Raw genomic sequence first — 120,162 nt, 5'->3', positions numbered from 1 at the left:
CGTCGTTTTCTTCTTCTGGCGTGGAAATAGATGTAAGACTGGAGGCATGAGACGGCAAGCGTGAGGGCAGCAGCCACCCATCGAGGGCGGGGAGGCAAGCTGGGGAAGCGTGAGTCGTTGGTGCTGTGGGTGGGCTGCGCCAGCCCTGGACTGCCTGTCTGCAGGCTCGGACTTGTGTGAGGCCCACACAGCGCCTGCGGCCGAGCCGCGAACGCGGGCGCCTGTTCTGTGCAGCAGAACCTGTGCTTCTGCGCATGCTCAGAGGCTGGGACGCTGCCAGTCACCGCAGCAGCCCCGGCACCGGCTACTCCTGCCTCGCCCCCTCTCACAGCTGCTGCGTGGTCTGTCTCTCGTGGTATATATTTATTGTTCCTCAACACCGATTTATTTTCTTCTAACTACTTGCTTCCTTATCTAATCATTCTATCTATTCTCTAGGTCAAACCTTCTACTTACTTGTAATTTCCGCTCTCCCATAACTTTAGTTTACCCGAGGTTCACCATGGCCTTTCCAAAATATCTTCACGTCGTGACTTAACTTTCATCTCCCACATGAATTTTCTCATCCTTTGTTGTTCCAAATTCTGCAGAGGAGTGTAATTGCCCTGTAATGTTTAGGCCACAGGCCAATCTATTGATTGGCCACTGCTGGTCTAGAGTCCACCTCTAATCCAGGCAGCTGTGATTTGGGGAACGAATGGTTTTAGGCAGGGGTCCTCAAATTTTTTAAACAGGGGGCCAGTTCACTGTCCCTCAGACCGTCGGAGGGCCGTTGGAGAGTGCGGCGCACATTCCACACATGCGCACTGTGGGCCCTGGACAAGTCGGCCGCTAAGCAGGACTAGCAGCAACGGCTAAAACACCCTGCCGGCCAGATAAATGTCATAGGCGGGCCACATGTGGCCCGCGGGCTGTAGTTTGAGGACACCTGGTTTTAGGAATAGAGTAAGAAACACGGCCCTCTACAGGCCCTGCTCAGCGGGGACTCTGGGCAGGTCAAACCTGGCAGGAGGGACATGGCAAGTATCATAATATAACTCAAGCCTGGAACATTGTGCCAAGGGAAAGCATGGCCACTCCTCCAGACCAAAGCCAATCAATGCCTCATTTTAAATTATGCACATTTCAGAAAACATAACCTAATAAACTATGGCTAGGAAATTCCAGGCCTCAAGTCCTAATCCCAGCTTTTCTATTAACACACTATGTGAAAGTTTGAAGATCTCTTTGTGCCTTACTTTCTTCATCTGTAAAAATAGGGAACTCATATCTATTACCTCTTGAGGTTGCAGAGAGGAACAATAAAATTGATTTGCAAAGTGTTTTATTGCCCTAAAGTGCTATGTTGAAAATGTCCCATATTTAAATAGCCTGATTTGTTGCAGTATATAATAATGCTATTTAAAGAACATATTCTAAATAAATGCATGTTTAATTTTTCTTTCTATTGTTACTTTTCTGAAAGTCATTAAAATCCAGGAAGAATGCTATGAGATGTTAAAGTCTTCAATCACACTAAATTTTTCCTTACCCCCAAAATTAAATTCTGGCCCCATATTCTTGTTTATCACAATTCACTTACCTAAAGTTTAAGTATAATAATAACAACTATGACCAGACTTTATGCTTAAATGTACAGAATCAAAAGCGATGAGTGGAGCCAGTACTGACACCAGGTTGATGATGTTCGTCTCTTCCCAGCTGTTTCCAGCCATGTCGTCATGTTGGTAGCTTGAAATCAGGTATGATGGGAGTATTTACACCACAGAAATTAGCAAATCTACAGACGAGGTCTTTCCTTTTTCTCTTTTCCAGAGAGCTGGTTATTAAACATTTACCAGGACATCATTGGATCTCACGTACCTAGAACTGAAAAGCACACAAACACACGTCATCATCATCAACAATAACAACCGCAACAATACACCTAACAAGCATCAGAGAGGTCAGTTTTTTAAATAATAAATGGTCTCTCATGGTCATCTGTGGGGATACTTTGAATATTTGGTGAAGTGGATCCAGATATTTTCTTAGCCTAAAGCAATGATTCTCAGACTTTAGCATGCCATCAGAATTACCTTCAGGGCTTATCAAAACACATTGCTAAACTCCAGCCCTTAAGTTTCTGATTTAGTAGGTTTGGGACAGGCCCTAGAAATTTGCATGTCTAACAAGTTCCCATGTGATGCTTATAACTACCAGCTTAAAGATATGTGGAGTAGCACAAAACAAACCAAAAGAATAAATAGGAAGATTAGAGGATTGCACAGATAAATACGGATTGGACCAGTACAGATTTAGTGAAATATACAGGCTCTTTATGATCCTTGTTGCAAACTGTATGAAACGCCAATTTAGAATGCTAGCTACCCTGAGGATCGCCTTGTTTCTGGGCCTCTTCACAGTAACTGAGGTTATTCGTGTTGGTTCTTTATAGATCTAAAATGCTGCGAGTTTGGGGTCAGCATTTTCACCTCAACAAAAATCACTTTGCTTCCCTGGGCTTCAGGTTCTTTATGTTAGAAGTGAGAATTAAATTTTGTGTTCATATCTCTGTGTTAATCAGCTATAAAATGAAAAATAATTCACTCACAGATTTCCTTAATTAATGAATGATTATTATAACAATGCACCAGAAAAATATTAATAAGAAACCATGGTCAGAGCCCAAAGACATGGATAACCAGGATCCACTCCTGAGCCAGCTCTGGGAGATGGAATGGAATTTGGAAACTGGGTCACCCTTGGACTCTAACGCAGCTTTTACAACCCGATTACCTTGCTGCCATCTTATCAGCAGGCTTGTGGGGCCCAAATCTAGAATTTAACAATGCCATGACCTTGCAACTCTTTGCCCCTGCTTCTGTGTCTCTCTCAGCTTCTCCTTCTGCCAAACGGTCTCAATTCTCCTCATAGCTTCTCTCCCTCCGTGGCTTCAGCATATCGGTGAGATACATGCAATGTGCACTGTTTACTTCCCAGCTTCTGCCACAATCTCTTTCTTGCCATCTCTATAAGCTTTGCATTCAAAGCCTAACAAAGGGGCCAGGCGTGGTGGCTCAGGCCTGTAATCCTAGCACTCTGGGAGGCCTAGGCAGGTGGATCATTTGAGTTCAGGAGTTCAAGACCAGCCTGACCAAGAGTGAGATCCCCTCTCTACTAAAAAGAGAGAAAGAAATTAGCTGGACAACTAAAAATATATAGAAAAAATTGGCCGGGCATGGTGGCACATGCCTGTAGTCCCAGCTACTCGGGAGGCTGAGGCAGGAGGATTGCTTGAGCCCAGGAGTTTGACATTGCTGTGAGTTAGGCTGATGCCACGGCACTCTAGCCCAGGCAACACAGTGAGACTCTGTCTCAAAAAAAAAAAAAAGCATAATAAAGGATGAGTTTAAATCTACCTGGTTCACTGCTATATTTACAACGTCTGGCATAGTGCTTGGTATATAAGAAGCATTTTTTTAATGAATGAATGCCTCATTTAGGTCAATGCATAGACTGGGCCACTCCAGATCTATTTATATTTATAGTCAAGAAGACAGAGTTACATGGTATGGAACTTGTTAAAATCTGTCTGCTCAGCAGGAGTCTGTGGGCAAGCCCGCAGAACATGAATATTCACCTATAGACATTCGCCTGTGGACGTTTTTTATCTTATGTGGGTTCAGCAGAGCAAAGAAATTGCTCTGCTATTGGTTGGTTGAGGAGAGGGGTTGATGATAACTACCCTCACCAGCTGTCTAGGAACACCTGAAAACTTCCACCAATGACCAGCTGAGTTAGTTTTCCGCTAGGATGTCTGCGAACAAGAGCAGATCCTGAGACAAAATTTGAAGTGGGGCAGTTTATTTGGGTGTCATCCCAATGAAGGAATAAAGAAATGAGATGGGGAGAAAAGTCAGTTAATAACAGAAAGTCCTCTCTGCTATTCATTTTTAAAACCCTAATGTCTAGCACGATAACTAGGCAGGTAGTTGGCACTCAGGAAGTGTTTGTTAAGTAGATTAACTAAGTTGACAGGACTACTTTGGATCCCTGGAATCGCAATGTTATGCTCAGAATCCCACACGTGCTGTCCTGGACACTTTGTTCCAAAACAGAGCATGTTCACTACATGATTGGAACTAGCTACTTTGCCAAATTCAAGCATCATTTCTGATACTTGAGAACATTGCTATTTTTCAGTCAAAGCTGTGCTGCATACTTCACTAATTAGGAGCTGCGAAACTATGGCACTACAGTTACCGCTTTTAGGACAAGAAAGAAAAAAAAAAAAAAAACCAACAAGAAGACTTTTTTACTTCCTGAACACCCAACAGCGTCTGTTACTGGGGTCCTTGGCACAGGCTGACACATCTGTTACCAAGAGCCCCAAGGACACTCCAGGGAATGGAGCTGATTTTTATTTTGTCTGTTAGATTTGCAGGCACCTATTTATTTGTGTCTTCTCTGGTTCTCTCGCTAAAGTGTAAACTCAAGAGTTTACACTTTAGCGTGCGTCTTCTGCTTCTGTAATTCTCTGAAGTCCCCAGGAGCGTGCTTGCTTGGCATGTGGCTGCTTGTCAAGACACCGTGGCCAATGGGCAGAATTGCCCTGCTAAGTAGGTGGAACAGCCCCTAAGCAAGCATTAATCGCTAGGATTTCTTGAGTCCTGAAAGTAGTCAGTGTCTAAAACCTGGTAAACAGGCCACGCTGGCCACATCAGTGCTCAGGAATAACCAAACATTTCAGTTCTGCAGCCACTGAGTTTATTTTCTCAAAGTCATCTCCAACGGCAAATAAACACATAGTGACCTTAATCTTTCATTTTTATGACCCGCTAGTATATAATAAACAGTAGCCACAAGGTAGGCTCGATGCTTAATAACAGATGGCATAGGAGTGTCCATTCTAAAGGTTGGCACCAAGAGCCACGAGCTGGGGACGACAGAACTGAACTCGGTGAGTGCCTGTTAGTTAACCTAAGGGAGGGTTCCAGCGGTGGCTTTTGCACTCAAGTTCCTGAAATATTAATCTCTTTGCTTTTTAAGCCTTCTTCTGTTTTCCGTGAATAAAATCAGAAGCAAATGTGGGGAGTAAAATAAGAATTAGGAACTCTAACTCCCTAAGAGTAACTGCTGCTTTGTGTTTTGATCAGGTCAGGAGCTGGGAGGAAGGATTCAATTTTCGGCAGCTCTGCTCTGTCCCTGCAGCCTCCATGTGTCCCAGCTCAGCCTTGGTCTGCAGCCACCCGTGTGTACTGTGTGACAGACAGCTGCTCCCGCCCAGCTCCCCACCCCCATCCTCCGCCTGGCCTCTGGCCTCGCCACCAGCCCTGTGTGAAATGAGGGATCGGCAGAAACTGAGCCTGACGCCTCTGGCTGCAAGACTCAACATCAGACCAGGACTGCTCGGCAGAGGCTCTCCCAAGGGACAGATAAAAAGGCAGGCAGAAAAGAAAATTCGCTACTATGTCAGCCGACGAGAAATAAAGCTTACAGTATGCCACAAAAAAAAATTTACTTGTACTTTCTATCAGATCTGGTTCTATTTTCAGCTGTGACAGCTTTCCCTTCACCTGCTGGCCCTTTCTGAAATCAAGACACCAGGAGACGGGGGCTCAGTGTGGCTGGTGACTGAGAGCTCCCCGCCAAGCCACAGATCACACCTGGCAGAGCCCGGCTGCATCCACACGTGACTGCTGCTTGTCAAATGTCCCGGCCTCACTATCAGGCTCTGCAGTCTCCCCACCGCATTTTTAATTGATATTTTAAGCGTGTGTGTGTGTGTGTGTGTGTGTGTGCATGTTTTTAGCACAATGTTCTAGTTTACTTTCTTTTTATATTTTCTATTTCTGGAAGACCATGATTAAAATGAAGTAGAAAAGATTGGAGAGCCCAAAATACAGAAATTGACCTTTTTCCTTAGAATGACTTATTTTATGATTTCCGATCACAAGGAGCCCAGCTGGCATCTGCCAGAGAGACTGGAGAGGGAACACCTGCTGCAGCTGGGAGGTTGGACTGGTGACCCCTTCCGTTCCTCCCAAATTAGTAATTCTATGATCATCAGGTGCAGGGCAAATTGCTTTTAAAATGTTTTTCCAAGAAAATTGTCAAACTCGAAGTAGCCGATTCATACAGATAATTGCTATTGAAATTGGTGTCTTTTCTGTATGGACAGGAAGAGAAGGGTCAAGAGGAGCAGTTCCATGGGACTTGGAAGTAGAGAGATCCATTCAGACGGGGACCGAGTCTGCATCACAGCTTCGCGTTTGCAATACCATCGTCACATGGTTGAGTTGCAGTTGCCATCACAGGTCTCATTTGCAGAGCTTTGCAATTCACGCCTTACTTGGCATTACTGACTTTAACCTGGGAAGAAATATTCCCATGAAAGACTATGAAATTTATGTTATCAATTTGCTTTATAGATGAAAAAACGAATACAAATTCAAAAGGCATGGAGATGAATTTACATTTCAAGAAATCTCTTTGCCATGTCTAGTTTCACTATTGTACTATGGACATTTAGTTCACATTTTCAATTAAGAAAGGAGCAGAAACACACAGCAATGGTCACCCAAGGAGCATGCAGAACAAGTCGTGCTAGAGGGACTCCCTAACACAAAACATTTTTATGTCAGTGAAACCTATGGAAATGAAAATTTGGGGCAGCCCTAAAGAGTGAAAAAAGTTTTGGTTTTGGTTTTATTTTGTAATGCAACTAACCAGCCAGAGAAGTAGGGCCGAGGAAGAGAATGCTGTTGCTAACTCTTAGCCCCAAATCTGGGCAAAGTGAGTTTGTGTGTGTGTGTGTGTGTGTGTGTGTGTGTGCGCGCGAGTATGTGTGCACAGGTATGTGTGCACGTGCGTGTGTGTGTGCATGTGTGTGTGCGCGTGCGCGTGTGCATGTGCGTGTGTGCATGTGTGTCGTGTGTGTGCGCGCGTGTGCGTGTGTGCATGTATGTGTCATGTGTGCAAGTTTAAAGGATAATTGTATGGACGTTTATGACAGTCTTGAATTATTTTTAGCACTAGTTGGTATGATCAGCTTCCCCACCCTGTAACGATGCTTCTGACTACCTATTCCAAGCACAGGTCTTAGATGATTACCCCCTTGAAAATAATCATTAAAATAATCGATTGGGCATTGATTGACACCGCATCAGACACTTTAAAATGCATTTTCTGTCATCCTGAAGAGTAAGCACTTACAGTACCAGAAAGAGACAAATAGTTGGTGTTATTACTTCCATGACATGGACGAGGAATCTGCAGTTCGGAAAGACTGTTTAACTTGCCTAAGCCAACTGCTAGTATCAACTGATACAGAACTTGAAACCGCCTTTGACAGATTCTGACCACATGTGCTTCCCACTACAGCAGATGACCTTTCAACCCTGCTCTCTGCTGAAGGGAGAGCTCTGCGTGAAACTTGTTTTGTCACTACTGAGAGGAGGGGTCTGCATTGCATGGAAGTGCATTGTTCTTAAATTAATACAATTAATAGAGGCTCCTTTTGCTAATTAAAAACAATAACTAAAATACGAAAATCTAAACATCAGAAATTAACGCATGAAAACAGTTGCTCATTTAGCTATGGAGACCTTTCTATTGGCAGAATGAATGTTTTGAGGTACAAAAGAATTGCTTAATTTTAGTAGCCCTTTCAGTGAAATCTTTCCTGGTAAAGCTTCATTTGTCTGATAATGAGATTAATCTACAACATTGAAAATTAAATTGCCACCAAATCACATAGGAATGTGGCTGGCAGGTACGGTGGGTAGCATAGTTTTGACCACTTGCGGCAGAACAGAACAGAACACACTGGGCGAGGAATCAAGATGGTCTGGCATCTGATCTTGACTTTCTGCTGACCACCATAGTCACATTTCCTAAGCTCAGTAAATCTCGAGTTCTCGTTCTGTCCAACGCACTAAATAACCTCTAGCTCCACTCAGCTATAAATTTCTATGATATATTCAACATACCCACTCACCATATTGAAGTATTGGTTAGAGACCACCTTTGAATAGTATTATTTTTTTTAAAAAAAGAATGATTTGAAGAATTCATCACTGACACTTTGATTACATCCACATGTTCCAACATGTCTCAATAATGCTGCATTGTCTAGCTTAAATTGATGAACTTTCTCTCTCATGCTTACTTTACCCAGAGCTAGATATAAAGTGAATGGAAACCACTTCAAAGTTAATAAACCGACTGGCAAGGCTATCTGTGGAGCTCTTGATCACCACTCTCTCTCTACTTCCCACATACCCACCAGTGGAAAATATACTGGCTTCATCATTGAGGGGCATTCTATAAAACGTACTCTTCAAAAATGCCCAGGTCAAACAAGGTTGAGAAAACTGTTGTAGATAAAGGAGAATAAAGAGACTTGATAATTAAATGTCAGGTATGCCGCTGAACTGGATCCTGGGCTGGAGGAAAGTAGCAACACAAAGCATACTATTTTTTTTTTTTTTTTGAGACAGTCTCGCTTTGTTGCCCAGGCTAGAGTGAGTGCCGTGGCGTCAGCCTAGCTCACAGCAACCTCAAACTCCTGGGCTCAAGCAATCCTCCTGCCTCAGCCTCCCAAGTAGCTGGGACTACTCGGGAGGCACCCTCATGCTACCATGAGGCGCATGCTACCATGGGTGGCGCATGGTAGCATGTGCCACCATGCCCGGCTAATTTTTTCTATATATATTAGTTGGCCAATTAGTTTCTTTCTATTTATAGTAGAGACAGGGTCTCGCTCTTGCTCAGGCTGGTTTCAAACTCCTGACCTTGAGCAATCCACCCTCCTCGGCCTCCCAGAGTGCTAGGATTACAGGCGTGAGCCACCACGCCCGGCCAAAAGCATACTATTGAAACAGTTGATAAAATTTAAATATAGACTTTAGATTACATAATAGTATAAAATCAATGATAAATTTCCTGACTGTTTTACTCAGGAATATATAACAGAATTCCTTGTGTTTAGCAAATACATATTAAAGTATTTAGGGATAAAGGGGCATGATATCTCTAACATACTCTCAAATGGTTCAGAAAAAATATATATGAAAATATATATTTGTATATATGGTGACATTTGTATATATACATTTATACATGTAGAGAGAGAATCATAAAAACAAATGGTACAAAATAGAAATGATGGGTAAATCTGTGCAATAAGTATATGAGAATTCCTTGACAATTCTTGTAGTTTTTCTGTAAGTCTAAAATTATTTGCTCAGAAAGGATTTTTTAAATAAAACATGCTATTTAACTACCTTATAGGTAAATACCTACTGTCTTATATCCCCAACAAATGCATCATCCCAACGTGTGTCCTGTCTTCTGTAGTACCATCCTCCTGTGCCTTTGACTTGCTCCTTCTCTCCACTCCCTTTAGTTCTGGCTCTGAGTGCCTCATCCCTTTCCTAGCCACGTGAGATCTACAGTGTCCTTGCATGACATGACTATAGCTGGTTGGCCCAGGGCTACTCGCTTGACCCAAGATGGGCCAATCTAAGAATTTCTCAATAATTTTTGCACTGGTTCACTGTTGTTCTTTGGTGGTCGTCCTAGTTTGTATTCCCCAAAAGTAACTCTGAAACAAGTATTTGGACACAAGCAATTTATTTAGGAGCTGATCTTAGGAAGCATGGTAATACAGTGCGGCAGTAAGACAAGAAGAGGAGGAAAGCTATAATAAAAGGTGTTCAATCCTGCTGGGGGCCTTCTAAGAACCCAATAGAACAAAACTCACAACGATCTCCCTGAAGTATGAGAAAGTATGAGAGAGGTGTTTAGGCACCAGTTCCCAACCTCTGTGGCTAAGGGCCACTCCCGGGCATATTAGCCACCTGGCATCCCAACCCACTCCCTCAGCCAGAGAATGTCCTCAGGTGGGGAGAAGCAGGTGCTTGGGGTGGAAGCCCAGGACAAATAGGGAACAATTCCCCATTTGCAGGTGACCTCAGATGGGCTGAGGGTACGTGGCCAGGGCAGCAACAGCGTCTGGCACAGTGGTTAACGGTGCAAGACTTTAGGGGGTCCTCAGTGGGCTCTGCTTCCTTCCACGTGGAGGCATCTGGTCTGCAGTGAAAGAGGAGGAGGACGACGTGTAGGGAAAAGACACACAGAGACGCTGACCGCTATTGAAGCCCTGATTCCAACTACTCTGGAGGCCCAGGCGACAGCTTTGTCTGTTCAGCCTTTTTTCGGATTCAATGAGCAATTAAAATAACCTTTATATCTCAGCACATTGGAGTTGGGCTCCTTTCATGTAACCAAAAGAAAACTGTTCAACTTGATAAGATGTTGTCACCTACAGCCCTGTGATGAGATTCCAGTACTGTCATCCCAACGTCCCATCATCTAAGTGTGATGAAGTAGAGTAACAATCACACAAACTTCAGCTCTCAGCTCTGTATTTCCCTTAGTAGCAGGGTTTTGCTTTACTTATTTTTAAACCGAGACCATTTTCATACTGCCTTAAATCTGTTCTGTATTTATCCACCGCTGAATATATCTTGATACAACCCAAACTGATCAGACTTGGTAAAACATTCTTCATCTATCTTGAGGATAATTTTGTGGAAAAAGTATTAAATGATTTCCATTTTTAAAAAAGACTTTACATTTTTTGAATGAAATGTGTTTACTGGGTATAAATTATACACTAACCGAAAAAATGTCTGATGGTAAAAGAAATCTAAAAGGAAGTGAAATACAATTTAGCCTAGAAAAACAACTCAAACAATTTATTTTGGAGGACAGAAAGCAAAAACATATTTATTTCCTGATCCTAAAAATACAGTGGTGTTTGGAGACCTAAGGAAGATGGATGATTTTAATGTGCAGCTAAGCTGAAAAAAATGCAAAAGAAAAAATATCAAGATACATGCAGCACACACACACTTTCTTTATAGACAACCCATTAAAGAACAGTCCCCAGAACACATTTTTACATTTCTCATGAGACTCTGGAATTTGTGCTGCAGAAGCACATGTGGAATGTATGCAAGTAAGACACAGGCAAATCAACATCGCAGGAAAGCACATCACGGGATGTTGGCCATCACCGGTTTCCTATGCCCCACACTGGCTGTTTAACTATGAAAAGTCTATTGTTCTGGCTCATTTTTCCTTCCTAGAGTAACATTTCAAATTATTATAGAGGATATTTTAGTATATAAGAAATAACTTTAGGCCGGGCGCTGTGGCTCACGCCTGTAATCCTAGCTCTTGGGAGGCCGAGGCGGGCGGATTGCTCAAGGTCAGGAGTTCAAAACCAGCCTGAGCAAGAGCAAGACCCCGTCTCTACTATAAATAGAAAGAAATTAATTGGCCAACTGATATATATATATAAAATTAGCCGGGCATAGTGGCGCATGCCTGTAGTCCCAGCTACTCGGGAGGCTGAGGCAGAAGGATCACTCTAGCCCAGGAGATTGAGGTTGCTGTGAGCCAGGCTGACGCCACGGCACTCACTCTAGCCTGGACAACAAAGCGAGACTCTGTCTAAAAAAAAAAAAAAAAAAAAAAAAAAAAGAAATAACTTTAAAGGTAATATTTACAGATAGTAACAGTTTAAACAAGAAGCTCTGTTTCATGAAGCTTTCACAGGTCATTCTCCTTCCTTTTTAATTTTCTTCTTATCTGTTTCATTACAGCTGTATTTACACAAATGGGAAATTGAGAGTTTGTTTAATTTTGAAAATATGAAATAGCCTTACTAGATTACTCATACCAAAGCAATCATCTGAGTAGGATTTATTTTGAAAGGCAACTCAGAAGCAAGATGCTTTCCTGAACTATCTGGATAGCTGTCAACTTATAATTCATTCTTTCAGAATAGATATAACCTGAGTATAATTTTTACTGTATTGTCCTTTGAATATGTTGAATGATAAAAATTAATGCCTGCCTCTTACTTCATAGACAGAGAATGCAAACATGGATTTCATTTCTCATCTTTATTTTCCATTCACTGGTGCAAGACACCTGGATTTCTCTTTTGGAAAATAGAAGCGAGTGGCATTAAACACAGGAGTTCAGGAACCACAATTACTTAGCAAGTTACCTAATCACTATATGTCTCAGTTTCCACATCTCCAAAACTGGAATATTAATCGTGCCTGATTCACAAGGTTATAGTAAGAATCCATTTAGATAAATCTAGTAAAACACATAGAAAGTAATTAAAAGCAGCATCTTTTTTATAGACCATTTTGGGAGTTTCATTTGAACAAATCAATGGCACAACACATTTTTGAGACAATGTAGAAATTTGAACATCAACTAGCCATTAGAAGACATTAAGAAATTGTGGTTAATTTTATTAGATATGTTAAAGGTACTATAGTTTAAACATTTATTATCTCTTAGAGATGCATATTGAAGAGTTTTAAGCAAAATGATATGATTTCTGAAATTAAAAAACTTCATAAAAAGTAAATAAAATTAGCAAACTTGTTGAAACTACATTAGGTGTGATGTATAGGTTCATTATACGATCCTTTTTTAATTTTTGTGTATGTTAAAAATGTCTGCCATAAAAAAAGTTAAACAATTTTTTTAAAGAATGAAAAGGGATTGCTACTTTACAGATGTACAGTCTTTGGGAAGCAGGGTCTGGAAGAGACATTTGTATACCCATGTTCGTAGCCACGTTATTCACAATCGAGGAAGGTGGAAACAACCCAATGTCTATCAACAGATGAATGGATAAACAAAGTGTGGTATATACATATAATAGGATATTATTCAGTCTTAAAAAGGAAGAAAATTTGACACATACTTCGACATGGTTGAACCTGAAAGACATTCTGCTAAGTAAAATAAGCTGATCACAAAAAGACAAATACAGTGTGATTTCATTTATATGAGGTTATCTGTTAATAGGATAGTCAAACTCATAGATACAAAATAGAATGGTGGTTGCCAAGGGATGGGGACTAGGAAGTCATTGTTTAAAGGATACAGAGTTTCAGTTTTTCAAGATGAAAAAATCCTGTGGATTTGTTTGCATAACAACATGTGTATACTTAACGCTATTGAACTATACACATTAAAATGGTTAAGATGGTAAATTTTCCAGTTCCAACACATGTGGTAGTAAAACTCAGTGGAAACTAAGCAGGTGGGAGGGGAGTGGAGGAGATGAGTAAATTCACACCTAACAGATACAATGCATGCTAACTTGGTGACAAGCACACTTACAAATTTGATTCAAATGGCACAAAAGCAATTCATGTAACACATGAAGACACATTATTCAAGTAATCTGACTAAATGATTAATCACAGTCTCTAAAAATAAATATTAAGAAAACAAAAAATAGCGGTGGCTCACGCCTGTAATCCTAGCACTCTGGAAGGCCAAGGTGGGCGGATTGCTTGAGGTCAGGAGTTCGAAACCAGTCTGAGCAAGAGCAAGACCCCATCTCTACTATAAATAGAAAGAAATTAATTGGCCAACTAATATATATAGAAAAAACTAGCCGGGCATGGTGGCGCATGCCTGTAGTCCCAGCTACTCAGGAGGCTGAGGCAACAGGATCACTTGAGCCCAGGAGTTTGAGGTTGCTGTGAGCTAGGCTGACGCCACGGCACTCACTCTAGCCTGGGCAACAAAGCGAGACTCTGTCTCAAAAATAAATAAACAAATAAAAAAGGGGCAAAGAGGGATTATTCCAGGTTAAGATGATGTGAACACACACACCTATTTTTCTCCACAGAAGTATAATAAATGAGTTTTGCTTAATACCTAAAGCTACAAGTGTGAGTAAAATAGTAGAGGAAACAACAGCAACAACATTTTGGAAGTCGGAAAGCCAATGGATGTGTGATAACTGACTTAGCACTGCCAAGAAACCCAGATCCTTAGCTGGCAGCAAGCAAAGTTCAAAAGCAACACACTTTGCACCACATTGCTCAAAATGATCAGAAATTGGCAATACTAGAAATAGCTGAAACTGAGTGTGAAAGCAGCAATCCTAAACAATGGGTGTGGGTGCAAGCTGTTTGAGAAGCAGTTCAATTCCCAAATCCTTTACCCCAACCTAGATGAAACAGGAGGGTCACCATGACACCTTGTGTCTAGCAATCCCACGTCTGCTGCTGAACGCAGACACCCCTGGCCTTCTTCGCAAACACAACTCCCAGAATGCTGGTGGCCAGACATTTACCTTCCAGAAGGAAAATTTAAAAACTCTTTTCTGCAGAATCTGATCTGGCCAAGAACAAGACTTACTAAGCTCAAAGATTCCCCTTCATATAGACCACCCATATTCAGTGAGGCTCAAAGTCAAGTCCTTCCCACATGGTTAGTGTGCCAACCAGCTTTTTATTGGGTTTTTGTGTTTCTTTCTTTCTTTCTTTTTTAGAGACGAGTCTTGCTTTGTCGTGGCCCAGGTTGGAGTGCAGTGGTGTGATCACAACTCACTGCAGCCTTGAACTCCTGGGCTCAAGTCATCCTCCCGCCTCAGCCTGCGCAGTAGTTGGGATCACAGGTGTGTAGCATCACAACCAGCCTGATAAGTTTTTTAGCCTCACACTTTCTTGATCATGAGCAGAGAGCAAAGTGATTTATAAGCCCAATGAAGAAAGCCTCATCAGAAGATGGAAGCCAAAAGAAGCAAACAAAATAAAAAAGGCAACTTTGGAGGAGAGAAAAACTTCAAATACATATCATTAAGTTATCAAAAAGAAAAAGAAAACATATTGCATCAGTGAAACAAGAACAAGATGCTACAAGAAAAAAAACATTCAGAAAACATAGAAAAGAGCTCTAAGACATTAAAAACATAATAGCAGAAATGAAAATTTTGATAGGTGGAAAGATAAAGTTGAGAAAAGTAGAACCAAAAAATCTAAGTGTTGAAAAACAGCAAGGAAAGAAAGACCACCATTCCAAGAGGTCCAACATCTGAGTAATGAGGCAAAGAAATCATCAATGAAACAATGTAAGAACATTTCTTGGAACCAAAGAGTAATGAGATCACAGATTACAGAAAAGGGCCAACAGACATAGGGACCCCGGGCACATCATCAAATTTCAGAATTCTAGGAAGAAAAATAATTTCCTAGAGACTCCTATTGCTTCATTTGACCAGCCTTTAAAAAAAAAAATTAGGCCGGGCGTGGTGGCTCATGCCTGTAATCCTAGCACTTTGGGAGGCCAAGGCGGGCGGATTGCTCAAGGTCAGGAGTTCGAAACCAGCCTGAGCGAGACCCCGTCTCTACCAAAAATAGAAATAAATTAATTGACCAACTAAAAATATATATACAAAAAATTAGCCGGGCATGGTGGCGCATGCCTGTAGTCCCAGCTACTCGGGAGGCTGAGGCAGTAGGATCGCTGAGCCCCGGAGATTGAGGTTGCTGTGAGCCAGGCTGACGCCATGGCACTCACTCTAGCCTGGGCAACAAAGTGAGACTCTGTCTCAAAAAAAAAAAAAAAAAAAAATTAAAATAGAGAGAGAAAAATAATTTCCTAAAAACTTTCAAGGAGAATAAAATCAGAAATATCCTTTATTTCTTGAAGAGATAAATACTGAATGCTTACAATGCAACAGTATGATTCTGGATTTTGATTTAAAATAATTAAAAGCTGCGTAGGAAGTGGAGGGTGGGCTATAGATGCAAAGCTGTCGGCTGTGAATTGTGGAAGCAGAGTTATGGCTACGTGGGGATTCATTATATTATTCTTTCTTTGAACATATATAAAATTTTCCATAATACAGAGCTTTTATTAAAAAAAAAGGAATGATGGGAATGGTTGGATTTCTCGGTAAGACCAGAAACAAGACATGGACCTGGCATATCTAGTGTGACCAGAGACCAGAAATGCAAGCAGAGACTAATACACAGCTATCTGCTATCCAAGTATTAGATGTATCGTTATGAAACAGCAGAATTAAAAAAAAAAAGTTTTGAAAACTGCATTCTGGAAGAGGAATTAAAGATCTAGAAAATTTAGGAAACAACCAACATGGTAAGTTTTTAGCATCTTAAATGCTTCTCCTACCAAAGGACTTCTGTGCTCAGTCTTTGGAATATTCTAGCTGACTCACAGTTTACAAATTATTTTTTAACTAAGATTGAATTTAGCCTTGGCTGATAATTCCATTCATTTAATTCAGCAGTGTTTATCATTTCTCCTTTTGCTAGTTCATTCTATAAAAATTTCAACGCATATTTGTTTAGACACTATTCATACAAAAAAGTCCTTGTGGTGTCTGCAGTCCATCGGGAGAGGCAGATACTGAAGAAATGAAGGCACAATTAAATACATAAATGGCATTTGTATGTGGCACAAAGTCCCTGCCATATGACACAATCAGAAGGTTCAAATACTTCAGTACCATTCAAGTCAACTTCAATTTAAAAATACTTCCTTTAACCTTTCTGCACAGGTCCAAAAAAAAAAAAAAATAAAATAAAAAAAAATAAATAAATAAAAATACTTCCTAAGTATAATAGTAATTTTTACTGCATTTTATAAATGAGGGCCAGGAGGCCGAGGCGGGCAGATTGCTTGAGGTCAGGAGTTCGAAACCAGCCTGAGCAAGAGGGAGACCCTGTCTCTACTATAAATAGAAAGAAATTAATTGGCCAACTAATATATATAGAAAAAATTAGCCAGGCATGGTGGTGTATGCCTGTAGTCCCAGCTACTTGGAAGGCTGAGGCAGGAGGATTGCTTGAGCCCAGGAGTTTGAGGTTGCTGTGAGCTAGGCTGACGCCATGGCACTCACTCTAGCCTGGGCAACAGAGTGAGATTCTGTCTCAAAAAACAAACAAACAAAATAAACAACATCCAGGGGAAAAAACCCTAATTTGGTCTTTATGTTTGTTCATTTTTAATGAAAACACTAATCACCATTTACCCATTTCTGTGAAACTCTAAATTTTTATTTGCCATGAGTCTAGGCCCATTGGATAGGCTTTCAGCGTTAGTAAAATGACAGAACATATTACAAGGAAAGTATAAGAACATACAGATTCATTTTCTTTTAAGTTTGAAAAAAAGGAGTCTTTGATTCAAACGGAGCTTCTGTTTGGTGGATTAATGGGTCACCATAACCAAACGATTGTAAGTCACAATTTAACTGAAAACCAGAAGGGTAAAAATAGCAAAGACTAAACATATAATATCCTTCTTTCTTCATCTCTGCTTCTGAAAGGTGTGTCCTTCCTGAGCCATGAATCACTGGCAGCCCCTGCGACTGTGTCCCTAAGGGGGAAGGAGCAGAGCAGCAGCATGCTCTCCCCGCGGCTCCCCTGCCTGGGAGGGGAGAGGGACACCGTCTGCAGTTTGGATGACACATTCCCCACAGATGGCACAAAATGAAACCGATGTTGAAAGAGAAATATTAATATTCCACCTTATTTCCCTTTCCACACCAACAGTACTGCCTGTACTCACGGCAGGCTGGTCTTGCTGTCTCCTACTTTCTTGAACTTGAGTTGTGGGTACTGTCATAATCAGCCACGTCATAGAAATTCCAGCATCTCAGTCCTAAAAGGTAAAGAGAGCATAGTTCGTAAAATTTACAGTTGATGCTTGAATTTTTGGCAACTATTGCTATTCTATAGACCTGGAAATAAAATAAATAGAGCTTGAACTCTGAGCCAGAATCAAAATTAAGGTTTTCTCTTTCTTTCAAGAGTCGACTACAGAATTTTACTAAATTCACAGATTAATAATTGTTACATTAACCAAAAGTTTTCAACATTGTTAAAACATAGCATTTTCTAAAGTCTATATATATACTTTATTTTTAATTACTTTGCATGCCTTAAAATTTCTATTTTTATACATTTCCTTTGATTGTTTTTCTAAAAAATAAACATCAGCATTGACCTACTAGCTTCTCTCCTAATATAATTTTCTTTCCACATGAGAAACAAACGTTGCAAATGATAGCTTCTTCGAAATTACATAGAAATAAGTTATGTATCATTTATTTTCTTGTTTGTCTTCCCCAAAAATAATTGCTCAAACAATCATGATAATGAATTTGTGGGTGGAATTACATATTTATTACTTTACCTACTATATTTCTTTGCCTTCTCTTGGCTAATTCAGGGTACAGCAGCAACACCTAGTGGATGTTTGGGTACTTCTCAGTGAAGAATTATTTTACTACCTTCAAAGTGTGAAACTAATTTATTTTAAGGAATGCCATTTGTATGGCAAATAATTGCTGATAATTATACTTCTTAACACTGCTCTCATGAGCAAATGTGTGAATTTATAGAGTTCACCTAATATAAATAATGATATAAAAAAGAAATAAAAAATTTTAGTGCAGTTGTGCAGGTGTATGGAAGTTAAAGAAGGAAAAAAAAAATCAAGAATGATAATCAGCCTTACAGTTATTGTGTAAAGATAAGAGAGAAATATTTTAAAATAAGAGTGAAAATACACATATAGTCTGTGCTTTCAATTTAGTATGCCATATTAATTATTCCTAAAATAGACTTTATAAGGAAGCAAAGTCAATGCCTGAACTGCCAGTAACAATAATTCTCAGTGTAGGCCATTCATTCTCACTCCCATTCCTGTATAGCAATGGAAAGGTTCCTACCGGTGGTAATTAATGCTGTAGTGATAAAATCAAGGCACAAAGGAGAAAATAACGTAGGCTATCCTAAAAGTCGATATGCAAATGTACTTAGAAAGGGAAAAAAGCTATGCTAATACCAACATTCTCATTTTCTTTTGCCACAATAAGGATTGATTTGTCAAACATTCCATTAAAATAGGCGTGGGAGCAAGGATTTTATACATTTGCGGAGAAACATAAATAGCTGCCATCAGAATGCAATGATACATTTCTTCTGTTTGATCTAGCCAAAAAGTAAGAAAAAAAAAAAAAAAAAAAAAAAAGAATGCAATGATACAGTATTTAATATTGTTCTAATGCTCCCACTGCTTTTTCTCCCAGAATAATTTAACTTCAGTGACTCAGTGTACAACTCCCCTGCTAGATTGCATGAGAGACAAACTGACAACCCAGCGAGGAACTGCTACGCATTAGAAACAACCCGCCCATGGCTCCATGCTTTAAGGACTTCGCCAAATTCTTCCTAGATGGGACTGCAAACTAGTACCACCTCTGTGGAAAGTAGTATGGAGATACCTCAAAGAGCTACTACCATTTGATCCAGTACTCCCACTACTGGGCATCTACCAGTATCAAAGGCAAAAAATGTATTCTATAAAAAACACATCTGCACTGGAATGTTTATAGCAGCACAATTCCCAATTGCAAAGATGTGGAAACACCCCAGGTGCCCATCCATACATGAGTGGATTAATAAAATGTGCTATATGTACACCATGGAGTTCCACTCAGCCACAAAAAACAACGGTGATCTAGCACCTTTGGTATTATCCTCTATAGAGCTGGAGCCCATTCTACTGAGTGAAATATCACAAGAATGGAAAAACAAGCACCACAAGTACTCACCATCAAATTGGTTTTAACTGACCAACACTTAATGCACTTATGCACATATAGTAATAATATTCATCTGATGTCAGGCAGGTGGGAGGGGAGGGGATGGGTATATTCACACCTAATGGGTGTGGCGTGCACCGTCTGGGGGGTGGACACGCTTGAAGCTCTGACTCGGGTGGGACAAAGGCAATATATGTAACCTAAACATTTGTACCCCCCTAATAGGCTGAAATGAAAGAAATTCCACAATCCTTAAAAAAAAAAAAATTTCCTAGAATCAGACTTGCTGGAAATATTCAAGACTTAGAAGGCACAGGGCAGGAGGGGACAAAACGGAGCCCTTTGCAAAAGGTAAAAGAACAGAGTAATTTCCATGGAGTCAAATGATACAATCACTTGTTTAATTAATCAGACATTTCTCAGTTAACTTATATACGCAAAATGCTGATCTGGGCACTGTGCACTACGTAGCAGGGATCAGCCAACGACACCCAGCCATGGCCTGTTTTTGTATAGCCTGTGAGCCGACAAGGAATTCCCATTTTTAAAGGTTGTAAAAAGGGGGGGTTGTGGGAGTAAAGATGTATGGGAGAGAGGTGTCACCCTCAAAACCTAAGATATTGACTGGCCTTTTACAGAAAAGTCTGCTGACTTCTGCTATAGAAAGACATCTAACACTCATTGAAGTGAGAGTCTAGAAGGGACATTAAAGCAACAACAATAAGAATAATCTCAATAACTTATAATTGTTTTGACCATTTACTGAGTGTCCAGAACCAGGTTAAGTGTATTACATTCATTATCTCATTGTATCTTCACCAGAAAAAAACCTATGAGGTTATTACAATTATCATCAACTTTCCAATGAAGAGCCCAAGACTCAAGAAGGCCAATAACCGAGATCACATAAATGACCCAATCTGGGATTAAAATGCTGGCTGTCCTGCCCAAGGTACTTAACCACTCGGTTCAGGTACCCAAGTAAGAATGACAAAGGTCAAACGTGACAGGTGTGGTAGGGCACAGGATCCATCGCCGCGAGGACCACGTTGCTCCCGCACATCCTGCTCACGGTGGGTACACCTGGGGTTGGAAAAATCACACTAGGCAAAGAACTTGCCTCAAGATCAGGACTGAAATACATTACTGTGAGTGATTTAGCTAAAGAAGGGCAGTTGTATGATGGCTATGATGAAGAATATGATTGTCCCAATTTAGAGGAAGATAGAGTAGTCGATGAATTAGATAACCAAATGACAGAAGGTGGAGTTATTGTTGATTACCATGGTTGTGATTTCTTCCTTGAACACTGGTTTCATATAGTTTTTGTGCTGTGAACAAATACCGACGAATCATACAAAAGACTTGAAACAAGGGGTTACAATGAGAAGAAATTAAAAGACAATATTGAGCGTGAGATTTTTCAAGTTCTTAATGAAGAAGCTGCAGCATCTTATAAGGAAGAAATCGTGCATGAGCTGCCCAGCAATAGCCCAGAAGAGCTAGAAAGTAATATAAATCAGATCTTGAAATGGATTGAGCAGTGGGTGAAAGCTCATAACTCTTGACTGATAAGACTAGTTGCTTTAAAATCACTCTTGTTGATATCTCTGCCAATATCATAGAAATTATCCACATATCAGTATTGCCATTAAAATTGTGTTACAAGGACTAGCAGGTGGATAGTTTAAAGGTTTATGCCTGGGTTTCTTTTTCTCTGTGAGAAAACTAAACATCTGAAATGTAATGAATATAATATTATCAAGGAATGAGAGTCAAATTGTTATCCTTTAAAGCTTCAATTGCTAAAGAATAAATAAATATGACAAAAAAAGTGATAGGTGTCCCAGGAAATATAAAAACACAACACACTATGGAAAAATAGAGGTGGCAGATGATACTGTCAGAGGGATGTTCAGGCAAGATTTGTGGACAGGCAGCTTTTAAGCTGGGCCCCGGAAGATGGGAATGAGGTACACATGCGATACTGCAGTGCAGGAAGCCAACTTTGGGACAGCTTAAAGGCAGAAGCACGGAGAGTGTTGGGGACATGGAACAGGAAGAGAACGTGCAGAAAGAGACTACTGGAAGATGGGTAAGGAAACTAGAGTAGAGCTAAAGGGGCAAAGAGAATTTAAATAAATGAGGGTTGCTGAACATTTGTGACCAAACAGTTGAGTCAATCAGCCCTTTGCTGATTAATCTCAAAAAGATGTATTAAATGGATAAGATAAAGAAGAACGAGAGGATAAAGAAGAACGAGAGCCGGGCGTGGTGGCTCACGCCTGTAATCCTAGCTCTTGGGAGGCCGAGGCGGGCGGATTGCTCAAGGTCAGGAGTTCAAAACCAGCCTGAGCGAGACCCCGTCTCTACCAAAAAAATAGAAATAAATTAATTGACCAACTAAAAATATATATACAAAAAATTAGCCGGGCATGGTGGTGCATGCCTGTAGTCCCAGCTACTCGGGAGGCTGAGGCAGGAGGATCGCTGAGCCCCGGAGATTGAGGTTGCTGTGAGCCAGGCTGACGCCACGGCACTCACTCTAGCCTGGGCAACAAAGTGAGACTCTGTCTCAAAAAAAAAAAAAAAAAAAAAGAAGAACGAGAGGCAGAAAAAGAAGTTAGGAGGCTCCTAACAATAACCCGGGCCAGAGAGGATGAAGATCTGAACTGGAGAGAGACGTGAGGACAGAGTGGTAGAGAGAAAAATGTCCTGGGAAGGTTCCCACCTACCGAAGCCACTAAGCAACGCGAGAGGGAAGAGGTAAGTGCCCTGGTAATGACAGCCCCCTCCTGCTTCCCCAGCCCCCCGTAAAAGCAAAATGTCGCCTTTGCATGACTCTGTCACTAATTTTTCCCCGGCCTTGTACTCCCACGTGACCATCCCTGCACAGGCACACATGTGCACACACACTAATCAGTTTCACTGACAAAAGGTCCCAGTGTTGGTTCTCTTGATAAAGTCACTACTTGATATTTACTTTAATGGAATTTCACCTGAATCAAAACGCCAATGTTTTGAGGCTGAGTGGGGAGGTAGAGGGAATAACACCACACAACGTGATTTGCCATGTCTACAATTCACAGGAATTGTCCTCTGCATGGGCTGTGGCACTGTACCCCAATCAGCAGCTTACACTGACATGCAGGCCTTGGTTCGGCGAATCTGTCAGTTCCTCACCTTAAAACATTGAGTGTCTACTCAGCAGGGGAAATATGAGAAATAAAATCCAGCCTCTGCCCTTGAGAAGCTAAGAGTGTCATGGGCAAAGGAAACATGCATATTAAATGAACACAGGACACATTAATAAAGCAACATGTTGACACCGTCAAATGGCACTCCTCTGGAGCACTTGAGGAATATTTTTTAATAGCTGAATAATCTGAGCAGGTGAGTTACCCACATGCTTACTCCCTCTTTACATATCCGAACTCTTCTTTTGAACTCATTGAATAGAACATTTTTAAAATGCTACTCACTCCCATCACTTCTTAAACAGTGCCTGGGCCTCACCAGGACAGACTGGTGGCGAGGCCGTCCCAAAGGGCAGGATATGATGTGGCAAGTTCTGAGGACTTCCCGAAGGCGAGGGTAGAATGGCGTTGTCAACCTGAGGCTGACTGTGAACACTTCAAGCCCAGACAGAGAGAGGAAAGGTGGATGGGAGGAGAGGCAGACCAAAGGCGAGAGAGGCCGCGCTCAGCGCTGAGCTAAACGAGCAAGGGGAGGACCCAAACCACAGAGTCATCAACTCCGGAAGCCGAGAGGGTGGAAGGACGGACCACAGAGCAGGTAGCCCTGGTGAGTCAGGGCTTGGGGACAGTAGGTCCTTGTTCTGCAAACTCGAGGTGAAGTCTGGCCTGGCCGGCAGGGGAAGAGGCGCCCTGCAAGGTGACGCCAAGCTGGACAGCCACAGTCTGTTAGCCATCGATGTGTCCTGGGTTGGCAGACGCTACAAGACAAAGGTCCTCACAGATCTAAGTGTGTCCGTGCTGACAGCATGACAGGTGGTAAAAGTGTTTAAAAATAACCAGGTAAGAGTAATCGGGTATATTCCCACAGGGGTGGGTTTTGACTTGGATTTCAAGCGCATAGTCCAGGCTTCCTTTGCTGTCGCTGACTCATCTGGTCCGATTTCCACGGCATGTTATGGGCTCGTTTCTGCCCCATGTGCCTTCGAATCCAAGCCCGCTGCCCTGGTGAGTGAGTCGTCGCTGAGCCCACGAGGGAGGCTTCCAGAAAAGGCAGCAGGCAGGATGTCGGAGGAGCTGCTCAGCCATTCACTGGACGCGGCTTGTTCCCTTTCTGGGTTCACAGTGCAGCCGCCTGTCTCCGTTTCTCCTGCACGGCTAGCTGCAGGGGAAGACCCGCAATTAAAGCAGACAAAAAGAGACCACAGATTACTTTACCAGCTACCCCCAAGTTGACAGTCTATAGATTACAACCAAATCCTTAAGTGTTTTGCTGGTCAGTTGTATTATTCCATGGTTCTTAAGTGTCTATTTGAAGACCTAAACCAGGTGATGTTTTCGGCCCAGATCCAGAGTTTCAAACTTGGATAGTATAATGTAAGCCTACCTATAGTTTTATGAGAATTTCTCGTAAGCTTTTGGGGGTCTGGTCTGCATGCTGTCATCCTTCATTTTCAAACAGCACGTTTTTGTAGCGGTGGTGTTCCCCATCTGTACTTCCCGGAGTGGGCAAGATCTACCCTGAGATCTTGTTTATAAACTGGGCAAACTCGCAAAGCTTCCTGCCTCGCCTGTCTGCTCTCTCCCTCTCTCGCTATGGGTGGAGAAAGTTTGAAGGGGCCCTCGGCGGGTTTGCGTGGCAGGAGAGAGCTCGTGGGAGAGGGGGCTGGAGCGTGCGGACGCGGAAGCAGTCCCTGGCAAAGTGGCTTTGCGTGGCCTGGCCGCCCGCACCCCGCCGTGCGCACCTGTGCGGAGACAGGGCCGGCCGAGGGCCGCGGGAGTCTGTCCCGCCTCTCACGTGCTGTGCAGAGGCCTCCCTCGGCCGAGGCAGAGTCCCTGGGCCACCGCGGGGGCGAGTGGATGCGCACGTCCCCTCCCGGTGAGCAGCGAGGAGAAAAGGCCTCCTGTGCTCCGCGCCTCGGAGACCCAGTCCCGCCCCGTTACCGACCGCCGCCGCCTGGCCGTCGGTCTGTCCGTCCGTCCGTGCGTCCGTGCGTCCGTCGCGTGTCCCGCAGCCTCTGGGAGGGGCGGCCGGTGCGGCTCGCCCACGGCTGCTTTTGTCCAGTTGCGTCTGTCACCGGCCAAGTTCTGTGGTTTGCGGGACTAGCACAAGATGCAAAATAACTGCATGTCATCAGAAACAAAAAGTTTGGAAAAGACATTTCCCCAAATTAAATTAAATATCACTGCTCAAAAATCATAAAATGCTATAGAAAGAAAATATCAACACCGCCACAAATCAATAGCGGAGGAGCAGCCCTAGAAAGCGTCTGGAAAATAGCATTAAGTGAACAAACCGCTAGATAAAATGTTTGATTTCCCAGTCACCGATGGTAGTAACTGCAAAAGCAGTTAAGGCGTCTTATGAGGAATGGTATCTTGGCACGGGCGAACAGCAGGAAAGCCAGCTGTTCGCACTTGCTGCGGAGCCACGCAGCCTGCCGCGGGCTGCACGCCAGCCGGGCGGAACCCGACCGGGCAGGAAGACCCGGCTGCGCGGACCAAGTGACAGGGAAATGCCTCCTTTCACGACAACAGCCCACTTCCGGGGCAACGTCCTTGTGAAAGGGTGTTTCTTGCTATATACTCATTCATTTGCTTTTATTAGAAATGTATATCATGGTCTGGAAAGAACTTTTATTTCCAGGCAAGAGTCCCTCTAAACCATACCAGATGTTGGGAGCATTATGAGACTGGCCCTAAAAGGAAAGGGAGGAGGGGATGTCAGCAAGGACTCCATCAGCGACAGCCAGAAAAGGGAGGGCCCACAGGTGAGTGGGTATGGAGAGGGACAGGCAGATAAGCACGCTAAAGCAAGCTCGTGTGAAGCCTTAACCTCCCCACCCCAAAGGGGCAGAGGATTTGGCCCATCCTGCAAGAGAATCTGAGAGAGGCTAAAACGAAGCTGCAAGACGAAGGAAAAAGGAAGGCATGTTCAGACATCCTGAGGATATATTATTTGCAATACTACTTAGGCAGTCATTGAAAACAGCAGTTCTTTAGAATTAAGAAGGAAAAATCTGATCAACTTGGCCATCATTTCATCCAAAGATTAATTGTTGAGCTCCAGCTATGTATCAGGAAAGGTTCTAGGTATGGAGGGGGGGGGCAGAATAATAGTGAACAACAACAAAAAAAAGACATGGTCTGTTCTGGAAGACACATTATTCAAGTAATCTGACTAAATGATTAATCACAGTCTCTAAAAATAAATATTAAAACAAAAAATAGCGGTGGCTCACGCCTGTAATCCTAGCACTCTGGGAGGCCGAGGCGGGCAGATTGCTCAAGGTCAGGAGTTTGAAACCAGCCTGACCAAGAGCGAGACCCTGTCCCTACTATAAATAGAAAGAAATTAATTGGCCAAATAATACATATAGAAAAAATCAGCCGGGCATGGTGGCGCATGCCTGTAGTCCCAGCTACTTGGGAGGCTGAGGCAGGAGGATCGCTTGAGCCCAGGAGTTTGAGGTTGCTGTGAGCTAGGCTGACGCAATGGCACTCACTCTAGCCTGGGCAACAAAGTGAGACTCTGTCTCAAAAAAAAAAAGAAAGAAAAGAAAACAAAAAATATATGTAGAAAAGAAGCTTCTTCTCTTCCTTTATTTATACACTGGAAATAATAGCTAATAATCAAGTAACTACAAAAGCAAATATAAAATTGTAAGCTTAATAAGTGCTACAAGGAGAGGTAGGTGGTTCTGTGAGAAGAATAATTAGCATATTTGAACTTATCGGAGAGGTAAGAGATAGCTTCCCTGCGGAGGGGATATTTGAACTTTCATCTGAAGGGTGAGTGGAATTTAAGTAATTGAAGAAAAGGCTGGATGGAGGTGGGAAAGGGTCCTCTAGGAAAGGGTCAAAAGAAATGGGCTGACCGGTGAGTTCCAAGGCTAGTGAGTGTTCAGGAATGAGTAGTGTTCTTGGGGAGCGTGCTGCAAACTGAAACTCGTGGGGAAAATGAAAAAGCAAAATGAGTGGGGGTCTATAGGCCACATTAAGGAGTAGTATCTCTATGACCAAAGCTTTAAAGGGTTTTTTATTGAGGGTAACATGATTAGATTCAGCATTGAGAAGATCCCTCTGGCTGCAGTATGTAGAATGGATTGCAGGGGAACAAATGGATGCAGATAGACTAGTCGCTAGTCGGTAGATTATTTCTGTGGTCCAAATGACAGAGGATGGTGGCCTGCACAAGGATGGTGGTGACAGTAGAGGACATGGAGTTTCAGAGAGACTCAAAGTGAGTACAAGTGAGCATGTTAGGTCTATGATGAAGGGTGGGCTAACAGCCCCCAAAGCCACACTTCTCATTCGAAGAAGAGTCTGCTTTGAATGCAAAAAGAATGGCCCAAGAACTCCCAACAGCCAAGGAGCCTTACCATACCCTTTCTTATTCATGGTACTTCCCAGTATTGGCTAACCACTTACGCTGAACATGACATAGGAGAAGGAAATGTAGGAGAATTCATAGTTCCTTTTTCTTTCAATCCTTCCTTATTTATTAGTAAGCTGAGAGTAGAGTGTTGGTAGAATGTGCTCCTATCAAGAAATGAAAAAAAGAGTTAATTTTGTGCAGCATGTGCACTCTTCTATTGGGAACAAAATGCACATGTGAGTATGAGCTAAGAAGTGTGAATTGTATAATTTTGGTAATTCCACAAGAATTAAGTGCTCTGATATTTGCATTTAAATCGACATTGTACTATATAAAGATAAATGGTAAAATTCATGCTAATAATTAAAAATTTTAATTTGTCTTTACTTTTAATGACATTAGATAAAAAGTAAAGGACACCATATTAAGTTGAGAGAGACTATGGAAGAAAAGCACCTTTAGTGGCACTTCTGAAGACACTGGCATTTTCATCTTGCATTTTCATCTTTTTACTTTCATTATGCAAGGCCTGGAAATTATGTAACAGGTTCTGTATAATACATACCTTACCAGGCTGTAGTTGGCTACTTACTGGCTTAATTCCTATTCGATTGCCCCACTGCTGAAAACAAGGTAAGCTGAAAGGAAGTGGCGAATAAAAACAAATCTGGATTCAGGTAAGAAGAGACTTTATTCAAAAGGATTATTGCAATAGGAGGAGAGGGGCTACTGCAATAGGAGAACACTCCTACGATCTGCAAGTGTCTCATTGGTCTTTGCAAGAAAAGGAGATTAGGACACAGACACGCACACACTGAGGGAAGGTCATGTGAAGACACAGTGAGACGATGGCCATCTGCAAGCCAAGGAGGGAGGCCTCAGAAGAAATCAAACCTGCCAACACCTTGATGTTGGACTTCTAGCCTCCAAAGCTGTGAGAAAACAAATCTGGGTTGTTTAAGCCACCCCATCTGTGATATTTTGTTATGGCAGCCCTAGCAAATTAATACAGTCTTATTATTTTTGAGCTATTTTGTATATTGTGTACACAAGTCTTTGTCAGATATATGTATTGCAAATATTTTTTACTGGACTGAATTGCTTTTCCATTTTCTTAAAAGTGTCAAAAACCAGAAGTCTCGCCGGGCGCGGTGGCTCACGCCTGTAATCCTAGCTCTCTGGGAGGCCGAGGCGGGCGGATTGCTCGAGGTCGGGAGTTCGAAACCAGCCTGAGCAAGAGCGAGACCCCATCTCTACTATAAATAGAAAGAAACTAATTGGCCAACTAATATATATAGAAAAAATTAGCCAGGCATGGTGGCTCATGCCTGTAGTCCCAGCTACTTGGGAGGCTGAGGCAGCAGGATCGCTTGAGCCCAGGAGTGTGAGGTTGCTGTGAGCTAGGCTGACGCCACGGCACTCACTCTAGCCTAGGCAACAAAGTGAGACTCTGTTTCAAAAAAAAAAAAAAAAAAAACACCAGAAGTCTTTAATTCTCATGAAGTCAAATTATTTACGTCTTTAATAGTATGGCTTTTGCATTTTGTGGAATCATTCCCAACTCCTCCTTCTGCCTCACTATATCAGCCAGGATACAATGAAGAGACAAAAACCATACCAGCTATTTGTACAGAAAAGTTTAATATAAATGTCAAATAGTAAAATGTGGTAAATGACTAAAAGAGATAAAAGAGGACTCTAAGTATAGAAAGAGCAACTGAAGATGGCAGGTACTACCTCTAAAGCCAATAAAGAGTGTGCTAGAAAGGAAATTTTAAAATGTAGAGGGGACATCTCCCCCAGTAAGGCTAAGATTCAGACCTGGGGTGGGGGGAACATTCAGTCTGCAGTAGCAGTGCACCTGGAACACGGGAGCCACAGCAGGCTGCCACTAGGTGACAGAGAAACTCAATGGACCATACAGACCTAAAGGGTCATCAAGACTCACTCAGGTCTCAGGATATGTATTGGTTAGTTAAAATCACTGCAAGCAAGGAAGTGAAGAACAAGAGGGAAGAGAAGGGTGAGGTGAGGAGGAAAGGGAAAGGAAGGGGAGGGGAGGGGAAGGTAGAAAACTCAGGACCAAGCAGAGTGCCAGGGAGCCAGCCAGGTAGGAGGAAAAACAGAAAAGGGGAGAGTAACAGAATCCGAAAGTTGAGTGTCTAATGCTGCTAAAAGAACTGTCCTAACACCATCTTTTGTATTTGAGTCTTTTTTCTTCTAGCCCATCTTCATCTAACCCTATTTAACCTTTGCATCTGTCGACATTAGCCTAGATGTCTCCTGTTCTAAATGCCTTCTTCACATCCCCACCCCCAGCACCAATATGAGGTGATCTGCTCCTTTGGCTGCCAAATGCACTTGTGCTTACCCTTGTGACAAAATTCAAGCTCCTTGAACTAAGAAATGATGTTTTATTCTGCATTGTATCTCCAGATCATAACATACTTCTCAGCATGTTGTCAGCATTTCAACATTTGATAAATAAAATTTTTTTAAAAATCCGAATAAATTGCTCTCTTTTCTCTGTCCCAAAGCACTATACTTATACTTTGGTTGTGGAACTCATTACCCATTATGATTTTTGTATATTGTTTCCTCTCCCCCCCCCAAAAAAAAAACCTGTTAGCTTCTACTAATCTTTGGATTCCTTTGATTCACAGGCACTATGCATTGCATGGAATAAGCATTTACTGATTTTTGCTGTATTAAATGTCACCAAACTCATAAAAGCTGACTATAATGTAGTAAAACTGATTTCGTGGTTGACTTATGAAACAGGTCTGAAGACACTTCCTTTTATAACTTTATCAGGATGCACGCAAGAACCTTGGAGTATTGCGTTATACTCATTTGGCTGCAAGAAACAGAAAATATCAAATTACAGGTTGAGTATAATTCAAAAATAAAAAATCCAAAATGCTCCACAATCTCAAACTTTTTGAGTGCCAAAATGATTCTCAAAGGAAATTCGCATTGGAGCATTTTGGTTTTTGAATTTTCAGATTAAGGATACTCAACCTGCAGTTTAAATAGAAAGGAGGGAGAGTTTCTTACTCTAAGGATTAGGAATTCAGCTAAGACTCTGGCATGGGTTAGAATCAGGCCCTCAATCGCCGGCAGCAGTACGCTATAACACTCGTCTCTGCAAGTTCTCCACTCACAGTGATAACTGCATTTAGACTTTCATCTTTTTCCTGGTAACGACGACAGAATGACAAGGCAGAGGACAGACATGCTGTTGATAAACATTCCATCAAGTCGAAGGTGGCCTCCTACAGCTCCAGAATTTACAGCGCCTCCATTGAAGAGATTCCAAACCGAAATGGGATTATTTTATCCTCAGTCCCAAATGGAGAGGGAAAGGACTCTGAGTTACCTTTTTAAAACTCATAATTTTGTTTTTGTCAAGTACCTACTCCTAGTCCAAGCAACTGCAGGGTCAGGTAGCAACAGCATGGCTGCCAGTAACCTTGTAACCGAGAATCAGGGAGTAGAGCAGGGTAGGAGGAAAGCACACAGTGCAAGGAGACAGAAGTAGCCTAGTAAGTCATCACTACACCCAGCCACCCAGGTCAGAGGGTAAAAGGAAGAAACCAAGTCTGCCAGGAAACCTACACAACGGTAGGGCCGGCCCTCGGTCCAGTGTAGTAGGGCAGGGCCAGGCTTGCTGGGACTCGGTGGCCTCAGAACTCCTCCCTAGTAGCATCAGGTGCTATGCCTTCTAGGGCTGAGTGTCCTGGCATAGCTCACTTAGTAGCAGCTTCGCAATTGGTGGAGGCAGCCAGCAGGCAGAGGCACCGAGGCTGGGGAGAAGCCAAGGCCTATGATTTCTAGTGTATTTTGAGTACTAGAGCCCTGATGAAATAAGCATATTACCCAAGTTGACAGCTTTGAAAGGCAGCATGTATTTATGTGGCTGTGTTCTGGTAAGTATGAAAAAATAATTTTATTATATTTTATCGCATCTCATACCACTTTTTTTTTTTAAACAGAGTCTCACTTTGTTGCCCAGGCTAGAGTGAGTGCCGTGGCGTCAGCCTAGCTCACAGCAACCTCAGACTCCTGGGCTCAAGCAATCCTTCTGCCTCAGTCTCCCAGGTAGCTGGGACTACAGGCATGCGCCACCATGCCTGGGTAATTTTTTCTAAATATATTAGTTGGCCAATTAATTTCTTTCTATCTTGCTCTTGCTCAGGCTGGTTTCGAACTCCTGACCTTGAGCAATCCACCTGCCTAGGCCTCCCAGAGTGCTAGGATTATAGGCGTGAGCCACCATGCCCAGCCTCATGCCTCTTTTATTATAGGAGAGGAGACATTGAGCATGATGCATACTTGATGTCTCATTTGTTCTACTAATGGAAAAACGACTAAGGAAATTAACCGAAAAGATTACTGAATATTATGAAATCTGCTCTGCTGCCTTATTGTCAAATGGTAACTACTTGCCTAGAATCATATGGATTTTTTTAAATCTTTTTTTTTTAAATGGGGTCTCATTCTTTCACCCAGGCTGGAGTGCAGTGGCATCATCACAGCTCACTGCAACCTCAAATTTGTGGGCTCAAGTGATCCTCCTGCCTCAGCCTCCTGAGTAGCTGGGACTACAGGCATGCGCTACCACACCTGGCTAATTCTTTCTTTCTTTCTTTCTTTCTCTCTCTCTCTCTCTCTCTCTCTCTCTCTCTCTCTCTCTCTCTCTCTCTCTTTCTTTCTTTCTTTCTTTCTTTCTTCTTTCTTTCTTTCTTTCTTTTTTGTAGAGATGGGGTCTCACTCTTGCTCAGGCTGGTCTCAAACTCCTGGCATCAAGCGATCCTCCCACCTCAGCCTCCCAAAGTGCTAGGATTACATGTGTGAGCCACCACCCCCAGCCTATCATTACGTTATTTTTAAATGTTCACAATTTTATTTTGATAAATGAAAAAGTAGAAAAGTCATATCACGGCTGTTGGCTACAGTCGCTGTGTGCATTCATCTGTGGCTGTCGATTCTAGTCGATGCTGGTCGTGAAGTGGTTAAATATCTTAACTCATAACTCACTGACCAGAACTTGTTCTATGGCCCAACCAGGTGCAATCCAGCCAGGTGCTGGGACGACGTGACCGGCACTGCCAAGTGCTGTCCTCTGCCACACACCGTCTCCCATCACATCCTTGCCCTGCCACTTTCAGGTTAAAATGAAGATGAAGCTTTATCCACATTTTAAAATAAAAAGAAATAAGGCCGGGTGCAGTGGCTCATGCCTGTAATCCTAGCACTCTGGGAGGCCGAGGCGGGCGGATTGCTCAAGGTCAGGAGTTCAAAACCAGCCTGAGCAAGAGCGAAGACCTCGTCTCTACTATAAATAGAAATAAATTAATTGGCCAACTGATACATATATTTTTAAAAAATGAGCTGGGCATGGTGGCGCATGCCTATAGTCCCAGCTACTTGGGAGGCTGAGGCAGGAGGATTGCTTGAGCCCAGGAGTTTGAGGTTGCTGTGAGCTAGGCTGATGCCACGGTACTCACTCTAGCCTGGACAACAAAGGGAGACTCTCTCAAAAATAAAATAAAATAAAATAAAATAAGATAAAAAGAAATAGGACAATCTTATCAGAAAACAGTAAATTCATAATATTGAAATGTTTAGGTATAGTGGGATTGTAGATAGCAATGGATATAGGTAGAGATCTTCCTGTCGTCTCAAATGAGACCACTGCATAAACAGCGATGCTTCAGTTGGTCCACGGCGCTGGGATTGTTCATACAGTGTTACATGCTATGGGGTGTGGAGTTAAAGGATTCCTCCAGAATTAAAGAATATTTGAATTTCTTTGGTTGTGTATTGTCCTAGTCTGTAATCCAACACATAAAAATTGTTACCCTTTTTGGGGGAGGGGGTATGGGCAATATATATAACCTTAATACTTGTACCCCCATAATATGCTAAAAAAAAAAAAAATATATATATATATATATATAAAATCGTTACCCTTTTTAATTGCCTAGAAATAAGGTATTTTTTTTTATCCATTTGGTCTTTATATTCCCATGCATTCCTTTCAGATCAATTGCTCGAATGGAAAACTTTTCATTGATCACACTCTTCCATGACAGGATCGTCTCCAGTCAGAGCACATCTACACATGGTCCACCAGGTGGCGACAGAAGCCCACTGGCATGGTAGACCACCAAGGAAGAGAAAATGAGTCAAGATCAAATGGGGGGGCTTTCTCACTTGTTCTCTGTCAGCGAGAGCACAGTGAAAATTTTGAAGGTGGTTGTAAGAAGAGTAATTTGAAAAAGACAATAAAAGCAGTGATTTAAAAATGGAAATTCATAGTAATATTATAATAATACAATACAATAAACAAATACAATAATAATAAAATACAATTCTGAAGAATACAGAGTAAATCATGCTATCTGAAAATACAATTTGCTGTGGACTGAATGTGTAGCACCAAAATTCATATGTTGAAGCCCTTAACCCCCTCATGTGATTATATTGGAGATAAGGCCTTTAAGGAGGCAATTGAGGGTAAATGAAGTCACAAGGTGGAATGAAGTCAGGGTGGAGCCCTGATCCAACAGAACTGGTGCCCTTACAAGAAGAGACCCTAGAGAGCTTGCTCTCTCACTCTATCCCCACCGCGAGAAGGGGGCCGGGCCTTCTGCAGGCCAGGAAGAGAACCCTCGCAGGAAACTGACCACACTGGGGCTCTGATTTCAGACTTCCAGCCTCACGAATGGTGGGAACATAAATGTCCGTTATTTAAGCCACCCAGTTTATGGTATTTTGTTATGGCAGCCCAAGCAGACTAATTCACTCTTTTTCTACAACAAAAAAAATAATCAGTAAGAAGAAAAGTAAGTGACAATTGGGCACACTGTTGAATGCGTGGCATGGGAATCAGGGTCAACATCAGGCACCCATTAGCCCATTAGGAGATGGTTCACGCGTTTAACTAAGTAAGTACTGTTGCTACGGAAAGGCCGGAAATGCCAGGCACATTTTAATTTGCACATCAACACAAGTGGTAGCAGGTGTGAATATACTGCAGCTGCTAAGAAGTGCCCTTGGGATCATCAAGGAGGGCCATTTCTTTCCTTAATGGACTTTCTAATGTAAATGAAAAGATGCTCTTTGGAACCTTGCTACTCAAAGTGCAGTCCAGGGACCAGCAGCCTCAGCATCACCTGTAAACTTGTTAAATGCAGATTCTCAGGCCATCTCAACCCTACCTAATCAGAATCTGCATTTTACCAAGATCCTCAGGAGATTTCATATGCATGTTAAAGTCTGAGAGGTGCCACTTTACAACATGGCAAAAAGGAGAAGAGTAAGCATGGTTCTATAACTTCAAAGGACTGTCTCACCTTTCTGTTTGTTGGAAATGCGTGCCTTACTCTGGACTTGTGAATACTGAGACTGAATGATGGAGCTTTGGGAACCTAACCTGTTCATATGTAAAAGAATTTCTAAGGTTCTAAAAATGGGTTTTATATCCCACCTGAATTCTGAAACACGTGCACAGCATAGTTTAATTTTTCTTTGTGATTGAGGGACAAAGCTATGGATATCTGTTTAGTGATGTTCTCAGGAGCTATCAAGTTACGTAGCAGGTGTTCAGTAAGTGATAGTTCCCTTCAGAATACCAGGGTATAAATTCTCAGATGGCAGAGACTTGTGGGCTATGTTCATCATATTCTCAGTGGAATACATAAAGTTGTTCAATTTAACTAATTGCCTTGGACTACTGTGCATTTTTAATTCTTCCATTTTCCAATTTTCTTGTCTTTCATATACTTATTCTGCCAATTAATAGTGATTGCTGCTCTCAACCTACCTATCTCAACAGCATTGCTTTCCCCTGCTTTGTGATTGTTTCCAAACTGCTGTAGGCTGCATAAGTGGATAACTACAAAAATCACAGCATGTCTAAAATAATAGCCAAATAGTCCATGTGAGAACTTGAGAGAATTTCCTGTAAGTGTCTGCATTTTGGGGGTTAGGTTGACTATGTGGTAATTATTTGCCTAATAATTCCATCCTTTTTTTTTTTAGAATCTTAAATTTGTGTGTTAGTTGAGACTTACTTACATGATAATTAAATAACATCAATATAAATAATCAAATAATATAAAGGTCAGTGAAATTATTTCTTCTCATGATAATGAGGGGTGAAACTCAAATTGAAATGCCATAATGGAAAAAAGAAACAAAGATTCACAAGGAGCAGAAGAAAAAATAATAAACAGCAAGATTTTTAAAATCAAGAAATCTAAGGCCAGGCGTGGTGGCTCACACCTGTAATCCTAGCACTTTGGGAGGCGGAGGCGGGTGGATCACTCAAGATCAGAAGTTTGAAACCAGCCTGAGCAAAAGCGAGACCCCCGTCTCTACTAAAAATAGAAAGAAATTAATTGGCCAACTAAAAATATAGAGAAAAAATTAGCCGGATATGGTGGCACATGCCTGTAGTCCTAGCTACTTGGGAGGCTGAGGCAGAAGGATTGCTTGAGCCCAGGAGTTTGAGGTTGCTGTGAGCTAGGCTGACACCACGGAACTCTACCCAGGGCAACAGAGTGAGAACTCTACCCGGGGCAACAGAGTGAGACTCGGTCTCAATATATGTAAAAGATCCTGCATACCTTTGAGGACAGACTGTATCTTACTCATCTTTGTATCCCCAACATCCATCCTACTAAAAATGTAATAAATTTGTAAATAGATGAGACAAAGGAGGAGAAAGAAGAAAAGTGTTTCTTTGTACCGGGAGGCAGATATCTAACAGAGAATGCTACTAAAAGAGAAAGGGTGCTCTACAAAGGTCAAATGTGATTTAAAACTAGAGAATGAAAAACTTTGCGGAGGAATATGGAAAGTTAGACTAAATAGAGAAAAAACTAGCATTTCTTGAGACAGAGATAAGTGTTCAGTTGCCCAAGGTTTCCACAACTTCTGTTATAGAGAACACGAGTCCTAAGTTGGGGATGACAAACAGTGGCACATGTGTCACAATTTGACACTTATCAAAAGCTTCTGCATTATATGGCAGAGATTAATTTCAATTATAGCTCTTTCCCCCTGCACACAGACTAGGCCTCAGCATCTGTATCAACACTGCACATCAAAGAATCTGAGTTGACACAGGAACTATAATATTTGGCATTCATGATACTATAATCACAAATTTACAAAATATCACTTTTATGGGTTTGCAAAAGATGAGAGAGATGGCCTGAAAAAAAGCACCATCATCATCTCCCAAAGTAAGAATGAACCAATGCAGCTTAACTTTGCTATTCAAAAGCAGTGGTTCTCAAATGTTCCCGTACATCAGTCACCTGGAGAGCTTGTTGTTGGGCCCCAGAGTTTCTGATTCAGTAAGTATGGGGTTGGGCCTAAGAATTTGCATTTCAAAAGCTTTGAGTTCCACCAGTCTAACCAATACTGGAACAAATTCTAAATATGTAAAACTGAAAATACTTTGTCAAGCAAAACAATTATCATAGTCAGTATAGCTTTGTGAAGAAAAATTAAATTAACCTAGTAGAATGGGTTATAAGGGAATAGAGCAAAGTTTGTGGAACTAAATAGACCTTCATTTGATCTTCGGTTTTGCTAATTATTAATATAAGTTCATGATTTTTATCTAAGATTGCTTGAACTTTATAAGCCTTAGTTTCCTCGCCAGTAAAATGGGGATAAGAAAAATATCCAACAGAATTATTGTGAGGACTTGATAAAAAAATATATATCTAAAGTTACAAGCACAATGCCTAGTACATGGTAAGTATTCATTTAATCCTTAATCCTTTTCTTCACTGACAGCTGTAATGGAAATTAAAGCAATAGAATTAAATAACTTATTTTTATAAAGGTTGTAGGATTTGTCATGTAAAAGAATGTAGGGGAGAAAAATACCTTTTCCTTCTACCCTTCTAGGTTCTCAGTTGGGGTCCCCATAACAAAAGACAAATTAGCAAAAGAAAAGCACACAAGTTTATTTAATGTTAAGTTTTGTATGACACTGGAGCCTTCAAAAGGAAATGAAGACCTGAAGAAACCTGAGTTTAACATCAATGTTTTATTCTAGGTTTGGTGAAGAGTAGAGGGTCATGGAAACATGTGATAGGACAAAAAGAGGTATGAGCTAACAGTGGTAAAGTAAGAGAAATCTAGCAAGGCCTGTTCCTTTAGGCCTTCAGAGATAAGAATGCTTCTCTCTTCCAGATACAAGAAGGGCACCTCTCATATGAAGCTCCTAATGACCTGCTTCGAGGGAAGGTCAGAATCCTTCCTGCACCTGCCATTTCTCAATGCCTTCAGCTTAGAAGATTTAATATGCCAAGGTGTCATATTTTGGGGTAGTCTGTCCTGAATAACATCATAAACATGATAGGAAAAATTCTATGGCAAATTAGTGAACAAATGGAAGCAGCTTAGGTGCTAAAGATTGTGGCGAATATCTATTAAAACATATGGTCCCAATGTATCCCCTTAAGAGACAGGGTTCACCTTAATTCCATTTACCTCTGATTAAAAGTGGCTTCCTACACTCAAGGTACATTCCAGGGGCAGAAAGCCAATTGCCTAGCTAGTCCCTTACCCACAAAACTGTAGCTCTTAATCCAAATTCAAAGGACTCCTGGGAAGCGCTAGAATCTGTAATTGTGTAATCTCCTTGATGAAGCAGAGTGTGATCCTTTTTTGCTCATGTGGGGCTTAGTTTTCTGTAGAGAAGCTGGAAACACCGTGGAAAAGGTCTTGCCCCTTTTGTGTATAATGTAGTTGAAATTCTTAGCATTCAAAAGTATAAATCCAACCACTAACATCCTATTTGTAGTTCATTTAGTGCATTAAATACCAAGTATCATTAATTTTCGGCAACAATTAATGGGAAGCTTTGGATTATACTAGGACGACAATGCACTTTATGCTTTGCATAATCTTTCAGTAAACAGCATCTTGTTCGATCCCATTCTGAATTCAGTGTTTCTGAGAAACTTCATTTCCAATACAGAACGATGGCACACTCATCACTGGATGATTCCAAGATGGCAAAACGACTCGGGTGATGCGGCAGAGGGCTTGCCAGTTAGCATGCCGGGCAGACCAGGCAGATTTAAAGATGTCTCTAATGTATACTGAACAATCTGAGTTCTCCTGGATGCCACAACTTCTCCGAACACCAACAGGATAAGCCGACCCTTCGCAAAAAAAGGGAAGATAAAGTTTGTCTTCTGGCATTCCCTTGCTCCATTCCCCCCTTTCTCCTCCCTAGATACTTTAAGTCAGTGGGGAAAGTTTTCAATAATGAATTCTTACTCTTACTGATACTCCTGTGTTTATCATAGAGAAACGTTTCCTCTTTCTTTGCGGAGGAATTATAGTTCCCAAGAGACAAGGAGCTTGAATGCCGTATTTCCTTTGGAATTTGGGGAGGAGGAACAAAAGCTGAAAACCCAAACCAGACTGCAGGGTCCTCTTCCGAGGCGGGTGCGCGGGGCAGGCGGGCCCGGCGTCGCCGCGGGCTCCGCGCCCCACCCCGCAGCCCTCACCTTCCCGCCTACGACGCCGGCCGGGCCCCGCGCGTCCCAGCCTCCGCCCCAGGTGGGCGCGGCCACCCGGCCCTTCCGCACCGAGGCCCAGGCCTCCGCCTCGGCTCGGAGGCAGCGGGCCGCCGGCCTGCCCGCGCGGCTCCGGCCTGCAGAGGGCGCTGCGGCGGCGCGAGGCCCGCGCGCACCGGCGGGACCCCAGGCGGCGGGCCGGGACCCCCGCGCCGCGGCGGCCGAGCGGCAGCGCCGTGCTCCGCAGTGGAGCGTGAGCGCCTCGGCCGCGGCCCCGGTGGCCCCTCGGTGACGCCGGGCGTGTTCCTTCCTCTTCCTCTCGCCTCTCCGGCCCCGCCTCCCGTCCCTCCGCCCACCTCCCCGCCGCGGAGCCGCGTCGCCAGCAGCGCCGTCATGTCGGCCCCCGCCGGGTCCCCGCACCCGGCCGCCGGCGCCCGGATCCCGCCCAAGCTCGGCGGAGCGGCCGCGCCCGCAGGCCCGGGCCTGGGCCCGGCGCGGCCCCAGCAGAACGGTGAGGCGGGCGGCGGCGCGGGCGGGCGCGGGGCCTAGCGCCGGCGGGGCGGCCTGCGCGGCGGAGCGGGCGGTGCGGGCCGGGCAGGGGCGGCTCGGGGCGGGGGCCGCGGGCCCGAGGCCGGGCGCCGGTGCGGGGCCGGGAAGGGCGGTGCGGGGCCGGGGCCGGGGCCGGGGGCCTGGCGTGGGGGCGGGGGCCGGCCCGGCGCGCCGGCCGGCTGTTTATGTAATGGGACCCGGGCCGGAACCGCCGGCGCGGAGGGCCGTGGAGAGAGCGGGAGCCCACGCGCCGGCGGCCGGACCCCGTCCCCGGGCCGGGCCTGAGGCGCGTGGCCCCGAGCGACCCGGTCGCCGAGAGGGCCGAGAGGCCGCCCAGGCCGCGGCGTGCGTGGTCGGGGCGGGCCGGCGCGGCCTCAGCGGGCGGACGCTGCCCTTCCGTGTCGGGAAAATCGTGTCGGGAAAATCGCTTGGGTTTCTGAGGCCCAGCCAGCACGCTGCCTCGGAGGGAACTTAAGTTTGTACTCAAGTTTGTAGACAAAAGGGTGTAAACAGGCTGCATACGTGTAACTGTAACCCTGACCCAGTTCGGCCTCGGGATCTGTCATTGCCGCCGCCGCTGCCGGGCGTTTGGAGTTTGCTTGTAGTGTTTGAAAGGGAGCAGGTGTCAAACGGATTTAAACGAATATCTTTACATCTGGTTGTTTTTCCTAGCTCCACTTTCAGAACCAGAAAGACGTGCCAGAGCTGGCCTTGCTTTGAGGCAAGGCCTTCATTCAGGCAGCAGCCAAGGCAACGTGAAAGTCTCTTTCGGGCTAAGGTCGTAGGCTTTTAGGGTGCAGGAGTTTCAGCTGAAAAATGATGGTCTCTAGGATATCCCCTCCCTAATCTTGAGATTTGGGATGTACTTGAATAGGGGCCAGGGAGGGGAAACTCTCTTGAGAGACTTGATAGTATGTTAGATAAGAACCTTGGAAAGTAATTGACTGAATTAAAAAAAAAAATAACGTCTGATCTGTATTGGTAAGAGAACAGAACTGTGCTGGTACTCTTCAAATGATTAACCTGTTTTATCTGATTTGCTAATGAAAATTCACTGGACTTTGTAAATCCATTTAGCCAACATCTAAGTTTTACAGCTGATGCTGTTCAAATATAAAGTTTATCGTTTATCCTGAGAATCAGAAGTCGAATTTTTTCGTAATCAAAAGTGATAGTTTAGCCTTAAATATTCTTTGAGTTAGCCATACTTGTTAGTATTACCTACTTTACTTGCAGTAGTCACTGGTTTACTATAAAGGTTTTTGAATGTGAACAGTGTTGGTGGTGTACACCTGTACTGAACACGTGTGATATTATTATTTGTGAGCAGTTTTAGCAGGATGTAAGAAAAAAATGAATGTTTTGATACCAAATATAGATGATGATTGATTTCTCCTGTTTATAATCATTACTTTCCTTTAATGTTGCAGTAATCATTTCAACATTTGTTGCATGCTAACCAGTTGGGGTATTCAGGGTTAGGTTATTAGATAAGACAGGATCCCTACCCTTCCCCTAATTTGACCTGTATTTTTACTTCAGTTGTGACTGGCCTTGAGAGATTTGACTGGTTGAAGTGGCAGGGAAAGGATATCTTTAGGCAGAGGTTACAGCATGAACAAAAGTCTGGGAATGTGAAAATGCAAGGCATGTTTTGAACCTAAGCAGTGAAGAGGGTGCTGGGTCATAGGGAAGGCCAAGGCACTGAAGCTGAAACGACAGTTGAAAGGTACCAGGTTGCAGAAAGGCCTTAAATGTCATGCTAAGGAATTTGGAAATTAAAATAAAATAAAGAATTAGGGTCAGGTTTTTTTGTTTTTTGTATAAGGGATTAGTTTAGAGAAAAAGTATCAAATCTGTTTTTGTTTGCTAATCTTAGAAAAAAATCCTTTTTGCTACATGGGATCAGCATCTATAGATAAAGATTAAACAGTCATTTGGGTTTCTATTTGTTCTTCAGCCCTACGTAAACTAGCTTGTCTTTTAATATATCTCCATGGAATTCCAGACATAGTGAAAAAGAAATAGGTCAGAAATATGAGTGTAAAACATTACAGAAGACAGAATTGTAAAACTGGAATGGTATCTAGAGATCGCTGACTTCAGTGGTGTGTTATAACATGAAGTATATTTGGTCTTTGTCCTGGGTTCTTGTGAGAGCTCCTAAAACCCTTGTAATTTCCTGGAGTGTTATTTGTTATTCATAATGAGCACCTTTTGCTCACTTTGAGCTTATGCTAATTAGGTGACTTAGGGTGGGTCCCCTAGACAGCCTCAGGTTGGGTTTATAGTCACCAGAAAGACCAAGTGATTCCAGAGTTGGAACTTTCAGTTGCTACCCACCAAGCTCCAGGTAAATGATGGGTAGGTGGGGCAGTGGGGTAGACGGAAGATTAAGCTCTATAAAAATAACTTTTTTTTTTTTTGAGACAGAGTCTCACTCTGATGCCTGGGTTAGAGTGCCGTGGCATCAGTCTGGCTCACAGCAACCTCAAACTGCTGGACTCAAGCGATCCTTCTGTCTCAGCCTCCCAAGTAGCTGGGACTACAGGCATGTGCCACCATGCCTGGCTAAGTTTTTCTATATATATTTTTAGTTGTCCAGCTAATTTCTTTCTATTTTTAGTAGAAACAGGGTCTCGCTCTTGCTTGGGCTGCTCTCCAACTTCTGACCTTGAGGGATTCTCCTGCCTCCCAGAGTGCCAGAATTACAGGCGTGAGCCACCACGCCTGGCCAAAACTCTTGAACAATACAATTTGATGAGCTTCTGAATTTCTGAACATATGCAGGTGCTGGGAGGGTGGTAGTTCCGTTCTCTCCAATACTTTGCCCTGTGCCCCTCCTTCATCTGGCTGTTCATGGGTATCCTTTGTAATGTCATTTATAATAAACCAGTAAACATGTTTCCCTGAGTTCTTTGAGCTGTCCTTTGCAAAATAATGGAACCTAAGGATAGAAACCCCACTAGAATGATTTATAGTTTTTGATCAGAAGTGTAAGTGGCAACCTACTACTGCTATTGGCATCTGTAATGGGGGGGGGCAGTCTTGTGGGATTGAGCCTCTAAACATGGGATCTGACTCTAACTTCAGGTAGGTGGTGTAAGAATTGAATTGAATGGAATAGGGGGGCTCCCAGTTTGTCTCCGTGGGAGAATTGCTTAGTATAGACAAAACCCCCACACATCCGGTCACAGTAGTGGTCTATGCAGAATGAGATTAGAGAGATAAAAGTCTGTTTTTTTCTTTTACAAATGTTTTTAAAAACATATTGTTTCTTCAAAGGAAATTGTGTATAGAGCAAGCCTTGATAGAGAAATCAGAAAAAAAGCTAAGCAATTATGGTTAAAATAGAGATGGAGGTCTAGTTGTTTTTGAAACACAGTCTGAAAAACACCTACTTCAGTTGCCTAATTTTACAGATTAAATCAAGATCCAGAAAGGGAAAGTGGGTACATTTTTCTCCAATTCTTGTGTAAGCTTTGTGAAAGTAATAGTTTTTTCTTTTGTTCACTGCTATATATTTAGAAACTAGAACAGTACTGAGCAAGTTATAGGTATTCATTAAACATTTATTAAATGAAGTCCAATTGGCTTCTAATTCCAAGTCCAGATGTCCTCCTATTAACAGACACTAATAAATTTCTTTTTAGAAACTTTGACATTGTTTGAGAAGGGTAGGAAATAAAGAGATGGGAAACTGAGTCTTCATAATCACTTTTACTTGCTTTCTTGTTTAACTGCTAACATGCTTTCCTCCACTTATTTCAAGATACAGTTTGACTTTGTTGAGTCTGTGAAATCTTTTTCTTAAACTTCTTCATTGAAGTCATATTTCCATACTTCAGTTTTTCATGGAGCATAATATAAACTTTTAGAATTCTTTGACTTCTTTTCTGCCTTTTGAGATTCCTTCCAAATATGAGTCCTCAAATATAGAAGGATTGAGTGAAATAATAGACTAGTGATGATGTAACTCCAAACTTGCTCCTAAATGGCTTGAATTGAAAGGGCTCTTTTAAAAGTTTTGTTTGTTTGAGGGGAGGACACCAAGATTTAACAAAAAGCCACTGCTTTTTAATTTTACTTTTAGGAAGTACATGGTATTCATTTTCAAATGAAAATGTGTTTTCTTCCATCTGCCATTTTCAAGCATGGTACTACTGGCAGGTTTATCGTTTTAATTGTCATTAATAATGCAGGAAAGATGAGATACTAATGCAAATTATTAGAATTCATTATGGAAGATATATATATAAACATACCATTCACTCATCAGTACTATCTGGTTAGTTATAGGAAACCCCTCCACTTTGAGAGCATATGCAAAATTTAAAATGATATAAATCTCCCTAGTGTGTCTGAATTAAGTTCCTTTTGATCAGAGCAGCATCTGTCTCAGATATCTAGTCTTCATTTATAGCTAACCGGAAGCATCAGGTCCTCAAATGAAGATACTGCCATGGTATTAATGTAACTATGTGAATACATAATTTCCTTCTAAGCTGATTAATAGATATATCTAGGATCTTTAAAAAGTATTCACTCCATACATAAACAAGAGTTTTTTTGTTTGTTTTTTTTTTTTTTTAGACAGAGTCTTGCTTTGTTGCCCAGGCTAGAGTGAGTGCCATGGCGTCAGCCTAGCTCACAGCGACCTCAATCTCCTGGGCTCGAGCAATCCTCCTGCCTCAGCCTCCCAAGTAGCTGGGACTACAGGCATGTGCCACCATGCCCGGCTAATTTTTTCTATATATATTAGTTGGCCAATTAATTTCTTTCTATTTTTAGTAGAGACAGGGTCTTGCTCTTGCTCAGGCTGGTTTCAAACTCTTGACCTCGAGCAATCAGCCGCCTCTGCCTCCCAGAGTGCTAGGATTACAGGTGTGAGCCACCGCGCCCGGCCAACAAGAGTTTTTTTAGCTGAGTATAATTTTTATTTTTTATTGCTATATGTATTGCTTTAATTATTTCCATTGTCTTTTCATTCCTCAGCTAACCTTACTCTCCCCCTCAGATTTCTAAGATTATGGTGGTAATAATTTTTATAAACCACATTAATTGCCACTAACAATATGTTGTTTAACGTCCTGTTTCTAATTCATCTGTAAACCCTGAAGTATTTGATGCTAAAGCCATTGAAATTGAACAGATTTTGAGCCAGTCTTCAGTGGACTTTCCTAGAAGTGAGGTATCTTCATTGTAAACACTGTATTGGAGAAGATTGTGTTATCTTCAGCCCTGGAGAGGCAGTATTTCTAAAGTCTTCATACTCAGAATTGTCCAGAAGTTGTATACTAGTGAAAAGGTTGCAGGGTTTGATACAACTCAAGTTTTTGTGGGAGAAAATTACCTGACGCCTTTGAGCTTCAAGGCATAATAATACCTTCTTTGCAGAGTTGTTGCTAGAATTACATTAAATGAGCTACTATTATAAAAGTACTTGGCCCTAGACGGTGCTTAGCGAGGACAGTCTCCTTCATTCCATTTTCTTCAGAACACCAGGTTATAAATTCTTCAGAGGGCAGAGACCAGATGGGTTTACTTCATCATATTCCCAGTAGGCACTCAATTGCCTAAGTGAACTTGGCTTCTTACTCATTATTGCTTTTGAAGACTGGCCGCTGGCAGGAATCTGTGTGGCCAGCTCCCCTACCCTTGTCATGTATTTAAGACCCAGTCACTATTTTAGTCTTTATTTTCTCTTGCTTTCCAGCCTCTCTTCCCCACCAAATCCACTCTTAGAAGGTTTCCACTAACAGGCCATCTATCTTAGCTAGCTGGCTGGCTTGGAGTAAGGTAGGTTAAATAGTTTTCTAAAATAGTTTCTAAAATAGTTTTCTAAAACTATGTGCCGAAAGCCACTTGTAATAGGAACTCAGGAGAAGCAGCATGAGGTTGAGAGAGGGAGCAGTAAAGTAATCCCTTGCCTAGCCAGTGCCCAAGTCTTAACTTGTTTTTCCTAATATTTCTGAGAAACGGGTATTGTGAAATGAGCTGTAAGCCTGGCTTTGGAACCAGCAGCAATGCCTGGCTTTTTCAGCACTCACTATTTGAATTTATATGAATTGGTAGGCTTACATGGATGGCCCTGTTTATTTGCCTATGGAAAGTGATAGCGATACTTCACAGTACGTGAGATTTACAATGAGATTCGATGTGGAAAAGCAAAATACCGTGCATGTAGTAGAGTCTCAACCTATGTAGGTTTTCTTCGGCCCCTGTTAGCACTCGTTGTGTATCCAAAGAGGATAACTGATGTGGTGGCAGGAATAATCTGTACTTAATGCCGTGAGATTTAGTCCAGATGGTGACATAGGCTTTGTCTGTAGGCTCTGTCTGCGAGCAGTGACTGGGATAGCTAGCCCAGTATGTTCGCAGATTGGGGAAGATAGGAGAGAAAGAATACAAGGAAACATTTCTCTCAGAGCTTCAAATGCTCTGTAGCTGTTAGTCTAGTGTTAGAATAATCCAGCATATTCAGATGTGATCTGGGACTCCCCATTTTTGAAGTCATTAAGGTTTCTAATTGCACATTCCTTAGGGGTGTGTGCATATTTTTGTGCTCATTAAAAAATCTGTATATTAGCACTATTATTGATACTTTAATGGCAGAGGTAGTATATTCAAAATATTCAGCAAGTAGTACTGTGTGTACTGACCACTAAATGGATGCCAACCTTGAAACCAGAGCAAGATCCTGATCCTCCAACTGTGCCGGGCATAAGCCCTGTAGTAGCTGGGTCATGAGAAGGTCTGGGATCTGGAACAGGGACCAGCATGGGGTGAAACAAGGGAACAGGACCAGAGCTGTGACTACTTACCATCTGGTTCAGAAGTAGTAAATATTTTAAGAAAAATGATTGTTAAAATGCTTATTAGGGTGTATACTGGTTGGATATTAGCCTACTTCTTGGTAGTTCAGTCATGAATGGATTACATTCTTAGATCTGCTTCTGCCTGTCAAAGTTAGTATGAATATATCGTAGTAGGATTGAGGAACTTCACATTAATACCAGTGAGTAGATAATTTGTTAGAATCATCTGTTAGGTCATTAAATATGAAATGTCTGACTTAAAATTAGAAGTGTAGTTTATCATATCTCAAACAAGAACCAGTACCATTAATCAAAGTTTGCACCTAAACTATAGACACAGTTTTGCCATCTCAATGGTAGCTTGTTTATGCCAGCAATGAAGAAGCTTGGAGAGCAAGTGGTGATGAAACTGCAAAAGGCGTTTTCTACACCTTGTTGAGAATTGAATATTTTTTCTTGCAGGAAGTGGTCCAAAGCCTGGAAGAAGTGGTAGTCAGTTGGTGCAAGGTCTGGTGAATACAGTGGATGACAGAGAGTTTCCAAGTCCAGCCTCTGTAGTTTGAGCAGCATTGTTTGTGTGACATGTGGTTGAGCATTGTCTTGCAAGAGGATTGGCCTGTTGACCAATCGTGGCTGCTTAATCGCAAGCGTCCTTATTTTGTCCAGTTGGTTATAATAGATAACTGCTGTAATCAACTGACCAGGTTTCATGAAGCTGTAGTGTATAATACCAGCACTAGACCACCAAACAGACACCATTAGCTTTTTTTGATGAATATGCAGTTTGGGGCTGTGTTTTGGCACTTAATCTTTATCCATCCATTGTGCCCAACACTTATGATTGTCAAAAAGAATCCATTTTTTCATCACAATATGGTGTAGAAATAGTTTTCCTTTATGTCGTGACACAAAGAAAGGCACGCTTCCAGATGATTTCTCTTCAGGCGCTCATTTAATTCATGTGGAATCCATCTATCCAACTTCTTTACCTTGCCAATTTGTTTCAAATGGTCCAATATTGTTAGAATAGTAATGTCAAACCTTGCTGCTGTTTGATACATAGGTTCAGATGGATTTGCTTCCACTACAGCTTTCAGTTCATCATTATCCACCTTGGTCTCAGGTTGCTCATGTGGCTCATTTTCAAGATTAAACTCAATAAAACGGAACTTTTCAAACCATCAATGTACTGTGCTTAGCTCAGCTGGGTAGTTCTGGCTCAGGGTCTCTCATGAGCTTGTAGTAAAGCTGTTAGTTGGGCTGTAGTTATTTCAAGTCTCTAGTGAGTTTGAAGGATCTTCTTGTAAGCTCACTCATGTGGGTGTTGGGAAGCTTTGGTTTCTCTTTGGCTATTGGCCAGAGAGTTCAGTTCCTGACTGCATGGGCTTCTCTGTGGGACTGTCCCCAGCTTGGCAGCTTGCTTCTTCCAGACTGAGTGATCTGAGATAAGGCAGCCAGAGCCTAAGACTGGGCTTGTCTTGGAAGTGATATATCATCACCTCTGCTGTATACTATTGGTCACACAGACCAATCCTGGTACATTATGAGGGAGGACCACACAGGGTGTGAATAACAAGAGGTGGGGATCACTGGGGCCATCTTAGAGGCTGGCCACCACAATGGGTCTGTAAGTGTGTATCTTCTGTAATAAATTGGAATTATGGAGAAGAAAATTAAATGGGTCACCATTTAGATGGGAACCATGTTTAAATATTAGTTCTATCTTTCCCATCCCTGTAAATACTGTTTTCTTTTTCAGGACCAGCACAGAATCAAATGCAGGTTCCATCTGGGTATGGATTGCATCATCAGAACTACATTGCTCCCTCAGGACATTATTCTCAAGGACCTGGGAAAATGACCTCATTGCCATTGGATACCCAGCGTGAGGATTACTACTCTGGTCTCTATACAGTACCAACACAGAATGTGGTGACTCCTAGCACAGCACACCAACAACCAGGAGCACAGCAGATGTATGGCAGGGGTCCTCCTGCCCCTCATATTGCGGGATCCACTCCAGGATCTTTCCAAGGTGCTGCGTCATCAGCATCTCATTTGCATATGAGTGCCTCCCAGCCACACTCCTCTTTTGTGAATCACTACAATAGTCCAGCCATGTACTCTGCCAACTCTTCTGTTGCTTCTCAGGGATTTCCCTCTACTTGTGGTCATTATACTATGTCAACTGTTTCTAACGCTGCATATCCTAGCGTTTCGTATCCCTCTCTGCCTGCTGGTGATCCATATGGGCAAATGTTTACCTCGCAGAATGCTCCGACTGTCAGGCCGGTTACAGATAATTCATTTTCTGGTCAAAATACAGCTATCAGCCATCCATCACCACTTCCACCTCCACCGTCACAACAGCACCACCAGCAGCAGAGTCTTTCAGGATACAGTACTCTGTCGTGGTCAGCAGCAGGCCTTCTGTCAGCCCAAGACAATCTTGTCCGAAACCACACGGGATCCCTGGCTGCAGCCAACAACAACCCAGCAAATACTGGTAGGTTGGATGAAAAGTTCACCAAAACATAGTTGACGATCAGTGCATTTCCAATCAGATTATTATTTACATAAAGGTTAAAGATGATATTGCTTAATGCAAAAATTGGAAATTAGGATATATATATATATTAAAAAGTAGTCAGGCATGGCGGCGCATGCCTGTAGTCCCAACTATACTTGGGAGGCTGAGGCAGTAGGATCTCTTGAGCCCAGGAGTTTGAGGTTGCTGTGAGCTAGGCTGATGCCATGGCACTCACTCTAGCCTGGACAACAAAGCGAGACTCTGTCTCAAAAAGAAAAAAAAAAAAAATACTGATGGAGGTGAAGTTGTATACTTGTAAATGGTTTGAAATTTGGTGAAGCCAGGCGTGGTGGCTCACGCCTGTAATACTAGCACTTTGGGAGGCTGAGGCGGGCGGATTGCTCAAGGTCAGGAGTTCGAAACCAGCCTGAGCGAGACCCCGTCTCTACCAAAAAAAAAATACAAATAAATTAATTGACCAACTAAAAATATATATACAAAAAATTAGCCGGGCATGGTGGCGCATGCCTGTAGTCCCAGCTACTTGGGAGGCTGAGGCAGTAGGATCGCTGAGCCCCGGAGATTGAGGTTGCTGTGAGCCAGGCTGACGCCACGGCACTCACTCTAGCCTGGGCAACAAAGTGAGACTCTGTCTCAAAAAAAAAAAAAAAAAAAATTGGAAATTAGCTCACTTTTGCAATGTGTTGCTTTAGTTACTGTGATATTTGCAGCATCTCCCTAAATCCTCTCCCCTCACTCGTTCCCACCTAGCCTCGTTCGCATCAGCCGTGGCTAGCCTGGTTCCTTGCCATGGTTGGGATCACTGTCAATATTTAATGATGTATTTTATACCTTTACAATAGTTATCTTTAATATGAGTTAGGTATAGGGCAAAATGGAAGGGTCAGGTTTGAGGATGTGCCTTGTTGGCCACTATTTTCTTTTATATACTAGTCCAACCTTGGGACAGTTATTTTTCCAGCCAGAGTCCCACTCACTATACAAAAGATAATGGCCTGCAATACCGCATGGGTTTCCCTAAGTTAGCCAGTTAGTGACTTTCACAGAAAATGTGTTTCTTACACATAAATGCTGTTTTCTCATTCTCAAATTGGTAAGGTAGGCTGAAAGATGGAGAAGTAGAAGGAAGATGCATGAAGAATATCTTGATCATTAGCCTTTCTGACCTTCCTAAACCAAGATGTGATTAAATTCATTAATTTAGAAATTATGTGTGTAAGATACGTGGTTTTATTTAAGTGTGCTGTTTCTATAGGATATGCTCATTTTAATTTAGTTTGAGAACTTGAACTAACAGAATCTGCTCTTGAACTGAATGAAAATATACATAAAGAATGGGGATTGGTAAAGCCATGTTAGTTTCCTGAATGATGTCTTCCGATTGTATATCAGTGTCTGGTTAGCCATATGTCAAGGATGTTGTGGAAAGGTATCCTTCTCTGGACAATTAGATTATTTAAAATTAGAATTTTAATATTAGATCTGAATTGTACATTGGAGATCATCTACTTATTCATTGCCATGTCATTTAGAAACACTTTCAACTACAAGTAACAAATAGTAGGTTAAGCAAAAATGGGGGTATTTTTCTCATATAACAAGAAGTTTGGGTGGATGCGGTGGACACAGATGGTATCCTTTCTGTTTCCACTCTGCCATCCTTAGCGTATTGGTGTATAGAAACAGTATGCTATCCTGTAGACGTCAATCAGAGTTATAAGCAGAAAGAAGGGAGAGGAAAGGGGATGGGGATAGAACAGTGGGATTGGCAGGCTTCATTTTATGTATCACTTGCCATAGCTGTTTTAAAAGATCATTCTTAGCTTTAGGGAAGGCTGGAAAACGAGTATTTAGCCTGGTAGCCTCCATAGTAGTGGCAGGCAAGAAAGAAAGAGATAACATTGACTGTATCTTGGGTGAGTCAACTTAAAGTGTCTGTCAAGGTTCCCAAATCTGGTTGTGCACAGATTGTGATCTTCAAACCCAATTTACTGAGCTGGAATAGAATCACCAGGGTAATCTTGGGAATCTATTTCTGACTTAAGTGATGCTTTGAAACGATCCAAATTTTACAGCAGTCCTTTTGTTTTACAAATGAGGAAAGCTGCCAAGTTGAGTAGCCTGAGGTCATTAATGGTAGAAACGGAACTTGGTCTGAAGGTCAGTTTCTTCTGTTCTCCCGGCTAGAGTGCTAGTGGTGTCAACCTAGCTCACAGCAACCTCAAACTCCTGGGCTCAAGCGATCCTTCTGCCTCAGACTCCCAAGTAGCTGGGACTATAGGCATGTGCCACGATGCCCTGCTAATTTTTTCTATATATTTTTAGTTGGCCAATTAATTTCTATTTTTAGTAGAGACAGGATCTTGCTCTTGCTCAGGCTGGTTTTGAACTCCTAACCTTGAGCGATCCTCCTGCCCCTGCCTCCCAGAGTGCTAGAATTACAGGCGTGAGCCACCACCCGGCCCAGCTGGGCCGGGGAGCTCAGTTTCTTCTGACTCTCTGTCCCTCTCAGAATCAGGGCTTTCTGTTTTCTTCACTCTTCTTTCAGTAGTTCTTTTACAGATCAACTTATCATAAGGTCCCTTTGACTTAAGGATTTTGTGCCTTTAATGACAAAGCAGATACAGTTAATTCCTATTTTATTTCTGAGATGAGAATGGCACCCTGATGGAACCAGTTTATACTGAGATGTGTCAGGGAAATAGGGGTCACTTGGCTAATGAACAAAAAAGTTCATTTGTGTTGGGTGGGATTTTTTCCTCCTTTAGAGTGATAAATTACTTTTTAATTGTAGTTCAGAGGTTGACAAATATATCTCAGGTTAATATGAGACATGCTCTTCACTATTACAAAAGAAACAGAGGTTACTTTTAAAACCTACTTTAAGATTGAATATTGCAGAGGTTCCAAAACTTTCTCAGTTGATATGTCTCAATATTTTTTCACAGTGCCCCATGTAATGTAGCAGCAGTGGTAGTTCATAAAGTATGTGACACATATCACTATGTTTTTCTTAAACATTTAAAACAGCCCTTGGAGCCCTGTGAGTTGCTGCAGTGCCTTTGGGTGCCTAGGTACAAGGTTTGGGAATATTGAGTTGAATATTCTAGAAAAATCAGCAACTTAATTACTTTGGTCATTCTTAAATTATATTGTCATATTAAAGCGAGAATCTTAGTTATTAACAATAGTTTTGTGTGAAGTTCAGCCTTTGAATTATTGACAAAATGATTGCATTTTTTATTAGTTGATTATACTGGGTTCATTTTCAGATATACTAAAAGTCTTCAAGCAATTTATAGAGTTGGAAATCCAAAAGTATAAACCAGAGTTAAGCAGATATCAAAAGTATGGTGATGAATACATGTTATTTTTAGGCAGTTGATGAGTTCACACTGAAAACATGGAATAAAAGGGACCTTTAAATATCATCTCATTTGCTTCTTTATTTTAGAAAAGCATGTTAGTATATTATAATTCAGCACTAGAACGTCACATTATTTTATTAAAAAGTCCAAGTATTTATGTTTTGGGTGCTATATTAGTTTTTTTGTTGTTGAGACAGGGTCTCCCTTTGTTGCCCAGGCTAGAGTGAGTGCCATGGCGTCAGCCTAGCTCACAGCAACCTCAAACTCCTGGGCCCAAGGGATCCTGCTGCCTCAGTCTCCGGAGTAGCTGGGACTACAGGCATGCGCCACCATGCCCAGCTAATTTTTTCAATATATATTAGTTGGCCAATTAATTTCTTTCTATTTTTAGTAGAGACAGGGTCTTGCTCTTGCTCAGGCTGGTTTCAAACTCCTGACCTCAAGCAGTCCGCCCGCCTCGGCCTCCCAGAGTGCTAGGATCACAGGCGTGAGCCACCGCGCCCGGCCTGTATCAGTTTTTAATTTAGGCTGAGGCTCAGTTTTAGTTTGAGATGAAGTTGCCTGAGTGTATGACTTAAGGGTGTAAAGATACCCATTTTTGACAGCAAGATGAGCACCAAAAGTCTGTAGATTCATTTAAAGTCATTTTCTTTGTTTATTTTTAGTTTCTGTTTGTTTTGAAAAGCACACAATTTTAAAAATTGGCAAAATGTCTTGTTGCCAAGATGTAGAATTTTGCCAGAAAAATTATTTTGATTAAAATTAATTATTTTTTCGACATATCTTATTTAATAAGAATCGCATCTTGATAGCATCTTATAAAATAGCAGTGTCTGATCAATGCTGTTTTATGATGCACAGTTTTATGGAAGCAGCATTTAAAACCTAAGCATTTAAATCATCTTTCCATAAAAGTTAACTACACGCAAGACACTAAGATATAGCCACTGATAAGTGAATATTCTTTCTGTCATCTCTGGGTGGTGATGTGCCTGAGGAAGAGCAAAGTAAATGCACTACAGGAGATGATTATCTGGACAAAGAAATATACGTTAGAGTAAAATGCTCATGATTGGTACACATAGCACAGTACAAGAGATTATTTTCAGCTTTGGAAACTTGTGCAGTTGCAGAGTTGTGAGATGCGGAAAACATAATTTTGCTCCCTCACACTCCTCCTTCAGTTTTTCTAAAGATATTCTTGAACCTTAGCATCTTTTTTCAACTTTGTACCCACCACTTATAAAATTTTCTGCATTTATTCCTTTTTCAAGCTCAGAAAATGAGATGTCCATCTTAGTGTTCGCCTCTTCCAGCATTTGTCTGTGTCAGTTATCCCCTTTCCAGTGTGTCAGTTTCGGTTTCTACTGGGCTGTGGCATCAGACAAGTGAGAGGAATCGATGAAGGAAAATCATATGCCTGGTCCTGCGTATGTAATCAGCAGCCATCAAAGGCTTACAAGCAAGGTGGTGGCACCATCAGATTTATGTTTTAGAGCTTCTGTGAACAGAATAGTATTAATAGATAACTGGAGAAGGAGGAGCGTAGAGCAGGAAGACCAGCTAGAAAGGAGTTACTACAGTTATCTAGGTGAAGAATGATGATTTGGTCTGGGATTCATTTAGACAGAAGACAGATGGTAGAGATGACTTCAAGGATTTGTTGGTATAGTTCATGAAGGAAAATGAAGAATGAAAGATGACTTTAAATTTCTAGCTTGAACAACTTGAGTGTGTGGTGATGGTACTGTTAACTAAGAATTTATTTAATCTCTCCTAGGTCCTAAAAAATTTTTTAGGAACAATTACTTAAAATAGGATTTACTTTATAGTATTGTATTAATAGAGCATTACTTTTTTGAGAGGCTCATATATGTTATCTATGAGGAAGTGAGTTCTAACTAACAGGAAACTAAGGAGCTACTAAGAACTAAGGAACTACCTTAATTATCAAAAAAAGAAAAATTTACTCTTGAATCAAGAGGTCACTGTTTCTCAACCAGGGGCAATTCTGCCCCTGAGGAGACATTTGATAATTTGAGCTATCACACTGACCCATTTGGACTTTATTCAGAAGGCCAACCTAGTGTTTTGGTCAGGCCATTACTTAGTTACATGTAAAGTAAGGCATCTGGTTAAAACAGCAGATGAGAAATGGCAGTTTATAATGTGAAATGAGATCTGAGCTGATACCCGAAGCATTTATGGAATTCAGACTACATTAATGCAGCATCAGATAACTTCTGTTCATCTTCTTACCTGAGGCACCATTGCATAGTACAATAATTAATATTAATAGAGATCATTAGTACAGAAATACTGTTTGAGTTAATTTTGTTGAAGAAGGTAAGGAAGCTTGTGAATGTTTTATGAAAATTTCCATTAAAATTTATTAAAGCATTTGATGAGTAATTTTTTAGTTTTTTTGAGAATCGTTTCTTTGGACCACCTTTTGTAGATATATTAGATAAATGTGATACTATTGAAGTTTCTGTAAGACTTGAAATTATTTTGTTTAGTAAGTTTATTTTAACAAATTTCAAGTTTGTTGCTGTGGATTAAATATTTTCTTGTCTTCAGTTGCAGACTCTTTATCCTGTCCTGTTATGCAAAATGTTCTGCCTCCCAAGTCCAGCCCAGTAGCACCCACTGTTTTATCATCAGCCTCATCTGCAAGAATGCCTCCCACGGCAAACCAGCTGGTCGAGCCTGTGGCCTCAGTGACACAGCCGTCAGAACTGTTACAACAGAAAGGTATTTGAGTAATTTATTATTTTTTATGTATATATTCACACATAATGCATTTATTCAAAGAGCTGATTTGAAAGTCAGACCGTATAATTGTAATCCTTAGCAAGTATGAAAAAGCATAATTTATAATCCTAATCCAGACACAACTGTAGTCTTTTCTATGTATTAACTTCCAGTGTTTATGTATTTTACATTATTATTACAATCATAATTTACAGACCATTTTATATTTTGCTTTTACATTTATCAAATTATATACACAGTTCCTCATGTCTCTTGTAGTCTTCATAGTTATTTTCATGGCTAATAATCCATCGTGTTGATGTGTTATGGTTTACTAATCCATTCCTCTATCATGGGACATTTAGTTCCTATTTTTGAAAGGTTATTTTAGTTTCTTTTAGCAGAAAGCAACGAGGATTTCCTTACTTAGTGACTTACCATGTCCTATTTGATGATTCCTGTGCTTGTCATTATTGATGATAGAAAGTAACTTTTGACACAATTTAAGGAATGAAAAGGGTGAAAATGAAATTCTAACCTACACTCCTGCATCATTGACAGACACTATGATTTATGTGTTTGTTTAATATTTTCCATTTGTTAAATAAGTGACAGGTAATAAAATGTGTTGTTTTGACTGTTTCTCCACATTGTCTTTTTTTTTTTTGGCAGTATTCTTGTTTACTTTCTGTCTGGCTAAAATTCCTAAGTATTGATGTTTCAGGTTAATATACTGTATTTTTCATTTGATCAGAGATGACTGAACTGTTTTCAGGAATCTATAGTTTGTCTTTCCAGAGAAATCATTGTAATATTTTAGAGACTGTATACTGTGTAATGACAGCTTCTAATTTTGGGTATGAAGAATTTTCTCTTTTATGTTCTAAAACTCAGAAAACAAACAAACAAACAAAAAAAACATAGATTCTTAGGCTGATCTCACTGCTTATATATGTTGAGTGTGTATATGTTCAACAGAGGTCTTTCTATAAGTTGATCAGATTATACGTTATAAATTTTCTTATTTGGCTTTATAGGAATACAAACTGCAGCACCAAACAGTGCCCATTGTTTCCCAACAAGCCAGTGGGTATACTGGAAATATAATCTAATTCTTACAAGCATTTGCCTTCAAAATGAAGGGCTCCTAGGAAAGTTTTGGTGATCACAAATAGAAAAATCTTAAGGGTAGGCCAAAGCCCTAACTAAATGAATGGTGTCTTTTTATGTCTTCTACATTGGTGGCTGCCTCCCATTTCTTAAATATCTTACTTTTTTTGATCCTTTACATTGTCCCTGCTGATTTTTTTCTTCCTATCATATTTTCTTTTGAGTAGCTTACTTTATTTTTTTATTTTTTATTTTTTTGAGACAGAGTCTCACTTTGTTGCCCAGGCTAGAGTGAGTGCCATGGCGTCAGCCTAGCTCACAGCAACCTCAAACTCCTGGGCTCAAGCAATCCTTCTGCCTCAGCCTCCCGAGTAGCTGGGACTACAGGCATGTGCCACCATGCCTGGCTAATTTTTTCTATATATGTATTAGTTGGCCAATTAATTTCTTTCTATTTATAGTAGAGATGGGGTCTCGCTCTTGCTCAGGCTGGTTTTGAACTCCTGAGCTCGAGCAATCCGCCCGCCTCGGCCTCCCAGAGTGCTAGGATTACAGGCGTGAGCCACTGCACCCCGGCCTGTTAACAAACTCTTGATTTACCAAAGATAAGCTCCTTGCTTAAGTAACAAAAAAGATAAATACTGGAGACATTTATAGTTTTTATTGTTCCTTTCTGTTAAGTAAGAGATTGGTCTCTTAGTGGCCTCTTTTTCTTTGATAGATCTAAGGTAAACAACCTAATCCTTATTTGAATTCACATGTGGTTGTGCAAATTGTAGCTTGCATGACTGAAGTCCCTTGTAGTTGTACAGTCTGCCATATGCACAGATACACTGTGGGCCTGATGAGACTACTAAAATATTCATACTTAAAAGAGATTAGCCTTTGTTCCTCCTAGCTGCAAAGACACCCTTGCTTGGCCTGGCCCGGTGGCTGACGCCTGTAATCCTAACACTCTGGGAGGCCGAGGTGGGCGGATTGCTCAACGTCAGGAGTTCAAAACCAGCCTGAGCAAGAGGGAGACCCTGTCTCTACTATAAATAGAAAGAAATTAATTGGCCAACTAATATACATAGAAAAAATTAGCCACACATGGTGGCGCATGCCTGTAGTCCCAGCTACTCGGGAGTCTGAGGCAGAAGGATTGCTTGAGCCCAGGAATTTGAGGTTGCTGTGAGCTATGTTGATGCCACAGCACTCACTCTAGCCTGGGCAACAAAGTAAGACTCTGTCTCAGAAAGAAAAAAGAAAAAAAAGACACCCTTGCTTAGTTGCTCTCCTGAGTAAGCATTTTTTAGCTGGTTTTCAGAGGGGAGACTTCAAATTTTTATTTTTATTATGTGTATCCCCTAAAAATTTTTTTTTTTTTTTTTGAGACAGAGTCTCACTTTTGTTGCCCAGGCTAGAGTGAGTGCCGTGGCGTCAGCCTAGCTCACAGCAACCTCAAACTCCTGGGCTCAAACGATCCTCCTGCCTCAGCCTCCCAAGTAGCTGGGACTACAGGCATGTGCCACCATGCCCGGCTAGTTTTTTGTATATATATTTTTAGTTGGTCAATTAATTTCTTTCTATTTTTAGTAGAGACGGGGTCTCGCTCAGGATGGTTTCGAACTCCCAACCTCGAGCAATCCGCCCGCCTCGGCCTCCCAGAGTGCTAGGATTACAGGCGTGAGCCACCGCGCCCGGCCCCCCTAAAAATTTTTGAAAAAACTGTGTAACTACTTGAACTTTTTTTTTAGATTGACACCTAAAATTTTTCATCAAAATTTAAATATTAATAGTTGTAGTTATGTCATTTTTAACATATATGTTGACGTTTAAAACGAAGTTGTTACATTATTCTTTTAAATGTATTTCCTGGAATAGTATCTACCATCATCCTTTTACAAAACACCCAAATAATCCCTTGTTTAACATTTGGAAAGTTTACACATGTTTCGCGTTTTTCTCTTTCAAGTCCTACCTCCCACCCTAAAAGTAACAATGTAGTATATTCTTAAGCTAGAAGCTCTTCTATCATTCTGTGCTTTTCTGCCACAAGAATATTGAAAGTTTAAAATGTGTTTTATTTTTTATGACCATAAATCTCTAAATGTTACCATTTTTTTCTTTTGGATTAAGCTATCTTTACAATTTTTATTATTAGTATAAAGTTGATGAAAATGGCATAAATGTCATGAATTTTGGTATTATTTATATGAGAAGGACATTTTTATTGGAAATATCTCTTTGAGTGAAATGAATGGGCTCTCCTCCCCACCATAGTTTTGTATCTGGGCTGCGTATGATTCGTTGTTAGAATATGATAGGGTTCAGATCAGTTTCATTCCTAGTTTCCATTTCCATACATGTGATTGACGAGAAACTTGTTCACATGAAGTAGATTAGGATGGTATTGGAAGAGTTCTGTTAAAGCAATATTGTGTTTTGGCTTTGTTTTGTTTTTGATCTTTTTAACCTTCTGAGTTACATGTCAGAAATCGTCGATTTTATTTTCCAGATTGTAGATAGTTGCTAACATTAATATCACTTTTATGTAGCAGTTTACAATTTGCAAATACCTTTAACTTTTATTATCTCACTTGCTCATCATGTGGTACAGGCATACCATATCTCACCTTTCGTTTATAAATGAAGAAAACGAAGTTTAGAGAGGGTAGGAGTCTTACCTAAAGACCTACAGACTCTCCATGAGGTTGCCAGGACCCAGTGCAGACCTTCTGCCTTCAAACCCGTGCTTGTTTTATTGAATCAGCAATTATTCAATTTATTGTGAATTTCTTTATACCATTGTCAGTATAATATTTTACCACACCCTTTAAATGTGTTTTTATCAAAAACATCAAGCTGTGACATAGGTCATTTGTTTTATGGATGATATTGTCACATAACCTAATTGGCAAAAATAGTCTTCAAAATATGCCAGAGTATATACTAGTAAGCACTAATAGATTCACTTGCTAGTAAATATTTTTTTGTTAAAAGGACATAGAAAGTAAAAAGATGTTATAAAATATAATAAAGCATTGACTATAAATATTTTATTTTAAAATAGATTGTAAAATGCTTTATCGTACCTCTCACATTGACTCTGAAAGCAATCATAGAATTTTTATCAGTGAGTTTTATCCAGTGTATCTTGAAAAATTGGATAATCCTAGAAAATATTCTATTTGTTTTTACAAGCATTAGCACTACTGAGTATACTAGTTAGGTTGGTGGAGGGTTCCTTTTTACTAATGACTTCCTCTAGGGATGTGTATTAAGAATAGCTGAATAAGGCCGGGCGCTGTGGCTCACGCCTGTAATCCTAGCTCTTGGGAGGCCGAGGCGGGCGGATTGCTCAAAGTCAGGAGTTCAAAACCAGCCTGAGCAAGAGCGAGACCCCGTCTCTACTATAAATAGAAAGAAATTAATTGGCCAACTGATATATATATAAAAAAATTAGCTGGGCATGGTGGCGCATGCCTGTAGTCCCAGCTACCCGGGAGGCTGAGGCAGAAGGATCACTAGAGCCCAGGAGTTTGAGGTTGCTGTGAGCTAGGCTGACGCCACGGCACTCACTCTAGCCTGGGCAACAAAGCGAGACTCTGTCTAAAAAAAAAAAAAAAAAAGAATAGCTGAATAATTGTTTTTAATTAAATATACACAAAACATGTTTTATAGTATAGTGATAACAGCTACCACTTATTTAGCATTTAATATATTAATATGTCAAGCACCATTCTAAGCATTTGAGATATATTAACTCATTTAATCCTCACAACAACCATTTGAAGTAATACCCCATTTTGTAGATGATGAAAGGTGAAGAACAGAGATGAGTAACTTGCTGAAGGACACACCAGTATAAGTGACAGAATGTGGAACTGAATCCACAGTCCCCAACTTCATGAAAAGTGCCGTGCTTGCTTTCTCTGTGCAGTATTTCCTGTTGCTTTTCCTTCGTTCTCACAGGACTCTTTAACAGTAGAGAGCAGTGGGCTCTTTAACAGCAGTGGTCAGAGTCTGCCTAAAGGCAGAATTTTTTAATTAAATGAATTTATCATTACTCCTACCATCCTACTTTTCAAAAAGTTCTGAACTTAGAATATGTTACTGAGAACCAATCCTGTTTGTATTAATAGCATATTTTATCCTTAACTGAAACATGTCTGTCAAAGCAAAAGAAAGTCTATAAATTTAGGGTACCTTGATTAATCATTTAAGATGGAGGAAACTTTCTCTTGAGCACCTGTGAGATTTGTATACATTAGAGCAATGTGTCATAGTAAGATTTGAGATGAGTTGAGTTTGTATGTTTCCTTTGCAAAGTGAGAGAAAGGCTGTTGTTAACACAGGCACTTTTTTAGGTGGATAAAGTTTAGGAAAGAGTATTTACGGAAATTGATATCTGAAAATTGATTCCTTTAAAACCATTCTTTCGTGGGGACCCTTGAGAAGTTATCTAGTATATGTACCTAGTTTCCAGCTTGGGAAAGGTAATAGTTGCTCAAAAGTCTGAACTTCTGAATTAAAAAAAAATCTAACCTCCACAAGGGATTTGTGGTTAGTTTAATTTATTCCCACTATAGCTGTATCTAGGGAACTATGAAGATATCTTTTATGAAACAGCCCCAAGGATATGGTCTACTGGAAAGTTTTGCCTGAAGGTGCTTTAATGGAAAGTAGTAGATTCTATATCTTTCCTCTTAGTTTGTTAGATTCATACCTTGAAAGTGCTAGTTAAGACAGAATATATCAGGATCTAACCTTCCCTCGCTGTTTGGTGGCAGCAGTGGTGTTGGTGGCAGGTGGTTGGTACTCCGTGCACATTTCTGCAGGGGGTTTCAGGCTGAGCTCGGGTAAAAGATGTCATATTCCACCACTTCATGTATTTGATGTGTGAATCTCATATGTAGATTCTGGCTCTTAAAGAGAGTCTGAATAGAGGCACTTCAGGAAGTTCTTATAACCATTCGCCTATCCCAGACTAAATGACGTGGCTGTCAACCCTTTCGGGCTGTAGTTCTCCATTTGCTGTAGTCTGTATGTGCTATATCTCACCTAGAGTAGGGCACTTAAATATGGAATAATTATTATTCTGGAGCTCTTACCATTCCTCTGTGAATTAACTAAAATGTCACATTTTTGTCCAATCAATATTCCCAGACATTTAACAGAGTTTACTTGAAGAACAATTCTAGGCTAAATTCTGAGCACATTAAGAGTCTTAGCTGGAGAAGGGCTTAAATATTGACACTTTAATCTCCAGCACTTTTCTAAACAGGCCGGGCGCGGTGGCTCACGCCTGTAATCTTAGCATTCTGGGAAGCCAAGGCAGGAGGGGAGGATCGCTTGAGCCCAGGAGTTCGAGACCAGCTTGAGCAAGAGCGAGACCCTATCTCTACAAAAAATAGAAAAATGAGCCAGGCATGGTGGTATGCGACTGTAGTCCCAGCTACTTGGAAGGCTGAAGCAGGAGGATCGCTTGAGCCTAGGATTTTGAGGTTGCTATGAGCTATGCTGACACCATGGCACTCTAGCCCAGGCAACAGAGCAAGCCTCTGTCTCAAAAAAAAAAAAAAAAAAAAAAAAAATGCCAACATCCCCAAAATGAATACACAATTAAAAAATCCCAAAACTGTTCACAAAGCAAATTGTACCTTTTTTCAGGAAAGGAAAATTTAGGTATGTTGTGTGACATTCTGTTAATATAGTTCATTGACAACCACAGTAAATAATATTACTCTAGTCTGTCTTATTCATAGCTTTGTCCTTATGCATTTAGTACTTGCATTATAAATTTTTTTATCATTATATAGCCATCTCATTTGTTTATAATTAAGCATTGGCTATTTTTCTAATAATTGAAATCTGGTGTCTTTCAGTAATTGTGGAGAAAGAGGAGAAAATATCTATTTTATAGCACATATAAACATGCCCTGTACTTTGGCTCCTTTGGTTAGTCAGAGTCAACAGCCTGCATATTCAGTCATGAAAAGAATGGATTCTCTTCTGATTTTTCTCCTACTCATTGACCTTGCTTAGCCCAGCACAATACACCGAATTTTTTGTTTCTTCCTATTATATACTTACATATATGTGTGCTTTTTAAAGTGCAGTGCTAATTGTGTTTGGAGAAAGTACTTCATTTTTAAACAAGTTCTTTAATTGAAGAAGAACTTCTTTTCTATAAAACCTTTTTACTGTTAACCTATCTTGTCATAAACTTCTAGTTTATTTAACTCAAGGTCTAATATTAGTCAAATTTTCATTTTTATTAGGCTTTTGTTAGAGGAGCATGCCACTCTGAATTTGATCTTTCAAGGTATCAAGTTTGTTTTTTTGATTGCTTGAACCTATTTTACAGTGATTATTACTTTCTCAAATGAATTTGTGGCAACTGCTATTTTACCTACTTATTTAAAGATGTTTCAACAAAGCTAGCAGGTTTTTCTATGACTTTTTTAGTCATAGTTGGAAGATTAAAGCTTCACTTATCTACAGTTTAACCTTTGCTTCTCATCTAAACTCAAATTTTACTCTTTAATAGGTTTTTTTTCTTACTATAGAGATGAGTTGTTTATCCCTGCTAATCCAAAAGGTCATCTGAAGAAAACAATGAGGAGAACATAAGAGCCCTCCCGTGTGACTTTGTGGGCAGGGCTTTATCTACTTCCAGGGTGTGAAGTGTTCTCAAAAATGCCCACTGCTTCTGGGTTTTCATTTTTCTTTCTTTCAAAGTAGAGCTGTAAGATTTTCCTACAAGGATTTTAATTATGTAGTGTTCTCATTTTTAATTAAGGTTTTTTTAATTTTCCCTCTTAGAAATTGTGTGGATGTTAATGTTTTAAGTCCTGATTCTACCAGATTAAGTAATAGAAATACCCAGACAGCTGTTTTTATAGGGAAGTATTATGCAGTTACTAGTATCAGTTATTGTGCCTTTTCCCCAGAATTGGCCTTCCGTTGGGTGTATCTCACACAGAGCACCAGTCTCATTTGCCTACTTCAGACTCACGTGTGGGCAATAGGATGATGCTGAGGTGACTGGCTGTTTCAGAAAATTTAGTTTTCTGTAATTGTAGGGCCACAGTTAATAAACTTGCTTTTTTTTTTTTTTTTTTTGGAGTATCTTCTGTGAGCAGAGAACTATACTGAATACAGTTCTTTAACTGTCATTCTTTTTCCGTTATGGGAACTGAGTTACCATCAAGGTGGCATTAGCGGAGGAAGGTGCCAAGTTTCTGTGCGTGTTTTGTGTGCTGTACAAATTCAGTGAGTAGAAATGATCACTGCCTACCAAGAATGCGCAGTGCCAAAGGAAGTATGCCACAAGGGCCCTAAATTCAAAAAAGGTAAACGTGTATAGAGCTCAGTAAAATTTCTGGAAAACTTTGTTACAGTTTTCTAAATATCATTGTAATACATGGTACTTTTTTCACACTTAAACCAGGTCATATTAAAGCTGCTTTTACTAAACAGCTTTGCAGAGATTTTCTAACGGTTCTAGTTTTGGTAATAAATTTGCTAATATTAATATGCATGCTGGGATGTTCTTTGGAATGTCAAGAGTTTTTTCTCACTTTCAATGCAATGTCAAAATTTTATTTCTCATCTTTCTTGTTGGTTTGACTCTTGTGTTTGTGCTTTCCACTTTACAGGCATGCAGTATGGTGACTATGTTAATAATCAAGCTAGCTCCGCACCAACTCCCTTGTCATCAACTTCCGATGATGAGGAAGAGGAGGAGGAGGATGAGGAAGCAGGTCTGCTTTAGCTTTACACCAGTTCTTGATCTTTTCCTACTCAAGTTTTCTTTTTATTTCCACCATCGTACTTAGCCTTTAAAAAAAAGTGTGTCTTTGAAGATATAGCATGATGAACTTACTAGGTTTGGGTTATACGAGGTTGGGTCACTCGAAGTGTTTGTTTTGTTTTCCTCCTTTGGACATCTTGACCATTTTGTAAATAATAGAATACATCTTTCATGATGGTAGAGTGCTCACTTTCAGAAATGCATTTCCTCCCGTGCCACATGCAAAAGAATGAGTCCTGACTAAAGCTTTTGGCTGACAATTGCTTTAGCACCCTTTGGGGAATAATGTTTTATTTTCTGCTTTGCATGCTGTTTTAGTCTAATCAAAATGAGCCATGTGGATTTTATAATGGTAATAGCTCAGTATTTCTGTGAAGTCCTTTTGGCCTTTCTTGTCATGTTTTTAGAAGGCCCAGAACTTGTAGTTATTTTCCTGCTTCATGAAGTAGTAGTTCGTATCTTGTTAGTTATATGTTGCAACCTGTTTCATATCTTTTTCTGCCTTTGTAGAACCCTCCTGAAAATTAAATAGTTCTGTTCCTTGATCAATTCTAATACAGTTGAGTATCCCTTATCTGAAATGCTTGGGACCAGAAGTGTCACAGATTAATTTTCAGATTAGGGATGTTCAACCTATAGTTTAAGACTGAACCAGTAAGTGATGATCTTTCAAATCACTCTAAATGACCATGATTCTCCTTTTGGTGTTTTTATTGAATGGGAGGGTTTGTTCTGTAAACAATTTTTTAACCAAAAATTTCCATTTTCCCTGCATATTTAAATCATTTTGCATGATTTGAGGGGGTAAAGGTAGGGGGTGCTGGGCGGGAAGTAATTTTTTTAGCTCTAAATATGTACCTACCCATCTATCTTTCTGAACTTTTTTGTAATTTTTTTATTTTAATATAATTTCAAACTTACAGAAAAGTTGTAAGAAGAGTAAAAGAAATTCCCATATACGCTTTACCCAGATAAACCATTTTTGCCCCACTTGCTTTATAGTTCTGTCTATATATTTTTTTCCTACACGGTTTGAAAGTAACATCATGGAGTTCACCCCCAAATACTTCAGTATGTATTTCCTAAGGACAGTGTTTTTCATAACCATAATATAATTATCAGGAAATTGAACATTGATGCAATAAAGTCTGATACACGGTCCAAAGTCAAATTTCAACATTTGTCTCAATTAGATCTTTTATAGCTGTTTTCATGGTCTAAGATCCAATATGGGATCATGCATTGAATTTAGTTTTCATAGCTATTTAAACTCCTTCAGTCTGCAACAGTTCCTTAGCCTGCCTTTGTCTTTTTTTTGACCTTGACATTTTCAAAGAGTATAGATCAGGTTTTTTTGAGAAATATCCCTCAATTTGGCCTTATCTGATATTTCTACATGATTAAATTAAGATCATGCGTTTTTGGTGGAATTACCACTAATGTTGTGTTCTCAGTTCATCCTATCTGAGGCACATGATATCAATTTGATCTCATACTGATGAGGTTAACTTTGATTATTTGATTAGGGTAGTATCTGCCATGTTTCTGCACTATAAAGTTGCTACTTTTCCCTCTTGAAATCAAGAAGTAATTTGTGGGGAGATTGTTTGAGACTGTATAAATGTCCTGTCCTTTATTACACCGTCACTGATTAGTTTTGGTATTCTTTGATGACTTTCAAATTCAGACATTCCTTCTATATTGATGAGTTAGGGTTTTATTGTAAAGAACTTTTTCCTTTATTGTTGATTTCTTTAGGTTCATATTGACTCATAGATGTTTATTTTATTCAGTGAGTTATAATCCATTACTATCATTAGTTATTTTGATATCAGCATGTCCTGGATTTGGCCAGGGCCCACTACTTCAACCCAACTCTAATGTCTTTTTATTTATTTATTTATTTATTTATTTATTTATTTATATTTTAATTTTTTTTTGAGACAGAGTCTCACTTTGTTGCCCAGGCTAGAGTGAGTGCTGTGGTGTCAACCTAGCTCACAGCAACCTCAAACTCCTGGGCTCAAGTAATCCCACTGCCTCAGGCTCTCAAGTAGCTGGGACTACAGGCATGCGCCACCATGCCTGGCTAATTTTTTTCTATGTATATTAGTTGACCGATTAATTTCTTTCTATTTACAGTAGAGATGGGGTCTCACTCTTGTTCAGGTTAGTTTCAAACTCCTGACCTCGAGTAGTTCACCCGCCTTGGCCTCCCAGAGTGCTAGGATTACAGCGTGAGCCACCGTGCCCGGCCTTCTAATGTCTTTTTAAATGGTCCCATTTTAAGTACTTGAGCACTTATTGTAAGCACTTTAAGCCTACAGTAAGATGTTCCTAGCTCCTCTTGTACTTGCCCTGCTGCAACCCTGGAATGGACCATTTCTCCAAGGAGTTCCTTTAGTGGAGGAAGGTGTTTTAGAAACCAAGATCTGATTGCAATATGTCCTTATTGCCACTCATGGGTCATTGCTCCCAGGCCCTGAAGAATTTTTATAGTGTACATATTAGTTATATCCTAGCTACATCTTACTTTTCTATCTTATGGTCCTTATTTTGCAGATTTCTAAATGTCATTTTGTATAATGTGATTACTCCCATTTTTGTTCTGCTTAGAATAAGGTACAATTGTTGAAAATTCCATTTGCTTAGATAGAAAAAAATTGGAAGATCAAAAATATATAGCATTTCTGGCTTCCCTCCTATTGCCTTATCCTGTTTAACAAAATTTTTTCTTTATTACAGATTAAAAATTCCTGAGTTTTTACTTCAAGGCATTTGGATTTTAATAATAACATTTCTGAGCGCTTACTGTCTGGCAGCCCTAGCACAAAAGAGCTAATGTATCTCTCTGGGTTTTTGTTTAAATTTTTCCAGATTCAAACCCTGACTGTGTCACTTATTAGCTTTATGATCTTAGGCAAGTTTCTTATTTTATTCTATTCTAATTTTTTTATTTTTTTTTAGAGATAGGATCTCACTATATTGCCCAGGCTGGGCCCAATCTCCTGGGCTCAAGTGATCCTTCTGAGTACCTGGAACTATAGGCATGGGCCACCATGCCCAGCTTAAATTTTTTAAACTCATTGAGCCTCAATTTACTCATCTGTAAAATGGGAATAATAATAGTAACAATTACATATAGTTGTTTTGAGGATTAAAGATATTCTTTTGTGAAGAGCTTAGAATAGTAAGTATTTGGCAAATGGTAAACAGTCAAAGATTACCTGTCATGACTAACATTGGATTGTGTTCTTATCTCAGTTTATTCTTTTCAACAATCCTGCCAGGCAAAAAAATAAAATCAACTCTATTTTACAGATGAGTTACTGAGCCCTGAACATGTTAAGTAACATCTGCCTGTGGTCGTACAACTGCCAGGTAGCAGAGTAGGGATTCAAACTGAGGTCTCTCAGCAGAAAGGTATTAAAAAGGAAGGTGTCTCTATCTCTAGTGAGAGACATAAACTGCAGGAATGGGAGGAAAGTAAAGGGCACATGGCAGCAGTCAGTGCAGTGTTATTACTTACATGTTATCTTATGCCTGTGCCTTTTTTATATGCAGCAAAATAATAAGATTATGTTATCGATATTTTTACTCGAATTCAGGTATTCCACGTTCATGATTTTTTAATATTTTTGCTGATTGCAAATTAAAGAGAGTGAGTGAGGGGTGGGAGGGGAAGAAAACCTAGCTTTAAAAGGGATTTTAGTTTTATTTCTTTAAACCCTGCCTAGTTATAATAATTTTTTTATATAAAGAGGTTTCAAACAAAGTGGCTCAAATTGGTGTGGGGATAAGTATCTAACAAAGGACTGATTTGGAGTGCTCTACTTTTTAAGCATTGCAGTGACATGCATACCCTGTATTCATGAGATTTTTGCCTAAACAGTTTATGTGGTTCTCTAATTAAAAAAAAAAATCATTGGGCTGGTCATGGCGGCTCATGCTTATAATCCTAGCACTCTGGGCTGCCAAGGCAGGTGGATTGTTTGAGCTCAGAAGTTCGAGACCAGCCTGAGCAAGGGCGAGACCCCGTCTCTACTAAAAAAAAAAAAAAAAAATTAGCTGGACAACTAAAAAGTATATATTAAAAAAAAAAAAAAAAAAAAAATTAGCCAGGCATGGTGGCGCATGCTTGTAGTCCCAGCTACTAGGGATCAAGACTCTGTATCAGAAGTTATTAGATTAGCAATGTTAAGTGTTAAAGAAAGTTTGGTTGAAATCTTAGGGGGAAAAAATGGGATTTATAAATCAGGACGGTCTTGTTTTGTTTTTTCCTTTCTTTGTAGCATTCTTTGGGGACAGGGAGAGAGAGGGAAGAGAGAAAATGAAGAACAATTTCCCAAGTCTGTTTCTGATATCTGTTTAATGTATGTCTGCTGTATCTGTTTAATCATACTATTAATAGTAGCCCTGTAGAGTAGGTATTGCTATAAAACATGTTACTAATGAGGAACATTAGTAACATTCTCTTAACTGGTAGGTGGTAGACGTAGACTTTCACTTAAACACTTTTTCCACGGTGGATGTTTGTTTGTTTGTTTGTTTGTTTGTTTGTTTGTTTTAGACAGGGTCTCTCTCTGTCACCTGGGTAGAGTGCAGTGGTATCATCATTGCTCACTGCAACCTCAGACTCTTGAGCTCAAGTGATCCTTCTGCCTCAGCCTCCCAGATAGCTGGGATTATAGGCACATGCCACCACAGCTGGCTGATTTTTCTTTTTTTTTTGAGATAGAGTCGCACTGTTGCTCAGGCTAGAGTGCCGTGGCATCAGTCTAGCTCACAGCAACCTCAAACTCCTGGGCTCAAGCAATCCTGCTGCCTCAGCCTCCCAAGTAGCTGGGACTACAGGCATGTGCCACCATGCCTGGCTAATTTTTTCTATGTATATATTAGTTGGCCAATTCATTTCTTTCTATTTATAGTAGAGACGGCATCTCACTCTTGCTCAGGCTGGTTTCTAACTCCTGAAGTTGAGTGATCCTCCCGCCTCGGCCTCCCAGAGAGCTAGGATTATAGGCGTGAGCCACCACACATGGTCTGATTTTTCTATTTTTTTGTAGAGGGGTCTCGCTCTTGTTCAGGCAGGTCTGGAACTCCTGGCCTCAAGTAATCCTCCTGCCTCAGCCTCCCAGAGTGCTGGGATTACAGGCATGAGCCACCCTGCCCAGCCTTTTTCCATGTTTTATGCAAATTATGAGAAAATAAAATCTCAAATTATCTAGTTAATTTCAAGTTGAACAACATAGTAAGTGCATTGCCTTTGTCGATCCATGTTGCTTATGTTTTAGAGAAAGGACAGCTGAAGCCTTTTTAAAAGGCTTAAATGATTCCTGGTACCTTCCCCCAGCATCAAGGACCCTGAACTTTTCTTTTGATCTATTCTCCTCTTTGCTTCCTCACATATCAGCTCCACCTCCTTTTATTCCTTACCCCTTTCTTTCAAACTATGACCTAGAGCCAGTAAAAGAATGAGGGAAAATTTTAAGTACTACTTTCATACTCTGCCCCTCCTTTGATCTCAGAATGTTTGTTATCACTAGTTGTAGTGTGAAGGGACTGAGGCAGACTGGAGCTATCTATGGTTTGAGAGTGGGACAAGAACCAAAGCTACTCATTCATCTGAAACCAGCTTGTCCGCTGAAAGCAGTACTTTGCTTGGTGTAATGTTTTCAATATAGTAGCATAGCTCTGGCCTCCAAATGATAGGGAAGCAGATATCATGTATGATTATATGAAAGATACAGTAATTCAGGGTTGACAAAAATGCTCCTATTTATAGGAGAGGAAATTCTTTTCCTTTGGCATATAGGAAAGGTTTCACAAAGGATTTGAAATTTGAAGGGTAGGTAGGAATTTGCCATGCAGAGAAAGGAAATCTAGGCTAACAGACCAACATGTTCAGTGCATAAGCTCAAGAAAATTTGGTGTGTTGGGTGAAGATCGATAAGTTTGCTGTAACTGCATCGTAAGGTAAAAGAGGGAGAATGGTACAGGGACAGCTGAGAGATGCAGGTGTAAAGGACAAATTTTGAAGTTTCTTTTATGACAGTGTGAAAGCATTTAGACCTATGATGGTTGGCGGGCAAGTTTTTCCTGATTAGAGAGAATGTCATGGTATTTTTAATAACAATTTTACTGAGATAAAATTCACAGACCATAAAATTCACCCATTTAAATTGTGCTCTTTTGCAGCTTTTAGTATATTGACAGAATTTGACAACCATCACTACTATGTAATTCCAGAACATTTTTATCACCCTAAAATAGAAACTGTACCATTTAGCAGTCACTTCCCCATGTTACTCTCCCGTGCAGCACACACAGCTCTAGCCAACTACTAATCTGCTTCTGTCTCTATAGATTTGTCTGCTGTGAACATTTCATATAAATAGGTCATATATGTGTTTCTGTGGCTGATTTCTTTGTCTTAGCATAATGTTTTCAAGGTTCATCTATGTTGTGGCATATATCAATGAGCTTTTTATTGTTGAAAGATACATTATGTGAATAAATCACATTTTGTTTATTCATGAACTGGTAGACATTTGAATTGTTTCAACTTTTTGGCTACTGTGAATAATGCTGCTATGAACATTTGTCAACAAGTTTTTGTGTGGGTTTATGTTTTTATTTCTTGCAAGTGGAATTACTGGCCCCAAACTCCATATTTAACCTTTTGAGAAACTGCCAAACTATTTTCCAAAGTGACTTCACCATCTAATAATCCCATGAGGATTCCAGGTTCTCAATATCCTTGCCAAAACTTGCTTTTAATGGTCTCTTTGGTTGTACCATCTTAGTGGATGTGAAGTGGTATCTCATTTTAACTTTCATTTTCCTAATGGCTAGTGATGTTGAGCATCTTTTCATTTGCTTATCAGCCATTTGTTTACCTTCTTTAGAGAAATATCTGTTTAAATCCTTTGCCCATTTTTAATTCAGCTGTCTTTTTATTGTTGAGTTGTAAGAGTTTATTATATATTCTGGATACAAGTCTCTTATCAGATATATGATTTGCGAATATTTACTTCTGTTCTGTGGGCTGTCTCTTTACTTTCTTGGTAGTGTGATGCCTTTGGAGCACAGAAGATTTCAATTTTGATGAAGTCCAATTTCTATTTTTTTTTCCTGCTGCTGCTTATGCATTTTATGCCTAATCTACAATCATGAAGATTTACTCCTATATTCTAAGAGTTTTGTAGTTTCAGAACTTAGATTTAAATCTTTGATCCATTTTGAGTTAATTGTAGTGGAAGATGTAAGGAAGGGGTTCAACTTCATTCTTCCATATGTGGATACCTTAATAGCTAGTTGTTCCAGCATTATTTGTTGAAAAGAATATCCATTTCCCATTGAAATGTGTTGGTAAAGTGTTTGATTTTATTGAGATAAAACTCACATAACCATTTTAAACTGTATAATTCAGTGGCATTTAGTACATTTACAGTGTTGTGCAACCACCACCTCTATCTAGTTTTATGTAACTTTGTGAAGTACTAAACTAGATTGAACTAGTTAGAACTCAAAATTTTATCATCCCAAAAGAAAACCCTACACTAAGCAGTAGCTCCCCATTTTCCTCTCCCCTGAGCCCCTGGCAACCACCAATCTACTTTCTGTCTCTAGATTTACCTATTCTGGATATTTCATATAAATAGAATCAGATAATATGACATTTCATATCTGGCTTCTTTCAGATATGAAACCAGAAAACTTGGCAGGTTTTCAGGTTCATGCACATTGTAGCATATATTAATACTTCATTACTTTTTATGGCTAAATAATGTCCCATTGTATAGATAATACTTATATCCATTCATTTGTTGATGAATATTTGGATTTTGGTTTATTGTTTTTTGATGCTATTACTGTAAGACTTTTGACCTTATATATTAGCATTCTACTGTAGTTAAAAATTGACAAACATAAGGGACAAAACCAAAGAGCCACTACTGCACTCACATTCTTTATTAAGAGAAATGGTATGTGTGTGTATAATTTTTCTATTTGTTGTGAAGAAGTTACTTAGTAAATAGTAGTGTCTTCCACATATTACTTATTTTATAGGTGGCTTCATATTTGCTGTCTCATTTAAGCCTCACGAGAACATTGAAAAGCTCACAAAGAACATTTTAAAATTTGTTTTTATTTTGCAGAAGGGAATATTGATGGTTGTAACTTTTGCCTTCACGTCGTGTTCTTTACTGATAATAGAATGTTTCTACACAAATAATGTTAACTATTATGCCCTGAGTCTATATGTCTGATTCTCATGGTATCCAAATTATTCAATAAAAGATAATTATCCATACCTATTCTTTTTATATCACAGTTGATAAGCCTCAGTTATAATATTGATGTTAAGAGCCAGGTATACGCTGGGCATGGTGGCTCACACCCGTAATCCTAGCACTCTGGGAGGCTGAGGCAGGCAGATAGCTCAAGGTCAGGCGTTTATAACCAGCCTGAGCAAGAGGGAGACCCCGTCCCTACTAAAAATAGAAAGAAATTAATTGGCCAACTAAAAATACATAGAAAAAATGAGCCAGGCATGGTGGCACATGCCTGTACTCCCAGCTACTCGGGAGGCTGAGGCAGGAGGATTGCTTGAGCCCAGGAGTTTGAGGTTGCTGTGAGCTAGGCTGATGCCATGGCACTCTAGCCCTGAGAACAGAGTGAGACTCTGTCTCCAAAAAATAAGTAAATAAATAAAATAAAATAGAGCCAGGTATAACCTATACCACAGAATTTTGTCTTACTAAGAAACAGACCAAGGTGTCTAACACAAGAGAGGCGCTCATGTGGTTTTTTGGTTTTATTCATTAGTATGTTCTCTAGTATTTCTACCTAGGATATATTTATAGGTTCTCAATGAAATATTTGTTGAATGAATGAAAGGAACATATTGTATGTTCTACTATCCATGTGAGCTATCACCAGCATTCATAAAGTACCATGGAACTTTCCTCTTCATCTTATAGGTTTTGAATGAACACACATAATAAAAATTCTTACAATCTAACACTTATTAGAGTGCCTTTCATTTGTATTTCCTTGTTAAATTTGGCAGATATTACTTAATCTCTATTCTGCAGATGAATAAACTGAGGCACAGAAAAACTTAGCTTGCTATGTAGCAACTAAAGCCATAGACTCCTCTTTTATTAATAGTTCATATACAGATGTTCTGTGTTATAAAAGCCATTGACATTTAATTATCTTAAAATGTACTAATACTTATGAGATACATTTAATAGTATGAGATTTGGTAGATGTAATCGTTAAGGTATGACTATATTACATTTCGTCAACCTAAATGGTATATTTATGTGTTTGACTACTTTTCATATTTGGTGTCTCTTCTCTAGGATACCTTACATGTGTTTCACTGAATTTTACCCCATTCATCAGCTTCATCTTCTCCCCTCTCTCATCCCCCATTCTCATTAACAGAAATTCATATGTGATTTTTTAAATGTTTTTCATAAACATTTCACTTTTTTACTAGAGTCAGGAATTTCCCTAGTTCAGGAAAAACGTCTTTGTCAAAATTACCAAAGGCTGCTCTAAGATACATTGTCATTTTAAACTTAGTAGGTATATTTTGGTTTTCCTTTTAGGTGTTGACAGCTCTTCTACCACAAGCAGTGCTTCTCCAATGCCCAACAGTTACGATGCGTTAGAAGGAGGCAGCTACCCAGGTAATTTGTTGTTTTGTGCTTGCTTGATGTTTGTTTTAAAAATTATTGACCATCATTTGCTTTCAGACATGAACATATATCACACATCAATAATGTTAACTGTCATATAACAGCTTTGAATTTGTTTCTGGGAGATAGGAGGACTTTTTTAAATTTTTGTTATCACATTATCTTTTTCCTCTTTCTAAAAGATTCTTTTTTTTTTTTTAAGAGACAGGATCTCTTGGCCAGGTTGGTCTCAAGCTCCTGGGCTCAAATAGTCCTCCCAGCACAGCCTCCTGCGTAGTGGGGCCACAGGCCTGTGCCTGGCTTAGAATACTTAATAGCCAATAATTTTCCTCCTCTTTTTTTTTAACTAACTTCTTAAATAAATTTCATAAGTTTGTTTTCATGCTTAGGTTCTTGAATTCCTTTCAATTAGCCTCTGAATATAAATAGTCCTTGACTCTTTGCTTGGCCTGTGGCTCCTGGCTGTTTCCACTAGGTCAGTTGATTTGCCGTCTTGGGGGTAAGTTTTGGAGGCATCACTTTTAACCAAATCTGGAAATAACTATAGTCCCAGCTACTCGGGAGGCTGAGGCAGCAGGATTGCTTGAGCCCAGGAGTTTGAGGTTGCTGTGAGCTAGGCTGATGCCATGGCACTCTAGCCCTGAGAACAGAGTGAGACTCTGTCTCCAAAAAATAAGTAAATAAATAAAATAAAATAGAGCCAGATATAACCTATACCACAGAATTTTGTCTTACTAAGAAACAGACCAAAGTGTCTAACACAAGAGAGGGCCCATGTGGTTTTTTGGTTTTATTCATTAGTATGTTCTCTAGTGTATCTACCTAGGATATAATTATAGTTTATTTTAATTACATTAAAGTAAAGGAGTGGTGGATACTATTAATAGGAAGAAAAGGCTTAACTTTTATAATTAATAGTTATTTCATTTTGATATCTTATACTGTGATTTCTTACTCTCCTTTCTCTTATCTCTAACAACTTGACAACCACACCTGATCTCTTTCTCTTCTTCTAAAGATTCCAAACTTTAGGACTAATAGAAGTAATTTTGCCCTTCTCTTTATTTTTTATTTCGTTTATGATAATCTAGGATGAAGCTTAATTGAAGTTGGAATGTGCTATACTTAACTAAACACACACTATCTTGCTATCACTATACTATGAATCTGTAGAAAACTTTAATCTTCTCAGCTTAGTACAGAATTTTGTTTTAATATTTTAAGGATATTCGAATAAGCTACTCAGTCATATGTGGTTAAGGGCTTTTTTTCCCCTGGGAATTTGTGTATATATATATATATATATATATGTGTGTGTGTGTGTGTGTGTGTGTGTGTGTGTGTAAGAACTTGTATAAACCATTCCAAAAGTAAGTTATTGTCAACATATTCTACTAGCTGCTTGGGAGCAGGAGTTCGAGGTTGCAGTGAGCTGTGATCATACCACTATACTCTAGCCTGGGCAACAGAGGAAAATTCTCTCTTAAAAAAAAAATTCGGGTCAGGTATGGTGGCTCATGCCTGTAATCCTAGCACTCTGGGAGGCCGAGGCCAGCGAATTGCTCAAGGTCAGGAGTTCGAGACCAGCCTGAGCAAGGGCGAGACCCCGTCTCTACTATAAATAGAAAGAAATTAATTGGCCAACTAATATATATAGAAAAAATTATCCGGGCATGGTGGTGCATGCCTGTAGTCCCAGCTACTTGGGAGGCTGAGGCAGCAGGATTGCTTGAGCCCAGGAGTTTGAGGTTGCTGTGAGCTAGGCTGACGCCACGGCACTCACTCTAGCCTGGCAACAAAACGAGACTCTGTCTCAAAAAAAAAAAAAAAAATTTCTAGAAGGGTTAATTCATTCACTAAAAGATGAACATACAACTATATAATATCTCATGAGCTCTAAATTAACCCAAAGTGAAAAGTACAGTGTGGTATATAGTTAAAAGATCATTGGCCCTTTGACTCAGACTTTGGTTTGTCTATATTCATTCAATCAACAAATTTTAATCTTATAATGAACTGTACTTTGATAGTATGTCGGTGACCTTGAGCAAGTTTTCTAGCTATTCTGCACCCAAATTAAGGAAATATATGAACATCTGTAGCAGTAATATTAAATGAAGATATATGGTATTGACGTCAGGTCCTAGGATAGATCTTAGGACTATAGAAATGTATGAAATATTGTCCTTTCCTCAAGAAGGGGAGAAGATTGAGGCTTCCATGTTTATGACTCCAATTTTTTATTGTTTATGCTGATGACTTGTCATGTTAAGAGAACTTTCTACCTATGTTCCCATCACCATGAAGAGGAACAATGGAAGCTCTTATCCTTTTAAGAAATCTGAGAGGTTGCCAGAAAGCCAGGAAGGCAACCCTTGTCTAACCAGCACAAGATGATAGCAGATTACCTAGGAATGTATCTTCAAAATTAGAACCAATGGAGTCAACAGGACGATGTGATTCCTTAAGATGCTTTGTAAAAATAAATTCTGTTAAGTCAGATGCTTTTTTTGTTTGTTTGTTGTTTTTTGAGACAGAGTCTCACTTTGTTGCCCTGGCTAGAGTGCCGTGGCATCAGCCTAGCTCACAGCAACCTCAGACTCCTGGGCTCAAGTGATCCTCCTGCCTCCCGAGTAGCTGTGACTACAGGCATGCGCCACCATGCCTGGCTAATTTTTTCTATATATTTTTAGTTGTCCAGCTAATTTTTTTCTATTTTTAGTAGAAACAGGGTCTCGATCTTGCTTAGGCTGGTCTCTAACTCCTGACCTTGAACGATCCTCCTGCCTCGGCCTCCCAGAGTGCTAGGATTACAGGCATGAGCAACTGCACCCGGCTAAGTCAGATGCTTTTAAGAACATATTTATGGAGAGTCTGCTGGTGAAGAATATCATTTTTTTTTTTATTTTTGTTTGTCATCCATATAAACTCTATTCGTGTGGAAAGAATATCATTTTTATGCGAATAAAATGAAAATACATTATAGAGTTGACTTTAAAATAAGACTAATAGCATACCAAGTTGTTAATAATGGTTGTATGTAGTAATGTTTAGATTATCTTTTTTAAACATCATGTTGCTGTCTTTGCACATGATGTTTAAATTTTCTACAATTATTTCAACGTTTAAAGTGCATTTTACTTTTTGTTTTAAATTTAAATAATAAAAGAACATCCATTCATTAAATAAATTTTATTGGGCATCTCTTGCATACCAGACATTGTTCTAGGAGCTGGACATTATTCTAGACACTATCTTTATAAAAGGTATGCATAAAAATGATATTCTTCACAGTTTTGCCTTGGTAGATAATGCAGACTTCTAGGGGATTGTGGAATCATACCTTCCATAGACTTCTTATTTACATGGCAGGGTCAGATAAAAGACAAGTTAGAAAACAGAGTGGTTGGCTATGTTTTCTGCTTCTTACCCCCATTCCTGCTGAGAATATTTAAAAAAAACTATTAGCTGTGTGTGTGTGTGTTAGAAATACTAACTGAAGTGTTTGTTGGTAAAGTGATATGAAATACAAGTTTTTCTTATAAATACTCCTGTAAAAAAAAAGATGGGGTAGAACAAAATGTAAAACAAAATTAGCAAATTATTGCTAATGATTGAAGCTGAGTGATAGTATATGAGGTTCATTATTCTATCCTTTCTACTGTGTATGTTCAAAATTTCTCATAATAAAAAGTTCAAAAAAAGAAGAAGGGAAATGCCAAAGGGTTTGGGTCACCCAGGAGGCAAGTCTGTAATGCTGTGTTTCTCCCGTTATTAGACATGCTTTCTTCAGCAGCAAGCAGCCCTGCTCCTGATCCCACCCCCGAATCCGATCCTGCTCCGGCTCCAGCTCCAGCCCCTGCTGCTCCTCAGCCTTCAAAACTGGCTAAGCCTTTTGGCTACGGCTACCCAACCCTGCAGCCAGGTTATCAGAACGCTGCAGCACCACTGAACGCCGGCCTGCAGCCCGGCAACCCTGTGTACTCTGGGTTCCAGCAGTACCCTCAGGTATGTATTCAGTCATGTGACAACACCGTACAAGCTGTCAAACTTCTTGATTCTGACAAGTCCCTGGTGATTCAAATGGATCATAAGTACAAATACAGATGAGCCAGAGAAGGACTGTAGTCAGAGCCTCACTTTTACCCAGGTGCAAAGGGGAGACATTGGTGATTTTGTGTAATGGAATGATATCTAATTGACATATTTAAAAGATCATTTTGGCTGCTTTGTGAGGAATGGATTAAAGATGGGAGTACTTGAAAAGACAAAAGTAGAAGCAAGGAGCAAATTGAAGCTTTGCCATAAGCCAGGAAATAGATGATTGTACCTGAGGCGGTATCAGTGAGATAATGAAAAGTGAATGGATGAAGGTGACATGCTGATGTGTTGGATGTGGTTGGTGAGAGAAGGGAAAGCATCAAGAGTAAGTCATAGCTTTTTGGCATAGCCACTGGGTAGAGGTTGGTGTATTTACTTAGGTCATGAAGACTAAGGGAGGAGTAAATCTGGGAATGGGAATTGGGTTGTCCATGTTACATTAAAATGCCTAATAGACATACAAATGGAGATGTCAATCAGTAGTTGATCAGTGGTCACTGGTCAGGTGTGGAGAAATAAGGAACCAATTTATGGTTCAAGCAAAAGTGTACATGATTGCCCATTTCTCTATATTACTAAGTATACCAAGAATTATTTTGTATGAGCAAAAATATTTTATTTTTTTCACAATTATTTTGTGTTTCTTTACTGAAATCCCTGTTTATATTCTTTCACCTTTGTTCTATATATCTAATAAGTATAAATCTTTTGTCTAATGTATATTGCAGTTTTTCCTTAGCTTGACATTTATTTCTAATTTTAATGATATTTTTTGACCTTGGAGAAATGTTTAAATTTTATACAGTCATATTATAATTTCTTTTGTTATTGCTTTTACCTTTGTTCGTATCCTTTAAAACATTAATAATCTGACATTTATAATAATATTGATGTTGTTATTTTAAAACAAGTATAGTATAGGATAAAACAAGTAATGCTGTTACCATTAGGAACCAAGATTTTTAGCAAGGGAGATGAGAGATACAGGTATAAAATCAAAAAAGTTAAATTAAAATTTTGTCATCTTAAATTTGAATTAGATATATCAATGCGAACTCATTATTTTCTCCTATTTAAGAATATGTATTTTGTATCTTACCTGTTGCAAATGTCTGAAAGTAATAAGAGCACAATAGTCATGAGCACATTTATCACCCAGATTATGGTTTCTAGATACCATTCCTACTTAAAAGAAATCAAGATTCCTTTTTTTTTTTTTTTTTGAGACAGAGTCTCGCTTGTTGCCCAGGCTATAGTGAGTGCCGTGGCATCAGCCTAGCTCACAGCAACCTCAAACTCCTGGGCTCAAGTAATCCTTCTGCCTCAGCCTCCTGAGTAGCTGGGACTACAGACATGCACTACCATGCCCGGCTAATTTATATATATATATATTAGTTGGCCAATTAATTTCTTTCTATTTATAGTAGAGACGGGGTCTCGCTCTTGCTCCAGCTGGTTTCAAACTCCTGACCTTGAGCAATCCGCCCGCCTCGGCCTCCCAGAGTGCTAGGATTACAGGCATGAGCCACCGCACCCGGCCAAGATTCCTTTTTGAACAAATGAATAATCCTGGGTTTGGAGGAGGAAGAGTACAAAATGTATAAAAAAGCAGGAAGCTAACAAACACTAATAGGTTCATATCAAAAGGACACTGGGGGCCAGGCGCAGTGGCTCACGCCTGTAATCCTAGCACTCTAGGAGGCCAAGGTGGGAGGATCACACAAGGTCGAGAGTTCGAAACCAGCCTGAGCAAGTGCAAAACCCTGTCTCTACTAAAAAATGGAAAGAAATTAATTGGCCAACTGAAAATACAGAGAAAATAGTTAGCCGGGCATGGTGGTACACGCCTCTGTAGTCCCAGCTACTTGGGAGGCTGAGGCAGAAGGATCGCTTGAGCCCAGGAGTTTGAGGCTACAGTGAGCTAGGCTGATGCCATGGCACTTTAGCCTGGGCAGCAAAGTGAGACTCTGCCTCAAAAAAAAAAAAAAAAAAAAAAGACACTGGGGCCAGCTTGAAAGGGTTCTCACTGGCCAAACATTGGGTAGTTTGAATATCATACGAATGACTGTAATTTGAGTTTCAGTTTGCATTAACAAAAAGCCATGAATTCATGATAATGCTAAAAATATATGAAACATGGAAAAATAAGCAAAGCAAAACTCATTGAACACCACTGCACATTTCTATGGCGACTCCTTATTATAAACTCCTTATTATATGTATTATTATATTATATATTTATATATTACATTATATATTGTATATAATATAATTATATAATATATAATGTATTATATAATTATATTATATATATTATATATCAACTCCTTATTATAAAAACTGATAATTGAAAACAACCGTTTATCCTGCCTTTCCAGCATGAACTATACTCATCAACCAAATTGTTGATGTTGAAAGCATTGATGGCTGGGCGCGGTGGCTCACGCCTGTAATCCTAGCACTCTGGGAGGCCAAGGCAGGTGGATTGCTCGAGGTCAGGAGTTCAAAACCAGCCTGAGCAAGAGCGAGACCCCGTCTCTACTATAAATAGAAAGAAATTAATTGGCCAACTAATATATATAGAAAAAATTAGCCGGGCATGGTGGTGCATGCCTATAGTCCCAGCTACTTGGGAGGCTGAGGCAGAAGGATTGCTTGAGCCCAGGAGTTTGAGGTTGCTGTGAGCTAGGCTGACGCCACGGCACTCGCTCTAGCCTGAGCAACAAAGCAAGACTCTGTCTCAACAACAACAAAAAAGAAAGCGTTGTTGCTGGAATTTTTGTTGCAAGGTTTAATCTTGCTAATAAGATTTAAACTTATTCAGTATTTTTGCTTTGAGTTTTTTTCAAGTATGCTTTAAATTGACTGCCTAAGTCCTGTTTCATCAGGACTTTCCTGCTTATGTATAGTTATGATAACATGCCCAAATCTGTTACCACGCCAGATTTAAATTTTCTTGCCTCTTTGCTTTTTGTGTGTGTTGAAATTCTGTAATAGTATAAGTAATTTTATGTATGTTTGTTGTTTTATTATTCTTTTGTTTTGTTTGAATTGCTCTTTCAGCAGTATCCTGGCATGAACCAGCTGTCCTCCAGCCTAGGAGGACTGAGTCTTCAGAGTTCTCCTCAACCAGAAAGCCTGCGACCCGTGAACCTCACTCAGGAGAGGAATATCTTACCCACGACTCCTGTGTGGGCTCCTGTACCTAACTTGAATCTAGAACTCAAAAAATTAAACTGTAGCCCAGAGTAGGTATTTGTTTTATAATCTTTCTTAAGTAATATGCTTTGATGAAAACATCATATGACTTTCTAAAATAGTAAAAGTAGTATGATATTAATTAACCAGGAGACTGAGGCAGGAGGATTGCTTGAACTGCAGGATTTCAAGGCTATAGTGAGCTATGATCACCCCATTGCACTCCAGCTTGGCTAGTAGAGTGAGACCCTTTCTCTGAAAGATGAAAGAAAGAAAGAGAGAAAGAGAGAGAGAGAGAGAGAGAGGGAGGGAGGGAAAGAGAAAGAAAAGAAAACTCAGAAAAGATAAATCATTTATTCAGTAAATATCTGCTAACTGCCTTCTAAGTTGTGTGCAAGACACTGTTTCTATGTGCTGGGGATAGAGTTTTAAACAAGACAAAGTTCCTGTTCTCTATGGGATCACAGAACTTATGTTCTATTAGGGAAGACATACTATGAATCATCAAAGTAGTATATGGTACAGTATCAGGGTGTTACAATGCAGAAAAATAAAGGAGTGAGTGAGCATAGAGGGTGACTCTTTTTAGTTGAGGAGTGTGGACAGGTTTTCCCAAGGAGTAAACATGTGAGTAGAGATCTGACTAAAGTGAGAGGGCAAAAGCCACATGGCCTCTGGGAAAAGGTGTTCCAAGCAGCATGAAGAGCAAGTGTGGAGGTGTTGAAGCAGGGACTGGCTTGGTGTGTTCCAGGAACAGGAAGCCTGGGATAAATAGATGTCTGTGTATCTCTACATAATAGCGACCACTCTTCTTAAAGTCCTTTCCTGGTTTCTGGTACCTCTGCTTCTTACTCTTTGGCTGCTCCTTTATGGATTCTTTGTTGACCTTAACTTGTAACTTGGTAAGTCATAAGCACCTACTCTAGGAGAACAGTGGTACCAGGCTGACATAAGGACAAAATAATCTGATCTCAAGGGGACATGATGGCAAGATACACAACCAACTAAAGCAGATGAGACGTATTGATGGCGTAGAAGCATGAGCGTATCTCAGATCACAGAGGAAGTCACTCCTTCTGACTTGAGGAATAGTTTCAGAAGAAACGGTAACTTTGACGAATCTTGTAGTGGCAGTAGTTGTTGAATAGGTAAGAAGGGGGCAGTAAGCAGGAACAGCATCAGTTTTAAAAAATCAGTAAAAATCAGAGGCCTTTTCACTCATGTTTTTACTCCCTCCTCTTCATGTCCTACAGGCTAGCCATAGTAGAGTAATTATCTTCTCCTGAGTCTGTAGTGCTTGCCCACCATGAAAATGTTGACTGCTTAATTTAGGTCTTTTGACATATATCACACATACGCCTGTTTCATCAGGACTTTCCTGCTTATGTATAGTTATGATAACGTGCCCAAATGATTTTCATTCATGCCCCTAACTATTCATGCTGATAGTTCTCAGCTATCTTACCTACCTCAGTGTTTTTTCCTGATAGCTAACGTTCTCCATGTTGTTTATGTTTTTTTGCAGTTCATTTCGGTGTACTTTGACGAATATTCCCCAGACACAGGCTTTACTGAACAAAGCTAAACTTCCTTTGGGGTTGTTGTTACACCCCTTCAGAGACCTGACGGTAAAGTAACAGATTTTAAAATATTTGTGGGTACTGATGTGTATGCTCTGTGCAGGGTACTTAGGTTTTCTATTTTCTTAGAATTTTCTTCCTCTTCCTTTGTTTGAAGTTAAAAAATAACCATTTCTGTCGCATTCAACTCAGCAAATGTTTTCTGAGCGCCTGGTTTTGTGACAGGCCCTGCACTAAGCAGTGGTAACAGAGATGATTAAATCGTTGGCCTAGCCCCCAGAAGTTCTTATCTAACAGGACAAAGTTGAAAAACAAATAGTTACAGTGCAGGATATTAACACATGTAGTTAATCAAGTTCTATGAGATATTTAGGTAGTGCGTATATGAGAAGTGATTCCCTCTGGGCACAGGGGCAGAAATTCTCTGTATGTGATGAAATCTGAGTTAGATTTTAAAAGACTAGTTTTTGCAGTTAGAATAGCCATAGAAGGTAGATAAATTTTGGAGTCCTTTATTAAACACAAAGGAAGAAACAGCAGTAGTGGCCACTTAGATAGGAAAACTGATTATTCCTTCACACTTTCAGTAACCTTTGTAATAGTAGGGAAAGTCCAGCACTTCAGATCTGTTGAATAAAAACATTACTTGTTTTAAGTTTCTATAATCTATTTGGTTTAATACCTAGCTTGCTAGATTTTTATACATCCTTCTGGTATTTCGTGCAAATATGTTGAATGGGAAACTAAATTTTTAAAACTTCAGAAATAATTTTATTCAGAGATGTTTTATTTGTACTTAATAAGTTGCATTTCTCTCTTACACTTTATTACTACTGTCGTTTTTTTACCCTTCCTCTTGGTACTGGGTTTCTTTTGCTCTCATTCATCCAAAAAACATTTATTGACTACCTCTCAGGCCAGATGCTGGGGATGCGACGGTCAGGAAGCTCCCTCATGGAGCTCGCTTTCCTACGAGGAACTTGGAAAGGGTCACCATGAATAGGAAGTAAAACGATTATCATGCACAATAAGTACTGTGCATTTATTCATTCAGTAAATACTATTTAATTAGCTACAATACTAGTACACTCGTAATCTCTAAACCAAGACAGTTAATTTCCTGTACACGTAGATGAGAGTTTTTCCCTAAATACAGATATCATATATGATACCTTCTGGAAGTAAATACACTAAATTGTTGACAGTGACGTCCTCTGGGAGATAGAATTCTGGGTAGTTTTTTTTTTATTTCTCATTTCCATTTAACTTTATTTCCTGATGTTTTTTAACAAAGGATCTGTAGTTAGTGTAATAAAAATAGTATATGTGATTTGATTAATACATGTCAGTGTAAAACCACACAAAAACACAGTTAGGGTTTCTGTTCTATATATGGAGCAAAGCAGCATATGTTCTGTTTTTCCCTTTTTTCTGCTACAACATCTTTGTTTTATTTCCTAGCAATTACCGGTGATAACATCAAATACCATCGTGAGATGCCGATCTTGTCGAACTTATATTAACCCTTTTGTATCCTTCATTGATCAACGTAGATGGAAATGCAATTTGTGCTATAGAGTTAACGATGGTGAGTTTCAGATTCTTAAAATCAATGTTTTAAATTAACATTTAAAAATGTTTTCAACATTTTAGACATTTTTGTCATTAGCTGGTTTCTCTCCTCATTGCTTTATCTTACTTTATTTATTTATTTATTTATTTTGAGACAGTCTCACTCTTTTGCCCTGAGTAGAGTGCTATGGCATCAGCCTGGTTCACAGCAACCTCAATCTCCTGAGCTCAAGCCATCCTCCTGCCTCCCGAGTAGCTGGGACTACAGGTGCAGACCACAACACCCAGCTAACTTTTCTATTTTTGGTAGAGATGGGGTCTCGCTCTTGCTCAGGCTGGTCTCGAACTCTTGCGCCTCGGGCTCCCAGAGTGCTTGGATTACAGGCATGAGCCACTGCGCCCGGCCTCCTTATTACTTTAAAAACAACTTCCGTGTCATTTTTAGTGGAGAGAATATAAGCTAGGGCAAGGGATCATCATCTCACCTGACCAGTGGGGTGACAGTGACAGTAGAGAGCAAAATAAAAACAACATTCATAAAAGAAACAGTGGTGCTCGTGCAGATGCGCTTATGGAGACTGTGCCTCCACCTGACAGTCAGGATTGTCTTCGGCTGGTGTATTTGCTTCATTCAACTCAGGCGCACCTTTGCCACGTGTGTGGATACAGGCGTGTGTGTCTGTCTCTTGTCCCCTTTACTCATTTCTTACGTTCCCCTATTATAATTGCTTTCAAGTTTACGTTTCTGTCTGATTTTTTTCCATGTTATGATATAATAAATAGGTCACAAGTCTAAGAAGCAGAGTTATTTTTGTCCTGGTTTCCTCACCTGATTTCAGAACTAACTTTTTTAATTCTTATCTTTATTTTAAAAAGAGCTTCAGGGATTCATTTTTACATTAAATTTTCACAGAACTGTTGGTACACCTTATATTGATGATAAAGGTGTTTATTTCTAGGCATGTATGTGTGTGTTTAGTTACAAGTTGTGTTACTAAATTTGTATTGTTTCTACCTCTTACCTAGTTCCTGAAGAATTCATGTATAACCCCCTCACCCGATCTTACGGAGAACCTCACAAACGACCAGAAGTTCAGAATTCCACTGTAGAGTTCATTGCTTCTTCGGATTACATGGTAATTAAATCTTTTTAGGAATAGGGAAAGGATTTATGGAAAGAGAGCTTAGCATTAAATAATAAATAAGCTTAATTTTTTAAAAACAATATCTTATTAGGTGATAATTTGAGACTCCGTCTCTTTTTTTAAAAAGATATCTTAGCCAACATTCCTTACCAGAAAACCATTTAACCCATCTACTTAGCCACTACTGTGTATTGATTGCCTTAATCCACAATCAGCTTTACAAGAAAAAAATTAAAAGAATATCATTTTTATTATCACCTAAAATCTGACAAAATAGCAATCCTACATGTGTATTTTTTGGTATAATATATTCAGTAACTACCCAGTAGTAATAGTGATGTAAAAAGAATAACTTGTACCTACTAAATAATATTATTTTTATTCCTTTCAGCTTCGTCCCCCTCAGCCTGCAGTTTACTTGTTTGTTTTAGATGTGTCTCATAATGCAGTGGAAGCTGGGTATTTGACAATTTTGTGCCATTCATTGCTAGAAAATCTAGACAAGTAAGAATTTTTTTACTCATATTTGTGTGCGTGGATGTATATAAATATGAAATGTTTATTACCGATTTATGTGGTTGATTTTATTAAATTTGGTTATATGCATCCATCATCTAAAGCAGGGGTCCTCAAACTTTTTAAACAGGGGGCCAGTTCACTGTCCCTCAGACCATTGGAGGGCTGGACTACAGTTTAAAAACAACTATGAACAAATTCCTATGCACACTGCACGTATCTTATTTTGAAGTAAAAAAACAAATGGGCAAAAACACCCACATGTGGCCTGCGGGCTGTAGTTTGAGGACGCCTGATCTAAAGGGTACTCCTTGTCTACTATAGAATAAGGATCCTGCTACTTGAATTATGATGAGTTATGACTTGGTATCTGAATCATAAAGTCATAAAAGTTTAATATTTAGTCAGAAACTTAGATCTTTTCTAACTTATCCCTCTGAGTTAGCTGATCTGAACACTGATGCCCAGAAAGCTTAACTTGGCCTGAGTGTCAGGAATTAGATAAGACTATTATCAAAAAGACAAAAGAGCCGGGCACGGTGGCTCACGCCTGTAATCCTAGCTCTTGGGAGGCCGAGGCGGGCGGATTGCTCAAGGTCAGGAGTTCAAAACCAGCCTGAGCAAGAGCGAGACCCCGTCTCTACTATAAATAGAAAGAAATTAATTGGCCAACTGATATATATATAAAAAATTAGCCGGGCATGGTGGCGCATGCCTGTAGTCCCAGCTACTCGGGAGGCTGAGGCAAAAGGATCGCTCGAGCCCAGGAGATTGAGGTTGCTGTGAGCTAGGCTGACGCCACGGCACTCACTCTAGCCTGGGCAACAAAGCGAGACTCTGTCTCAAAAAAAAAAAAAAAAAAAAAGACAAAAGATAACAAGTGTTGGCAAGAATGTGGAGAAAAGGGAACCCTTGCAAACTTTTGGGAATTTAGATTAGTGCAGCCATTATAGAAAATAGTATGGATATTCCTCAGAAAATTAAAAGTAGAGTTACATATGATCCAGAAATCCCACTGGGTCATATGGTAATTCATGTGGAAATTAGTATGTTGAAGAGATATCTGCACTCTCATGTTTATTGCAGCATTTCTCATAAGAACCAAGATGTGTAATCAGCCTAAGTGTCCATCAGTGGATGAGTAGATAAAGAAAATGTGGTATATATGCAAATGGAATTTTCTTCCACCTTTACAAAGAAAAAAAGTTTTGTCATTTGTGATGCTACAGATGAACCTCTAGAGTACATTATGTTAAGTGAAACAGGACAGACAAATACCACATGATCTCACTCATATGTGGAATCTAAAAAACTCGATCTCATAGAAGTAGACAGAAGAATAGTTGTTACCAGGGCTAGGGTGGTGGCCGTAGGCTGGAGGACTAGGGAGATGTTGGTCAAAGAGTATGCAATTTCAGTTAGATAGGAGGAAGAAGTTCAGGAGATCTATTGTACAACATCATGACGATAGTTAATAGCAATATGTTATACTCTTAAAAAATGCTAAGAGACTGGATTTGAAGTGTTCTCACTGTAAAAATAATAACTGTGTGAGGTAGTGCATATATGCTCATTAGATAGATTTAGCCATTCAACAAGGTTTATTTATTTTAAAACATTGTGTTGTACACGATACATACATACAATTTTATTTGTCAATTTAAATAAAATGAAATTTAAAATAAATGAAATAATCTTTTTAAAAAAGAATCTCTATGAAAGAAATCTAGCTGTAAGTTATGCCTGAGCAAGGAATTTTTTATAAGCTAGTTTTTTTTTTGTTTTTTTTTTTTTTGAGACAGAGTCTCACTTTGTTGCCCAGGCTAGAGTGAGTGCTGTGGTGTCAATCTAGCTCACAGCAACCTCAGACTCCTGGGCTCAAGCAATCCCACTGCCTCAGGCTCTCAAGTAGCTGGGACTACAGGCATGCACCACCATGCCTGGCTAATTTTTTTCTATGTATATTAGTTGGCCAATTAATTTCTTTCTATTTACAGTAGAGATGGGGTCTCACTCTTGTTCAGGTTGGTTTCAAACTCCTGACCTCGAGTAGTTCACCCGCCTTGGCCTCCCAGAGTGCTAGGATTATAGGTGTGAGCCACCGTGCCCGGCCTATAAGCTAGTTTTAATTGCACTAATGAGAGACTTTGCCAGATAGAGGGAAGGAGGGAATTACCTTTGTGCTAACTGTTAGGAAGCCAGAAACTGAGCTCTTCATCTTGGCACATTAGTAATGAGGGCTATATTGTGGAAATAAGAAATAAGAGTATAGAATAGGTGGTTTATACCTGGCTCTAACTCCTGTGTCTGCCAAGATTGATCATGAAGGAGCCTTTCAACTAGATTTAAAAATGAACCTTCCAAAACTCTGGGAAACAAAGTTATTTGCACATTTCTTTTTTTACTACAATACCCACAAGAGATATGACTTAAGATTGTTAGTAAGAGTAGTTCACTACTGCAGTGGTTCTTGGCATGTGTAGATGCGTGGGGTGGTTATGTATGAATACTTTGTCACAAGTACTCTGGGGATTCCCGAAGATTCTCATCCATCTTCCATTTGAGCTTGAGAGTCCTTGCCTGGTTGAGTGCTACTTCTAGTCACCATAGTCTTCATATCACTGATCTTGGCTTGTAAAAGAAACTTACAACATTAAGATATACAAGATTTTTTTTTTTTTTCAATTTCAAATGTCATGGGGATACAAGTGTTTTTTTTTTTTTTTTTTTTGAGACAGAGTCTCGCTTTCTTGCCCAGGCTAGAGTGAGTGCCGTGGTGTCAGCCTCGCTCACAGCAACCTCAGACTCCTGGGCTCAAGCAATCCTCCTGCCTCAGCCTCCCGAGTAGCTGGGACTACAGGCACGAGCCACCATGCCCGGCTGATTTTTTATATTATATATATTAGTTGGCCAATTAATTTCTTTCTATTTTTATGGTAGAGACGGGGTCTCGCTCAGGCTGGTTTTGAACTCCTGACCTTGAGCAATCCGCCCGCCTCGGCCTCCCAGAGTGCTAGGATTACAAGCGTGAGCCACCGCGCCCGGCCTACAAGTGTTTTTTGTTACACGGATGAATTTATGCCATGCTGAAGTCAGGGTTTCTGTGTGCCGGTCACCAGAATAGTATATGTTATACCTGATAGGTAGATTTTTATTCCTTACCTTCTTCCCATCCTCCACTCTTCCTAGTTTCCAATGCCCATTACACTTCTTTATAACCGTATATATCCCTTATTTAGCCCCCACTTATAAGTGAGAACATGTATTTGTTTTCCCATTCCTGAGATATTTCACTTAGTATAATGATCTCCAGTTCCATCCAAGTTGCTGCAAAAGACATTATTTCATTCCTTTGTATGACTGAGTAGTACTCCATGGGGGGAGTATATCTCACGCTTCCTTTACCTACTCATCAGTTGATGGACACTTAGGTTGGTTCCATATCTTACTGTTGTGAATTGTGCTGCAATAAACAGGTGCAGATGTCTTTTTTATAAAATGACTTCTTTTCCTTTGGGCAGATACCTAGTAGTGGGATTGCTGGATCAAATGGTAGCTCTACTTTTATTAATAGTTCTTTGAGGAATCTCCATACTTCTTTCCATAGCAGCTGTACTATAATAGTTTACACTCCCACTGGCAGTATATAAGCATTCCCTTTCACCACATCTGTACCAACATCTATTGTTGTTTGACGTTTTAATAATGGCCATTCAGGCCGGGCAAGGTGGCTCACGTCTGTAATTCTAGCCCTCTGGGAGGCTGAGGCGGGCAGATCGCTCAAGGTCAGGAGTTCAAAACCAGCCTGAGCAAGAGTGAGACCCCGTCTCTACTATAAATAGAAATTAATTCGTCAACTAATGGCCATTCAGGCCAGGCACGGTGGCTCATGCCTGTAATCCTAGCACTCTGGGAGGCGGAGGCAGGAGAATCTCTCAAGGTCAGGAGTTTGAAACCAGCCTGAACAAGAGTGAGACCCCGTCTCTACTAAAAATAGAAAGAAATTAATTGGCCAACTAAAAATATATAGAAAAAATTAGCTGGACATAGTGGCACATGCCTGTAGTCCCAGCTACTCGGGAGGCTGAGGCAGGAGGATCACTTGAGCCCAGGAGTTCAAGGTTGCTGTGAGCTAGGCAACGCTATGGCACTCTAGCCAGAGCAACAGAATGAGACTCTGTCTCAAAAAATAAAAATAATGGCCATTCTGACAGGGGTATGGTGGTATGGTAATTATCCTTGGATTTAGTTTACCATTTCATTATTTTCTAAAATAAAATATCTTACTGAGCACTTTGAATTTAAAATTGTCCTTTTTATCTTTAGGCTTCCTGGAGATTCACGAACAAGAATAGGATTCATGACCTTTGATAGCACTATTCATTTCTACAATTTACAAGAAGGATTATCACAGCCTCAAATGTTGATTGTGTCCGATATAGATGGTAGGCAGTCAGAAAAATAAGTTTTTCCAATTACAGACTTTGCGATGGTGGCTGCTTTATTTTACAATACACGTTGTTATATGCTGTGAGAATAATTTTGTGCACTTTGGAATTTGTTTTGAAATAATTGTTTTTTGGAAATAACTTGATTCTAGGTTTTTTATGCCTGTGTATATATTATACACACATGTATGTATAATATATAGAGCACATATATACTTAATAAAGTAATATTATGGTATATATTATATATATGACCTGATAAAAACTAAGATTTTCTAATTTGTTATATTGTTTTGACTTGATTTATTAATGAAAATATATGTTTTTCCCATAGATGTTTTTCTGCCTACACCGGACAGTTTACTTGTGAATCTATACGAAAGTAAAGAGGTGAGATTGATTTATTTTTCTTAACATAAAAAAACATTTCTGTTATTTCAACTGTTAACTCAAATGTATAATGCTTGTTTACTTGATATATTAATATTGCAAACAGTAACAACATAGGTAGCATATCTGTCTGTAGGCCCCAGAAGTGCAGGGACACATAGTATACTCTGGAATGTTTTTAAGAATATTGCCGTGAATGCTCAGTAATTCAACTTTTAATCTTTGTTTTCCCAGCTTATAAAAGACTTATTGAATGCATTACCAAATATGTTCACCAATACAAGAGAAACACACAGTGCCCTTGGTCCTGCGCTTCAGGCTGCCTTTAAATTAATGTCTCCAACAGGTGGCCGTGTGTCTGTATTTCAGACACAGTTACCTTCCTTGGGTGCAGGACTTCTGCAGTCCAGAGAAGATCCTAATCAGAGATCAAGTACAAAGGTATTTTACATTTAGTTTCTTTGTCATATTCAAGATGCTGTTTTCTACCTCTGCAGACTGTGTAATTATTTGTTTATTATTCTACTTTTCTACATTGTTAATAATAAAAAAAACTGGTAAAAAAATTTAAATTCTTTGTTTTTGTGTTGCAGTATATTATTTTTATTACTTTGCAAGTCATAGAAATTTAGAAATTATTTATTATAACCCTTTTCGTTTTACAGATGAGGAAAGTATCTTGCCATTTAATGGTAAAGATATGACTTGATTTTCTGAGTTCAGTGCTCTTTTCTATTACATAAATGGTAGAACTTACTAAATATAGGCTATTATAATTTCATATGTTCATACGAATAAACTTTTAAATTATAAATATAATACAGATCATTGTATAAAACTTGGAAAGTGAGGCCAGGTGTGGTGGCTTAGACGTCTAATCCTAGCACTTTGGGAGTATGAGGAGGGAGGATTGCTTGAGGTCAGGAATTTGAGACCAGCCTAAATAAGAATGTGATCCTGTCTCTACACAAAGTGGAAAAATTAGCCGAGCAAGTGTGGTGGTGATAAGTGCCTGCAGTCCCAGCTACTCGGGAGGCTGAGGCAGGAGGATCGCCTGAGCCCAGGAGTTTGAGGTTGCTGTGAGCTAGGCTGACGCCACGGCACTCCAGCCCCAGCAACAGAGCAAGACCCTGTCTCAGAAATAATTAATTAACTAAACTTGGAAAGTGGAGAAAAGTATAAATTGTCTATAAGTTCACTATGAAGATACTAACATTTAGTTATACAAACAGACAAATAATCATAATTGGGCAAATACAGTACATATGTACTGTATTTAACTGGCCTTTTTCCTTTTTTTTTCTTTCTTTTGCCTTTATTTACTTTCTACATTTGTGAAGTATTTCTGGCCTTTTTTATTGGAGAGTATTTTGTGAGCATTCTCCGACGTCCCTAGAACTCTAAAAGAGAAAACCATATATATGTATATATGTATATCTTTTGATAAATGTGAAAATACTCAGTTTAATTAATTCCTTTCCAGTCATTGAATAGTTTTCTCCAGTATTTTCACTATTAAAAAAAAAAGGGAATATGAGGCTGAACATTACTTGGGTTTTACATGAAGATTTGGTCAGGGCATTTTTAATCCCTTATTTCAAATAATAAACTAGAACATTCCTTTTGTTTTGTACATGAGTTCTGTCAGACTTCAACTTATATTTGAGAAAATGCCATAATAGTTACAAGTATGAATTAAACCATGAGTCCTCAAACTTTTTAAACAGGGGGCCAGTTCACTGTCCCTCAGACCGTTGGAGGGCCGTTGGAGAGTGCTGCGCACATTCCACACATGCGCACTGTGGGCCCAGGACGAGTCAGCTGCTAAGCAGGACAGGCAGCGGTAGCAAAAACACCTGGTGGGCCAGATAAATGTCCTCGGCGGGCCGTAGTTTGAGGACCCCAGAATTAAACAATTTTAATATTGTCATAAATATCTGGCCACATATTGAGCTTTCCTTAGGATAAATTCCTAGAAGTGAAATGATTGAGTCAAAAGGCATAAACTGTTTTTAAGTTATTAAATAATGTTTTATTAGGGTTTTTTATTGACCTGTACTCTTAAGGATTCTCATTCTCTAGCTACCATTGAGTATTGTTTTTTCATTCTTCACAAATTTGCCAGAGAAAAATGGTGCCATATTTTAGTTTTCATAGAAATTGAGAAAGAAGCTAATTTAAAATAAACTAGGACAGATGTATTTTTTAAACTTATCAACAAATACAGCTAGCATTCAGTTTATTGATCTATTATAGTCCATGATGAATTACTGTGATGTTTAGAACACAGAAATGAATTCTCTGATACAGTTTTCTCGTTTAACTTCCAAAAATATTCTCTATCTTCTTCGTATTCAAAAGTTTAAGTATCTCTTCTGGTTTACATATTCCTTCATATCCTTTATTCCTTATATTAGAGTAAACTGTAACATAATGATCATACAATATAATTAACAGGATTAAGCCAAGCTCGGTGGCTCATACCTGTAGTCCCAGCTACTTGGAAGCCAAGGTGGGAGGATCTCTTGAGCCCAGGAGTTTGAGGCTGCAGTGAGCTATGATCACACCACTGTACTCCAGCCTGGGTGACAGAGTGAGACCTTATCTTAAAAAAGAAAAAAAAGGATTAACATTTTGTTAGGCAGTATAACATGGTGATTAAGAACTTGGAGACTTAAGCCTGCCTTAAAAAGAAATAATGAGCAAGATTATAAAATATACTAAAAATAAAAAGTAAGAAGAAAAATAAAGAAAGTAAAGAAAAAATTTTTAAAAAAATTAAAAAGAACTTGGAGACTCTTGGCAAGTTTTTTTTCTCTTCTGGGAGGAAAAAAAAACTTGGAGACTCTCCAGGCCGCCATCTCAACTCAAGTTTCCTCATACCAAAAGGAAAACCTTCCTTAATCGTGTATTCTAGCATGTTGTTATGTAACAGTTTTAATAACCGTTAACAGCACTCACTCTGGAGCCAGACTTCTTAGGTTTATCTTTTGGCATCTACTTCTCAATAACTATGTAATCTTGGTCAAGTTACTTAATCAGTTTTTGCCTCAGTTTCCTCATCTGTAAAATATAAATAATAAAAACCATGTGAAATATGTGTTGTGAAAATTAAATTATTTAATTTATATCAAACATCTCAAGCATTGTTGATACGTAAGTGCTTTTTGTAAAGATAAGCTATTATTGTAGGAAATCTATGCCAACTGCCTAGATATTTTAAAAACTTCTTAGTTTGGTAGGGGGATACAGGTTATCCTCTTTCTTATTATAAGAGTGACATAAAAATATGTTCATAATTAAAGATTTCTAGCTGTTTATTTATGATATGTTGACTTAGGTGGTACAACATCTTGGCCCTGCAACTGATTTTTATAAGAAACTGGCTTTAGATTGCTCAGGACAGCAAACTGCAGTGGATTTATTCCTTCTAAGTTCACAGTATTCTGATCTTGCTTCTCTAGGTAAGGAGATATCACTATGTTTATGTGTCTGCATAAACATTTTAACACGTAACTAAATCTAAACTCTTCAGTGAGCATTGTCAGTACTTTGGGGAGAACATCATGTGAATTAGATACAGAATATCTATGAAAATTATCAGTAGACTTTAAAGCACTATGCAAATATAAAATGCCATTAGTATTTTGTTTATGTAAAATGATTCCCTTACCATTCTGCTCAATAATAAACTTTATTGTATGTTACATTTTATAAATATTTCTATTTTCTCAGATTTATATGCTATTCTTATTTTGACAGCTTAAATTTTCTCATGACTTAGATTTATTCATAATATGGAGGCTATACTACTGTTGGACAAGCAGAATGTCATTACTTCAGTAGCTAATACTTTTTGTATTTCTCTCTAAAGCTTGCATGTCCAAGTATTCTGCTGGCTGCATCTATTATTATCCATCTTTCCACTATACTCACAATCCTTCACAAGCAGAAAAGTTACAAAAAGACCTAAAACGGTACCTCACAAGAAAAATTGGATTTGAAGCTGTTATGAGAATAAGGTGTACTAAAGGTATGAAATTATAAAATTTATGCTTTATATTAAATACTTATGTCAAAATCAATAAGCACTTCATCTATTGCCTACCTATGATGATAACTGTTCATCTAGAAGACTTTCTTCCAGTTAGCTGCTACCCTGTTACAAATATATATAGTTACTGGGGCCAGGCATGGTGGCCCATCATGTCTGCAATCCCAACACTTTGCTTGAGCCCAGGAGTTCAAGACCAGCCTGGGCAACATAGCAACACCACAAAAGAATAAGAAAAATTAGCCAGGTGTGGTGGCTTGCACCTATAGTTCCAGTTATTCAGGAGGCTGAGGCAGGAGGATCACTTGAGCCTGGGAGTTCAAGGCTTCAGTGAGCTATAATCATGAAACTGTACTCTAGCCTGGGCAACAGTGCAAGACCCTGTCTCTAAAAAACTACACACACTCTCTCTCTCTCTTGCGCTCTCTCTCTCTCTCTCTCTCTCTCTATATATATATATATAGGTGAATAATCGTTGCCCAATTTTTTTTAAATGGCTTGAATAAATGGACAAAAATAATGTTTTGCTTTACTCAGGAAGAACCTAAGAAAGCTTATATTGGAAATCATTTGAGAAAGAGAATTAGGAGAATAGGGAAGATCTTAAATGAAAATTGTCAAATTAACCCTTTGTACTTGCTTGCTTTTTTCTCGATTCCTTTATTCTACTTGGGATTTAATTTTTTAAATACCCCAGATTTTACAAAGCGCAGCAGTAGAATAAAAAAACTGGAGTTTCTTTTCATACAAACTTATTTGTTTGGATTTTTTTATATTTCAAATTATTGATACATTCAAAGAGTAATTTTAATCTCTATAATTTTTGCTAACCATGTCGAGTCACACTCGACATCTGAGTGCAAAGGGTTAAGGATCTTTGCCTTCATATGTAGTCTTCCTTTTATTAATATATAAGCTGCATTGGTAGTTTGGATTAGTATTTTAGAAAATCTGCCTACACTTCAGCCTTATTTCCCAGTTATCTTTTTGATTCAAAATCAGAGACCTCTAACTTTAAATGGTAACTTTAGCTTGAGGTAAAGATCCTGCTGTTGACTTCATCTTTTATATGAAGTTTTCTCTTTTTTAGGTCTTTCAATGCACACTTTTCATGGAAACTTCTTTGTTCGTTCCACTGATTTATTATCCCTTGCCAACATCAATCCTGATGCTGGATTTGCAGTGCAGCTGTCGATTGAAGAAAGTTTGACAGACACTTCCTTGGTGTGCTTCCAGACAGCCCTGCTGTATACGTCAAGCAAAGGTAAAGGGAACAGAAAGGAAGCGCAGCCCGGGCGCTGATCCTCCCCCTTCACTCGCTCTTTAGTGGAGGGGGAAGAATGAATACACAATGGGAAGTAATGGAATTTGCATTCGTTAATCAAATATGTGTCCTGTTACTTTCTTTTCTTTTTTTGATTTGCGGAAGATTATATTCCTAGGATTACATGTTTCTGGCAAACAATTCATGCTAAATCCCGCTCTGCCATCCTTTGCATTATTTCTTGCCCCATAAAATTAACAGCTGCCTAACAATTAAGGCCTTCATTTGTTATTTGACAGTTTTAAGTTTTCTGATATTTTATTCTGTTGGATATAGTTTAGAGTGAGTTTTGTTCAAATAAAAACTAGAGCTTAATGTTCAACTATATATGAAATATAGTATATGTTCATAAGTCTATGTTTAGGTTTGAGAGTGTTTAATTTTCTTTAAAACATGTTAACTGGGAAACTTTGTTTTTGCATTTCAACATCTTCTTGGTGATTTAATCTAGCCCAAACAATAGCTTGAATAAAATTTTGACATGTTTGCTTTGTTTCCTTTTTGGTCCGATGTATTTTGCAATGATGTTTATTGGTCATTTTGTCCAGGCGAGCGGAGGATTCGAGTGCACACGCTGTGTTCACCGGTGGTGAGCTCGCTAGCAGATGTGTACGCAGGAGTGGATGTGCAGGCCGCCATCTGCCTGCTGGCAAACATGGGTGAGTCAAAAATGAAGGAACAGGCAAAACATATTTTTCTCTCTTAAAAACTGAAGCTAGGTTGTTTTTCTTTTACCTTAGAAATCTCTTATTCAAAAAGTATATACTTTGCATTTTTATTTACTGCAGTGTCAATTAGACTGTTCTTATATTTTTTGCTAATTCTTAGTTTTAAAAATCTTTTGGGAAATTCATAATCACTAGATACTGGTAAAAACCTAAATGTTCTTCAACTAATGAATGTATGCACAAGCTGTGGTGTATATCCATGCAGTGTAATGCAGCTCAGTAATAAAAAGGACTGAATTATCAGTGCTTGAACAAACATGCCTAACTCTTAAAGACGTGCTAAGTGAAGGAAGCTAGATTTAAAAAGCTGTATACTTGGCCGGGCGCTGTGGCTCACGCCTGTAATCCTAGCTCTTGGGAGGCCGAGGCGGGCGGATTGCTCAAGGTCAGGAGTTCAAAACCAGCCTGAGCGAGACCCCGTCTCTACTATAAATAGAAAGAAATTAATTGGCCAACTGATATATATATAAAAAAAATTAGCCAGGCATGGTGGCGCATGCCTGTAGTCCCAGCTACCCGGGAGGCTGAGGCAGAAGGATCACTCGAGCCCAGGAGTTTGAGGTTGCTGTGAGCTAGGCTGACGCCACGGCACTCACTCTAGCCCGGGCAACAAAGTGAGACTCTGTCTCAAAAAAAAAAAAAAAAAAAAAAGCTGTATACTTGTGATTCTACTTGTATGACATTCAGGAAAAGAGAAAACTATCGGATGGAGAATAGATCAGTGATTGCCAGGGTTGGGGCAGAGCGGGGTTTTACCGAAACTATGCACTTGACACTCAGCTACCGTAGAACCTTACTCAAAATATAGATTTTACTGTGTGTAAGCTTTTAAAAACATCCTTTAGGGAATTAATAGAGCACTGAATGTTTTATTTTTAACAAATTTACCTTATAGATTAATTTAGACATGAAATAAGCCTTGCTATTTCCCATGAATCCTAGAGAAAAACAGTAATACCCATTTGGAACAAATCTATAATAGCATTTGCTAAAGGATCCCATTTTTTAAGTGTCATTTTATATCTAGATTTTGAATTAATTATACCATAACTGTTTTTCAATCTAATTTTTAGTGCTTAGGCGTATGTATAGGTTATCTGTACTTTTCCTTTCTTGAAGGAAAATAAGCTTCACCTTGTATGTGTCTTCAGTGTCTGCATGGAAATCTGTGTTCACTGTGCCCTTTTCAAAAATTTGTTGACCTAGAATGCTTTGAAAAGAAGATTTTAGAGGATCACAAGGGATAATAGCTCTGACTGGAGAATTTACATTGATTGTGCAGAAAAAATGATGCATGTGGCTTCCATTTGAATAATGGAAACCTGCCCAGGGCTTTCTCAGTAGATGGATAGTATACATTCTCTCATACCAGCAGTGGCTAAGTGTTTTTAGACTTGAGGGGTTAAAACAGAAACATCCAAAAGAACCTAGGCTTGTTCTGATTGTCAGATTTACTCAGATTTAGTTCAGAAAAAATGTATATTGAGAATACACTTGACATGAGGCATCAGGGGAAGTGCATTTTTCCATCCTGAAAACTTAAATTTTGTTTTTTAAATAATACTTACAAGACTGGGTATGGTGGCTCACACCTGTAATCCTAGCATTCTGGGAGGCCGAGGTGGGAGGATCACTCAAGGTCAGGAGTTCGAAACCAGCCTGAGCAAGAGCAAGACCCTGTCTCTACTAAAAATAGAAAGAAATTAATTGGCCAACTAAAAATATATAGAAAAAATTAGCCAGGCATGGTGGCACATGCCTGTAGTCCCAGCTACTCGGGAGGCTGAGGCAGGAGGATTGCTTGAGTCCAGGAGTTGGAGGTTGCTGTGAAGCTAGGCTGACGCCACGGCACGGAATGAGACTCTGTCTCAAAACAGTAAAATAAAATAAAATAAATAATACTTACAAATTTTATATCTTATAGTGCTCATTAGAATCTAATGGTTAAATACTTTTCATTTTGGTTGCTTTATAGCTGTGGATCGATCAGTTTCATCAAGTCTGTCCGATGCCAGAGATGCCTTAGTAAACGCTGTCGTGGATTCATTGTCTGCGTATGGCTCGACTGTCTCGAATCTGCAGCACTCTGCGTTGGTAGCACCCAGCTCCCTCAAACTGTTTCCTCTCTATGTCTTGGCCCTTCTCAAACAGGTAGCTTTCTATGCATTCCTTTACTTAATAAGGTTTTAAAATTTTTTCGAATACATATATGTAAAAATGAAATCTAAGTGGTTGTTTTGTAATACTGAACTAGAAGATTATATACTTTAGCATTGGAAAAGTCAAAGAGAAAGGTCAATGGAAAATGAAGGTATATAAATACATGATGACTCCAGTGAAACCATATGTTCTCTTCAGTATGTATGAACAATTTGAGTAATGGTGTGGTCATAGCTCATCCTTAAGTTGTCCTTCGAAAGAGATTCTAAGGACAGGATCTAATATTTATTGAACATCTTTCCACGTCTCGGGCACCATAATGGGTGTTATGTATCTATCATCTTATTTAATCCTTACAACAACCTAGGGAAGTATTATTTTCCCTGTCTTATGATGACAGTATAGTTCAGAGAAACTAAGTAACTTGCTCCATTGTAGAGCTGAGAATTGAATCCAGGTCTGTCTGATTTAGATTCCATGCTTTTTCCAGGATTGATAATACATATTTGCTTTAATATTTGTATTTTACTTCAACGCATGTATCTTTTTCCTTGTAGAAAGCATTTAGAACGGGCACAAGCACACGCCTGGATGATCGTGTATATGCCATGTGTCAGATAAAGTCTCAGCCACTTGTCCATCTAATGAAAATGATTCATCCCAACTTATACAGGATAGACAGATTGACAGATGAGGTATACGTTTTAATGCATTTGAAATTTTTAAATTTGAGTATATGTGAGTGTCTTGATTCTACAGTTAAGGTGACAACATAATATCAACTATTTTTTTCCTTTCTTCCCCACCACCCCCATGGTAGCAATAAATGAATTAAGGACACAAGCTTTGGATCTCATTGGATGATAGGACTCTCAGATACTATCAGTGGTTATGGAGTTTTAAAAAATAGTTTCATATGAGAAGTAATTTAGCTTATGGATTTGGTTATAATATTTATTACAAAGCTAAGTTGTAGAGTGGACATTTCCATTTATATTTTGTAGATATTGACTGTTTCTGTTATGATCAGTTGAAATTTTGATTATATAGTAAACCAAATCTGGTATCCAATAATAACTTCAATGTACCAGTATGTAGCACAGTGTCTTTTTTCTTCCATGTGTGAAAACTGTATTGTTTGGAATTAGTATTAATTCCAAGCATAGTATTATGTTACTAAAGAAATGTAAAAAAGTATCTTGCTATACAGCAGAGTCAACAGTCATACTTTTAATATATTCTGACCCCAAAGGGGAAGGAAATGTGATAGGTCATTTTACATATTCATGTCTTTACTTTTTTAATTTGAATACATTTGAGGGTCTTGAATTTACAGCCAAGATGGCAACACATAATCAATCTTTTTTGCATCCTACAAAGCTCTCAAGGGTTATTTTCCAGTACTTCATAAAGAGTAGCCATTACCTCCCAAGCAATGGTGGTAGTGATGTAAGCTCATCCGCATTCTATCTTTGTCTTTTCAGGGTGCAGTACATGTTAACGACAGGGTTGTACCTCAGCCACCTCTTCAAAAATTGTCTGCAGAGAAGCTGACCAGAGAAGGTGCTTTCCTTATGGACTGTGGCTCTGTAAGCACCCTCTACTGACAAGATTAATACTGTTTCAGCTGGGAAAAAAGAAACACTTACAGGGTCCAGCTCTGTTAGAGAAGGCGGTGAAAGGTGGATTAGGAACTGAGGGGCAGTAAGTTGGTAGATGCTCCCTGGTGGTCTCTTCCGGAAAGCCTTTCTGCTTTCGCTCTGCTTTCCAACTCCTAACGCCGTCGTACCTCCCCTCTCCAGGCACGCTTGAGCCTGGGTTAGAAACCAGCCTGGGCAACATAGCAAGCTCCATCTCTTACAAAAGATTGGTAATTGGTGCTAGAGGTCAATTTACTGTAAACTTTAGTAGTTGGATGTAATTTTATATTGATAGATATTATAGGAAATAAACTGTAATACCATGGATTGTTTACTATCGTGGATTACATATACTTGATTAAGAGAAGTAAAGAGATAAATTCCTGTCTTCAAGGATTTTACCATACAGAATCATAAAATTTAAAAGGACTGCAAGAGTTCATCTAGCTCAGCTTACATCCATTGTCAGAAATTTCATTATATGATTTAGGAGAGCAGAAGTTTCTGGACAGGGCTAGTGGTGAAGGGGGTCAAAATGGTCAAGATAGCTTCAGCATGATACCTTGTGAGCTGGAAGAGAATTTGGACAGCCAAAGAAGAGGGGGAAGCACATGAGTTAAAATATAGAGACAATAATTGAAATAGTGGATAATAAACACAGTGAGTTGATTATCCTGAGTAAAACATTGCATTACTATGGGGGAAATAAGTGAAGAAGAAGGTAAAATAATATTTTATGGGAAACCTTCAAATTTAAGCAAAGAAGATAGGAACCACTCTAGATTCTTAGATGGAGATTTACAATGTACCCATTATAGGTTTCCATGTCACTTTTATGTTTGTCCCTACTGTATTTGAGATAGTATACTTTACCTCTTTTATGCATGATAATTTTGAGAAAATTAGCTATAATGGGTTTTAACTATTAGGGAGTTTTGATATTTTGTTGCCTTTTGTTTTTAGGTTTTTTATATTTGGATTGGGAAAGGCTGTGACAATAACTTCATAGAGGATGTGCTTGGGTATCCTAATTTTGCATCAATACCACAGAAAATGGTCAGTGGATTTTATACAACTTTAACTTTTTTTTTGTTTGCTTGTTTGTGACTTGTTTGTGTTTGTTTGCTTGTTAATGACTAAAAAATAGTTGACTGGGAGACTGAAGCAGGAAGTTCACTTGAGCCCAGGAGTTCACAGCTGTAGTGCACTCTGATTGTGCCTATGAGTAACCACTGCATTGCAGTCTGGGCAACACAGCAAGACCCTTTCTCTTTCAAAGGGAAAAAAAAAAAAAAAAAAAAAAGGAATACAAGCTGGGCACAGTGGCTCACACCTGTAATCTTAGCACTCTGGGAGGCGGAGGCAGGAAGATCGCTCAACGTCAGGATTTCGAGACCAGCCTGAGCAATAGGGAGACCCCCGTCTCTACTAAAAATAGAAAGAAACTATCTGGATAACTAAAAATATATAGAAAAAATTAGCCGGGCATGGTGGTGCATGCCTGTAGTCCCAGCTACTTGGGAGGCTGAGGCAGAAGGATCTCCTGGGCCCAGGAGTTTGAAGTTGCTATGAGGTAGGCTGACACCATGGCACTCTAGCCCAGGTAACAGAGTGAGACTCTGTTAAAAAAAAAGGGAATACAGTCTGAAGAGAGTCTGTTATATGTATAATATGACCCTATTTGTATTTTTAAAAATGTGTTTGTATGTATAATTATAATAGCTGTATATACTTAGAAAATATCTAAAAAATTTATATCAAAATGGAAATGTTTTTATACTTTTTAAATACTGACATGAATTATGAATATAATTAACAGACTTTTTAATTTAAATTTTATTACATACTATATGCTTTGAAGTATTTAGTCTACTATTAAGTTGGCTTTTAAAAAGAAAAATCTTACTTTTATGTATGTGTGCATATATACACACATACATACACACACATAAATAATAGACTTTTAGATCTTTTTAAAATAGTCTTGCATATAGTTTTAAAATATATTTTACGCATCCACACTATTCTTTGAAATTCCTTACCTTTAAATTTTAAGGATTAAAGGAAACATGAAATTCTCCCAGAACATCTATTTTTAGAATAGGATATAATGTATAATTATTAAGGGAATTTGGAACTCAATGGTAGCCCCCTTCATTTGAATATTAAAGAAATATAAAGGTGCCACACAACACCAGTGACATACTAATTATTGTATTTTATTGACTAAATCCAGAAAAGCACAATATTCAGGTAAAATAAATACTTACTAAACATATTTTATTGACTTATCCAGGAAAATAGAAACAGATTTGTCAACCATTTAAATTTTATTTGTTTTGTTGCTGCTGTTGGGGGCTGGGGAGTAGACTGCTGGCAGGTGGTTGGTCATAGCGGGAATCGTGATTAGTTCTAATACTGCTGAAGTCTGTAAGAAAGGAAATGATTTCCTAATTACTTTTGCCAGACACATCTTCCAGAACTAGACACGCTTTCATCAGAAAGAGCCAGATCCTTTATAACTTGGCTTAGAGACAGCAGGCCATTAAGCCCAGTCCTTCACGTGGTAAAGTAAGTAGTTTTGTAAGTTAATTATGAAGTTGTCTTTTCCTGTGCAATCTATCTGAAATTGCTTGTCTTCAAAACAAACTTTAAATAATATCAAAACATATTCTGGCGTTAGAATGTTGTTACTTGAGTCATATCCCCTGAGTTCCATTTTATAACATCCCCATGTATTAGTAATATTTTAAATGCATAATTATTCTTTTTAAGAATATGCATTTTTAGATAAATGCCCTTTTCTCTTTTCCAGAGATGAGAGTCCTGCCAAAACGGAATTTTTTCAGCATTTGATTGAAGACCGGACAGAAGCTGCGTTCTCGTACTATGAATTTCTGCTTCATGTTCAGCAGCAGATTTGTAAGTGAAGTGGAATAAAATTGAGTAAGAAGAAAAAGATCCATAACCTAGGTAGAGCATAGTCTGTCAGAAGCGCATAGGAAATTTCAGTGAAGTCATGTATTGTTACGAGACACAACGCACAGCACCCTGGCTGAGGCTTTGGCACAAGGTAAAGGAGAAGATAGAATGTGACAGGTTTTCTTCAGCCTAAATTAATGGTAATGATGATGCTGTTTCACCACGTATATTTTGAATCGGTTCTACACATTTCCAGTAGTTTGGCAGTACCGTGCGCTGTTCATTGCAAGCTGGCTAATCCATGTAGCTCTGTGGAATGATACATCATAATGTAAAACTAGATAAACTCTTTTTCTTATAACTAATATAACACTCTGGACTCAAACTCTGGCAAGAGATGCCAAAGGCAGTGGTACCGTGTTATTTGTTTATATGAATTACTTTTTAACAAGGAATGATTCTTATTCATTAAATGAATTCAACACTTTCCCTGTAAAAACAATAGAGTTTCAGTACATGAACTATAGAAAAAGTATATATATATATAATGTACATAAATGTTACATTTGTAAAGAAAATGTAAAAATTTAACTACAGAATATGAATTGCTTAAACTGTGCTGCATTGTTGGATGACAACTCTTTTTGTCACAGTTAGAGAATGAGGTTGATTAATGCATATTATGAATTGAGTCCACAAAGGAAACACAAAACTCTTTGTAATCTGTTAAATCTTTTATGTGGATTTATTTATGATCAGCCTACTAATTAAAAATATTTTGCTTGACAATATGGCTTGGTGTTTTTGGGTTTTTTGTTTGTTTTTGTGTGGGAGTTGGTGCTTTTTTTTTTTTAACATATAGGTTATATTGAATTTACTACTTGGGGAAATGCAGTGATATTGCATTTCATTTAGTCATACATGTAAATCAATAAGTTTTCATTTGCTGTGTACCTTACCCCAAGTACTTATTCTGTTTGTATCTAAAAAACAAATGGTGCTACTTTCAAAATACACTTAATTACTAAGTATAATCTTAAATTGTCTTTTTCATTTAAATTAGACATTTTCTGCATACTTATAGAAAAAATTTTAATAACATGTGACTGTCCTATTTAATTGAATTAAAGATTACCGTCTTGAATTTTGAGAGTGATTTTATTCTGATCAAGAAATAACAGTAATGGCTTAGTTGTTATAAAACTATTAATGATCCATTACATTGTGGAGTAGAATTTATGTACTATGAAAGTCCCCTTCAACCCACTTTGCAAGGAAAAAGACTTGGTGTGTGTGGTGAGTGGTTCTTACTGGTTTTGTGCTTTCATGCATCTCTTTTCTTTGGATAAAAATAAAAGCACTCTTGAGTTCCCTGATGGGACTGAGAGGTTAAGTGACTCCCTGTACACGACGCCGCTTACTAATTAGTGACAGAGCCCGCAGTAAAGGCCCAGTGCTCTCTCTACCCCTGCCTACTCCCACCCCACGCCCCACCCGGGACTGTTTGTCCCTACACCATGCTGCCTCCAGCCAGAGAGTAGGAGAAGCCACAGTGCTCTAAGGGCAAGGGTATGCTCTAGTTTTACAACAGTAAGTACAATATTTCTTCTTTAAGAAAGACAAAAATCTTTGGTCTATGAGTATTTTGTCATTCATTCAAGAAGTATTTATAAGCACTTAATACTTGCCAGATACTGTTCCTGGCACAAAATAAAACCCCCACTTCCATAAAGCTTACATTCTAGAGTGAGAGAGACAACAAGTTTCTATATAATTTTACAAGTGTAAATAAAGCTATGAAGAAAAATAGGCCGGGGCGAGGTGGCTCATGCCTGTAATCCTACCACTCTGAAAGGCCGAGGCGGGTAGATCGCTCAAGGTCAGGAGTTCAAAACCAGCCTGAGCGAGACCCTGCCTCTACTAAAAATATAAAGAAACTAATTGACCAATTAAAATATATATATACAAAAAATTAGCCGGGCATGGTGGCTCATGCCTGTAGTCCCAGCTACTCGGGAGGCTGAGGCAGTAGGATCACTTGAGCCCAGGAGATTGAGGTTGCTGTGAGCTAGGCTGACACCACGGCACTCACTCTAGCCTGAGCAACAAAGTGAGACTCTGTCTCAAAAAACAGAAAAATAATGCTGGGCCAGGCGTGGTGGCTCATGCCTGTAATTGTAGAGAGCTATAGGAGACTGAGGCAGGCAGATTGCTCAAAGTCAGGAGTTCCAAAGCAGCCTGAGTAAGAGCAAGACCCCGTCTCTACTATAAATAGAAAGAAATTAATTGGCCAACTAATATATATAGAAAAGTTTAGCCGGGCATGGTGGCACATGCCTGTAGTCCCAGCTACTCGGGAGGCTGAGGCAGGAGGATTGCTTGAGCCCAGGAGTTTGAGGTTGCTGTGAGCTAGGCTGACGCCACGGCACTCACTCTAGCCTGGACAACAAAGTAAGACTCTGTCTCAAAAAAAAAAGAAAGAAAAGAAAAATAATGCTCTATAAGGGGATTGATAATGCTGTTTTTGATGACTGTGAACCAGGGAAGGCTCTTCTGAAAACGAGAGAGTTGAGCTGAGATCTAAAGCTGTCTGGATGCCTGGATATCTGGAAGAGGCAGTGTCCAGATGGGGGAACTTGCGGAGTTATTAGCTGAGAAAGGGAAAAGAATGGTAGAGGTTTCATGAAATAGTCTCTAGGAAAGTGAGATATTGAATTGACAAGTGGTGTGTAGTAGGATTGTCAGTACCGACAGCCCATCTTGGGATGTGAGTCATGAACTTAAAGTGGGATGTGAGTCATGAACTTTGAGTCATGAACTTAAAGTGAAACCAGTTAGCATAGCTGTGCTTCCTTCCTCTAACTATACCCAGTGCTTGGTGGAAAGCTGGATTTAGCCAGGATTGGGTGAAAGGAACAGAGGAGCAAGGGAATTGAGAATGTCTACAAGGGAGTGACTTTCATTTAAGCTGAAGGAGCACAAAGTAGGCGATGGATAGAGATAGGTGGAGGTCAGGGATGGGTAGTGGGCTTAGTAGCTTGGAGGTCCTGCTGAGGTCAAAGAATGACTGGAGCATGGATACCAGAAGGAATGAGCTGGAAAGGTAAGTAGTGGTCAGGATATGAGATACTCAGAATAGAGATTTGGGCGAGTTTGGATATTGATAATGACAAGATCTAGGGAGCAGGTCGAGGTGTTAGTAAAGATAACTAGAGGTGAGGAGGTCAGAACTTGGAGCCCAGGATTTTAAATGGATCATCTCTTTGATTATTAAAATTGCTCCAAAAAATGCCAGGTGTAGAGGCAGAGAGGTGGGGACTGTGAGTGACTGCAGGAAGGAGGAGCGGCAGGGGACATGCCGTGGTCTAATGGCTCGAGCTTGGAGGACCTGAGCCAGGTAAAGAAGAATAATCTGGATGCCTACAACCAAGGAGTTGTTGTTGATGGGAAAAAATCAGGCTGTTTTTTCCTCTGCTCTCACAGCACAGCCGTGGACTCAGAAGACTTCTGTGACCAAGTGTGGTGGGGGCTTCCCCACCAACAAGCAGTGGACACCAGCTGGCTGTCCTCCAACTGAATCCCACACTGTCTGCCTGGAGATAGCGTCAGATCCCGCAGACTGAGGGCTCAGTCCAAGACTCCCTCAACCCCCTACTTTCAGACACCAATCAATAGTTCAGGCCACCAGGACTTACGACCAAGTGGCTTCAAGTTGAGCTTCCCACAAACCCCTCTTTGGGTTCATTTAATTTGCGAGAACAGCTCCTAGAACTCAGGGAAACACTCGTGTACTGGTTTATTGTAAAGGATGTTACAGAGGATACAGATGAGTAGGTGTATAAGGCAAGGTATGGGGAGGGGTGCAAAGCTGCCATGCCCTCCCAGGCCACCTTCAGCCTGCACGTGTTCAGCCATCTAGAAGCTCTGAGCCCAGTCTTTTTGGGGTTTTATGGAGGCTTCATTACATGGGCATGATGACAACCATGTAGACATGTGACCGGGTATAAAGGGTGTGATCTCATGCTCTCGTACTCATAGACTAGTGGCTAAGCCCAGTGAGACCTATCAATTCATATTCTTCCTAGCCTCTCTGCAGCATTTCTTCCTTAAGGCTGTGCAGCAGCGCCATCTCTCGAGTGAGGGTCTTAGGACCCACGTCCAGATTAGAGTCCTGCCTTGGACAGGTGAAAGGAGCCTGCTCTCGCGGCTTAAAGCACCCCAACATTCTAACAAGGGCTGTGGAAGTTATGAGCCAGGAACCGTGGATGTAAATATACATATATATATATACACACATATATAAAATCTCTTAGTATCACAGATACCTACCCGGGATTTAGGATCAAAAACAGCCATCCTTTGAAAGTTTGGCAAGGAGATAGAATCTTTAGAAGACAGCCAGGTGTCAGTTGGAGTATGTGGAGGCGGACATAAACCAGGGTAATAGGTATGATGAGATTAGTCCTGATGGAAGGTGGATGATCCAATCCCATTGCCTCCTTGTGGGACAAGTCTCTGGCCATTTGCTTTGTGAGGCAGGGAGTCTTGAGTAAGAAGAAGGGATGTGCTTCCCAGGAGTTCTGTGAACCCCTTTTTCAATTCATTGAAAAACAAGACAGTGGTTCTTGGTGTTGGGGATGGGGATGGAATCAGAATTTCCTGCGAGAGCCTTTTGGATATACACCTGTACCTTCTCAGATCCGATAGTCACCACCTGTTCGGGGCTTGACCAGAGATACATTAAAATGCTTACATTAATGTATAAAGAGTATGTGTACATTATGTATGTGTACTAAACACTATTTAATAACTAATTGTGGATGTCACTCTGTTGTGGTCGACTTGTGAGGCTAGGAAATGCACATATTAGCAAATTGTCAGGTAAAGAAGCCAGGAGCCCTCCTATGCAAAGTAGCTTCCCACTAAATACTTTTGAAGACGTAGGAAAAGATAAAAACTCACAACAAAGTTGAAAATAACACTGCAGACATTGTCCAGATAGAACCATAAATAACTGAAGGGAGATAGAGTTTAAGGGAAAAACACGAGCTTTGTTTGGCACATGAAACAAAGACCTGAAAAATTAAAGTGGTAGGAAGATATTTTATAATTCATTCATCTTTTTCCCCTGAATTTAGAGATATGATCTGTATCAACCAGAAAATTGGGTCTCCCTCTGCTTGCCTTCCTCTGATGCCTATGAGAAGTAGCTCTTCATGTAAAACAAGACAGCGGGAAGTGTGTGTGTCCAGGCTTGAGTGGGGAAGGGAGCCCCAGTCGGGACACAGTGGCTAGTAATGAATTGCCTTCTGATGGGACATGAGCTGATCCAAAAATGAAAGTCCTTTCTGTAGTTCCCATTAGTAAACAATACACTGTTCTGTAGCATTTCTGTTTTGGGGTCAGTGAGCATTGGTTGCTACTAATTACTTACTTGTAATATAATTACTTCCTAGTAAGTGAGTTACTAAAGATCACTAAAATTGGTCTGTATCCTCAAGTGAAAATCAGTGTTGTATTAGCATTTACTTGAGTCTAGAAGAAACCTGGTTCCTGTACGAGGTTTGTAGTTTTGCAAGAATGTCCAAAAGTGCATGTGCAGATACTGTCACACAGGTAGCCTGTCGGATGACTGACAGAAACTGCCCTGTGATCAGTATTCAATCATTTTCTTCTAACTGTATCATCATTATTGGGAGGTGTTCCTGGTTTTACTGCTATTTCTACTTTTCAGGTATATATCATTTTAGCTTGATAGTCATTGAGTTTGCTGTGGATTATTTGGTTAGTGTATAGTAATATATATATGTATGTTTTTATACTGTGTTTTTCTTGTTTTCTATAACTAGATTTTTAAATATATTTTTTGGTAGAAATAAAATAATTATATTCATTGCTAAAACAAGTACGCATAACCTCTTCTACATTGCTTATAACACTTGATTGATGGTGTAGCCAATGAATATGTGCTAATTTAAGTAAATTATAAATAGAATTAAGGCAAGTGCAGTATAATTACTGGGTTCTTTTGAAGTCAATGGCTGTTGTTTTATAATATTAAAGTTAAAGTAAATCATGTGTTTAAGCTCATTCTCTCTTTATTTTTTTTTTAGACAGAGTCTCACTCTGTTGCCTAGACTAGAGTGCCGTGGCGTCAGCCTAGCTCACAGCAAGCAACCTCCAACTCCTGGGCTCAAGCAATCCTTCTGCCTCAGCCTCTCGAGTAGCTGGGACTACAGGCATGTGCCACCATGCCCAGCTAAGTTTTTTATATATATATATTTTTTAGTTGGCCAGTTAATGTCTTTCTGTTTTTAGTAGACACCGGGTCTCGTTCTTGCTCAGGCTGGTTTCGAACTCTTGACCTTGAGCAATCCACCCATCTTGAGCAAACCACCCACCTTGGCCTCCCAGAGTGGCAGGATTATAGGCATGAGCCACTGCGCCCAGCCTAAGCTCATTCTCTTACAAAATAAACAATAAGCAATTTCTGTACATTCTTCTCAATTCTTTATTACATAGGAATTTGCATTACAGCAGGGATTGTATAATATTTTGGGTCTTTTTTGAGCTTCTTATCCCAATTCACATGTCCCCAGGTTCCCATTCTAAGACAAGATACATAGCAGAACATGTGATTGAGCAACTAGAAAAACTTATTAGCCTTTCTTACAATCGGGTCATTTCACAATGACCCTTGGGTAAGCTATAAACCATTTTACTGGTTAGAGGACGCTTTTCCTTTTTTTTTTTTTTTTTGAGACAGAGTCTCACTCTGTTGCCCAGGCTAGAGTGCCGTGGTGTCAGCCTACCTGACAGCAACCTCCAACTCCCAGGTTCACGCAGTCCTCCTGCCTCAGCCTCCCTATTTTTAATGAAAATTTTGTATGGATTTTTTTTTTCCTGTGTTCAATTTCAAGTTCTGCTTTTTTGGGACTTAGGTCCTAACACTTGCATAGTAACAATAGGAAATGCCTGTCACATGTGCTGCTTATTGGAACCTGGGACATTTTAATGGAACAGAAGGTACAGTGTCTCTAGCCTCTTTCCTGTTATCAAAAACTGACAAGCAATTATTTGCCAAGTTAGGAATAATAGGGATAAATGGAGAAATAGATGAATAAGATGGTTAAGCAAGAAAGATCAAAATTTAAAAGCTGAGTTATTTAATAATAATTACTGTGTTCATAAGCAGTAAGTGGTGTTTTGGAAGGTTTTTCCCAAAAAATGTAGTGAACCCAAATTATCTTTGTAGAATTTATGACAATCTTTTGAGTCATAATCTAGGACGGAATGGGGAAAAAATTGGAGTGTAGAATGAGTATAAACCTGAAATCGTTTGAAAGGAAAAGAAGGCTAAAGAACGTCACTGCAGGAGCTGCCGTTGGTTCCCGTCCAGGCTTTGCACGTGCAGTTCTGCTTGCAGACCCTGCTCATCCCTCTCCTGCCTTCCCTCGCTGAGCCCTGCTCATCCTTTAGAATCAGCCCAGGGATCCCTACTCCTGCAGCCTTTCCTGACTGCTCCCCCGTCTGGCTCAGATGCCCTTCCTCTGTGTGTCCGTGACACTCTGCGGCCCTGTCATGCCGTGTTATAACTGACATTCTCCCTTATGCATAGGAAGCAGGTTCTCTTGTCTTAATTCAGTAGACATTCAGTAAATGTTTGTTGAACCAATATTAAAAAATTCCAAGTTAAAAAATGAGTTGAAGACCTGCAAACGAAAGTAAGACAGTCTCGTCTGGATAAAAGGAGCAACATACCATACTATGCTAGATGGAAATTGAAAGCCATCCTGACAGAATGGGGATAGTGCCAGAAGGTGGATGATAAACTCTGTGAAAATTCAAGAGTGTGCCACTTCTGAAGTCGAGACTCAGTGATCTGGAGCACGTTGCAAAATCTCTGGTGTGAAAGACAAGTTGCTGCTCTTTGTGCTACCTTCCACAATGCTAGTGGCTTGGTGGCTTTTGGGGATCTTAGAGTCTGCACACATCACATTTCAGTGTGCAGCCCTAACCCATTACCAAGTAGCCTGTAAGGCTGCCAACCTGGGGTGCAGTCAGAGCAAGAGAAGGCCCTACATCAAGTCAGGCAGCAGTGCAAACTGCTCTGCCACTTGGGCTTAACTGATCCTGCGGGTCCAACTGGGAGAACCTGTGACAAATACAAATGCCACATTTGTATTTGGAGAACAATCAGAGCTGGAGAAAAATCAGAGCTCTCTAGGGTTCTGGAGCTCAGCCACACCCTCTTCTGCAAAAACTTATCTTTTGGAGAATAGCTCCTAGATTGCTGTTGAAATGTCTGCTACAGCAGCTGTCCCCAACCTTTTTGGCACCAGGGGCTGGTTTCATGGAAGACAATTTTTCCACGGCACCAGGGGTGGGGGCAGAGTACGGGACAGGAGGCGGAGCTCAGGCGGTGATGTGAGCGATGGGGAGTAGCTGTAAATGCAGATGAAGCTTTGCTCACTGCATGCTTCTCACTTCCTGCTGTGTAGCCTGGTTCCTAGCGCCACAGACAGTTCTGGTCCATGGCCTGGGGGTTGGGGACCACAGTGCCATAGGATATCAAGTGCCCTTGTGATCTAAGCTGACCAGTGTGAACTCAGCAGCAAGCGTAATGGGCACAGCAGCAAAATGTCATTAAGTGAAAACGGTATATAAGGGCTCAGGCTCAGCAGGTGCTAAAGTCAGTTGCATGAGCAGGTGGCTTAGACTCTTAGGACACCTGCTCCTGGTGTGTTACCTCCTTTCTCTCAGTTCACATCTGTGGCCCCATGATGTTTTTCCTGTGATCAGTTAACTAAGGAAGTAACCAGAACCTGGTTTTAACACAAAATGCTGGCACTGATTGGACTGCTATGGTATTAGTCTAGTGGTGAAGGGAAATCCTCCTTGTGGGCAGAACTTCAACTAATACACTGATTGCCACTTTGTCCAGACTGTGAAACAGATAAGAGATGTAAGATCTATACAGCTTCATAGGCAATGGCTAATGACTTGTTAGATGGTCAAAGACTTGAACAGGATTAGAAAATTGGTGACGAGGAGGTTTAGAGAACAGGTATTTGAATGGACTTTATGAAATGGACACAGAATATGAAGATATTTATGTTCCATATCAATGTCCACCAAAGGGCATCTGTAGCAAAAATCCAGCTCAACCAAGTGTACAAGGTGACCCACCCTATGAATGTCAGCCTCCTTCTGTGGCCACCCCAGTATTTGTTCAATGACCCATGTACAAAGTTGCCATACCTGTAAGGACAGAAGCTGTTCGTGGGCTACATATTATGAACATCCCCTCACCAAGGCTAATCTGGCTATCAGCACATTCCTAACATGTCTTCAGCTGAGATCTACTTTGATTCCTCAATGTGCCTTCGGGAAAACCAGGAGTCACCTGATAGCATGTGGATTACATTGCAACCCTTTGATCTTGGAGCAGTTTATCCTCAGCAGAATAGACACAGGATGTGGATAGGGTTTGCCTGCCCTGCCTGCAGTGCTCCTGCCAATGCCACCACCTGGGCTCACAGAAAGCTGTCACCATTGCCAGAGGACCTCCACAACATTGCTTCCCGTCAAAGAACTCATTTCCTAGCAAAATAAACGTGGCAATGGGAATTCACTGGTCTTACTACAACCTGCAACTGACCTGATGGGTGGAATGTCCTTCTGAGGACCCTTATAACGACAGGGAGGCACTATCCTATAGGATGCAGTATGTGCTTTGAGTCAGCAACCAACAATATTCTTCTATAGCCAGAACACACAGATCTGAGAATCAAGAATTGGAAGCAAAAGCATTCTGTTAACATAGTTACAAAATGTTAAGGTCTTAGTTCCCAAAGGAGAGACGCCTAGTTCCCAGAGGGACACAATGATGTTCCCACTGGACTGGCAGTTATAACTGTGACCTGGCCATTCTGGGTTCCTTATATCAACAGCCAGCAGGGGATTGATCTTGATTATGAAGAGGAATTAATTTGCTGCCACGTAATGGGGCAAAGAGAACTATGTCTGGGACCTAGAGGATGTTCCAGAATGCCTCTTAATACGTACATATTCAATACTAAAAGCTAGTAAAATACAGCAACCCAATAAAAGCACGGATCGCCGATGATGCAAACTCTTCAAAAATAAGATTTGCATTGACTACCAGGTAAAGAACATCGACCAACATTCTGTGCTATGCTGGGGGGAAACAAAGACAGTCTGTGAGGTATAGCAGGAATGAATTTGACAGTGAAAAAGAACTCAGTTCTAGCTCTGGATCAGACACATTATGTTAGACTGACTCTCATAGAATCTGGGTTCGTGGCCAAACAGAACAAAATTTGAATTATAGAATTAGCTCCTCTGCTAGCTGTGACCTGGAGCAAGTCTCTAAACCTCTCTGAGTCTTCATATCCCTACAAGAGATAGTAACCGTTCCTTGGTAAGAGTTTTGTGAGCGTTATACGGAATGAGCGTGCAAAGTTTCTTTTGCAGCACCTGGCGTGTGGTAAGTACTGGATAAACAGCGGTGAGTGTCTTGACAAAATAGCGGCACAACAGTAATAGCGGTACTGGCCCTTCCACGCGGAGCCTGCTCTTGGCCCTCATGTCCCCCACCAGCTTCCACCGTCACTGAAACTCTTCCCCCACCTGACACTGGGGACTAAAAGTTTCCGTGCTAGCTGCTGCCACCTTAACTCCCGTCTCCTGTGTTTGATTTATCAGCTGCACTTGTGTTTGCTTCTGACTATCTAGTCCAGATGGACACATAGAAGAAGCAGTCTTAGTCCTTCACATCCACGTGTCAGCAGACCTCAAAACCGGATGCTCACCAGGGAGCCACAGTTGTTAGGTTTTCGTATCAGGTTTGTTCCAAAAAGGCTATTTCGAACTTTAACTTTCCACCTGATACCTGTTTATTAGTATAGAGTGGTGAACTCCAAAGCCTCTGAGCCTTTGCACATGCTGTTCCCCCTGCAGGGAACATCTTCACGTTCTCACCGGGCTGCTCCTGTGCCTCCTTCAGTGATGAGTGTGCACCCATGTCAGCCTGTCCCCCGGCCCAGCCTTTGTGGGGTCTCTGCCTTACATTCCCGGAGGCCCTTTTACTTTTCCTATTATATTTGTCCCACTTTATTCTTTCTTCACTGTCGAGCTTCCCCACTGTTTTGTGTGGGCAAGAAACTCGTCTCTTTTATTCATCACGCTGCCATCAGAGCCTGGTAGAACAGTACCTCGCACCCCCGATACACTGAAAACCACAAGTGTGTGTGCTTACATTATTTTAAAAAGTGGTTGTAGGCCGGGCCTGGTGGCTCACGCCTGTAATCCTAGCACTCTGGGAGGCCAAGGTGGGTGGATTGCTTGAGGTCAGGAGTTTGCAGCCAGCCTGAGCAAGAGTGAGATCCTGTCTCTACTAAAAATAGAAAGAAATTAGCTGGACAACTAAAATTATATATAGAAAAAATTAGCTGGGCATGGTGGCACATGCCTGTAGTCCCAGCTACTTGGGAGGCTGAGGCAGGAGGGTCGCTTGAGCCCAGGAGTTGGAGGTTGCTGTGAGCTAGGCTGACATAACGGCACTCTAGCCCGGGCAACATAGTGAGACTCTGTCTCAAAAAAAAAGTGGTTTTAGTTTTAAATGTAGTAGTCCTATTTTATTATGTTAGTGATCATTCATTTATTCATTCATTTAGCAAATCTTTGAGAACATCCTATGTGACAGGCCCTGTTAGGTGCTGGTGATAGAGCAGTGAACAAAACAAACCAGGTCCCTTCTGCCATTGTAGTGGGGGGAGATAGATTTTTAAAAATGTACAGAATGTCAGGTAATGATTAGCTGCTAAGAAAAAAAGCAGAGTAAGCAGGGAGTAGGAGCTGGTACAGCTTCCCACAGGGGTTGGGCCTCACTGTGAAAGGGGTGCGAAGCCTTTGAAGGACTCTGAGCAGAGCTGTGATGTGATCTGACCTTTATTTTATTTTATTTTATTTTATTTTATTTTATTTTATTTTATTTTATTTTATTTTATTTTTTTGAGACGGAGTCTCGCTTTCTTGCCCAGGCTAGAGTGAGTGCCGTGGCGTAGCTCACAGCAACCTCAAACTCCTGGGCTCAAGCAATCCTCCTGCCTCAGCCTCCCGAGTAGCTGGGACTACAGGCATGTGCCACCATGCCCAGCTGATTTTTATATTATATATATTAGTTGGCCAATTAATTTCTTTCTATTTTTATGGTAGAGATGGGCTCTCGCTCAGACTGGTTTCGAACTCCTAACCTTGAGCAATCCGCCCGCCTCGGCCTCCCAGGTGCTAGGATTACAGGCGTGAGCCACCGCGCCCGGCCTGTGATCTGACCTTTAAAAAATGAGTCTAGCCAGCCTGTTATAGGCCCTGAAGGTGGCAAGGGTGGAAGTGGTGAACAGTTTATGAAAAAATCAGCCCCATAGGCATAGTTTAGGTGGAAGGTGTTTGGATTCAGAGAAAGTTAATTGGCCCTGAAATTTTGTAATTGACCCTGGCAGTGTAGAGTAATCCTTATTGATGATTCTTCCATCACAGTACTGGGTTCCATGTGCTAATATTTTATTTAGGATTGGTCTTATCAACTTTTATAAGTAAGATTGCTCTACAGTTTGCTTTTATAATGCTTATTGTGTAGTTTTGTTATTAGCATTATGCTAGTTTTTTTTATTGAATTGGATAGCTTCTCATCTGTTTTGGTGCTTTGGGACAGTTTGTATAGAATAGCTAAAATTCTGGTGTATAAGATAGATTTTATCTATCTTTATCTTCTTGACATTTTGGTTGAACTGTCCAATTAAGCTTCTGGGCTTGGGGCCTTTTTCTAGGCAGATCATTGACCACTGTTTCAATCAATGAATATTAATCTATTTAGAGTCTCTTTTTTGAGCCAATTTTAGATATTTTCAATTTGAATTATATAAGCAAATATAGAGGTTAGCTTTTTCAATTCTTTCTGTTATGTTTATCTATGTGTTCTTTCATTTTTCTCTATCATTGTTGTTTCGGGTTTTCCTATCTTAATGCCTTTTAAAAATACAACTTTTGAGGCTGGGCACGGTGGCTTATGCCTGTAATGCTAGCACTTTGGGAGGCTGAGGAGGGAGGATCACCTGAGCTCTGGATTTCGAGACCAGCCTGAGCAAGAGCAAGACCCTGTCTCTACTAAAAATAGAAAACTTAGCTGGGTGTCGTGGTGTGGGTCTGTAGTCCCAGCTACTCGGGAGGCTGAGGCAGGAGGATCGCTTGAGCCCAGGAGTTTGAGATTGCTGTGAGCTAGGCTGATGCCACAGCACTCTAGCCTAGGCAACAGAGAGAAACTCTGTCTCCAAAAAATAATAATAATAATTAAAAAATAAAAATACAACTATTGGGTTTATTGACTCACTCTACTTTTGGTGGGGGATGGTTGCTATAGAGAAGAAGTACAGGAAATTTGATTTGTTATCTGCTTTTACCTTTATCATTTCCTTCCCAGCACTTCCTTTAGGTTTATTTTTGCTGCTGTTTTTCTAGCTTCTTGGATTGTAAGCATGGTTTATTTTCAACCTTTTCTGTTTTCTAATAAATACATTTAAGACTATACATTTTCCTGAGTACTGAAGGTTTTAATATCAATGCTTTTGTTGGTATTCAGTTTTAAAATAATTCCCAATTTCCACTTATTTTCTATTTAATCTATTAATATTTATAAGAGTGTTAAAGTATGTAAATTCCAGTGGCAAAGGTGGGATAGTGATGCTTTATATCTTTGTTAATTTTTAATGTCGTGTATTTAATTTCATGAACATAGCTTGTATTTGAGCAAGTTTAAAGACATTTTTGAGATTTCCTTTATGACCTAATATATGGTCATTATATTGTGAATGATCCATGTGTGCTTGAAAATAATATGTTCCCATTTGGCTACAAAGTTCTTTTTTTTTTTTTTTTTGAGACAGAGTCTTGCTTTGTTGCCCAGGCTAGAGTGAGTGCCCTGGCATCAGCCTAGCTCACAGCAACCTCAAACTCCTGGGCTCAAGCAAACCTCCTGCCTCAACCTCCCAAGTAGCTGGGACTACAGTCATGTGCCACCATGCCCGGCTAATTTTTTGTATATATATTTTTAGTTGGCCAATTAATTTGTTTCTATTTATAGTAGAGACGGGGTCTCGCTCTTGCTCAGGCTGGTCTCGAACTCCTGACCTCGAGCAATCCGCAGGCCTCGGCCTCCCAGAGTGCTAGGATTACAGGCGTGAGCCACCGTGCCTGGCCTCCATTTGGCTACAAAGTTCTTTATGACTCTGATTATTTAAAATGGGAGCCTAGGACCTGGAGCCAGAATAGAGAAAAGGGATATCATTCTCTCATGACTACTAACATTCAGTTGGAACGGGGACCTCCATATGCGGTACCCGGGGGACCCGGCAGCCAGTCTGCCTTTTACCCGAAGCGCTGCTGGCGTCTGCAGAGGATCTATGAGTGGTTGCTCAATGCAGATGATTCTGCAGGTAAGAACAGGTGACACCGTCACCTTGACTGAAGCTAGACCCTTTCTGCCAGTGGCGAGCACCCTGTGCCAACACTCCAAAGTCCAGTACGGTTCCTGGTTAGCTAATCTGTGAAAAACTGAGTTCTCCATATGGAAGGTGGTTCCAGGACATAAGTGATAATGTCCTGCAATGCCAGGTTCTATGAATGTCAATGAATGAAATTGGGGACTACCTTTTTTGGAAGTTAAAGCACAAATCTGAATGTTATAAAGTCCTAATTAAGGACATGACATAGCTGGAACTAGGGTGAAGCTAGTGAGATATTTGTGTTGGGTACAAAATTTAAAGGGGCACCAAAGAAACTCAGTTGTTAAGTAATATTTGAATGTAATACTTTTAAAAATCAAAATCCAGGCCGGGCACGGTGACTCACGCCTGTAATCCTAGCTCTCTGGGAGGTCGAGGCAGGTGGATTGCTCAAGGTCAGGAGTTCGAAACCAGCCTGAGCAAGAGAGAGACCCCATCTCTACTAAAAATAGGAAGAAATTAATTGGCTGGCTAAAAATATATGGAAAAAAATTAGCCAGGCATGGTGGCACATGCCTGTAGTCCCAGCTACTTAGGAGGCTGAGGCAGAAGGATTGCTTAAGCCTAGGAGTGTGAGGTTGTTGTAAGCTAAGTTGATGCCTGGGCAACAGAGTGAGACTCTGTCTCAAAAAAAAAATCTTGGGGTCATAAGTTATATAGTTCCAGCCTTGAATTCTTACTATATGATCTTAGATAAGTTACTTAACCTACTAAGCTTCAGTTTCTCCATAGGCAATAGGGAGCTAATAATATAATAATACTTATCCCATAAGGTCTTTATAATGAGTAAACAAGATAACACAAAGTGCTTATGCCTGAGCCACAGAAGCAGATTCACATTCTGTGGAGCCAGAAGCTTATATAACTTGACAGACCCTTTTAAGAAAAATGATAAAAAATTAGGAAGACAAAATTGACACAGTAGCGAATATTTATTTAGAGTAAGAACATAAACCATAAATAACAATTTAAAAGGTCAAATCCCAGAAAAATAAAATATTTTTATAAATTAGTTGCCCCTATTTATCACTGTAGTACCTTATTTTCTACACTTCTTTGGCTACATTTTCTTTATCTTTTCATATGACAATTTTGTTATTCATAATACTTCCTGTAGAGAGGATAGAAAAGAGAATTGTACTTTCTCTAGCATGATTGATTCATTTTATATCATTGATGGTTTAGAAAAGTGTTTTTAGGCTTTACAACTCACAATTAGTAATGTTATGTCAACTCTTGTGATTGTTTTTAAATTTGGGAAAACTCCCATCACATGTTTTTCATATATGAACCATAATATTTGGAAGATGTTCTACAGACCAGCTTCTGGGGCCATTCCTGTCGAGCATCATTTCTTTTTCGCTAGCCACATACTTCTGGTGACCCAGCACTGTTGCACACGTGCATATTGCGATACGATCTCTGGCCTTGTGCTTTTGTGCCACAACACGAAGTTAGTTCAGTAGGTCATGGGAGTATTCCTGGCAGCCATTCCTACATTGTCATGGTTAGTAAGAACTTAAAAATACATGGAAATGACTGTGAGTCCCATAAAAATATTCACTAAACCCAAACTAAACGTATCTTCAACTCAACTTACTTTTTGCTAGCCCTTGAAAATGGCCACGGCCACTCTGCCGCCTGACACAAGCGGGTTTGTAACAGAAGGGTGGTTGGAGAGGAAAGAGACTGTGGCCAGTTAAAATACTTTACTTTTAGGCCTGGCGCGGTGGCTCACGCCTGTAATCCTAGCACTCTGGGAGGCCGAGGAGGGCAGATTGCTCGAGATCAGGAGTTCAAAACCATCCTGAGCAAGAGCAAGACCCCATCTCTACTATAAATAGAAAGAAATTAATTGGTCAGCTAATATATAGAGGAAAAAATTATCTGGGCATGGTGGCGCATGCCTGTAGTCCCAGCTACTTGGGAGGCTGAGGCAGGAGGATCGCTTGAGCCCAGGAGTTTGAGGTTGCTGTGAAGTAGGCTGACACCATGGCACTCACTCAGCCTGGGCAACAAAGCAAGACTCTGTCTCAAAAAAAGAGAGTGATTTGCTACTTGTTGCATTGTTTGCCAACTTTGATTCATTAACTCAAGCCTCTTGAAGATTTAGCAGATAAAAGTAAGGGATGCTCAATGCTCAGTTAAATTTGAATTCAGATAAACACCAAATAATTTAGTTTAGGTATATGCCAGATACTTCATTTTTTAAAATCAGTGTGACCCATGCAATATTTTTGACATAGTTATTATTTGTTATTTTCTGAAAACATTATTTGTTGTTTATCTGAAGTTCAAATTTGACTGAACAACCTGCATTTTACCCAACAACCCTATTGCAAGTAAGTTGTGTGAAAGCTTGGTTTAGGTTGCTCTTAACTGTCTTGTGTTCATTTATAAACACAATGTTTCCAAGACAAAGCATTAGATCTCCCAGTTGTTGGGAAGGCTAACTTCCCGTTCTGAAGCTCCCTCAACTAAAAACGTGATTTGGTAGGTCTGGCGCGGCTCACACCTGTAATCCCAGCGCTTTGGAAGGAGGCAGGAGG

General features: G+C 39.9%; 1 protein-coding gene and 1 pseudogene across 5 annotated transcripts; both read left to right on the top strand.

Annotated features, from left to right (window-relative positions):
• The first annotated feature begins 15,755 nt into the window (after positions 1-15,755).
• On the top strand, positions 15,756-21,024 carry LOC105872340 (adenylate kinase isoenzyme 6-like; annotated as a pseudogene).
• A 17,439-nt stretch (positions 21,025-38,463) lies between these two features.
• Positions 38,464-103,822, top strand: SEC24B (SEC24 homolog B, COPII component). 5 transcript variants are annotated; one of them, XM_075998207.1, is made up of 24 exons: positions 38,464-39,097; positions 47,713-48,459; positions 54,453-54,626; positions 63,383-63,487; positions 73,164-73,244; positions 77,032-77,261; positions 80,421-80,602; positions 82,078-82,180; positions 83,594-83,720; positions 84,731-84,840; positions 85,241-85,353; positions 89,692-89,810; positions 90,148-90,203; positions 90,438-90,644; positions 93,544-93,667; positions 94,078-94,236; positions 95,348-95,521; positions 96,130-96,240; positions 98,285-98,460; positions 99,027-99,164; positions 99,954-100,058; positions 101,073-101,165; positions 102,577-102,680; positions 102,925-103,822. In XM_075998207.1, the coding sequence occupies exons 1-24, from the start codon at positions 38,980-38,982 to the stop codon at positions 103,037-103,039; spliced, it is 3,771 nt and encodes a 1,256-aa protein (XP_075854322.1). In that variant the 5' UTR covers positions 38,464-38,979; the 3' UTR covers positions 103,040-103,822. The 5 variants fall into 5 exon arrangements, with proteins under 5 accessions (XP_075854322.1, XP_075854321.1, XP_075854324.1 ...); XM_075998206.1 differs by having other exon boundaries at positions 38,465-39,097; positions 80,418-80,602; XM_075998209.1 differs by lacking the exon at positions 63,383-63,487 and having other exon boundaries at positions 38,465-39,097.
• Positions 103,823-120,162: the final 16,340 nt, after the last annotated feature.

This window comes from Microcebus murinus, chromosome 27, assembly GCF_040939455.1.
Source record: "Microcebus murinus isolate Inina chromosome 27, M.murinus_Inina_mat1.0, whole genome shotgun sequence".
Classification (NCBI taxonomy): domain Eukaryota; kingdom Metazoa; phylum Chordata; class Mammalia; order Primates; family Cheirogaleidae; genus Microcebus; species Microcebus murinus.
This window is presented reverse-complemented; position numbering and strand designations above follow the sequence as displayed.

Bases quoted from the DNA above. Each gene is read 5' to 3' on its own strand.
- SEC24B (XM_075998206.1), top strand. From the start codon at position 38,980: ATGTCGGCCCCCGCCGGGTCCCCGCACCCGGCCGCCGGCGCCCGGATC. The intron at 82,181-83,593 runs GTAAAGTAACAG...TTTATTTCCTAG, and splicing joins ACCCCTTCAGAGACCTGACG to CAATTACCGGTGATAACATC. The intron at 102,681-102,924 runs GTAAGTAGTTTT...TCTCTTTTCCAG, and splicing joins CCAGTCCTTCACGTGGTAAA to AGATGAGAGTCCTGCCAAAA.